General features: G+C 40.3%; 1 protein-coding gene across 1 annotated transcript; it reads right to left on the reverse strand.

Annotated features, from left to right (window-relative positions):
* Window positions 1-32,090: 32,090 nt before the first annotated feature.
* Window positions 32,091-97,733, reverse strand: CALCRL (calcitonin receptor like receptor). Its single transcript, XM_054381506.1, has 13 exons — window positions 97,541-97,733; window positions 60,553-60,649; window positions 59,422-59,566; window positions 58,061-58,171; window positions 57,008-57,120; window positions 54,112-54,203; window positions 49,416-49,542; window positions 47,690-47,843; window positions 46,555-46,615; window positions 46,360-46,426; window positions 40,240-40,458; window positions 39,851-39,892; window positions 32,091-35,728 (listed from the first exon to the last, which is right to left on the reverse strand). Exons 2-13 carry the CDS (start codon window positions 60,598-60,600, stop codon window positions 35,507-35,509), a joined length of 1,401 nt encoding a protein of 466 aa, XP_054237481.1. The 5' UTR covers window positions 60,601-60,649; window positions 97,541-97,733; the 3' UTR covers window positions 32,091-35,506.
* Window positions 97,734-103,748: the final 6,015 nt, after the last annotated feature.

Genomic DNA, 103,748 nt, shown 5'->3' on the forward strand with positions numbered 1-103,748 from the left:
AGACTTAGAGGGAACCTTATCACTCTCTACAACAACCTAAAAGGAAGTTGTAGTCAGGTGGGGGTCAGGTTCTTCTCCCAGGCAACCAGTGACAGGACAAGAGGGCATGGCCTGAATCTGTGCCAGGGTAGGTTTAGGTTGGATATTAGGAAGCACTTCCTCACAGAAAGGCTGATTAGGCACTGGGATGGACTGCCCAGGGAGGTGGTGGAGTCGCCCTCATTGGAAGTCTTTAAGAAAAGCTCGGATGTGGCACTTGGTGGCATGGTTTAGCTGATGTGGTGCTGTTAGGTCATAGTCTGGACTCGATGATCTCAAAGGTCTTTTCCAGCCTCAGTAATTCTGTGATTCTGTAATTGTTTAACTGATCTAAAGGCAAATGATTGGTATTATGGTATACATTACAGAAAAAGACGCCCTTCAAGTTTCTTGTAGGGCCTAAGTTGTTTTTTTTAATTCAAAGTTGCTTTGGATTTAGTCAGGTTAGGATGTTTTCCCCTGATTATTTAGTTCCATTTTGTTTCTTTGCATCTATGCAGTGTCAAAAAAGGATACTGTCCTTAATATTACAGTGGTCAGATATTCTGCCAGTGTCCTTAGGGACATCTCCAGTGGATTTGTGAAGACTGTAAGGAAATAAGACTAAATTCGTTCAGGCAACAAGATACACTTACACTTTTTGAAGAAGCTGTCTAACCTCCTGATAAGTTTCTGTGAGCAGATGGATAAGATGAATGTTTTACAAGCCCCTGGCAAAGCTGCTCTGTCAGATTATTGTTTCTTGCACCAAAAAGTGGATCATTGGCAGTTTTGCCAGTGGTGTACTTGACTATAGTTTAACAAATCTCATTTTGAACCTGGAAAGACTTTGAGGGTAGAAAGATATGCTTTGTAACTCACTTATGTTGATTAGAGATACTTTTAGAAGAACAATAGTTCTTACTGAGACGGGGAACAGGAAAAAGTTCTATAATTGCTAATAGGGACCTTGGAATTTAATTTCTAACAGATTCCTTTAGTCACCTTAGCATTTTATTTCATTATTGCACACTGAACCTTACTAGGAAATTAGATAAGATATAGATTTTATTTATTATACCCGTTGTAATACAGTTAAGGTTGCATCTGAGTCAGATTGCAAATATAAAATGGTTTTTATGTTATTTCAGTTCAGGAAGGTATTAAAGTGTGTGGGAGTGAATATAAGAATATTACTTTCATTTTTTTAATGTACTCTTATCCAGTAACTTTCCCATCATATTGATTTTGTACATTAAATTGTACATTTAATGTGCAACAGATGACTTTGGCATTTAAATTAGTCTGTGGATGTTAAGCTTTCAAACTTTTATAAAAAATAACTTTATTAAAATACCTTACTAAAATGCTTCAAGTTTAACTTTGGTCTCTTCACCAGTATTACATCTTCCCTTAGGTGCTGTATTCTTTAGCATAAATTATGATATTATGACAAATGTAGTAAAAAGCTTTTTTGTTTAATCAATGGGAAAGACACATTGTATTCAGAAGTCACACACTCAAAGTAGGTCTTCTGAATAAAGACCTTGTTATGAGACTTAGTTGTAGACCAGTGCTTTAATTCATAGATTCATAGAACAGCTTGTGTTGGAAGGGACCTTAAAGATCATCTAGTTCCAACCCCACTTTCCACTAGATGAGGCGGCCCAGAGCCACATCCAACCTTGCTTTGAACACCTTCAGGAAGGGGACATCCACCACCTCCCTGGGCAACCTGTTCCAGTGTCTCATCCTCCTCACTGTATAATCTCCTAAATCTGCCTAAATCTGCCTTCCTCAAACTTTAATCTATTCCCTCTCATCCTATCACTACAAGCTCTTTTAAAGTCCCTTCCTGGCTTTCTTGTAGGTCCCCTCCTTTCAGGTACTGGAAGGTCACTATAAGGTCTTCCCAGAGCCTTCTTTTCTCCAGGCTGAGCAGCCCCAACTCTCACTCTGTCACCACAGGGAAGATGCTCCAGCCCTCTGATCACCTTCATGGCCCTCTTGTGGATCCACTCCAGCAGTTCCATGTCTGTCTTATGCTGGGGCACCAGAGCTGGAAGGGGTCCTCCAGGTCAGGCCTCATGAGAGTAGAGAATCCCCTCCCTTGTCATGATGATCAGACTTCCTTTGGATGCAGCCCAGCATCAAAATGGGGCTGCAAAGGACTACTGGTGGCTCAAGCTGAGTTTTCATCAGCTGGCACCCCCAAGTCCTTAAAGTTCAACAGTCCTCAGTGGCAGTATATAAGATGACATCCTCTGGCAGTATAACCCTAAGACCTCCTACCATATCCTTGGAAGATCACCGACTAAGAGAAATTATACTTACAAAAAGCGTATTTAACTTGACATCTCAGTCCTTCAAATTTACCCATTATGCTTTACAGTTGTAGACCTTTGCAAAATAAAATCTTCAACAGAGATTAGAAACAAGACAATTTGAAGGCAGTTCCATGCATTAAAACAGTATAATACTTGTCTTAATTAAGTTCAGCCTACTCTCTTTATGCTTACTCTATAAAATAATAATTGTGAAGAAAAACATTACCATTACATGAAATAATTTACTGACTTGCACATTTTAAATATATTTTTCATTACTCGCTCTTTTTTGCTAATTTTCAGTCCAACTGTTTTGATCATCTATTGTTTATAACTTTTTTTTTTTGTCTGAAAGAACTTTCCTTGCTTTAGAGAAAATGGGAATTGTCTGCTATTAATTCTAACCTTTAAACAAACAGTAGCTTTTCTGCTACCAAAATATCATGTGTTTATTGCACAAAATAGGAAAGTTTCAGTCTTCACCTGAAGCTATATTCTGCAGGCTTATGGGTATGCATATGCACACCAGAGGTAACCCTGCTGGAAATAAACAAAACAAAAACAAATCTTCCCATCTCTACATCAAGCTGTACAGCTCACAGCAAAAATATTACATTGATATTTCTGAGAAGTTATAAAACATTTAGGTTCCCCCCCCCCCTTTTTAATGTTAGCTGCATGTGCAAAGGCTAGATTGAGTATGGGGCTTGGTTTGCCTAAGAATAAAATAGACTCTAGACTCAAAATAGACTGTAGACATTCAATCACCTCTATTTCCTTCATTGAAAACAGAAGTTGTAATAATAATATTTTTCAGGACTCTCATCTTATTAGTGTGTGTTAGACAAGGATCTGAATCTGATGCCTAAATCAAATGTCAGAAGGTAGGAGACAAACATTTAATTTCCAATTCCTAGTTGGGTTTAAGTGAGAACTGCACGGCAAATTAGCAGGAGCTGCTCTGAACTGTGGAGGTTCTGGAGCTGAACAGATACAGAAATCTGTTGCTTGTGTCACTGCACACACCACTCTAGTTTCAGCAGCAGAAGGGAGTGGTTGGTATGGCAGTTTAAAATTTTAATGGCTTTCCTTCATGCAGTTCTTCCATATGGTTCATTAAACCTATGTCAGTTTAGCTTTAACCCTTTGTGTGATTCTAGACATCTATAGTAATTTCTGAATCTTAGCTCTCATTCCAACTATCTGTACAGTCCTAAAAAGGCAAAGATGTTATATGATGGATGTTTTATTCCAGGGATAGATACACTTCAGGACAATGAAAGATTTCACTTCTAAATAGTGCCTTGAACAGATTCTCTTCCCGCCACAATCCCTTCACATGCTGATAAATAGCATTTGTTTAAATGGCAAAGAAACTATAACATTCCTGGTCACTGTTTGGGTTGTTTCTAGCTTTATAATATGTAATATCTGCATCTCAATCAGGCCGTAAGGTTTCACTCCCCCTCGTAATTTCTGAGTCTGACCAATTTCTGGTTTATTCAGAACGCAGAGTCTTGCATTTCAGTGTTCCAGTTGTCAGGTAACCGAGGCGCATCATAACTTGTCAGGTGTTTTGTCAAACAGATAAAATGTATGTGGCTACCTAACAATTGGAAAACAATGGGAATGTTCTTTGCTTTTTGATTAGAAAGTTTTGGGGTTTTGTTTTGGCAGGTTCCTCATTGATAACATGAATGATCTACAACATTCACTGATGATCTCACAAGTGACATGTGTTTCATCCTACTGCCTATGTTTTCTTTTTTTACTTCATCGGTTATGTCATTCTTTGACGCTTTTCCTATTGCATTCTCAACACTTTTCTTATCTCTCTCCACATTTGTTTCCTTGTGGCATTGCCTCATTTAGTACATTACAACCTCCAAGTTCCTTGACAGCTTCTAGATTCATTTCTTTTTTTGCTTCTATGAAAAGGTTTTGTTTAGCCTTTGATTTATTTTCCTCTTGTACCAGTTCCTTTCCTGCAATTTCAGTTGTCTAGTACTCTTTCAGTGGTATTAACAATTCCCTGTGTTTGCTGGATTGCACACCAACAGGATTTTTCATAGTCACTTGCTGGGATTTTGTATTCTTCCATTTCTAGTATTTGTTACCAGACCCTGACTTAAGTTCTTATTAAGCTCATCTGTATTTGGCTCTAGACATGCATGACATATGTCAGTGCATATAAATACTCAGTGTATATCACAGAATATTAGGGACTGGAAGGGACCTCGAAAGATCGCCCAGGCCAACCTCCTGCCAGAGCAGGATCACATAGACCAGGTCACACAGGAACGCATCCAGGTGGATTTTGAATGCCTCCAGAGAAGGAGACTCCACAACCTCTCTGGGCAGTCTGTTCCAGGGTTCTGTCACCCTCACAGTGAACATTTTTTTCCTCATGTTTCCATGGAACTTCCTATGCCTCGGCTTCCACCATTGCCCCTTATCCTGTCATTGGGCATCACTGAGCAGAGCCTGGCTCCATCCTCTCAACACTCACCCTTTACTACTTTATAAACATGAATGATGTCACTCCTTGGTCTCCTTTTCTCCAAACTAAAGAGCCCCAGCTCCCTCAGTATCTCCTCATAATATGCTAAGAACATACTGGGTTCATCCAGTCAAAGCTTATTTTTCAACCTCTTAAGTGAGGTTTTTCGGCAAGCTTTTCCATACTCTTTCTTTCTCCACCCCCATATCAGACTTCTTGAAGTGCTTTTTCTAATGTCACAGAAAAAGAGCAGAGTTTTCCATACCAGTGGTATTTTGAAACAAATTATTATCAAAGAATAGTTTTTGAGATTGCTCAGAGTAGGAGTAGAGCTTGTGCTAAAAAGAAAGTAAGATGTATTTTCCCTCTTGAAACTCTGTTGACCTATAGAGGATTGTGTTGAGCTCTTGGTTCAGGAAATCTCTTTTTTTCCTTTGTTAGAAGTTACATATTAGCAAAATAAATATTTCATAGAGTTGTTAGAACTTCATTTTGGTCTTCGTGTCACTTTGATGTTAAAGGCACAGGGGATTGTTCAATTAAGAGCAAATGTGGCTAACCAAGCATATTTATGGCAGAAAAACATATAAAAATATGGTAATTTTGGACCTTTCTTCCTTTTTTGTTATCATGAAAATACCATTTGAGTTAAATCTCCTGATATTAATGAACTTACTCAAAATAAATAGAACTTTCAGGGTTAGTCTGACTTGTGACCAAAACAATGGGAAATCTGTTTTGTTCAGAGCTTGGAGTGGTTTATTGTTGGTGAATTAAATATGCTTAACTTGCAGCCTTAACCTTAAGCCTTTAAGCCTGCTTAACTAGCAGCCTTAAAAATAATGCTCCATTAAAAATATCATAGTTTTTCTATTACAGCATCATACATAGACAAAATTTAATACCTTTCCCTTCATTAGGAAGGCTGAGAAAATTAATTACAAATCATAATTTAGGTAGAAATTCAAATAATATTGCCAAAAAGAAGAGGGGGGGGAGAAAGAAAAAGAGATGTGTGTTTTTTCTCTGATGGTATGAATTTATTCTCTTCAGTTGGAATTGCAAGGAAATGTCAGTGATGTGAATTGTCCAAAGTGACAGATTCTGCACACAAAATCTATCTTTAAATGTTACCTGAAAGTGCCTAAGCAGAGCACAGAATCATAGAATTGTCAGGGTTGGAAGGAAACTCAAGGATCACCTAGTTCCAGCAGGGACACCTCACACTAGAGCAGGTTGCTCACAACCACATCCAGCCTGGCCTTAAACATCTCCAGGGATTGGGGCTTCTACCACCTCCCTGGGCAACCTGTTCATGTGTCTCACTACAATCATGGTGAAAAACTTCTTCCTAACATCCAATCTGAATCTACCCACTTCTAGTTTCTCTCCATCCCCCCTAGTCCTATCACTAATGAACCAAGTTTCATGACTAACTTCGCTTTTATTTCTTTTGTATCGTTGGGGATTTTGGCAAATATTTTTTCCTCTTTATTTATTTCTAATTGTGGGACAGGTGAAATGGCAGTCCCGAACTTGGAGTAAGAGAGAATTTATCAGTATTTGTCAAAGAACATTTGTTCTACACGGATTTAAAACCAGTTACTAGCAGCAGGAGCGCAGCTGACTTGTTCCTGAGTTAGGCTGCATTTTGCCATTTTAGGTGCTGTTCTCACATTGATTTCTATTCAGTCTTTTATGCATGGCAATGAAGTCTCTTTGTCAGTACTTAAATTTGCAGAGGAAAGCATAAATCAATTGTTTCCTACTCCAATCTGTAGTTTCTGAAGAAGATGGGAAGCTTCTGCCCTGGGTTGCAGGAACCTTGTTCAGCTGAATTGGTAGGAGAGCAGAGCAAACAATTAGTTGTATGCAAAGGTCAGGCTAAATACAACCTGAGAATCCCTGTTGTGAATGAGGATTGACCCTGTTTTCTTTGGCTCTGTGTCAGCACCAAAGAAAAACTCTTGTCTACATGTTTCTGCAGTCTAAGAAAATGAAGTCAATATTCTGTAAACACAGAGTGACCACCGTGAGCAGTGTTTCCTGCCTGAAAGCCACAGAACTTTGGAGGTAGAAGTGACTTTGTGCTGAGCCCCTGCAAAGCTAGTCCTTGATTGGTAATATCTGTCCCAGAGAAAATATTAGATACCATTTGACTGCCTCAGCTTCTGCTGCAAATAGTATGTTAGTTGTAAGCAAAGCTGTGGTTTACACCTCTCTTAATCCCCTGAGCAAGGATTTGTAAAGAAAGATATTAGTTGGAACTTTCACTAACTTACATGGAAATATTCTAACAGGAAGCAGAAGTCCAATGCATCCACAGTGCATCTGAGGGGTCCATAAGCCTTTACAAGCTGTCAGTATAGGCAGTAAGGTCTTGTCTAGGGTTGACACAAACCCCAAAAGTAGACAAGTTCTGAAGAAAACCCAATAGTGAAGACAATGCTGAGAATGTGCTCTGGAGTGAATCTGTTTGCATTATCTGTAAACATGATGGGTTGAAAGGCAGTCCCTGAATGAGAGCCATTGTTAGGAAAAGCAAAACTCACTGCAGAATAGGAAAAAACAACTGAAGAACTCAAACGAAGAAACAAAGGGTGAGCAGGTGCAGAACTTGGGAAAAGAAGAAAACTAAGTTTATTTAAATATCTTAAAATTTAAAAATGGAAATGTAAAAATAAATCTCTGTTTCCTTATTGTTCTGAAGAACCAGAATATGTTTTACACTGATTTACTCCCCTCTACTTTGATCCTTCTAACCAAGTTGCAAGTGGCAGTGATGCATTTTTATGAGAGTCATTTTCCTCTAATTTTGAGTTGTCTTCTTTGCTTATCTGTTAACTGGGTTTCTAACTCTTCCCTGTTTGAGCACTTCAATAAGGATTTAGGAACCTTACCCTTTTTAGGCTTTAGCCTTAAAAAATTAACCCTGTTATATTAGTAAAACAAACAGGCATTGCCAACCCCCCCCCAGAAATCCAAACCACAGGGGTGCTAGACATGTAGAGTAAGAAAATGCTTCCATCATGAAGAATTTGTATTTTGAAGGGACCAAATAATAAGAGAAATGCTATTATCTCATTTAAGAAGGCAGGATGAAGAACAGAGCAATGAAGTGACTTGCCTAATGGTTTAGGTCTGAGCTAGGAATAGAATCCAGACTGCCTGACTCCCCAGGCAGGGCATAGAAACAGATTGCCCTCCTCTGCTTCATGAGCACTAACTGAGGGCTACGTGTTTAACAGCCTGGATTTGATGAAATACGCACTGCATATTTTGGGTAATGAAGTGTGGTTTATCATATTTTTTTTTTCCTAAAAAGTAACTCTGTAGCTCACTAGTGATCAATTATTTATGTGCTCAGCATATCACTGATGGATGATGTTTCTTCCTAATCAAAGTGACTGTATCATGTTTATTTTTCAGGGAATAAGTACCAGAAAATGCTGCATAGGATGTTCTTTCCTGTGCAGTTCTTGTTAACACTTACTCCTGAAACACGTGGGCTGAGTCTGAGGGAGGGAAAATAAATGTGTCACCTCTAATATGGCTTTAAATAGATGCCCAAGTCTTTTTATTTGTTTGAAGCTAGTATTGTCTAGTGTATACTGCGGAGAACTCAGTCTTTAAAACCAGCTGTGGTGATATAAAGAAATGTTCTTGCAATTTGCCTCTATAAAATAAATTTTCCAGTTATGGAGTAGAATAATTTCAACCCTGCTGAGGGCTGAACTTGGGTGGATTTTAACCTGAGCGATATGAAACATGAGAAAACCTGCCTAGCGTGCTGTCACTTTCAACTGACCTGAAGGGAGGTATGTCCAAAGCAGCAATTAAAATCATCACCTGAGGTTAAAAATTAAACAAAACAGTATTTAGAATATAGTGGAATTCCAGAAGAGATTTGTTACCTAATTCCACCGAAGGTATACAGCTAGGTGAGCTGTAAGCTTTGTAGATAGGGATTTAAGTGGGGGCTTCTTTACCTGGTATATTAACTATGATAAAAGTTAGGAGTTTGCACACTACCTATTCCCAGACATGGCCTTAAGTTGTCATTAATGAATGCCATGCTCATTAATTTCAATGTGACTTACATGCAGATAACAATAAGATAATTGAAGTAGTTCTTAATTTAGAAGCAGTTTATGTGGTTATTCCACTTGAATTAGCAGAGATATAAATTGTTAAAATCAGGACAGAGATATGAAGTTTCAGAGGTAAGTTTAACAGCAATAACTGCTCATCTCCAGTGGAAAGGTATTGCTTTAATACTGAGAGGTCTTTGGTGGGTGTGCAATGGGAAGGGGAATACTTGTGGCTCTTTAAAAGGAGGAAAAATTAGCCTGGGTTTGAAGGATTATAAATTTATTTCCTAAGCCCTACTGATTTCCAGCAGAGACTCTGTCTGCATGATAGCAAAGCCTGTTGTGCCAGGAGCTTTCCCTTTGTTTTGTGTTTGCACACCATTAAGCATAACAAAATTCTGGAGTGTTGTAGCAATAAAAGGTGGGATAATAGCAGTTCTCTGTGAAGAGCACTGGGCAGATAAGATGTGTAAAGCTAATCTTTTTTCAAGGATATTATATCAAAACAGAAAAATCCTTCTTTCTGCTACTGCTGAGTTCAGGACCTTCCTCTCTTTGTTGTCAGGCAACCTCCCATCCAAAAATCAGCTTTGTGCAAAGGGTTACCTCTCTTCTTATTCATTTGGATAGATTTCCCTAGGCTCGTTCCCGAGTTTGCTCTCAGTTGTTTCTGATTCACAGAATCACAAAATCACAGAACGTTAGAAGTTGGAAGGGACTTCCAGAGATCATTAAGTCCAGACCCCCCTTCCAAAAGCAGGATCACCTAGGGTAGTCCACACAGAAATGCATCCAGGTGGGTTTTGAAAGTCTCCAGAGGAGACTCCACAACCACCCTGGGCAGCCTGTTCCAGTGCTCCATCACCCTCACTGTAAGGAAGTTTCTCCTCATGCTAAGGTGAAATCTTCCGTGTTCAAGTTTGTATCCGTTGTTCCTTGTCCTGTCAGTGTGCATTACCCAAAAGAGCTTCGCTCCCTCCACTGGACACCCACCCTTCAGATATTGATAGACATTGATCAGATCCCCTCTCAGTCTTCTCCAGACTAAACAGCCCCAGGGCTCTCAGTCGCTCTTCGTAGAAGAGATGCTTAAGTCCCCTAAGCATCCTTGTGGATCTCCATTGGCCTCTCCCGTGCAGGTCCCTGTCTCTTGAATTGGGGAGCCCAAAACTGGACAGAGTGTTCCAGGTGTGGTCTCACCAGGGCAGAGATTCCCATTTTAGCGGTTATGTCTGAGCAAGCAGTATTGCAAAGCACCTTTTGTTGAAATGGATTTTTCCCCATTAGAGAATTTCTTGGACTTCAATATGAAATGAAAAAAGCTGTCTGCTCCCTTACTGGAGTTTGCTCCAAAGTATTATGAACTTAAAATTAGAATTTTTGCCAATACTGAACTTACCTGCTTTCAATGTTATGACATTTAAGTCAGCCTTGCAGAAAAAGCATTAAATTCATTATTTTGGAATGCTGCGTGTTTAAATGAAAAGAAATTTAAACCTTCTTTGTTTAAAAACAAACAAGCAAAAAAAAAATCAAACATTTGTAGTCTGTTCTTGTAATAAGACAAGAAAATGAGTTGTAAAGTGTAAAATAACTGAATTTCAACAAAACTGGTTTGTAGCCAGGCTTTGTATGATGATGATTGTGTAATAAAAATAATTCAGTGTTTAATATTCTTGGAACTACACTCTTACTTGCTCAGGTTTTGTGTCTTTATGGAAAATAAAATCACAAATCAGAACCAGTAACATTGATCAAGTCACAGATTAACATAACAGCATAACAAGACTGTGGGTAGCAAACTGCTTTTTTGCATACTAGGTTATGTAAAGAAGCCCTTATCACTGCCAGCTATGCCTAAATCTGGTTTTGTATGTTCTGTTTTCTCTTAGGAATCTGAGTCAGAAGCTATCCTCAGCCAGGCACTGCCAGCCAAACATCATACCTGCATGTCCAGGTGAGTACAACTTTGAATGTTATAAATTGATTTGAAATATGACTGCAAAGGTTTTACTCACACCATGGTGCTAATGAAGAGGAGAGATATTTTTGTGTGTATTGAATGTTACAGCAATGAATCATCTACTTATCTAAAATGTACTTCTACACATCCCCCATTACATTAGTTGGCATTGAGGCAGGAGAGTTCACCAACAGTATTCTGGGGTGCATTAGGAAGTGTTGCACCATGTTGGCTGAGGTTCTCCTCCCCCTCCACTCTGCCCTGGTGAGACCCTATCTGGAGTATTGCATCCATTTCTGGGATCCCCAGTTCAAGAGAGACAGGAACCTAGCGAAGAGAGTCCAATGGACAGCCACAAAGATAGTGAGGGGACTGGAACATCTCTTTTGTGAGGAGAGGCTGAGAGACCTGGGGCTGTTTGCTTGGACAAGAGAAGACTGAGAGGGGATCTTCTCAATGCTCTTCAGTGTCTAAAGGGTGGAGGTCAAGAGGATGGGGCTGGGCTCTTTTCAGTGGTATCCAGGGACAGGAGCAATGGGTTTCACTTAATATAAGAAACTCTTTCCTGTGAGGGTGACAGAGCTGTGGAGGATTTCAAAACCCTCCTGGATACATTCCTGTCCAACCTCATCTAGGTCAAACCTGCTTTAGATGAGGGGTTGGACTAGATGATCTCCTGATGTCCCTTCCAATCCCTACCATTCTGTGATCATCCTTTAAGAGCAGAAGTTTCCCCCAGTGTTAAGTTGGAAACTTAGTTGTGGGACCAGCTGAAAAAACAGTTTTGGAACAAGGTTCTCAACTAGCTAACCCAAGGGAGAAGACAATGAAGTTCATAAAGCTGAGTCCTTGATGTGCTGGCCAGTTTTCTTCAAGCACTGGGGAGGGAAGATGTGGGCTATTCTTTTGAAGAACAGGTATAAAGACTGTTTAACAAAGAACTCTGTGGTCTTGTCAGTGTCATTAGCTAGAGAGTTAGGAACCTTCCTTCACACTTGCAGACTGTGTAGAAATTAGACCATATTAGAAACCCCTAAACTATACTCAAATTTACAGGCAGTGCCATTCAAAACACCAAAGCTTTGCAACTATTGCTATTGTTCCTTCAAGTTTGTGGAGTAGTAATAAGGACCACACAGCTTCTGTGTTCATTTCTTTCAGTACTCTATATATGACAGTGGTAAGGAAAACCTCATGCCTCATCTTCATTGTTCCCAGCTATATTCACCTGTTAGGTATATATTACTGTCTTTCTCCTTCCCCCCCCCCCCCCCCCCGTTCTCTTTGCTCCCCCCCCCCCGTTCTCTTTTGCTCCCCCCCCCCCGGTTCTCTTTTGCTCCCCCTCCCCCCCCGGTTCTCTTTTGCTCCCCCTCCCCCCCCCGGTTCTCTTTTGCTCCCCCTCCCCCCCCCCGGTTCTCTTTTGCTCCCCCTCCCCCCCCCGGTTCTCTTTTGCTCCCCCTCCCCCCCCCGGTTCTCTTTTGCTCCCCTTCCCCCCCCGGTTCTCTTTTGCTCCCCTTCCCCCCCCGGTTCTCTTTTGCTCCCCCCTCCCCGTTCTCTTTTGCTCCCTCCCCGCCCCCCCCCCCCCCGTTCTCTTTTGCTCCCCCCCCCCTATTCTTTTTCTTCTCTATTTTCTTTGATTTTTTTTTCTTCTTTGTTTTCTTTCTCTTCTTTTATTGTTTGCTTTTTCCCCTCTGCTCTCTCTCCCTCTCCTCTTCCTTATTCTTCTCTGTGGAGAAGTCTCCTGGGACACACAGAACTCAGCCAATGTGCTATTTTGCTGCTGCTGTGGAAGTTGAAGAACTGAAGATAGCAGAACTCCTTTATGGAGTTTGCTGTGTTACACAATTAGAATACATGGTGGTAATAAATCTAATCATTTGAGCACTGATTATCACAATGAAGGTGGGGTTAATAACAGTTTTGCGTGAGAGTTCATTCTGGGTGAAAAAAACCTCCTAACAATACAAAGAACATCATCTCTTATTGCAGCCAAATATTTGTAAACTGAAGTTGCTGGGAAGCCTCAGTGGTAACAGTCATCTTGCAAACAGATGAGACAGCCCTGTGTTTGTGAACTTTTGCCCTAGGAAACAAGAGGGTAAAGGAAAAGAGCAGGGGGGAAACAGAACAAATAGTAATTATTTCTTATTGCACAGTACTGCCTTGCAGTTATTTTTTTCATTCAGGCACATGCATGTAGTACGTCTCTAGAAAGAGTTTCAGAGTAATTTGGATACAGCAGGTTTTGGAGTCATTATGAAAACTGCCACTGGATATTAGTGTAGATTTGTAGAATGGGTTGGGTTGGAAGGGACCTTAAAGATCATCTAGTTCTACCCCCCATGCCATGGGCAGGAATACCTTCTACGAGACCAGGCTGCTCAAGGCCTCATCCAACCTGGCCTTGACCACCTCCAGGGAGGGGGTATCCACCATGTCCCTGGGAAACCTGTTTGAGCATTTCAACACCTAGAATTTCTTCCTAATATCCAGTCTAAATCTACCCTCCTGAAGATTAATTAAATGTACCCTCCTCAAGCTTAGCTGTTGGGTTGGTTCCTTTTCATTTAGCCACAGTAAGCAGAGTGAGAGAGTGATATGCTATGTTGTCAGTGTTGTCATAAATTCTATAAACAGAAGTTTAAATTTTTCAGATGAACTGGAAAATCATTAAAATTTTAAAATAAAGAGTGTGCACTTTTTATCTCTGTAAATCCTGTACTTTGCAGCCTAAAGCCATTAAATTCCTAGGGTTTGTGAGGATGTCTTAGTGTGGTCTGAAATGTAGGTGAGATTTTAATGTATTTAAGAATACAGTCTGCTGTCTGGGAATGTTAAATGCTCTGCTGTCTTGAAGAATGGACTTAGTTGCAGAGTATTTCCTTTTTTTTGATGGTCTGGAATTCCCTATACATCTTGGATGCCATTAATGCAGGTTGTTTGCATGCACTGTTAGGTGTTTTACATCCCATTTCATAACTGATGATTCATGCACAGTGATTCATGCACAGTGGAATCATTGTCGCTGTGGAATCTGGTTATGTAGTTTCCCACAGAAATTCATACATTAAATCTACAAGTCATTTTATTCAGTATCTTGTGCTTGCTAAAATCACAGAATCACAGAATTATTGGGGCTAGAATAGACCTCTGAGGTCAAGTCCAGCCTATGACCTAACACCATCACATCGACTTGATTATTTTGCAGCATCCTAACATGCTCTCAAACCCCATGGATGCTATTCCTCCAAACATTACTTATCACCCACAGGCCATAACCATAACCACTGGGACACATCCAGTAGAAGTCAGCTGGAACAACCTGAAGCTAGGGCAAATGGTGGAGATCTCTATCCAGTGCCTCTTACTTCTAGTACAGAACTTGTCAGGTTCAGTATGGAGCCCAAGATGAAGCTGGAAACCCTCTTTTGCTAGTTTGAAATAATGATCAAAAAGTAAGTGCTTAACAAATTTGTCTCTGGGTGCTGCCCCATCTTTTTTAGTTCAGTTTCCAATACCAACCTCATCATCTCTGTGTGTTTGCATGCACAGGTTGGTATCATACCAAGGTTCACCATACTAAGTAGCATAAATGTTAAAAGTAGTTTTGTTCCTAAAACTTCTAATGCCAGTGGACCAGCTCCTTCATGGGCTATCATTTAGGGAAACCCTTGCTTCCTAGGGAATAATAATAATAATAATTTTATTAAAACTGTTATTTTCCCATTTGCTTGAATCCTGATCAGTTGAGGGCTTCTGTGAACAAGTTGTCTCCTTTACACTCTGATCACTGTGTTTGATGCTGGGAACAGGCTTCTGCAGTGTCTGTATTGTCACTAACAAAACCCTGCATTTACACAGTGAGGATTTCCAATGTTTTTAGAAAGCAACAAAGAGATACACTGAGTAATAATATGATGATGTATTATCTCAGACATATGCTGTGGTTGCAACCCCTCTGTGGAGCATTCTGCTCATGTGGATACACTCTTTCAGTGTTTCACTACTAAGTCAGATCACTTGTTCAGCAAAGTTAAGCTTGAAGTAGTTCAAGCTGTGTAACCAGACTCAGACTTTGTGGCAGAGTGCTGAGCTAGGCCTAGAAATGACATTCTTCAGTAGGAGAGGACCAAGAGTGGGATAGATGAGGCGAATAAGGTTCGTAAATCTTATTGTGTCCACTTAAGGGTCTATCATTTGCAGTAACACAAAGTAATTTAAGAGTGTTCCTATCCAGGATTGGTAACTTTGAAGCATTCAGGTGATTATCAGTCCTGTTTGTGTAGCTCAGCACTCTAATATGTAGAAACAGAAAGCTTTCTGATCAGCAGAACTTTGTAGAAGGTTTTAAATCTTACTGCTCTAAAGTCAATGAGCATTTTAAAAATGCAACAGACTGTTCTGAATTAAGGTCATAACATTGAAAAGGTAGTTACTACAAACATGAAAAAAAGAAAGCTACTTCCTCTGGATTGGCTTCTTAGAAGACAAAGCATGCTACATGATGGCAAAACATGAAAGAACTTTTTTTCAGGATAGGAACTGCTTCCAAAAAGACCATCAATGGCTTTAACAGAACTTCCAAAAAAGCTCTGCAGTTTTAATTTTCTTGTTGATTTCAGGTATATTAAAAAGTCCTAAAAACATACAAAGCACTACACTTTATGTTCTATAGATGTCATTATTTAAACTGCTTTTGAAATTCTATAGGAATAATGTTGAGCTTATTTCATTGTGATTTTCAGATGGTAGTTGTCATTTCTTGGGGTTGCTTTACAGGAATGTGTATTTGTAAACATAGGTTTATAAATTGTATTTTTATAACATACCTGATGGAGCAGATCCAGAGGAGGGTTATTAAAATGATCAGGGGATTGGAACACCTCTGCTATGAGGACAGGCTGAGGGAGCTGGGGTTGTTCAGCCTAGTAGTGACCTTTTCCAGTACCTGAAGGGGGCCTGCAAGAAGGATGGAGAGAGATAGGCCTGTAGTGATAGGACAAGGGGCAATGGCTTCAACCTAGAAAAGGGAAGATTTGGATTGGATGTTAGGAACAAGTTCTTTACCATGAGGTTGGTGGAACACTGTCCAGGGAAGTGGTTGGGGCCCCATCCCAGGGTGAGGCTTGACAGGGCTCTATGCAACCTGATTTAGCTGAGGATGCCACTGCTGACCACAGAGGAAGTTGGACTAGATGACCTTTGGGAGTCCCTTCAACCAGACCATTCTGTGATTCTAAACCTGAGCAGGAGGAAAATTTAAAACAAAAGGTTAAGGTTGAAGGTAGTATTAGTATCTTTGACAACAGTTTGCTGTAAATTATTTTGCTCCTTTGAATGTAGAAAACTGAAAGCTACCATCAATTCATAATGGTTTTAGTTGGCTTGCACATACTGTTTAGGAGTAAAGTAATAAAATAGGTTGTCTTAGCCAGAATAATACTGTACCAGTTGTGACCAGCTAAGAAGACTGGATTAGTCAAGCTTATTTATTTTAGAAAATTAGTCTGGCTGCTTATCAGGAAGTGACTTCAGCAAGGAAGCACAGTGATTCAATTATCACACACTTCTTTTGCTAACTCTTCCAACAAAATTCATAGGAACTCAATGTAAGAAAACTCTTATTTGCAGCTTCTTGTCTTCAATAACTCATTTTGCATGCATGATTCACCCTATAGGAGATCTCTCTGTCATGGGGGAGGCAAGCGGAAGAACCAGATATTCCAAGAACATCTGAAATGTATCATTCCATTGTAGGCAGGGATGCTGTTTCCAGGTGAAATAGCTCAGTTGTCTGTTTGGTGGTGTTGCACTTTGAGCTAGTGCCTAGCTTGGACATTAGTTGTGGAAGGGAAATTTCCAGAGACTTTCCAGTAAAAGGTAAATAATGTAAGGGATTTGGCACAGAATGATAGCAATAGATAGGTTAATATCATTCCATTGAAGTATTGAAACCTGATATCCTGCAGCAGAGCTTGCTGCTTCTCTTTTGCTGCTCTCTCTGTTGTTCTGTTTCTGGGATTTGGGCTGTACTATTCTCCCTCTGACCTTAGTGGCTTCTCTATTTTGTTTCTCTAAGGTACGGGGGGTATCTGTGCAAAACTTAAAATATATATATATATATAAAAATATACTCTGTACGTGTTTGTTGCCTTTTATACTGTTACATTTAATTTCTTTTGTAAATACAATTCCATTTTTACTCCCAAGTTGTGAGTGTGGTAAATTTGCTCTCTGGGGCAGATTTTCTGAAAGATAAGTTATTGGGGGGATCCAATCCAACCCATAACAGGTGGAAATTTTTCCTGGGCCTTGTACCCTGATTATCTTTAGACGCTCAGAAACTCTCTAGCTTGGGGACCATATTGCCCCCAGGGCTGCTGTCATTTTTTGTCAGATACTGAATTTGTATGGCTGAAACGGCAGTATGTCCTCTAAAAATTATTGTTAAGACGTTTAAAGCAGCAGAAATAATGATAAAAATTGGAGAAGATTCAGAGCAATTCACGGACACCATTCGAAGTTCACACTCCTGTTGTTAGTGAGAAGGGAAACAGCCAGGTAAGTGTAAATGCTCAAAAATGCAGGCCAGGCAGCAAAAGTAGTTTTCTTTAGAGGGATTCTAGTTTTGAAGGAAGCTGTTGATGGCTATGCGCAATTTATTATACTTTTTTTGGCCAGTTTTACTTTACTTATTTCACATATATGAATTAATTTAAAAAAATTATCCATACTATGGGTCAAAAAAACCCCTCAGTATCTAGTTAATCTATGTTTTCATTTTGGTAGCTAAGTCATCTTCACTTGCAATGTTATGCCTGGCTTCAACATCCACCTGCCTAACCACTGTGAATAGTCTGATAGATAATCTCATCATACATTATTAAAGCTGGAAATGATTCTGTGTTTTTTTCAATACCAATTTAATAGAGACCATTTGGGGGAGGGGGTTGTGGCTAAGAACACACAGCTTCTCCAGTAGGTTTTTCATGCCTGGTCAGCAATGTGCCAGCAAAATGTGCTAAGTACCCATTCTGCAGGTAACATGAAGCAAAGTGTAAGCAGAGCTGCTATGGGTTTAAGAGCTGGGATGTCTTAACTAAAGAGATGAAAGTCCTCCAAGGACCTCAGAGGTCCAGGGGTGGACACTGGAAAGTGTAATATTTTGTTATTTCATTCCTATCATGCCTGCATCCCCCCTTATAAACGAACAGCACAAGCTTGTGCTGTTCTGCCCTTTCCCCTCTCTCTTCTCCCAGTGCACCCAGCTGGTATCTGGTATTTATGGGGGAGCTGAGGCTTGTGGCCTTGACCAGCCTGGATAATTTTTTACTATGTCTTTCAGGCTTGGGTAGAGAGGTACTGGGGGGGGTGGGGGAGGGGGCTTTGAGGCCTGGGGTATTGAGGTCTGGTTGGTGAGGGAGGTTTTGGAAGGTTCTGGTCTAGTGAGATCTTGGTAAAGCCTGGATTGGAGAGAGCTGGGCCGAGGCTAAATATGAATTGCTGTATTTTGTATGTTTTTGTACTGTTGTGTATAGTTATGAATAGTATTCCCATTTAAATTTCCAGTTCTTTCCAATCATCTGCGGAGTGTTTTCTTTTACTCCTTTGGGGAGAGGTAAAAGAAGTTCTGTCCACTCACTAAAAAACTACAAGAGCCTAGCACTGTTGTGTCCAGAGTTGGATGTTTATTCTATTTACCTATATTTCTGAGATCATCTATAGAGAAATGTTAATAGGCACTTCATTGTGGGAGACAATAAAAACATCTGAAGGGCCATGTTGTACAGACAGACTCAAAATAATTAAATAAGAAAGGGAGTATTTTCATTTCTTAATAATAATAGAATTTATAAGGCAGCTATGTCAGATTATTTTCCCAACTAGTTGACGATTTTTTGTACTAATTTAATGAAACAGGCAGAATACAAACCTGTGGCCTTTTGGAATTTGTTGCAGCAGGCAACAATCTGACAGCCTCTCGGTGCTTCAGCTCTGTTTGCTGAACACTAGGCAAAGGTAATGATGTAGGTAGGGATTTAGTCAGAAACCTAAAAAAGGCAACAGGAGATCATCATGGAGGCTCAGAAAACACTGGAAAGATCAGGAATGTCAGCCTGTGGCTAAATAGTAATGTAATGAATGGATGTAGTAATATTGGCAGAAGGGTGAATGTGCAAAGATGTAGAAGGTGGCAGTAAGCATCCTGCCTGTCTCAGCTGCCAGTGTTTCCATTCCTGGGGAGGAGGGGTGCCTTTATGGAGACATTTTTTGCCTAACCTAGCTGCATGAATCAGCAGTCTGACGCTGCTGGACCAAGGTCTCAGGAACTAGTCTGAGTAGCTATGTTACTGGGACAACAGGAGTAAACTTCAGCTGTTTGGAGACTTTTCCAAGGAGGATTGCTGGCACAGTCCTGCTATGGGAAAACTGGAGTTTTGCAGTTTGTGCGTCCCAGACACTAACCAATCTTAGTGCTGTTGTGATCAAATAAAGAAAAATATTTGTCATCTAATTGAGTTGGGCTAGGAAACAGAAGTCTGAAGTCATCGAAGGGCCACATTGTTTGAACCTGTCTGAAAGGGGAAAAAAAAAATCACTGCAAAAATTATCCTGGTAAATTCTTTTCCTTGCCAAGAGTAGGCAGATGAGTGGTCTAGATTCCAAGACATGATTTGCAAATTGAACATAAACCTGAAGTGACTTAAGGATGAGTGCACAGGCTAAAAGGGCAAGACACAAAGCATCTGTTTACTTTGACTGATACCAGAAAACATGAGGCAAACCCACAGGTGTCTTATTTTGCCTGAAACACAAATGCTATATTTTTTAATTAAAATCTCAAATTATTGCTTAAGGTGAGAGAAACCCCAAAATGTTCTGTGATTCTGTTGGAGCAAAACTAGAAGTGGGTTGATTCAGATTGGGTGTTACGAAGAAGTTATTTATCATAAGGGTGGTGAGACACTGAAACAGGTTGCCCAGGCAGGAGGCAGAAGCCCTATCCCTGGAAGGTTTTAAGGGCAGGCTCGATGTGGCTCTGAGCTACCTGGTCTAGTGTGAGGTGCCCCTGCCCATGGCAGGGGGGTTGGAACTGGATGGTCCTTGAGGTCCCTTCCAGCCCTGACAATTCTGTGATTCTATGATTCTAATATTATTAAAGATCTTAAGACATTTTGCTGTTATCCCTTGGGAAGGGTGCTACATGCATGTAATTTTTTATGTATTAACTGTTCTCAGAATAAAAGCACTGTAGAAGTTGGGGGAGGTTTGTCTTCCTTAGCACCAGAAATTAAACTAACTACTCAATTTTAAGTCTGTACTGCATAATGAGAAAAATTACGAAGTAGGTATGAGCTGATTTTCAGCTGAAATATGAGGTAGGATACCCAGTGGAAGGGCTTAACTGACACAGTAAATCTGCCTGCTTGTATCTAAGTTGTAAATGAAATAGTACAGAAACACTGATAATATGGTTTTGCTGCTGAGAGGACAGTGCTGTGGGAGCACAGTCAACTTGGTGAGGACAGCTGGGGCTGGAGCTGTGGGGAGTAACTACTGAGGCATAATTGTGTAGAGTTCATTCAAGAGTGCTGTTACAGACTCCCCATAAAACTGAAATAGTGTTGTTTGAGGGGAGTTAAGAAAAATAAACCTGTCCAGAGAGACAACCAAATCTAGCCTGAAGAAAGCAGCTGGTAGGAAAATAGGAGTTTGCATTTAGAGCAGATCTGAATGGTAGATAGGGCTGTGTTATTTATAAAATAGGCTGATATCGCAATCAGGGATTTCAAACCAGGGATCTGCAGCAGCAATTAAAGCATCTGTGATGAGAACAGATTTAATATAGTGAGCCTGAAATGAATTGCATGTTGACAAAAGGGAAAATGTCAAAGAAAAATAACCCCATGGTATGTTGGCTGTAATTACAGAATGACATGGCTTGGAAGGGACCTCTGGAGATCATCTAGTCCAAGCCCCCTGCCAGAGCAGGGTCACCTAGAAGGGGATATACAGCATGGTGTCCAGGCAAGTTTTGAATGACACCAGAGATGGAGACTCCATCACCTCTCTGGGCAGCCTGTTTTGGTGCTACACCACCCTCAAAGTAAAGCAGTTCCTCCCCGTCTTTAAATGGAACCTCCCATGTTCAAGTCTGTGCCTATTACGTCTTGTTGTGTCACTGCCCACCACTGAGAAAAGACTGACCCCATCCTCCACTCGCTTCACAGCCTCTTGGCTAACATCAAGTGTAGTATTTGTGATTCCAATGACAAAAAGCCAGAGAGAAGGGAAAAAATGGGTAATTACAGTATTTCAGCATTTTGCCTTTGTGTTCCATATTTTTTGGTGTGTTATATATCTGGATTTTGTTTCACGTTTTATCATAGCCCCCTAAAAATAATGAGCTTCTCTCAGAGCAAGATAATTTGTTAGTGAATAGTTTCAGTTTGTTCTAAAAGTAAACAAATCTTCATTATTTACTGAATATTTGGAAACTGTCATGCACTAAATAACAGTTAAAAAAAAAAACAAACCAAACTAACAAAGTTAAATGGATTATTTTGAGGGAAGTTTAGTTACCATGGTTTTTTTCTAGAGTTATGGAATCATAGTATGGCTTATGTTGGAAAGGACCTTAGAGGTCATCTACTCCAGCCTCCCCACCATGGATAGGGATGCCTCTCAACCCGATTTGTCTGCTCAAGGCCTCATCTAGCCTGGCCATGAACACCCCTAGGGGGCATGCATCCACAACCTTCCTGGGCAGCCTCTTCCAGAGTCTCAACACCCTTGTACTGAAGAGCTTCTTCTTAACCCTGCCCTCCCTGAACTTCAAACCATTTTCTCATGAAAAGTCCTTCTCCAGCCTTCTTGTAGAATCTCTTCAGGTATTGGAAGGCAACTATTAAGGTTCCGCCCAGTCTTCTCCTCTGTATGCTGAACAATCTCAGCTCCCTCAGCCTATCCTCACAGCAGGGGTGCTCCAGCCCTTAGGTCATCCTTGTGGCTCTCCTCTGGACTCACCCCAACAGCTCTGTGTCCTCCTTATGCTGGAGACACCAGATATGGGCACAGTATTCAAGGTGGGGTCTCACAAGAGCAGAGCAAAGGGGCAGAATCATCTCTCTTGACCTGTTGTCCACACTTCTCTTGATGCAGCCCAGGACACATCTGCCTTCTGGGCTACATGAGGGCACTGCCTGCCCATGTTGAGTTTTTTGCCAATCAGCGCTCTCAAATCTCTTTCTTCAGAGCTACTCTCAACCCGCTCCACATCCAGCCTGGATTTGTGCCTGGGATTGGCCTGACCCAGATGCAGAACCTTGTATCTGGGAATGGAATTTAGTCTATAACATTTGGGTTTTTGCCTAGTCTATAATGTTTGTTTTGTTGCCATTTCATTTGGCACTTGAACCTTTCCATACTAACCAACCACCTCTGATGGAGATCCCAGGAGCAGAACGAACGAAGAGCAGCGGTTCTCTATTCTGGTCCATACGAAGAGCTATGGTTTCCAGCAAAGGCCATATGTCCATCAGACTTCTTAAGACACATTCTTGTCATTGATGTAGCCTTGCAAACACCAAAGCATCATGCAGCAGGAGCTTGCACAGGTAAGATAGTCTTAAATCTCAACAGATTTGATTGCTTTGAGCTTTTTGCTGATGGAAAGCTGGTTGATTAACACATTGACCCGGTGTTGTAGAACATCATGTTTAATGAGTATGGCCTAAATTGAGAAGAGAAAGGGTTTGTTTAGTTGTCTCCAAGTAGGATGCCTCTTGGGTGAAGGTTCTGGGGTCAGATTTGAAGAAGTGTATTGAGTTCAGAAGAGTTACACAGGAATAAAGCCAAGGTTGCTGGGGACTTGGCTTCAATATGAAGCCTTCCTTACTGTTCTTGCAAACACTGGTGGCAATTTCTGTGCTTTTATGCCTCTGTAAAACACAGACACCCACGCACAGATGTCTAGTGACACAGCTCTTGAAGGCTTAAATACAAGCTTTCTGCAACCTCTTTTTCATTGTCTTTCAGCAAACCCGCAAATCCTCACTTCTTGTGTCTAGAAAAATGATAAGCTAGTGCAGTGCATTTGTACTATCATGACTGTTTGCTGTACAAGAGATGGAGCCATGTGGCAACCATACAAGAACAATAGATTCTTAGCACAAAATTATTAAACAAAGATTCTTAGAGTCCCTAATATAGGAGATGCTGATTTACAGATCCAAATATGCCCTGAGGTCTTGGAAAGCTTTATGTTTTGCTTCTCTGTTAGCTACTGAAGGGTCAATTGTGCTTGGAAATTTGCCAGAGTAGATATTTCAGAAAAAAATTACTTATGGTTAAAAGGTTTTGTTCTGATATGAATGAAGTAAATTGTGAATAAAACCACACAACCCTCTTTCATGCTGGAGGAACTCCACAAGGGGAGTTCTGGAGCTTGGAATAGCCATTGTGGGAAGCTGCCAGTGTGTGAAGCACTTGCTGATGGGTACTGTAGTGGCTTTGTAAAAAAAAAAAAAAAAAAAAATAAAGAAGACAACAGATGTTGAAAAGAACATCTTGGCTCTTAGACCCAAGAAAACAAAATAAACTAAATATTTAAACAAAAGAGGACCAGAATATGTTTGGTCCTGCTCAGATTCTCTCAAGAAGCTCTTCTCTTGCAGATGTTCCTAATATGCCTTACATGAAAGAATAAGAGAATAATCCAGCAGCAGTGTCAGCTCAAAAGGATACTTGAACTAGTTTGTGGCCAGGACAGTGGGGCTGTCGCAGACCAATGAGGTACAGGTTAAATATGCAAAGCATATTTTAATATACATAAGCATGTAGCTATGAGAGTTCAGGTCCTGCCCAACAGCTATTTGGATCTCTGGCAGGACAGGTTCCTGGAGGTGTTAAAAAATTGTGTAGACATAGTACTTCAGGACATGGTTTAATGGTTGTAGTGGTGTTCGGTCAAAGGTTGGACTTGATGATGATTCTATGATGCTGTGATTCTAGGTGCACTTCTGTTGCACTCCCATTGCAGGCTTCAGTAGGTCTGAGGTTCACATCTTCTTGTGGTTGCAGATGTCAGAGGCAGTTAAACTAATCTGTAGATGAATTGACTTGGAATCTGAAAGCTAAGTGGAATAATTTTAATGACACATAGTTGGAGGGGAAATAATATTGTAATTCCCCATCACACAGCCATGCTAAGTATTTACAGATGATGAGGAAAGCTTGCAAAAAGAAAATGACAAGTTCAGATCAAGTGGGGAGAAGCAAGATTTTTTTTTTTTCTGAATCGTGATTTCTGTCATCTCCAAAATGAGAATATGGTGCTCACATCATCTATGGGGAGATCTGGGAAGATCTCCTGCTCTCAATTTTAAAGTCATTTATTCTGTAGGGCAACACAGTACATGAGGAAAAGGCTGTTGGCTTTTTTTCTGCACTCCAAAGAAAATACTGGATCAGGTATCTTTAGTATGGCCCTTGAGCTGCATTGTTTGAAAAATAGAAGATGAAAATGATGATAGAGTAGTATCTGCCAGGGTCATCCTTTAAATGTACACAATACTCTTATGCAATGAAGTGTAATTCTGGACCCATAATTATCAAGCAGCACAGAATTATCTGGACTCTTCAAAGTGGATCCAGAAAAGGAGATTCACCGCAGTGTCCTGATGACAACTGCAATGAAGCAGCAGTGATAAAACTCCTTTAATTGTAGCAGCAATGGAACCCATTTTGCCAGGCTACTCTTCTGTTCTTTCCAGCTGCAGGCTGAGGGCAGATGTAGCTATAATGGTTTTAATATGTCACATCTTTTCCTTCATTGTGGGCCTGGGAAAGGTAATAATTTGGGTGTTCAAGTTTTCCAAAAGCCCTGTTGATTTTTCATGGTGTATTTTAACATACTTCAGAGCACATTAATCTCCCTTTGTGGTCACTCTTGTGCTCATGCACATGTCAGTTATTTGCAGCTTGAAGAGGAGTGGTTTTCTTTAAGTGTATCTTGCAGTCACCCAGCCTGTCCACCAGTGTGCACAGGCACTGGCATGCCCTTGAGTAGAGGACACGCTCCTATTGTCAGTTTTAAAATCTGATGTTTTTTCCCTGTGTGTAGGTAATAATCAGAGACTTTCAGAGACTACAAATAAACACTTTGAAGTCCTAGATATTTCTTTCAAACAAAGATAGCACAGCCCCTATAAGAAATAAAAAGCACAGAGGCTGCAGGGTCAGCTGGTCAAATGCAGTTAAGTGCAGTCTTTGAAATCTGTGGTCTCACAGTGGTGTTAAAATGTTGGTGAATGGAACCTGCCAAAAAAGGTGTTCCCATGGTCATACTACACAGATGCTGCTTTTTTGTGAATGTGGCAGCAACACCGATTCAAGGGTTAGGTGGAAACCAGCAGGGCAAGCTGCTGTCTCCTTTATTGTAATAATGCACATCCACATGTATCGAATCCAAAGCTGTGCTAGTTCTGTAGAATTTAATCTGAGCTCAGAGGAAAGTGGTCATTCTCATTATATTCATATATTGTTGTTTTCAAAAGTACCAAAGGAGATATTGTTAAAAGCAGTCAAACCAGGTAATTAGTGACAGAACAAGAGGGAGTGGCCTCAAACTATGACTGGGTAGGTTTAGACTGGCCATTAGGAATCTTTTTTTCACAGAAAGTGATTAGGCATTGGAATGTGCTGCCCAGGGAGGTGGTTGTCTCACCAACCCTGGATGTGTTCAAAGGTTTTCTGGATGTGGTGCTTGGGGACATGGTTTAGGGGTAAACTTTGTAGAGTAGGGCTCTCATTTGGACTTGGTGATCCTGAGGGTCTTTTTCAACCTGGATGAATGTTTCCGTTTCTGTTTCTAAAATCCTCCAGAAAAGTCACAAACCAGACACAAACCAAACAAACCGAACCAAAACATCAACAACAAAACCCTCAATGCATTTTCAACCTTCAAAAAGATTGTGCTTGCTTCCAGACAGGTTGGTCTTGACATCTTCTTTACACTGCTTTATTTAAGTCTGTGGGAACTTTTTTTGATCTTCTCTAGAAACAGGAGATAAACTCCACAGCAAATACATTTAGGAGTAAATCTTGCTTGAACAGAAATAGGAGTTATTTCTTCATCTTGGCACCCATTGTAGGGAATTGGGCTGGATGGCTGAGGATTTTGTGTAGCATCGCTGCAGTTAAAGGCAGATGATATTATCTTGTCAATAAAAGAAGGAGTCAAGGGAGTTAAGGAGGGAAGAGGAAATGTTGTACCCCTTTCTCTTGGGCCATGTGCGCTGTTGTTGGCAGAAGCTTCAGGTTCCCTTTAACTTTTCCTGTTATCAGCAGCACATGTGTGCCTGCAAAGCCAGTCGGGGATGTCTGTAAATAGGAGGGGTATGCAATTTCTCTTTATTCTAAAGTACAGCTCTTTTGCAGCAATAGAAAGAGAGAGAGACTCTTTTTGGCATTCTTAAATCACTACCAGTCCATCTTTTTGCTTTGCTCTGCAGGGTTTGCAGGCTGCTGGTGTCTGTGTGTCTATGCAGTGCTGCCAGTGGCTCGCAGGGTGTTTGGCCTGTCTGTGTGTGTTTAGTAATTCAAGGCTTTATTTATTTTGTGCTTCTGCTGGATTAGGAATATGATGGATTCTTACATTTGTCTGGCTTTCAACTTGCAGCTGCTGCTGCATGTAGAAACTGATGGGGATTCCTTCTCCCTTCAGTTGTTTCAACAGCATTAAAAAGGCATAAACAAGCAGTGATTGAGGAGAAGGCCAGAGATTCCACAGCGCAGCAAGGAGAGTACAGCCAGAAAACCAGCTCAGTGCATTCTTCCTTGCAGGAAGGCACAATGCCAGTTGCCTCCCCAGTGCCAGAACAACTTTACTGAGGAAATGGGTGTGAGTTAAAGACTCTCTGAGGCTTCACTGCTTCATTCCTGTGCCAAGCGTACCTCAACTGTGATGGAGAATCAGTGAGCGCTAGTGACTGGTGGGCTGCGCTCCTCCTGTGGTCCTGGTGCAGCTGGTGGGATTGGGAAATAGATGCTAGACTGGAACAGTGTTACCTCCAGTTCCCTAGGCCTTGGGAGATAGCTGGTGGAAGGGGAAGTATCTTGTCAGGATACTTCCCCTTCGGTTTGAGTTGGAAGCGACCTTTCAAGGTCAGCTAGTCCAACCGCCCCACAGTGAGCAGGGACATCTTCAACTAGAGCAGGTTGCTCAGAGCCCCAGCCAACCTGACCTGGAATGGTTCTGGGGATGGGGAATCTACCACATCTCCAGGCAATGGGGCAGTGTCTCACCACCTTCAGTGTAAAACATTTCTGCCTTGTATCTAGTCTGAATCTCCCCTCTTTTAGTTTAAAACCATCATCTCTTGTCCTGTCCCAACAGGCCCTGCTAAAAAGTCTGTCCCCCATCTTGCTTATAGGCCCCTTTACATACTGAGAGCCACTTGGAAGGCCTCCCAAAGCGTTCTCTTCTCCAGGCTGAACAACCCCAACTCTCTCAGCCTTTCTTATAGGAGAGGTATTCCTCTTGGATAGCTTTCGTGGTCTCCTCTGGACCTGCTCCAAGTCCATGTCCTTCTTGTGCTGAAAGCCCCAGAGATGGACATAATACTCCAGGTGAGGTCTCACCTGAGCATAGCAGAGGGACAGAATCCCCTCCCTTGACCTGCTGGCCACAGAATGTGGATACCCATTGGGTGCTGGTCTTTGGTGATTGCTGTGAAATGAGAAATGAGGGGAAGATTTTATTTGGAAGAGTGAAAAAAAAATAATTATGCCAATGCTGGTACAGCACTGTGGTCTGAAGTGGTGGGAAAGGCATCAAGGCTTAAAATATTTTGCTAGAATGTACATAAAAAGTGTTCTTGTTTCTAAAAAAACTCAAATGATATTTCTTCCAAAAAAATTCTTTTTCCACTATATAATGAAATAACATAACTGTCTGCAGTGTTGTTATTGTCTGCAAGAAAAACACCTTTTCAGAATTCTAATGTGTTCCCATTTTTGCTTTCAGTATTTCTCTTTCTGTGAAAGCTTCCTGATTCAAGTTTCTTCATCAAGGATTTCTTGTATTTCAATTACAGATCATTCTAATCAGCTTTTTAATTACAGCTAGAGCAGGCTATTTCCAGCACTCCTGACTGTTAGAAACCAAGTCCCTGTGGAAAAAAATAAGAAAACCAGAGGTGATTAGCTTTAAACAAAGAACAAGGCAGTGTCACCTTTCTGTTACAAGCCACAGAACGGCAACACAACTTCATTAACATTTTTCAAGTCATCTGAGATCTCATGCTGTGAATTTCGTTTTTTGTGGCAGATTCGGAAGTATCCATAGTGACCCTCCACCTACAGAGTACTGAGAGAGACCCTTGACTGAGGAGATTGCTACTGTCATTGTCTGCCTGAAATATGATGGAAAGAGCCAGGGCTTGAACACAGCTCCTGGAGTCCAGCAGGAATCACAAGATGGGAGTCCCTTGTGAGTAACAGAAACAAATTGGGCTATGGATGCTCTTCTGTGGAATATGTGGCCAGAGATCCTTCCAGGAAACACAGCCAAGCATGTTTTTGAGCTCTCGGTTAAATGCACGTATTTGGCTCATATTCAAGGTTAGCTAAATAAAATGTGGTGAAGTGTTTTTGTCTCTAGATCATCATTGATGTGTAAGGTCTTACATCCAGTGGAACTTAGGGGACGAAGTCATTATCATTGTCTAAGCCTTAAAAGTATGTGCTATGCCCTAAAGGTAAAAATACTCTGATTTGAAACCTTTGTGCAGCACATTTACAAAAGTAGGCACAAAAGAGTTGATTCTACTTTTTTTTTCTCTTTAAGTCAAATATCAGCAGCAGTCTTTTTATCATTGTGTCTTATCATTCTGTTTAACAAAGCTCTTTGACAGGTGTTTCTGTTCAGTGCTATAAACTCTTTAACATCAAAAGATGGTTGTTCACTACTGATACAGTATTTTTTTCTTGTATATTTAAATGCAAAGCTGTTGCATGTACAATGGGCTGTTACAACATGGAACAGCAGACTGTGACCATCCTTCTTCAGATGGAATAGACTGCTCTGTGTCAAGGACATTGCCAGTTTATATTTAATCCCTATCCAATGCACAGATGACCTTCAGAAGCACTTTCTCTGCTACAGGATTCGTGTACAAGTATTAAGGTAAGGAACTAAGCAAATACATACTTGTATTCAACCTGGGTTTCTACTTTCATAATCTGTGCAGTCCTTACGTATATATTGGCTGCAGACCTTCAGGATTCATTCTTAAACTCAGCCCCAAACTCTGGCCATTGGCCCTCTGGCAACTTCAAACCATTTCTCTACATAAATGAGGGTGTTCTAGAGTAGAGCAAGAAACAGCCAGAGGTTTCTGTTTGTGAGAAGCTCTAGCTCCTGCAGAATGAGAAGCTCAGTTTGGATTGCCTGTATCCCAGATGACTGCACTCACTATTAAAACTTGCTTTAATCAGACAGCACCAGGAACCTCATCACCTTCACTTGTCTTGCGGTTGTGGCCTTCTCTGGTTTGTCACTGAGTGTGCAAGCTGAATTTCCAAGAAAACTTGATCATGTAAAATGCAGAAATTAACGAACAGTTATGTGTAAGGACTTTTTCAGGAAATGTTAAAGTTTTCAAGGCTTTGACTTATCTGTATTTGTCTTCTGTTAAAGTCACATAAACCAGTCTCTTGAGCTTTCTACAAGTTAGCAGCATCAGAAGACATTTCCATTTAGAAAGGGGGGAGATTTCCTGAGGGGAAGAAAACCTTTTAACTGTTGTTAGGAAGTGCGGTTGCAAAGATCTTTACAATGTAATCTTGCACATTTTTATTTTGAGTAGTGAAAGGGCTGAGTTTGGTTTAGAAAGCAATTCTGTATGGCATTTGTCTCAAATGAAGCGTGAACTCCATGATGAATCTGAATTCTTAATTCAGGCACTATGCTTTAAATTTGATTAGCAATATCCAGCTATGCAATGGTAGAAGATAATTCTGATTTTAAACAGGGAGCTGTCAGCTCTGGGCTTCTGGTCAGGCTCTCACTATGATTCAGAGAGGCTCTTGATAAAGAGAATGCTTGCAGCATATAAGGGTGAAGTGACAGGGAAAAACTTTTGGTTTGTTCATTGATTAGTATTTATAGGAGCAGCCATGCAGGAACAGACCTTGCTCAGGCTTTTCTGGGAGATTTGAGAAAAATTGTGTTTTCCATAAGGTTGCTGTGACCAGAACTCTTTGCTTCTGTGCTTAAATGCATTTTGTGTGTTATTGCTCTTCCAATGTAAGCAAGAATTACACTGCTGTTCCTGAACTCTCTAATTCTTGCTTCTGGCCTGGTGGTGTGGCTCTACCCTGGCAGCAGCCCTCAGTAGGCACATGCCTGCAGCTGTGGCATGTGTTGGCACATCCCCCTGCTCCCCACTTGCCGAGTCAAGCATGGGTTTGAAGGCAAACTGTTGCCCCAAACAATATGACATGATGCAGAGCTTTGCAGTTAGTTTCAGTGTGTCCTTTCTCTAAAGGTTAATAATGACACTCAGTGACTAGAGAGCCCACACTGTCATCCAACACAGGTACAAAGAAGCTTACTCATGTGCACTAGGGTTTTAATTTGAATTGTATTCCTTTAATGCTTTTACTTGATCTCCACTGTGCAGCAGACCAGCCTCCAGGCCCGGTGTTAACAATGGGAATTGTCCACATTTGTTATGTGTTTTGTCCAATAGTTGAAAGTGAATTTTGTATTTATTTCCTTTGCACGTTTTTAAAATGTGCTAACTATAAAAAGGTAAAGCTTTGGATTAGAACTTTTGCTTCTATGGTGACTGGACCCTGCAACATAGACGACTAGTAGAGTACTTGGAATATTTTCAAAGGATGTAATCTTGATATTGCTCTGTAGTCTTCGGATTTTTAAACAGGGTAATAACCCCTTTACTTACTCCAGTGAGAACTTAATCACTCTCACATTTTCATTGTCCTCAAAAAGTAGATGTAGAGGGAAAAGTAGCTTTATTAATTAATTTATTTTTATTTTTTCCAGAGCTGCCAGATCACTGATGTTCTCCATCATTCTGGGTCCTGAGCACAACTTTTATCCATCCCCTGGACAAGCTGCATCACAACAATGTCACTGGTTAAACCGCTCAATCCATGTTTCAACATTTCCACGTGGACACTGAGATATTGGTATTACAATACACACTAATGTGATTCCTGCAAATCAGAAGTGTATTAAAAATAATTGAACTAGGCAGTCAGTCATCGCTTCTTGCAGTTTAACTCCTAGCTCAACACAATAGAAATTCAGTTTTCAGCTAAGGTGAGATTTCCACCTGTATTTCTGTCTCCTTGGTTACAGTACCTCTCATGTGGAAATCAGGTTGTAGGATGATGGCAACTCTGACTAGAGCAAGGCCTTTAATAGCAACAGCAAATAAATTACCAAGTGTTAGTTTTGGGGGGTTTTTTCCACCCTCAGTTTGAAGATTTCCATGCTGACTTGTGACACAAAACAAAAAAGCAATGTGCTCCTTTGTAACCCCAACCTCTGAAATGAGGGAATTCAGGCTAAGTGCAGTATTGGACTGCTTTTCCTGGTTATGAGCTAGCTAATGGCAAAGAACCACATCTGTCTGTAAGCTTATAATCATGATTTTTTTGCTTCTTGTAGTTCTTATCCATGCAGAAGCTGTTTTGTTCTGTAAGTCTCTTTGGTTGAGAGCTGGTTGAACACCATGCTGGGAGGAATTGATGGAATGAAGAAGATAGATACATGTCACTTTGTCTCGTCTCTGCTGCCACATCACAAAGGAAAAGAAAATCTAGCTTCTTAATGTAAGTAAGCATTAATAAGTTGTTATTGAAAGTCAGATTCTGGAGACAAGAAATAGCAACATAAAACCTTTGCGTAAGTAGTTTTAAGTGCAGCCATTTTATATTACTATGCAATACTCCACTGTATTAAATATTAAGACTGAAAAACTGAGTAATTGTTAGTAACTAATGGGTTAATATTTAATTAACACAAAGTCAGGATGTGTGAAAAGCTAATTTAGATCATCGTTGTTTTTGTAATACAGCACAAGAGATCTGAATATATGTAGTAACAGTTTATTGATCACAAACCTAATACTTCTTTCAGCAACTAAAATGCATGATGAGTCATATGACCAAAGGGAAAATAAGCACAACCAAAAAACAACTTCACATTTTTTCCACTTCATTCCTAGTGTAAGCAATAAATACAATGGTATAGCTTCTATTAATCTTATTTACATAGTACAATACTTGAACATTGCCTGGTTTCCAGCCCAAATGCTTCATGACATGACAAGGAGTTCATGTTGCAGCATTTCTACAGCCAAATACTGTAGCACATCATCACCATGAAAAAAGACATTGCAAAAATGCACCCCAAAAACCCAAACCACAAATAAACAAGGGAGGGAACCCTGCCATGGAGTGTTTCAGTAACTGAAGACAGTAGCATTAAAAAGAGATATTCCCTCTCGTGGTATTACAGAGACCAAGTACAGGACAAGTATTTCTGTAGCCCCTGCAGGTTGATAGAATAAATCCTCACTAAATGACAAACCAGTAAAGAACAGATAATAACAGGCAACTGTTTGCATGTTCAAAGGACTCTCACTGCCCCACCAAAACAGAATTTACCTCCATCTTAGAGAATACAGATAAGGACTAGCCCATTCTTTGAAGTAGAAAATATACTGTGACAAACGACCATAAGGATTTGATTTTAAATTATTCTGTCAGAAAAGCATTTTAAGAAGCTGATCCTTCTCTTGGGTGAGTAGGAACTAAGAAAAGTGAGGTAGCAAGACAGAAGAGGGAGTTTGTTTTGCATGCAAGACAGGAATAACCTCATGAGGAGGGGCTCCTATGCCATGTAACCCTCCACAGCCACAAACGTTCCCTGCACATCCAGCTGGATGTGCTTCCTTTCCAAAGCACTTGTGCCTAGAAGTATGGTGACTTCTGTGGAAAAACAATTTTCCTTCCTAAATTATCATCACAAGTTTCTCTAACAGCAGACAGGAAGCAACTAGCAACCAGTATTTTGCATTAAATGATAAAATTTTATAGGCTGTTAACTCTGAACTGTGTCTGTGAGAAGACAGCTTAATGCACATCTAATATTGTGTCACACTCTAAATCATCACATTTTAATGATGACAACCCACAAGGTACCACTGAAGTAACCATCTGATAATAAGGGACTTCAAAGCACCTCTAACTGGACAGGGATGGGTCTGCGCTTTGAGTCTGAGCTGGTACCCATTGATTTAAAAAAATGGAACTTAAGACAGATCTATGCCAGTTGATGATCTGGTCCCCCAGGTGTAAAGCTGCTCCACCAGTGCTGGGATTACCTGTACCACTCACATTTTCAGAACATTGCACAGGTTTTAAGCAGCACTATGTAGACCAGCAAGCAGAGTTGGAACTTCCCTCCTAACCATGCTGTAGCCAATACTATTACTATATTCCTGCAATTTAAGAGACCATGACATTTGACAGATTTCACACTACCTGAATTACAGAATCCAACTGGTTTTCAGATCATTCCTGCCCATTAACCAGCCAGCCTTGCAGAAGAACAGAGATCCCGAGTTGTGCATCCTAGCTGAGAGTGTAGATTATGAAACTAAATCATTAATAAACACTATCTAAATTCAAACTCCAGACATAAGAACTTGAAATAAGTACAGAAAGGTACAAGTGGTGTGAACTTACTTACCACCATCCTCCTCATGTTTTCCTTCTAAGTACAAAGATTTAAAACAAGTACAAAGCATTTAAAACCTTATGAAGTCACAAACCAATAAAAACTGTGACAGCAAATTAACTCAAAGCTCATAAAGCTTGCAGAAAGGCTACTGACAAAGGTGTTTAAATGTTAAAATCCAGTTGTTCATGTAAAAATGCAACGACCTAAAACTGAAGTGGTCTCAGAATTGTCTTTTGACTAACTTGCATGCACCAGAAGCACATTAATTAGCATCAGAGCCTATCAACTCCAGCATCTACTTGTCTTCTACTTTTTTTCCCCATTTAGAGCAGACTTATCTGCAAAACAAACTAACTTTTATGATTTTTAGTAAGATTTTTCTAAACTCACCTCATATCATCATGCCTTCATTCTTGAGCATTTCTGTCATTCCACTTGAAAATGTTTTCTCAAGACCTTCCTGACAGCCTCCTCATTGTCAGCAAGACCTTTTATTCACCAGCAGGACCAAAGAAACAACTTTTATAAAGTACTGTTCTATGCTGAGTAACTGAGATAGAGATTCAGAATCAAGGACTCCAAAATAATACTAAAATTCTCAATTGAGAAAGTTTTGAACCTTTATCATATAAATTCTATACTGTATTTTGCACATGGTGACAAGTAGTAGCATCAGTTTGCTCCATTAGTCTGAATCTGACAGACTGGTTTTGAAGGTAGTACATCATTCACACTGCATTCAGTCCTGCATCCTTGTCTCAGGCAAAAAACATTACCAAATTAATCAAACCTTTGCCCCAAGGATGAAGAAATAAATTATCAAGCATAGGGCTAGGGAAATGCTTAAAAATAAAACAAAACAACATGGTTACAACAAATTCTGTACATGATCTTTTCCCAGCTGAATAAATTCCTTTTAAGCAGACAGCTAAATTCCATCAGCTGCAGTTATGAGATAGTGTCCGGAAAGATTTACTGTTACCCAGGTTACTACTTTTCCTTCCAGTAGTAAGACCTCTCCCATCTTGTCTGTGGTAGAGCCAGTGAGAAACTTCCCCAAGCCTCAAAAGGAGACACTCATATAAAATATAAATAAAGTTGCTTAAAGGCTGCTGTAAAGTATTACACTGTGGTATGGAGCTGAGGAGCATCACCATTGCACTGGTGTCTCTATGCTTGGTTCCAAATAGTGCATAAAACAAACTGGGCAGATCAAAACCCTCTGTCTGCTATCTCAAACTGCCTGTTGGACTCTTTCAGCAGTGAAATGCTGGGCACAAAATTAACCTGGACAATCTATTGTTATTATTGCACCTACCTGAACTACTTTGTTCTGTTTTAGGTTGAATTAAGACAATACAGTGTGGTATTTACACTCTATGGGCAAACGAAGTGGCTTCGACACAACAGTCATACAAACTGCCAAGAAAATAAGAAATCCTTCAAAGAAAGCATGAAATCCTTCAAAGTAAGAAAGAAATCCTTCAAAATAAGTAAGAAATCCTTCATTGATTCCCTTTGTACAAAAAATTGCCAACTTTGTCTACACAGTAGAAACTGAAGAGGCAAAGTTTGTATCCCTATATAAATGCACATACATATGTAGATATATATGTACAGATGTCCATACTATAGAGATGCACAGAAACAAACATATGTATATATGCAGATATATACATACATGTGAGGAAGGAGTTGGTTTAGTTTGCATCATTCAGGAGAACAAATATCCCAAGTTAGGGAAAATCTTCTGGCGGTGAAGTCATTCACTCAAACTTGGGGTTCAGGGGGCCAAGCCTGGCGAGTGTACTGAGCCCTGGGTGGTCAACCATACAGCTTCTCGGTTTTTAGCACAACACTCTCCATGTCGGGGTAGCCCTTCCCATTTAAATGTTCGCTGGTGCAGTCGTGGTTGTAGCTGTAGCCTTGGACATCGCTGATTGTCGACACGGTGTAGGAAGCGGTGCGGATGGCATCCGAGTGGCTGAAGCTGTGCTCAAACTGGATTTTGTACTGATTCCAGTGTCTTCTCAGAACAGCTTGGACCTGTGCCAGAGAACACAAAGAAGTGCACATAAACCACCTGGGAGGATCCTTCTTTGATGGGGGAGTGACATGGCACATGATAAAAGTGGCTAAGTTCATTAGGAAGCAAGGCTCAATAATCCTGGAAAATGGGGGCACCCACATGTGATCTGTCACACAAGGGTGTTCTGAAAGCTTTACAATTTAAGGAGGTACTGCTATTCTTTGGCCAGTTTGGTACAACTCTAGTGTACTAGCTGCTCAAGAAAAGCAGGGTTTACGCAGCAGCAGCGGAATTTTCTGCGTTCTCTGCTGTGGTCTGAAGTCATGAGTAGATAGATCAGACTTACAGGTGAAAAAAGGTCATTTCTCTTCACCCTGATTCTTCCAAAGGCTGTATCCTCAGCAGCTGTAAATTCTCCTACCCTCAAAAACTATAAGCTACATTTGCCATGGTTCTGGCACAAAGAAGCCTTTCCCAATTTCTGACTGTACCTTAATCAAATGAGTACAAGGCCAATTTCCCTGAACTCTCTATTTCTACCAGGGCTAAAAATAAAGCTGATAAAATAGTTGCAGGCCCCAGCTGGTTTACATGTCCCATCTGAAAGGATGTTATGTTTATAGCAGCCTTCCTCTCCTACAATATGGTTAAACACCTGTGCATACTCGATTGATGAAGCGTCACATTCATGAAATTCACAGGGAATTAGTCTTTCACTGAAGATGCCAAGTAAGGAATGCTAAGAATGGCAGCAGTGACTCAAAAAGAATCTTTTTGAAACTTTTTTTCTTTTTAATGTTACAAAAACCCTGCCCACAGATCACAAATGTTTAATTTTCTCTTCAGCCAGACTCTGCACATAAGGTGTCATCCCCATGGAAAGCACTGACTGTTCAGAAGTGCTGGGGGCACACTGACATTTACCCAGCACTGCACCCTAAAACACAGGCCTCCTTCACAAGCATGACCTTCATTTCACCTTGTTACACACAAGAACTAACCAGTGACCAGTGATTTCCCCCAGTTAAACAGTGATAGAATGGATAAATATTTTTAGGATTTTCCATATGTCTTCAGCGTTTCTTTGGTGTTTGCTTTACGTTTCCCTAACATAATGGCTTCTTTCGTCTAAGTTTACTCTGGCTTTAACTACAAAAAATAAAAATAAATAGAGAAGGGATGCAGTTTTTAGACTTCCTGCAGTCTGGTATCAGAAGCCTTTGCGTAAAGGAGAACTTCATAGTTATCAAAATCCTTAAAATGAAAATACAAAAGGGGAAGGGAAGTAGTGTCAAATGAGTAACATAAGAATTAGAATTCTTGAGCAAAGGGGATGCTCTTTGACTGCTCATGAGACCACACCAATCCACTCTAAACATCTCAACACAAATCTACAACCACTGGAGTAATCAAATGCCTAAATGCTTTTGAGTATCCGATCTTAGAGCTTTCTACACCCAAACACTGTATTTCTTCCCAGACTAAATGGAGAGTTCCTGTTTCATCACACGAAGGGTTTGATGAATTAATTTGCATTGCATAGCAACCTCTAGCCTTGAAGATGCTCAGGGCTTGACTACGTTTCCTGTCATCCCTCGTAAAGCCAAGAGAAGAGGCATTATCACAATTCCATCTTTTCCAAGAGGCAAGCTTAGAATTTCTTTAAAGCATAGAGATCGATCTGTGAACATCACTAAGCCATGCTGCATTTGTTCTCCTCTCAATTACCTCACTAAGATTCATGGTCTGCTGTAGAAGCACACACACACAAAAAATTAAATACTGAGTAATTTCCATTTTAGAGAAGATGGTCTTGAGATGGGAGGACATCAGCAACTGCAACTGAATGGTTAAAGGAATCCAGTGGCAAAGCCTGGGAATTAAACTAGACTTGCCAGGCTGCAAAAAAGCCTCCGAGTCAGGTCCTGTCCCACACTCCTCCTGCCTGCCTCAGTAACACTTCTTAGTTTGTCTTCCTTTCAATCATTAATGACATTTGTAAACCAGACCTGGATAGGCTGTCAGTGCCTGCTGCTGAAGACAGCTGTCAGTAGCCCTGCAAAACAAGTGCCTTCAAGCTGCTTCTAGGGAGAAACCAGCCTTGGTTTTGCTTCCTCTCTGGCCAGATACAGCTTGCTATAATTAGTGTTTCCTGTATGGGTAAACACCACTTCCTCCGTGCCCGCCCCGGTGCCCATCACGCTCTCTCAGAGCATTTCTAACCAAGCCAAGTGGTTCTGGCATCTTTCCCACAGCCTCTCTGTTACTGCTGACTCAGTATCTCACCTCTAGCCCCACAGCTCTCTTCGTGCAGGGTGTTACAGCCTTTCATTTATTATTACTGTCCTTCAGCCTCCTCTAAGCCATCCAATCAATCACTCACAGAAGAATCGCTAGTCATTACCTTATGTTGTACCATAGGCATGTCCTCCCATGAAGTGAAAACTGAATGGCTTTGAACAGTAGCATGGAGCTCTTTCAGTTCAGGAGGGGTACTTATCAGAAAGGGTAACAAGCAACACATTTAAGGACAGAAAGTCAAGTGAACTAGAGCTGTATTTCTCAGTCAGTAGTAGTGATGCCAGTTTGAGCTGGGAGATTCTTGCTTTCTCACCTTCTTAGCTAGTAATGTCTCTTTTTGATGAGTTTCATGAAGGGCTCCTTAACATACTAGAGCCTGATGTTCAGTACAGGAAAAATTAATGATGTGTTCTGCTTTGAATCAAACATATAAGCAGGGACTTGAACCTGGATCTACTTGATGTTAAAATCAGATCCAAAGCACTGTTCCGTACCCACGACACCGTGACAAAGCCTCTCCTCATCTTCCTGATCAGAAAAATGTTCAAATTACCAAGACACATACATTTAGGCAGGGAGACAAACCTTGAAACCACCCCCCCTCCCCAGAAGTTTCACTGCAATTCACTCAGCTTCAGACTTAGAGGAGGAAGGAGGAGCTGCATGAATGAATCCTGGTATTAGCCAGCTCTTTACCTGTAAGTCAATATGACTGTCCAGTACCATTACATAAGCACATTGATACAACTTCGTAACATCTGCTAAAATCAACTAAGGCCCCAGTCACTTGAAAACATCTGGTTACTCCCACACATCTGCTTACAGCCATACACTGCAACTGCACTGGATGTAGAACAAATGAACAAACGTGTAGGAGTAAGTGTAGCACTGCAACTCTTCCTCTGCCAAAGTGTTGCAAAAGTATCAGTTTGGTTTTTGGTGGGGTGTTTCTTTTGTTCTGGGGTTGGCTTTTTGCAAGCAAGAGCCAGATTAAGGATTTGTAGATCTATTTTTTAGCTTTTCTACCACTATCTGTGACACTGTAAGTGTGCTCATTAGAGCTTGGGGGACAGAGCTTTTTCATGAAGGTCACTGTGTGTGCTCCAGAGTTACAGGACCATGATCTATCCAAGATAATGGCATAGCTAGTTCTCTACTGCAGAATGAGTACAATACACCACTGAAATATGACACAATCCTCTCATATAACAATAAGGAAATTTCTTCCCAGAATCAACTGATTATGGTTCCTTGAAAGCACCCTTCTTACTCAATACATATTTCTGACTCTAGCCCATAAGCTTTAAAGTTCTGATTTTTTGAGTGATAATTTTCAGCAGAGCTAAAAAACAGTTTTCTAAACTTTCAGCCTAAAATTCTTCCAAAGAACTGTCACCACGCAACAGTATCCCAGCACAGCAACAAGCATGCAGTATGCTCTACTCCTGCTGCAGAAAGACCAAGTACAGTGACTCACCAGGATAGCAGATGCTATACAGGTTCTAAGAGAGACAAAGGTACCTTCTGGATATTGAATTACATTGTACTCTTATATGTTATTCACTGAGAATTGATACCCAAGTGACAAGTGCCTTCAAATCCTTATATAACCAAGAGACATGCATCTTGCTCAGCACAAAAGAGGCAGTCTGAAGGTACTTTGATGATGCCACTAACAGAGGCACAGTTTTTCCCAAACCCTGCTCTTGGTAGCCAGACTATTATTTTTTTAATTATCTTTACTTGACAATTTTAGATTTGGAATTTGTTTTACATCTCTTTAATTGCTGACACAATATAGAGAAAGGTGCATAGAAGTATAAAAACTGTTACTCTACCTCTCCGTTAAAGAAGCAGAAAATTGTAGCCACCAGCAGACCCTGTAAAACGAAAAAGAAAGTATTCAGTTTTATTTCAGATGCATAGGGATTTTTCCCTGGTTTCAGATCATTAGAGGTGGCTAGAATTCAGTTACAGAGTACACAAAACACAGTACAAACCTAATGGTAGTGAATAAGGTCTAAAAAGAGATTACTTAAAAGCACTGGGCAGGTGATCTACCATGGTGGGTTTTTTACCTTTAAGACATGAAAATTCAGCATCATGAAAAAAAGTAATTGGTAAGAATATGCATGAAGGTCTTTAGAAATTCAACCATCACCTCTTTTTATTTGCCTCACATGCAAATCTACCTCAAGTGAGCAAAAAACTGTTTAATGCTTCCTACCTGGTAGTGCATGAGGATGTGCATCACATAGTCATAAACTTCCTCAGCGATCCGGCCCTCTGGTCGCCATGGAAACAGGACAAATTCAATGCCAAGGAGTGGCACGAGAATCAGGGTAGCTCTCACTGCTTTCATGTACAGGTTGGATTCTGCCTTATGGGTGTCTTTCAGCTTGGTTATGAGCACACGAACGATATTTAGCAGGAAGAAAAGATTCACCTGTTGGAAAAGAAAATGACATTGAAGAGAGTCTAAAAAATAATTCCACATGATTTTGTGAGACAACCCATAAACTCATCAAAACTCATACTAGATAGATAGAGCATTGTGATTACACAACAAACACAGGTCCAAACTCTTTGAAAACTGCAAGTGAGCTATCCACATCCATTCCTCTATAATACCAAGCAAATGTCCATCCAGATCATCTTCCAGCATTAGCAGCCCACACCCCTTACTCTCTGCCATCACAGTAACAGTACATAGGGGAGAGATCAGGATTTTTAAATGATGATGCCCTTTTAAGTTGGTCAGGCAAGAGGATGACATTCTTCACTTTTTGTATCGAAGTATGGTTCTTCAAAAAGCTGCTTTTTTTATTTTTCAAATACAAATTTGGCAAATTTATCGAGAGGAATCAGATTTTTTTTTTTTTTAATTAAAAAACAAAACCCCACTGCTAAATGCTGCTGTTAAATTGCTGGTGTTGCTGTTAAAATGCTGCTCCCGGGAGCTGTAGGCTCCTATAAACAAACAGCAGGTTGAACATTCATACAGTAGCCAGTGGGTGATTTTTGGATCATTCAACAGCACTGCAAATGGAGGAAGTGCCAACAAGATGCTCTATGTCATCCTGAGGCACTGCATAACTTGATTTACCTAGCTATGAAGGCTTTTCTTGTTTGTTCAGTGTCACCAAAAAAAGACTCACAGCTATGCAGACTGGATCTTTCAACCCATCAGCACTCATTGCAGGTATCCACAGAACTACTACACACACTCATCCTACAGTCTAAGATGTGAGTAAGCAGAGCAAGAGCAGTGTTAGGGATGACTACGCCCCTGTCCTCACCTATCGTACAACAATGGTAGCCCCTTACAGAAACTACAGCTAGAAGAACCCTAAGAGCTGAGCCAGTCCCAATGCCTTGCCCAAGGGCACGGAGGCAAGAAAAGTAAGTGCTGCTTAGGGACCCACTATGGCTGGCAGAGCCCTAGAGCAACATGGTCCTAGCTCTGCTTCCACATTCTGTTCTTGTCAACAACTATCTAGAGACAAAAGGTATGGACAGGGGAAGAAGCCATCAGATAGAGACTGACAGCTCCTTTCTAAAAGACCTAAGAATTTCTGGTTTGGGTGGGAAGCTCGCTCTCTCCCCACAGGACAAATATGAGCCAGGAAGCCATTTCAACCCATGCATGTCACCATGGCCTCCACAAGCCTGGCAGAATTCTTTCATGTCAGTGAAGGTTTTCATGATAAACAGCTGTGCACTGTTATAGCAACAAGGCCCCCGGCAGATACATGATGTTATTTATATTCCACTTACATGCTATTTAAATCATTTTAACAGGAAATTGTTTTACATAGGAAACATGAATTTCTCCTGGAAGTCTCCAGCTACCTCTAAGCTTTGTTTAAGCAACCAAGGTCTTCTGATTCTTTCTCAAGGGATTTATGTAGATTTTATGCAGCCCACGATCCTCATCCAACTTCCTATAGTACACACAGACAATAACTCCTTCCTCCATTTCTAAATTTAATCCTTCTTGTATCTACTCACTGAACATCGGCATGGCTTGAACAGAGTTTTCAGCCCTCTTGTGTTTTGGCCAATTCCTGTGGCACCATCTTCAAATGCTAAGTGAAGATAAGAGATGCAGCAGCAGGAGTAAAATGCCACCCAGCAAACTATTTTATTTGTAACGTGCTGAAACACACAGAATGTTACTAATGGTTCCACTTACCCACCAAAACAAATCAAAACCCCAGAAATAAGCACACAAAGAGGTGTAGGACAAACAGAAAAGATGGACAAGGCCAAGAAGACGACAGAGAAGCAGCAGCCTGAGTGTCAGTAAAAGCATGGTGCCCCAGTTTTGGATGTGTCTATCTCTTCTGTCGCACAGGTTGAACTGTATTTTATATTCATCCCGAACAGCTCAGGATGAACTGGTTCTTGACCTGGTGAAAACAGGTCTTGATTTCAGGCAGGTAGTGAGTGGGTTGTTACATGTAAGCAAAAGTAGGCCAGTGGAACTACTTGCATATGTATTAGCATTGGATTGTCTGTGCTGCCTTGGGAAGCCCCAAAGGAGCCCTTTCTTGCTAGTTGCAGTGTGAACACACACACAAGCAGCTGACCTGAAAAGTGAACTGAGCAAGCGAACACAGATGGGAACACAGAGGCAGAAAAGGCACTCCTGGAGAAAAAGAACTGTGGGCACCAACACTGGGACCTAAGGAGAATTTAGGTTCTGCCTTCAGAGTGGCTGTGAGCTTAGCTGAATTTTTGTGTCAATAGTTGCTGCGGTTTCTGAATTCAGCTCTCCTCAGATTCCCGATACTTCTACATCTCTGCACGCTGAGTTTGTGCTAAGCAGTATGGCAATGCTTACTAGCATTCTCTTCTCCAGGGTTGTTCAGCCTGGAGAAGAGAAGGCTCCAGGGAGACCTAATAATGACCTTCTAGTACCTGAAAGGGGCTTGCAACAGGAATGAAGAGAGACTGTTTAACAAAGGCCTGTAGTGATAGGATGAGGGGCAATGGTTTCAAACTAGAGAAGAGGAGATTTAGATTGGATGTTAGGAACAAGTTCTTTGCCATGAGGGCAGTAGAACACTGCAACAGGTTGCCCAGGGAGGTGGTTGAGGCCGCATCCCTGGAGATATTCAAGGTGAGGCTCACAAGGGCTCTGGGCAACCTGATCTAGCTGAGGATGCCCCTGCTGACTGCAGAGAGGGTTGGACTAGATGACCTTTGGAGGTTCCTTCCAGCCCAGAAAATTCTATGATTATATAATTCTATGTAGTAAAATTTCTGCTGAGGATGACAGAAACAGACCATTGTCCATTCATGGAACTTGGATACTCTTAGACACTAGCTGGCAGCCATTGCATGGGGTTTAACGTAGTTATGCAGCATTAGATCTTAGCCTGCTTGAGCCTGGCTTGCTTGGGCAGAGTTCCTCTATGTGCTCATCAAGTAAGTTTTATACCCGGCCTGTGGGCATTTCCAAAGCTGGGCATGTGAACGCTAAGCCTTCAACGTCTAAACTAAATTCTGAGTCCAGCTTGAAGTGATTAAATAGGTCGATGACAAAGTCATGAGCTCCTGCATTTCCTTCTAGTACATGCTCACTGAGTACACTTCTGCTAAAAGAGTTTGCATTTTTCAAAGGCTTTCAAAGTCTAAGACACTAACACATAACGTTATTACAAGGCAAAATAAACAGCCCTGTAACATTATTTATATAAATAATGGCATAACTAAATCAAAATCTACTGTCAAGAGTGCCAATGAAAACAAAATCAGCCAGGCAGTGGCACATCTGAAATCAACACTAACATTACTACTGCTTTCACCACCCATTGCTTTTGTTCCCCACCTCCTTCTGAGCAATGTTTAGTGCAGAAACTCACACCACCCTCTACTGTTTCATTCTTTAACTGTGGTTGCTTAGGCAAACAGTTGTAATTAAATGGCCAACTGAAGACAACTCCAATCAAAATGTAACCTATGCCTGCTCCCATTTCCAGCTTCCTTGGAAGGGATCAGTCACAGTTACATAATAACAAAGACCATAAAAGCAGCATTATTGTTAGCTTTATGTAATTGTCCGATTTTCAGTGATGTGCAAGAGTTCAACTCCCATTGGCTTCTGCCAATTCTCCCTGGCACCCACCTGATAGTCCTCTTCATGTTCTTTGAGATACTGGTCCTGCGAGTAGAAACAGTGTCTTCTCTCTTGTTATCTAATTTGCAATTTAATATTGCTGCTTAAACATCTTCTAAAGCAGGTCATGCTTAGTAAAGTGTGAAAATTGTATCTGGCAAGCAAGCTGCTTAAGCAAATGAGGGCTCTGTTCACAAAGCCTAAACACATGCCCTTCATCTAACATCTTTATCCCTGGTTTGTCTTTTCTCAATTGACATACATCATTCTTTTGTTACCAGAAAGGAAAGTGACTCCTTTAAGGTATTTTCACATCCATAAGCAGCATGTGTAGTTGTGTTTCATCTTTGTTAGTCCTACCTGGCTTCCTACACAGCTTTGGAATAAATTTACTGATTAAGCTGAGGCAAGAAAATGCAAGAGGAACATCTTGAGTCAGCTCATGAAACATGCAAGCATATGGAAGGTACACATTTGTAAACTGCAAAGAGAATGGACAGGTTCTGCCCAAATCAACCACACAGAGGCAATTACTAAGTCTCCAGTAGAATCAAAGAACATTCTTAGTGCTGCTGTGAATGGAAAGAAGATTTGACAGCTTGGGACTGGTCCAGCACATTTAAAATGAAGAGTCTTGCCACTATTTTCAGTGTGACTTTGTGAAGAAGTCTGCTGGGACTTCCGTTTTCTCCTTTCTGCTGGGAAGGAGAAAATGATCTTGCAATCTAAAATGAGGTCACTTCCTGGAAGATGGTATAGTTTTATAACTTTCACACATTTCCATTATTTAAGCAAGCTCCGACAAATGCAAATTATATTTCAGCTTTAAAGAGTTTTACTTAAGTGATGTATCTGTGAAGAGACACCTGGACAAAGGAAGTGATAACCCACAAGGCAATGAAGAATAGCATACATACGCTAGCGCCACTGAAGGGAGCAAAAAACCCTATGCCTTGCTGTGACAACAGGATTTCACCTTCTGGGTAACATAGAAGGAAAACTGACAAAATTTAGAACTGGTTTGAAGTTTACAGAATAAAGCCCTAGTTAAAGTATCTTCCAAAATGTAAATTCACTAGCTAATACCACTCTGAATGAACATGGGAGTCACAAGAACCACAGGATTTATGCAGTAGTCTTCAGAAAGAACTCTCTAAGCACAGAACAGCCTCTGCAAATATTCATTAGCAATTTACATATATTTTTTCACTGTCTTTCTAAAACGTTACTTCATGTTTTCATCTTTAATGGATTTGCTTGCAAGAACTGAAAAGCCCTCAGGAAAAATCAGCAGGCTTGTACACACAGCACCTTGGCCAGATCAGCTTGAAGCTCATTGCAATCAAGAGGTGACTGTAATATACAGTCAGCAGCCAATTCCAGTGACCTATACAATGCCTCTCTAACATAGAAGGCTGTCGTATTATGCCTTCACAAAGGCTAATTTCTGTAGACAGTTGTGTAAGCATTACTAATACTTTCCTTTAGCATCTGCCTATTTCTATTTAGCACTAATCTACTGACTGAATTTCATTGGCTACACTCAGTCTTAGAATAACTGAGTTACCTTGAATTTCATGTCTTTAGTAGGAAACTTGCTTAACAGAGCTGGCATTAACTTGGAGTGTAAGACAGAATGCTGTGCACCAAGAGTTCATGAGGAGTAATGAAGCAAGGGAGTTGCAGTACGCCAGCAACCAGACACTACTATATTAGTATCAGCACAGGGGCAGTCACAGATACTTCTCTCCCAAGGGCCTGCTCTAGTTTCTCTCCATCCTATTTTCCCACCCACAGCCAGTCCTGACATTTCTGAACATCAGACAGATCCACCCTGGTAGCTGTTTGGCCACATTAGCAGAGTAACATTATGATGCTCTTAGTAGGGTCAACCGGGCAAATGGCCCAGGCAGTGAGACAGCATCCTCAGCTAAAGCAAGGATTTGAACGTGGCCTTCCAGAACGCCAGGCAGTATTTAGTCACTCCTTGTCACTAGCATTTCAGTGGAACGATAATTAATTTTGCAAAACCCAAATTTTTCACAGGACCAGTGGTACAGCTCCTTAATACAGCCAAGACTCATGTATCTGGCATGAATAAAGCACCTGTTGGGTTCTGTGAGAGTCCTGAAAATGACAATGACCTCTAGACGTTAGCTTTAGGCTCTTAGCAACTTCATAATATCATGAAGAAAATCAAATTATTATCTGAAAAATGCCTACCAACAGAGCAGCACAAATAGGGCCGTGGATGATGTAGAGCAGATGAGTATCAGAGCTGATCCAACAACTAGAGAAAATAAAGCAGGGAAAAAAAACCAACACAATTAAAACTGGCATTTTACTACCTGTTGTATTCTGGTTTTTCCCTTAAAGAAAATGGAAGGGTTTTGCAAAGCAAATTGAGGTGGTACTTACTTGTCGTTATAATATAAACTTCTGGCAACAGCATGTATGCAGGCAGGGATCAGTGGAAAACCTGTGAAGAGAAAACCATGCTTGCTTCATATATAAACCTGGCTAATAACCAAGCAAACTTACACCTCTTGCAGGAACCTCCTGAATTTTCAACTTATCCACACTATATACTCATAGAGCAAATGAAGTAACAGGGACCGATTCCATCTCTGCTTTCTCAGATTTCATTCCGAGGCATTTCTGAAACCTTATTCCTGCTGTCTTGCCAGGAAATTCATACAAGCAGACAGAATGAAAAGGTAAATCAAATGGTAACTTTGCAGAATGCAACAATCAATCCTCAGTAATAAATCAGAAGACAGACCCTGGAAATCAAATTAAAAATTTAGAAAGAATAAACAAATGAGTTCTCTGAGCCCCTGACACGCCGGTGGTACTTCATTCTCAGACACTGCTGAACACCTCTGAAGCACAACCCAGCTGTGTCTGTAGCGGGACAGTTAGCGACCCAAGTACCAAGTCAGGTTAGAGCTGGACATGCCAGTACACTGACACTGAGGGGAAAGCCCTCGCGTGTCCTTTGTGAATATGCTGCTGTTCTTTATCTGAAATGACCAGATCTGGCTTGCTGGTTTTGATACTGGTACCACTTGAGGACCTTCAGCTACAGCTATTTGGTATTTGCCTAGTGAACAATACAGGTCAAATGGAACTGCTGGAAAAATAAATCTGTGGCCATCTCTAACTCAATTCTGACCCTCCACCCTAGACATGGCGAGACTTCTCTGAAAACAAACATTCAGTCCTGAATAAACATCTTCGAGCTGAGGAACAATGAATAATTACTTCTTAATGTCTTTTTTAAAATAGGAGACTATTTTCTCTATACAAAGGAGGAGTCGTTTCCTGACTCCAGAAACACAATCTCTCTTTCAGCAAAGACAGAGGCACATCTACAACTTCCTACGTTAATATTTCTAAGCCTGTTAAAACACTACAGAGACAAAGCAGAGGGGTGTGTGCTCATTTTTCAAAGAAACCAGCTCAGAGAAGCAAAGGTACAGCTGTTTGAATTCTCCTCTAGAGGAGGAAGAGGTTGCATTGCCCTGAAAATATTGAAGGTGAAACTGCATACCCCAGCCAAGAAGGTAATACCACATCAAGTGTTGCTTCTCAGCAAAAACAGCCACCACGATGAGAGTGTGCAGGTAAATGCCTTCACACAGCATCCAAAAGTAGTTGCAGCCCATCAGGTACAGGTAGATGAATTGTGACACTTTGCAACTAACCTGGAGAAAACAAAACAAAACAAAGAATAACATCTCAGAGTTGTATTTGCAAAATGAAAAAAACCAAACCTGTTTGACTCAAATGCTAATGTTCATTCCACTTTACACTACAATTACTTTTTTTTTTTTTTTAAATACACTTTTCATGGAATTATACTTCCATACTTTATGGAGACAAAGAAGTTGGTAACTGAGTATGTCTTTGTATTATTCAAATACAATGACTTCCAGAGCCTCAATTACAATGGCAGAAATGGCAGAAAGCTCTAATGACATTTTTCCTTCTTGCAAACTGCCACATTTGACTATGCCCATAGGGAAGCCATAAGCTACCTGATAGTAACCACAGAAGAATATGTCCTTTGATGAGGGTAATCCCCTCTCAGCTCTACCAGTCACAAGATGTAAATCCTCCTTTTTCCAACAGTTACAAATACTTCCCATTTTAGCCTTGCCATAACTTAGGGCCAGTTGAGATCTGGCACAGCAGGCTCTGCAGGAAGCTCTCTTGTTGGCATGTATTTGTATTAGGCTTCATTTGAAAGATATTCTTCAACTGAAGTGTTATAACTAACTCATCATGAAGACTAAAATGTGTGGTTGTGAAAAAGGAGCAATAGTTAACTTGCAGGTATGGACACAGTAGATGCCTTTATTTTCCACAGCTGAAATTACTGAGTGTTTGATTGATCTATTTCTGGAACTCAGCTTAAAACAAACCAAAAATCGATATCGTATTACCATGTTTTGCTCCCTAACTCACTGGAAGACCATTACAAGCAGATATCTCAAGCCTGTTTTCCAGCACTTTGACAAGCTTTTACAGGAGAAAGAGAATTTATCTTTTCACTTGATTCAGCTTCTGGAGTTCTGCCCTAACTTTCACAGAATTTAAGTTCATCTTCCAGGTCTAAGTATAAATAAAGCCACACTAAGAGATTTGTTTGTTTGTGTATTTCATTCTGAGGCTCTTCCGTTGCTACAACTCCTAGCCTTTTGGGAGAGGCTACTGATTCACACTTCCTCCAATATCATCAGGAAAAGATAGAGATAAAAATGAGACCCAAATGGACTGATTTTATTTTCCTTTTAACTTTTGGACTATGAGGGCTAGCTTTTTATCTCCTTTCACAAAAATAAATTAATTCCTATCATTTCAACTGGAGATGTCAAAATGAAAGCTGTAGGAAAGAGGTAACAGATTCAAAACACATGGCAAAGCTCTTTTTTTTTACTGCCCTTCCTTGGTGAATTCAACTGTCATAACCTCAGTGACATCATCTAGATTTAGGCTACTTTCTTGCAGTTGTTTCAATGTGAAAGTGATTTGTAGAACTCAAGAGCAGCTCAGTGTGCTCCTTCTCCTAGAGTGTTTGTACTGTTTCGAAACCTCAGATGTGAAATGCCCGAGTCACTCTCAGCCATCTGTTGTGCTACGTCACATGGATACATCCTCACCGGACCTTTTAACCTCACCACATACAACAGTTTATCAACTATCAGTGTCTCTTCTGTGTTGCTGAAGGTTTTCACATACAAATCAATGAGGCTGCCAAGTATACTTTCACTTACTGGATTAGTTGCAACTAACTCCTGATTGTTGGCAACGGCAGTCAGTGAAATTATTGTTACAACAGAGTTGCAAACAAAAGAGAAAAATAGATTTTTATGCAGGGTAATCCTTTGGCAACTCAAGCTCCTAGAAAAGAGAAACAAGAACAAATGAATACACGGGGGGACAACTGTGTGCACGTGGGGACAGCTCTGAAATGTTGAAATACGAGAGCTCTTTTTTTTTTATAAAGAAGTCTTACATCAACCCTTTCTTCAGCTGCAGTCCAAAGTTAACAGAACGATGTGAAAGGTAACACCTTTCATAAACACCAGCAAGAGGCAAAGTGAGTACATTCAGTTACAATATGTTCTGCTTTGTAGTGGCTAGCTTGAAACATTTGAACAGCAACAACAGAACTTGGTTTAGCAGATTTATACCTTTTTTTGTTAGTACCTGAAGAATTTCCCTATTAACTCCCATCCCAGAGCTTGAAGCTGTCCTACCTTACATTTCCATTTACCCAACCTACTAAGAAGTTCTGAGGACAATTCTCTTTTACACACATTTTTGTCATATTATTCCTTAATCCTATAGCTAGAGAAATACCCAAATACAATTAAAAAAAAAAACAACAACAAAAAAAGCAAATCTTACCTTGACACTTGTATATAGCTAAGCTATAATCAGTATATAGGATACAATTATAAAATGCAATATATAACCACATTTAATCGTGTTCATTTTTAATGTTTGCTTTTAATCTTGCAATGATAGCAAAGAGAAAAATATCTTTGTGAGGGTTTTGTTCTGTTTTTGTTTTGGTTTGGTTTTTGTTTTTTTTTTTTTTTTTTTTTACACAGAAGATCAATAACATTAGCTTTGGAGAAAGCATCTACTGAAGCTTCTGTGGTAAAAACATCTGCCTCCAGTTAATAGCCATAAACACAGAGTGCAGGTGATTGACAAACTGAAATGACTAAATGGAGCAGGAAAACCTGTCACTTACATATGCAACTGCTCTTTACTGTTAGAGAAATCAGAAATACACTGACAAGGTCAGTAGGGGACAAGCCTAAACTGTCACACAGGAAAACAATCAAGGTTTCTAACCTTTTCAAATGTGCTGGAAAGAAAAGATGAGTTATGGACATCGGTGATTAATTTATAATTGGAAGGCCAAAAGGGAGAAGAACTTTTAACAGAGAAACACAGATACGGAATAGTCACAGAAGCTGGAGGAGCGTACTGAAAACTGCTGCAAAGTTGACAGATGAAAGAAGAAACAGAATGGCCCTGCTGAACAAAAGTGACAGGCCAAAAATACTGGCTAGAGAGAAGGAGATCTTCTTGGTTGCATTCTTTGCAACTGCCACAAGAAGAACATACAAAACACCCCACACATACGTGCAGTTCAGCGAAGAGGTTCAGGTATGCAGGGTGCCACAGGAAGAACCAGGCAGAATTTCTGCCACTCAGGCCCTGCAACATTCTAAGCCTCATGTCACTAAACACTGGGGAGGGAAACCACTCTAATGCTGCTTGCTGTGCAGCCCAAGGAACTGTCCTACACAAACCTCCTTTTGCCAAGAGTAAGCTGCCTGAAGAAAACAGAAAAGTGTCCAAACTAGAGAACACAAACTTGGATTTGGCATAATTAATTAAGTGTATTCCATCAGGCTTGGTAATTTTCTTTTTTGTCTTTTTTTTTTTTTATGTTCAAAATCGATTGGTTTGACTAGTATAAGAGGCAGGGGTTTATGTTCTTTGAAAATGTATTTTTATATTGGGTTGGGCTATTTCCTATATGGTTTCTATATGAAAAGAGAGGCAAAGCTAGATTCCAGCTAAGGGCATTTGTGTAAACAAGTGCTGAAGAACTCTGGAATTCTGTCTGCTTATTGTTAACATTTAAGGCAGAGGCAAGGAAAAGCACGTACAGCTAATGGGGCCATCTCTCAGGGTCATCCAGCAGCTGTTCCTGTTGAATATTCAAACACACCCATCCACACCCACCTCCACCCAGGCATAAAAGGACTGAAAGGATTACCAGACAAGAACCAAGAAAGACTGATGACATTTAAAAATGAAGACTGCTTTTGGTAATAAAAGGATTCTTGCCTAAGCCTCCCCACCCTCCCTCTTCTGGTACCCTTCCTATATTCCTTTTTCTGACTGTTATCCTTAATGACATAATATCCTTTAATCACTTAATTTTCATCATTATGATCTAAGAACATTTGAGTGACCTACCCCTGGATTGAACCATATGCAGTAAAATAAAAACAGACCTTGTACTAAATTACCTATTTCCCTTCTTAGCTAGACTCCTGTATGTCTTGGGCATTAGCAAAAAAAATAATTTCTCCAATATTTCTCCAAAGGAAAAGTTGTCACATTTCAAAAGCCCCCAGATATGTTTGAGATGTGATTTTTTTTAAGGTATTCAATTACTGCAAAACTCAAGTTGTGAGACCCACAGATCACCTAGGGGAAATTATCCATTAACTTAAGGTGACTTAGGAACTTCCTATCTCTCAATCTACTCTTTAAGCATAGTGCTGAGTGCTGCTGTCTTTGGGACTGCTGTCACGGGATTTGACATGATGCTTGATTAGCAACTCTTATTTCAGGTAGGGTTTTTTCGGTTGGTTTCGTTTGTTTTGTTGTTTGGGTTGGCGAGGCTTTCACATGACAGCTCCTGTTTCTCTGCATTCCCTATTTTAAGTTTTCTCTTGCCTTGTTTTTCTTTCTTTATGAAAACCACACAACTACTGTAAGAGAAGATTTATAATAAACACATGTATGATCTACAGACATATAGAACAAGAAAGCAGAGCCATGCAAGAAGTTAATTCTGTGTGTCACAGATCGTCTTTCAGAGAGGAAGATAAGAGTTCCAAGTTTATAGTCCAAATTTATGCTGTTAAACCATGAACTCTAATCCACCTGGGGAAGACAAGTCATGATCTGCATTAGTATTTCCAATGAGACAGTTTTCTAAAGGAAAACACAATGTCAAATGAAAAAATTAATTGCACAAAAATATTTTAATCTTAAACCTCAACTAATTAATTACAACCCAGCTAAAGTGGTATTTGAAAAGGTGAAGACATCTGAAAAGTCCGTCATTTTTCCTCTGGAGAAAAGCACCACCTTTATAATCAAACCTAAAGATACTCTAAGGATCCACAAGCCAGCAAACGTCCTGTGGGAATTATCAATCCACTAACGAGCAGTTTTTTAGAAACACGACGAAGTCAAAGGCATCTCCACACAACAGCAAAAAACCACTAAAAAACCAAACCAAAACAAAAAAGCAAGCCACCTGTTAAAGCCATGAATAATTGTACAGCTTCAGCCGATATATAATACATCCTAGTCCTAATCTAGATCCTTAAATACCCTCTGGTACTAAAAATACATTAGAGGAACTGTACCTCCCAAGAGAACAGCTTGTAGAGAACTTTCTTTAGCTGCCTTTAAATTTTGTAATTTCCTTTTACATCCCAGCATAACCACAGTCTAGAAAATGTGGTTTGTGGGTCTGGATTAATTCCATGCGGTTCTCTGAGGAGAGACGATCCTTCTACCAGAGGGAGAAAAAAAATCCTTGGAGGGTTAGACAAATGTGACAGTTCCAAATGGCTGTGAGGCAGCTCACCTGCTTTTGCAGTAAAGTGCCCCAAGCCCCGATGAAATTGGCTTGTTCTTCATATTATAGTGCAAAAGAATCCTGCCTTTCTGTCTCTGAAGTTTTAAAATCATATTGTATTCCATATCTTTTTGTTTTCTCCTGAGAATTCAATGTCAAAGCATTTTTCCTGTCACGCTATTTAGTCTGCTAAACTTTATGTGGCATTTATCACAACAGTACTCCCTGTTTTTTATGCAAAAATCAAGCTGCTTCTAAGGAACTAACTCAGAGACATTTCACATGTTGCTTTAGAGGGAAAGGGAATTTAGAAATGGTAAGCATTGTTTTTACAGGTCACATGTAAATAAGTTGATTAAAAACCACAAATGTTTTGGTTTGTCTTGATGAAAAGAAGTAAAAAATAAAGCTTAACAGTCATGTTGAGATTTCATAAAGAGCAGCTACAAAATTGAAATGCTCTGCTTTGTTGGGGATTTGTGGAAATGTCCCAGAACCTAGGGAAATAACACAGAACTAAACTGGAAATATTATATTCAGACAGATGTGACTAAAAACGGTAATTTTTGTTGGATGTCTGCTAGCCTTACCTAACTGAAGTCCAGAATATGAGCTAGCTGATGTGTGTGCTGTTAATATTTAGGTGTCAGGAAAAATAAAAGATGGAGTGAGACAGTGGGGTTTAGTGATAAGAAATAGGAAAGACCATAAAGCAGGTCTACATCACCCAACGGAAAGCGCTGCAGAAATCATTAAACTAGCGCCAGGTAACAAGGGAGGCCTGCACTGTGCAGAGGTAACAATCCATCTCCCTCAAACACAAACCCAAAACAAACAAAAGCTTTCCCATTTCCTAGTTTCAATATATTCTATGGGTTTTGGTTTGCAGATTTGGAATTTTGGGCTTCTGAGAAAAGATATCTAGAATTTTATTACAATCTAATGTTTATACCAAACCAATACACTGAGTCCATACACTGGGAAGGGCTGATGTATCAACGTACTGAAACTGGGATTGTTGCAAGCACTGATATTTGGTAAAGGATTTTAAACATACTTACTTGAAATAAAAGAATATGCCAAGAGAAATCAGAAGTGAAGCAATTGAAAGGCCATGCCCAATGATGGCCAGGTAATACAAATTCAGAGCAGTCTGCAAAACAAGAAGGAAACCACCTGTGATGCACACAACTGTTGGTAACAAATATTGGTACACATCTCTTCTGCATATGAAATAACTACAATAGGATTAAGAAAAAAAACTATACAGACAATAATGAATCAAGTCTAGAATCCTGCAAATCGTTGTCTTACTAAAATCTCTCTGTAGGACACACAAGTGCTTCACTGAAACCATCACTAGAACTTACCTCTTATGAGTTCAAACACTAGGTTTCTAATATATGCTACCGGTTTTTCTGAGTATTTACATAAATCTGGCTATTTATGCTCCTGTACTGGGTGCATTCTTCTCTGATGCTTGATTCATCTATTAACACAACCCTTAAGCAAAATATGTGCTTCCTATATGAATTATTGTTTCTCTGTAGATGATCTTTTTTAATTACTTAAAGATACTGCCTTCAAAAGCAAGCTGTTAATTCTTAAACATTTAGTTCGCATTTGGAATTTAAAAAAGAACTTGGGAAAAAATTAAACCCAGTGAAAACTAAACTGCCTTGGTTAAATAGGCCTACAGCCACATTACAGAGTTATGAAAAAGCTCAGTAGATACAAAAGGTAAAAATGAGGAACTGTTAGGTTCAGATATGCAACAGGTTTTCATTAATTCTTTGAGTTAATAAATATATCAAGTTCTACTAGTAAACAACTCCCTGCTTTCAGTCTTGGAATCTGCTTCACAAAATTTCTCTTGTTCCTCTCTAAATGCAAGACTATTATTGTGCACATAAAGAAATGAAGATTTTTCAGGTTGAATCTTACAGTACGACAACAAAGCAGACCTATTTGGTTGCTCTATGAAAATGAAACAGAAATGCTCATGCACCCAAACTGTATGGGTCCTCTGAATTTATTATTCCACATTAAAAGACTAACTGCAGCTTGCTGCAGCTACTGACTTTTGAAATAATATCAAAAGACTGCAGGTAAAAGCTTTAAAAAGGCTGGCACAGGACAGTGGTACAGCAGGGGTTGCTGGTTACACACAGCAATGGGCAACACTCACATTCACTCTGCATTACCTAACCCCTGCAAAGCAAAGTGAAAAGATAATGCTGCTTAACAGAACACCACATAGAACAGCAGCAAGCAGCAAGGCTTTCTTCAGAGCTATTATTCCAGTTAAACAATAGCTTCTGATGCACAACAGAGTTGAAATGTGCTGGCAAAAGAGCCTGAGGGCAATGAGCTCTTTATTCATAAAGAAGGACTTGCATGGATCTGCTTCTGTCTCAGTAACATTCTCTCAGATTCCAGCCAAATATTAGCAAGAACCAATGAACTGCAGCATCTCTGTCATTAGCACGTCCATCAGTGTCTCAGGATTTGAGGAAAAGCAATACTCAAGTGCCTCATTATCACCTATGACCTCCTTTTCTTAGTCTGGTTTCTAGGTAAACACCCTAAAGCACTCTTGCAGCACCAATACAGGCAGTTAGGATCCCTAAGAGATGTCAGTATTCTTGGCTCAATCTCCTATTATTGATCTCTTTTTCCATGAGCTCCAAAAGCAATTTATGGCCTATCCTGACCTACATTTTATATTCCTAATTCTTTGGCATTAACAGTTTCAATTTACTACTTCTTACCACAGCTGAATGCTTCATAAACATAAAGAATACTAGGTGGAGGGGTGGCAAATATGCAGTTTTATTTATTATAACGTCACATATCACAGAGTATTTCACCAAGAAACAATTTAGAGGGTTACCAAATTTTTAAAATTTATTTTCCTTTTTTTTTAACCTGTGACTGGATTAGCATCTTCAGGATAATCTGAAGTCTATGAAAATATCATCTATACATATCATAGAATGGTCTGGGTTGGAAAGAACCTTCAAACCCCTCTGCAGTAAAGCAGGGACATCCTCAACTACATCAGGTTGCCTTGAGAGTCTCCACAGGGGTCTGTGTGTGCGTAGACTGGACCTTTGATATACAGAAAACAACTCTCTCAAAGTATTTTGCTTCCTGGCCTGTAGTAATTTTGGATGTCTGCAAAATTTCACTTCAACTGGAAATACATACTTTCCATTCATGTGACCAGCTTAACATCTCAGAAACTGAAGAAAATAGCACTTGGGAGCCAAGACACAAGACACACACAGGAAAAGGACCACAAGGAAAACCAACTCCTAAGACTTTGCATCATTTAACTCCCTTTGGCATCCAAAGATGCTGTGGTGCATCTACTCAACTACAGCTTGCCTATGCTCTTGTAAACCAAACCAAAACTATCTACTTTTCACACGGAGGAAAAAAAAAAAACATGAAAACAAACCCCCAAACATCTGAACTCTTGCATAAGGCTGCCTTTGAGATGTATTAATCCCAAGTAAAACTTTGGTTGTGCAGCTGCTGAAAATCTGTCATGATGAGTTAATTGGAAAAGCCCCTGTGCTCAGCATGCCTTCTGGAGATGTGCAAACTTCCTGCAGTTCTGCTGAACTTGGAGCTTACTTCAAAATCACACAGCAAAACATAAAGGCCTGCTCTTATAAGGCATACCAGTAGATGGTTGCCAGCAGATGACTGTGGATGACCTACAAGTACTTGTACCTACACATTTAAAACACTCATAAGCAAAACTGTAACCCCAGCAGGTAGCTTGGGGGTATTGAGTCTGTCTGGCACAATTCATCCTTTTCATTCAACAAGGTTTCTTACTGCATTGTGATATTGCACCAGTTCTGCTGCTGCTACTCCAGTTTTTAAATCTGTGAAGTTTTTCAGATCAGTTTCTTGACACTGTAGCGTGCATCACTCCTTTCTTACCTTCACTTTTTCATGTGTGTAGATATTACACTGGGTATAGTTCGTCCACGTCCTGTTGCTTTCTGGGTGTCTAAACCAATTTCCACTGGGATCACAAATCTTTGTAACTTTTTCTACAGTCAAATCAGATGGAAAGAAAAACAAAACAAAAAAGACAAACAAAAGAAAAACACAGACAGCACTGAAGTTCTGTTTTGTGATGTTGAGTATTTAATAAAGAAAGATTGGCAAACAAATGACAGCTTTATTAATATGACCAGAGAGACATTGCTTGTTACTATGAATTCTGAGAAACTAGAGGCCACTGCTTTTGCTTGGCAAGGGCAACTGATGATGTAGCTTTCTTAAGAAAACAAATAGATTTCCCTCCTCCAATCTAGTAAGTAACAAAATGTCTCCAGCTGACTGTTAGAAAACTACCAGATAAAATGACAAGAATATATAATGGTTTGGTTTACATCTAAAATCTAAACTGAAGTCAAACATGCTACCATTGTAAATTATGATTGGATAGGCAGGAAAACATTCATAGAGATGTTGCTCAAGGACCAAACTGGAAAATTTCTAGGACCACATAATTAGGTTCTACTGTCAAATAGAAAGAGGCATGAAAGGACCCTGGGAAATACCAAAGGCAGCAGAAGGAGACAAGAGTGGAAGTCTGTGACATTTGCCACTGCTCACAGATGCAAAGTTTATCATACAGAAACGGAAGAGATTCACTTGTGGGAGAAACTCTTCATGACTTCAATTGCTAAACCGAAATAAAAGAACAAAAAACATAATTTTGCTTGTCTGCCCAAGAGAAATGCTCATCTCTAAGATGAAAATAATTACCAATTTTTATTTCCTTAATCTATAGAGTCTCTCAAGGAGATATTTCCTAAAGGGAAATAAGTAACTTGCCCGTTTTCTATGTGATAAAGGGAAAATGCAAATGATGGGTTTGGAGTTACTGAAATTCTGGAGCATTAGTGACTTGAGTGGGGCATGAAACACCGAAAACCTCATTTTATTAAGAAAAATGTTGATGTAGAAGCCCAGCACACTTACCTGATGGGTTGAAATCCTGGAAGTAGTCAGGACAGCGCTGTACTGACACAGTTCCGGCAGCAACATCACTCCAGCACAACCAGCCATCCCACGTCCTGTTGCAATAAGGCCCTGCAAGCCAATGGAGAGCCAATAATAAAATGCCCCTTTTTTGTAGCAGTCTCTCCAAAGTAAGGTGTAAGACTGCAGAATGGATGTTTCTCACTTACAGCAATGAGTCAATATGCACATTGAGTCTTAAGCTCAATTTATTATGCTTTGGATGTATACCAAGCCTAGGCATATGCTTACTAGCTGACTGAAAACACCCTGGGCTGCTAGAAGCATCAGAAAGCCTGGCTGGGCAGCAGCTGCAGCTCCTCTGCATCAGGCAGAGCTGAGTCTGCAGCACTGTGAACAGACACTTCTCTAAGTGCTCCTGGGAGAGACGATCCTGAGTGTCCCTCAAGAGCCTGTTTCAGTGCCTCACTGCACTCACACAAACTTCACTATCTCAAATAAATCTCTCTTGAGAATGAGCTGGGGTTTCATAAACAAATCCTTCCCAAAAGACATCCAAAACAACTGACCCTCTCTACAGATTTCAAGATGTTTTTAGCATCTTCCTTCAGTTTTCTTTTAACAAAATCAATCATGCCCCCACCTCCAAGGCTGCATTTCTCAAACACCATGTAATTCTTTCTCTTCTTATCTGGGAATTTTCCAATTTGTCCAGATCCTTCTGAAGCTGTGATGTCTCAGGCTGGACATAAGTTTACAATGTAATACTCATATCCATTTCTGACCTCCAAACATTCAGTTCCTCCATAGAATCATTTCAGAAGAGAAAAAACTCATTGTAAAGGAATGTAATTACCTCTTCTTGCCTCAGCAGCATTTCAATGTCAACAGAAATTAAAAGTCAGAAAGAATAGACACAGTGACAGGTTAGAGTTACTGAGCTTAGCTCTGAATGAGTGATCAGAAAAAGCATTGCTGACACCAAAACAAGTCTCAGAGCAGGGAAATTATGTGTATGAAGATGCTTCGCATTTTTAAGGGCAGATGTGAGCAGGGAGAAAGAGGTTTTATAAAAGCATGTAATGAAATAAATTTCTTATCCAGGATATCTATTCAGACTAATGCTTTCTTATCCCATCAGAAAGAAAAGCTTTGTGTTACATCAGATGAGGTGCTATGGACAGGTAATAGAATGTATCACTTTATCTTCATGAATCCCAAAGTGATGTTTCTAAACAAATTGCACAAATACAGTTACAGCCCAAGACAGGAAATTTATGTGACTAATGGATCCTGAATTGCCAAAATTGTATCTGTTGGCCATTTGCCTTTGTAAAACCTTGTAAGAAAATAATCTCTACCTTCTTTCCTGTGAATAGGATCTTGCATAATTTTCTGGTAGCATTCATACTGTGCTGTCATGATTTTATTCCGTGTAACACTCAGCTGAGCGAAGTCCTCTGTCATATTCTGATGCCCTTCTGATGGAATAGCTGTGGAGAAGAACTAAGAGGAAAAGGGCTTCTTTTTAGCAAGTCTTGTACAAACTCCAACATAAACTTCTTAAATTAGTCTTTCAAACATGATATTTTAAATTCTGTTTTAACGAAGGAAAATGATCTTCAAATCTTATTACTGACAATATGATTGTGTGTTTTTCTGGTTGATTTAGTGATTCTTACTACTGAATCTTGATAACTATTCTCCTGAATGAGCCAGGGGAAGTAACAATCTGCAAGATCTGTAAAATAACAACGAAAAGATGCCTAGGAAGCACTGAGACAGTCACAAGTATATAAGCAGCTTTGGCAAAATCCAGTAAAGTATATCCAAGTCACATTCGTCTAGAAGGCATTTGACTCAGGCTCAAATTGATCCTTTATGAACAAAAGGGTTTCCATATACTGAATGCATTGAAACTTTTGGCTGTTTTAGAGCTATCTAGTTCCTCTCTAACCTTGTGAGACAAAGTCGACCCTCAGAACACAAAAGGTATTCAAAAGACATAGCATCCACTTTTACAGTTACTAAAAATAATAAAACAACAACTTCCAAAAAAGTTGCTAAGAACTTGAACCTTTTACATGCATTTTGAAAAGTTAAATATTTTATGGGAAGCTACCAAACTTGATGGCAAAACAAAGCTGCAGACTGAAATCCTGCACCACTGTCATGAGGGGTGAAACGAAAAGTTCTGAGGATGTCCTCTGAATCTAAGCTGCATGTCTCCACTCGTCCTGGGGTCTGCAGAGCAGAGCTCACATCTTGTCAGCTCTTACTGTAAAGTTCTCTGCTCAAGAAGGATATGCTGGGTTCAGCAAAGATAAGTATTATTTCCGTCATTTTACCACAGAATTAAAAGGAGAACAGAAGGTAGATAAAGATCCTGCTGTGCAGAAACTACTTTTGAACACAAAATTAGTTGTTCCTGCATTTCCACATTAGTAACACACTTGTTAAAATTAGAAATGATTTACAAAATTAAGACTCACCAAAGCAACCGATAAGAACAGCAAAAATGTGATCCACTGCTTTGTCATCTTTCTATCTGGGGCAGTGAATTTTATATTGTAGTTGAATGAACTCAAACTGAAATGGAAAAAAAGACAAAATTTAGTAATTTACAAAAGCTAAACCTGATAAAAGCTTTCATATTTTCTTTCTGAATGAAAACAAATCAGTGTAGGTCCTCCCAATTTCATTCATGCACAGTGATGCCATGTGAAAAAATGCATTCATACCCAGCAGCAGAGAGAGAGACCCCCCCCCAGCAGCAGAGAGACAGAGACCCCCCCCCAGCAGCAGAGAGAGAGAGACCCCCCCCCCAGCAGCAGAGAGAGAGAGACCCCCCCCCCAGCAGCAGAGAGAGAGAGACCCCCCCCCCAGCAGCAGAGAGAGAGAGACCCCCCCCCAGCAGCAGAGAGAGAGAGACCCCCCCCAGCAGCAGAGAGAGAGAGACCCCCCCCAGCAGCAGAGCTCTTCCTGCACTGCTGCCTCCACCACCTCACCTAACACAGACTCTCCAGAGGGTTTGTATCCTCAGTTAGCTCCTATCAGCTCTAACAGATCTCTAACATTAGCCCTGCACACTAGTTGACTCCTTGGTATCTCTGCCTCTGGGCACCCACAACAAACAGCAAAGGTTCCTGGAAAGCAGACTTAGACTTTCACACATATACACACACAATTATTTCCTGTTCTCTTCATACTGGCTGCTTTTTGATTTTGCCATTTCTGGAAGAACTGATCTAGTGAACAGCCACTTTATCTTGAAGTTACAACTTTGCAAGGATAACAAAGGCAATCCAAGCACTGTAGGCTGTAAACTAGTTACGGTATCTGTAGTAGCTATAAACTAGTTACGGTATCTGTAGTAGCTATAAACTAGTTACGGTATCTGTAGTAGCTATAAACTAGTTACGGTATCTGTAGTAGCTATAAACTAGTTACGGTATCTGTAGTAGCTATAAACTAGTTACGGTATCTGTAGTAGCTATAAACTAGTTACGGTATCTGTAGTAGCTATAAACTAGTTACGGTATCTGTAGTAGCTATAAACTAGTTACGGTATCTGTAGTAGCTATAAACTAGTTACGGTATCTGTAGTAGCTATAAACTAGTTACGGTATCTGTAGTAGCTATAAACTAGTTACGGTATCTGTAGTAGCTATAAACTAGTTACGGTATCTGTAGTAGCTATAAACTAGTTACGGTATCTGTAGTAGCTATAAACTAGTTACGGTATCTGTAGTAGCTATAAACTAGTTACGGTATCTGTAGTAGCTATAAACTAGTTACGGTATCTGTAGTTTGGGGAAGAACAGACCTAAACAAAGCTGCTATAATCCTTTTACAGTACAGACTATAATTAATTCCTGAAGCCTAAAATGCACCAAAAAAAAAATTACTAAGACCATCTATGAAGCATAACCATGCTGTGACAACTCACTCAAAAGAAAGGGAAGTAAGGGATTTCTCACATGGTACTTCACTGTGTCCTTAAGTATCTCAAGAAGGTCACAAAGCTGAGATAAGATATTCTCGCACACACATTTCAATTAAGTCCTTACAACTAAACCACCTTTCAAAACCTGAGTATTCCACTGTACTAGCATTACCAAAGCTATTATTAGCCAAAACAAAGGGGACCACATCTGAGTGAGTTTAGCTCCTTTGCACAGATTAATTCACTAACAATAACACCTTGCTACTTAAGATATAAAACTCATGTACCTCAAAGATCCCTCGTATAACTAGCTCAGAGCTCCCACTGCTATGGAACGAAGAGTGCCGTTGGGAACTTAGTGCCCACACAAACTTGCTTCCTGACCCAAGCCACATTCTCCCTCCGATCACACTTGCTCTTGCCTTTGGAAGGGTTTCTCATCCATCAGTCATATGCCCCGTCCTGACAAAAAACTGAGACTGCATTGGCCAGCAGAGGTAATTTTACAAAAAATCTCATCCTCTTGACACAATGGCAGTACAATAAAAGCAGTATTTTGTCGAATGTACCGACTACAAAGTACTGTTTATTGTACAGCTTGATGCAAAGACAAGAAGCGTGCTGTAAAATCGGTGCCTGTTGTGCCTGTTGAACCCAGGCTAAAGCTGCATCAGTAATCTTTCCTCTATTTTTACCACTGGCATGCAATCCTCTACCACTGATTGCTGGAAGCTGCACAGGTAAGTCAGCAAGACACTAAAATCCACATCTGATGAGAACTACGGTGAATAGGCAAATGCAAAGCCCGCTGTCTGTTAAATAAAGAAAACCCAAAGTAACAAAGGTGACTGAAAACAAAATACTAATAGAGATACCTAAATTAGCAGGCAATATGGTTTTACTTCTGCAGGATAATTGGGGGCAAGGGAGATGAATTCAACCCTCTCAGAAATTTCATTCACTTATGGTTGTGTTTGTTGACTTAGGATGGGAAAGAAAACACTGGCCGCCTAAGGGACTTGAAATTAACTACTTGGTTGCAAAGTAATTGAGTGTCCGAAGTATGCCAAAGCTCATCTACAGAGGGTTAAACTCCATAAATGATGTGCACAGGACAAGCAAAGAGATCAGTCAAGCAGAACACAGCACCCACAATTAAGGTAAGCTTTCTATATATGTGTACAAGAGTTCCAAATGGATTTTCTCTACAATAGTTGCAAAAATCCTTAGAGTAAAACAGATGCTGGGTGGCAAATTTGAAATGTTCGTATATTGCTCTCATTTAATCTTGCTTATGCGTATTTACTTAAAAGATGCAACACCAAGCAAACAAAGGCAGAATTTACCTGCTTTGATCCACAGTCCACTGTTTCTGTTTCACAGCATCAAAAGCCACTCCTTAGCTTGGTTTCTTTAATGATCCAAATCTTTTCACGTCTACTGGTTTTATAGACATTTCCTATCCATGATTCCAGTAACCACTGCTTAATTATTTACCTGGACCTGAGCAAAGCCTTGGACACTGTCCCACACAACATCCTGGTCTCCAAGTTGGTAAAGTCTGGTTTTGATGGATGGACCATTCAGTGGATAAAGAACTGGCTTGATGGCTGCACCCAAAAGAGTGGCTGTCAATGGGTCCATGTCCACGTGGACAAATGGAGTCCCTCAGGGATCAGTACTGGGACCAGTCTTGTTCAACATCTTTGTTGGCGACATGGACAGTGGCACTGAGTGCACCCTCAGCAAGTTTGCTGACGACACCAAACTGTGTGGTGCAGCAGACACGCTGGAGGGAAGGGATCCATCCAGAGGGACCTGGACACGCTGGAGAGGTGGACCTATGACAACCACAATACCAAATGCAAGGTCCTGCATCTGGGTCAGGGCAATCCCAAGCACCAATGCAGGCTGGGCACAGACTGGCATGAGAGTAGCCCTGAAGAAAAGGACTTGGGGTTGCTGAAGGATGAGAAGCTCAACAGGAGCCAGCAGTGTGCACTTGCAGCCTGGAAAGCCAATCACATCCTACTTTCAGACTTATATACAAAATGCAAGATGAAGGTCATTCAGATGTCTGTTTGGACTTCACAAAAGCACTTCTTGCATCATTACATGAATTCATTCACTCCACATTTATTCCAGTTAGCTTGGACAAGAACTTTCACAGTAACGTAGTCCACTGACTGAGGTAGCAAGCCAGTATTGCCAAGAAAGTCAGGCTGCTTTTATTAAACATCTGTTCTGATGAGATGCAAAACAAATACGATTCTCAGAAGGTTCTCTGCTTCTCAGAGATGGGAACTGTTAGATACACAAGGAAAATAAATAAATAATAAAAGGAACCCATTCTTAGGTTTCTTTAAATAATAATGCTTCCCAAGTTGTTCTGCTATTAAATATGTTTGACAATTTTAGTGTGAGGAACAGAACACAACTGTGCTGGATTGAGATGAATTTCAGTGCATTAAATGCTAGCCCAAGGGAAAAGATCGTGGAAGCTTAGACAGAATCCTCTGACTCTGTGACAGTGGGGATCTGAAGGACAGCCAGCAGGATCGTGATTTACATGATAAATATTGAATGGAACTAAGTCAGTGAACTCAACACTTGCAATCCTCTGGCTCAAATCATTTCCCAGTAAAAGGGAACATCAGTGGGAAGAGAATGGGGAATTGCAATGGCAAATCAGATCTTCAAAATCCCATTTTTATTTTCAGAGCACGTTGTGATAATTAGAAAAGATATGTATCTATATATTCATAGTTTTAAAATAGGAACAGGAACTGCCTGTTTTTCCTTTTCATTATGTTCTCTGTTATCCAAATTGATACTGCAAAGGCACATATCAATGTTTGCCACTGATAGCAGTGACATCTACTGAAGGAGGAGGAATTCAAAAGGAACCGCATGCTGAACTCAGTCAAAATAGTCACTGGTATAGCTTTAACCTTCTCATGCTCACATTTCTCTTCCTCCTGCTTTCTCTACCCAGCCATCCTGCCTCATCAACTGTTTCTGATTTTAACCTTTTCCCACCCTCCCAGGAATAAATGCCATCTTTGCTGTGCTCCAAACATTTCCCATTCCAAAACTACAGCAAAAGGGTTAAAAAAGTATTCATCAAGGAAAGGAATTTTTGGAACTTAAATCACCTGAACACATTTAGTACAGAAGACAAAACTCAGGCAGCTTCTACCTTAAGCAGTTGGTTCAGGTTGGAAGGGACTTTAAACATCATCTAATTCCAACCTCCTGCCATGGGCAGGAACACCTTTCACTAGACCAGGTTGCTCAAAGCCCCCTCCAACCTGGCCTTGAACACCTCCAGAGATGGTGCATCCACAAGCTCCCTGGGCAACCTGTTCCACTGTAAATTACATCTCTTTTAGCGTGCTACAATCACACAACGCTGAAGTTGAACATATGCAAACACAGATGTCTGGCCTTCCTGACTGAAAATGAGGATCAGAGCATTTTCCTGATCACCACCACAAGCCCCTTCTTGCTCCAGCACTCTCCAGTTTGGTTTCGTTTTCATCTCTCTCAGACATAGCTATACACGCTCTTTTGTTATTTGTGGTTCTTTTTAGAGGGAGGCATACAGCTCAAAGTATTTAAAACCCCAGGCAATGCTTGTTTGTTTCAGCCCAAAACTGGAAAATGTCAAACCCTTTTCAAGCGTCCCTAATTTGAATTGCTGTAATACACAGACAAAACCCAAGCCTAGTCTCAAATGGAACTACAAACATAGAGCCTTGATTTACACCTTCACTCACATAAACTTTCTGGGAAATACTCTGCCTGCAGAGGGGCAGAATCTCTTCCACTGAAATGGCTCTGAGCAATACTTGCTGAACGTTAACATACAGCAGATTCATCTAAACCTGAAAGTAGACTACAAAATTGCCACACTTAGGAGCAATGCAGGACAATTTGGAAATCTCCCTAATCAATTTTCTCACATCTGAGGAACCACTTCTGCCGCAATGTGGACCAACCTGCTCTGATGGTGTCACAGTGCATGTGTGGGATTTACTCCATCTTCCTAATACTTACAGTCAAGAAGGATCAAAAATAATAGCTATGGAACAAATCCACTGAAGTGTGGGCAGCACAGCTGCAGGAAACTAGAATTTCCTACCCACTGCCACTGTGAACTAAGACCATCAGCAGTTATAGACTCTTAAAACAGGCAAGACAGAAAATAAGAGTTTGATCCTCAGACCTTTTTTTCTGTTTAGAACTGTAAGCTCCTCACAGCTTCCAACAGGTTTCACTGCACTGTTCATTCAGTTAGTGACAGGGCTTGTTTTTTTCCAAATGTGTTCTCCTTCCCTTGAAGGAACACCACGTTACCCAAATACATCAGACCCATATGTTGCTGTTATTTTACAGTAAACAAGATTTCACTTACTAGGCTGGTTTGAAACACTGGTACAACTCAAATGTGATGCTTATGGAACTGCTGTAAGAGGACATTTCTATCCTCACTGCAGTTATTCTTCCAAATCCCTGCTGTGACCTCCTCTCTTCAACTCAGATGGGGCACATGTCAGACAGAAAAACAGAATAAACAGACAAAAGAACTCCTAATGTAATTTTCAACTCAGAGATAGTTGTGTGCACCACTAACTGGTAGCAAGCAGCACCATAAAGACAGGGCACTGCAAAAGAGCTTGTCTGAGAAATGCAGTGGCTTACAAAGGGATAAAAGGAGATCCCATCTTGCATGGCAGAATGCAGAGGCTCATAGGGTGCACCAAGATCTTCACAAGTGAAACAGCAATTAGGAAAAGAGATGCAGCATTCCACCACATAAAGTATTACAGGAAATAAACTCCAGGTTTATAAATAAGGAGTTTCCTTAGACATCTCATTCTCTGAACCCACAGCATTGCCCTCAGAGTGATCAATGCCACACTTTTCCCCAGGATTTTTCCCCAAGGGGCTGTTGTGGTACAACAGCGTTTGCTCTCTTCTTGAGGAGTCAATTAAAGAAAAAAGTTAGTGGCAAATCTCCATTTTACTGTTCTAACAACTTCATCATGCATTTAGGTGGTAGTTCAGAGAAAGCATTCACTGATTGTTTCTCAGCCACATGTTCTGCATCTTTCAAAGTCGCAGGTTAATTACAAGAAGAAAATGAGGTCTGGTTCATAAAGGTGTAAAAAATGTTCTCTATTAGCAAGCAGATCTTTTGGGGTTTATTGTTTTTGCATCACTCTAGTTGCTTGCCAGAGGCCTTGCAGAGAGTGAAGAACCAGCTGCAGATAAAATTGCACAGATTAAATAAGTCCTGTGCTTTGTCCCATTAATAGCTCTTGGCTTCTGTTCAGCCAAGTTTTGCCTCCTGCACCCAGCAGAAATTCTTAGCAGTAATTGACCACACTCTTGGCCAGTTCTAATAATACCTAAAATCCTAAGAAACTATCACAGAGAGATGGTGGTGCTAGTTTTTCCTGGGGAGGAGGAAACACTATTTTCTAACACTTCTGTCTGGTTCACAGGTTCGGATGAAGTTCACGGGTTTGTAAAGAATTTTGAGAAGAAAAACACAGTTAAAAAACAAACCAACCAACAACCAGAAGAAACCTCCCACAACAAAAGCCTCCACATGAGGGTCTGGAGGAGCAAACACCCACAGGGTTCTTCCCCTGGAATAAGCTGCAGTTTTTGCTCTTGGCAATATCACTCCTCTCCACATAGCTGACTGCAGAGCTAAGATGGTTTTGTGTCTTTGTCCACCGCATCAATGCTGGCTCTTTTCAACAGGACTTCCACTTACGAAAAAAGGTAAGAGTATTTCCTCCTTGCTTTTACACAGACTGGTCTGCTCTTGGCCTCTGTCCTTTCAACACCTTTCCTCTTAATTGTGAAGACTCTACTCCTCCTTCTCAAACATGATGAACTTTCTGTCAACTCAAAACCACATGAAACCAGCAGTAACAAATGCTGCAATTGCACGTGAAAGATAGGCAACGACTCAAATTACAATCCAGTAGGATTCTCTAGCTTTGCTAAATAAATGCTTCATATGAATGCTGAAAGCATCAAACCCATGTAAAATTCTTTAGGGTAAGTTAGAGACGCAATACTACATGCTTCCAAAATAATTTCACAGTGTTTCCCTGGGTAGAGTGTTTTCTGACTCAAATACTGGTTATTTTATCTTCTACACAGAAACCTCTATCAGAGCCTGAGAGTGTAATACACCATGACTTTGTCTTGGTTTACAGCGAGACAGATGGCTCTTTTACCTCTTCCAAAAGGACAAAAGAAAAATGCTCCTCCCACAGGAGTTCAAATGGAAGGGTTATTCACAACTATATACAACAGTACAAAGCATATAAAATACACCAAAATCCATAGTCTGAGCTTAACACAGAAGTTCATTAAGCCAAAGCTTTCACAAATCTCCCTTTAAACCAGGCCAACCAACCCAGGCTTTCATGCCCCTTCCCTACCAAGCCTCTCTAACCTCCATACCACACCACCGTGATGCAGATAAAAGTTCAGCTTGACAGCTCCAGGCTCCCATTAGGCCACTCTAGGCCTAATTAGCAGCATTACCAAGGCTGACCCTAGGCCTCACTGCCCCGCCAAGAGAGATAAAAGCCTGTGCATGCTTCCCCAGAGGAGGGAGGGAGGGACAAGGGAAGAAAACTGATTCTGCAGCCAGTTTTTATAGGGATGCAGGACTTATGCAAATGAAATACAACTTCTAGTCCACCGCCTGGACACTCTGGACCTCCTGGAGGTCTGCCCTTGGTGGTTCTTAAGAGCACACAGCCTCTGAACTACCACAGGCTTTCTTAGTTTTAACCTGTCATGATGGAGTGAGAGCTGGCAGCTTACATACCATCGTTAGTGCAGGAATCAGTTCCCCAGTAACATGATTCTGTGCATATTTCATCAAAACACAAAAAAACCTCAGGATAATATTTCCCCAATTACTTACATTTTTTAAATGATAGTATTTTTCACACTCTCTTATACAGTGATACTGATCACCAAAATGCTTCTCATGAGGAACTGGTTGTTAAATGAAGGCAGCTGAGATTCTAGCAATGCAAATCTTTACCACAGGCTGACAGGGCTTATTCTCAGAGATGCAGCTGGGACTTCCAACAGCTTATAGTTATTAGATTTTTCAGTGAGTACTATTTGACTATCATTCTTAAGCACTTGTTACTCTTCACTTTACAGCCTTAACCCTTTTCACCCCATAGTTCCAACCTAAACTGTTCCTTGGTGTCTAAAACCGAGCAAGATAGCTATATGTTGTTAGGAATGAGTCACCAAGTTCAGGTCAGTATCCTGTAAGCCAGGGCATTTCAACTCTCTAGTGCTCATACAAGTACAAAGAAACATTGAAGGAAAGCCGCTCTGCTGAACAGAGCCATCCATAAAAATGCTAGTGGCCACTATCAAACATCATGGAAATTACTAGCAGAAATGAAGATGATAGCAGAATAATGAAATATTAATTTCCATTCAGTGATTAAAATTATTTAGCACCAGCACTTCCCGGTTTTCTATCATATTAATTTCCTGCTAATGTCAAAATGTAGTTAAAAACCTATTCAGTAAACTTCCCTGAAATTTCTCTTCCTCCAAAGCAACTGCTATGCTGTGGCAACGATGTTCCAGTTGTTATTTCAAACACAAGGGGATTGCTCATGACATTCTCTCTTTTCCACAGATTTCACGCTATGAAAAAGTTGGAGAGCTCCCACATTCTTACGAGGTATACTTTAACGCCTCATTGCCCTTTGCCAATCCGTATTCTTTGTGTTCAACAACAAAAACACCCATAACTAAAACTGAAGCAAGATATTCACAGACATATGCAACTAACCTTCATGAGCCAACCCCCCAAATTCATAGGGATGCGTAACTGATGTGACTTCAAACTCAATTACACAGTATAGCAAGGCATCGCAAGTATGCCACTGGAGCTATCCAATCTTCCTGCCTGAGTCTAAATTCTGTTGCTTCATTCCAGATGCATATTAAAACCATTGAATGTCCTAAAGATTTTAAGAGAAGCTTTCAGGAAACACTGAAGGGTGTGGGGGCAGTCCTTAACTGAGTGCAGATACTGACTTTGCTTTGACTGAGGGAGAGAACAGAAGACCCTAATCACATGCTTAAATTTAGAGAAAAGTATTGCCCATCTTGCTTTCCTCAGCATGCGCCTCTTGATACTAATAACAGAAGTGTAACCTGCAAAAATAACCCCAAACCAACAGGAGTATATTTATCTAGATACAGTCACTTATGGATGACACTTTTAGTCATACGGTTTAACAGTAGGTAGAGTCCTGTGAGGAGCCAGGAGCTGGATTTGATGATCCTTATGGGTCCCTTCCAGCCTGAGATACTCTTTGATATATGTGAAAAATACACTGTATTCAAAGATTTTTTTCACTTCCAAACAAAATTGTAACTATTATGAACTAAACCAATGACAGCATGAATTTATCAACTAGACCTTAACACTTGTATAAATTGACTGTTCAGATATATTAAGGATTCTTTATATCCCACACACTGCTGCTTGAAGGCTGCAGAGAACTGCTGCTCTGTGTGTCCCTTCCAGTCAGTGTTTTTATTTGAATGTTTGATCCTATTTACCAAGTAATGGCCCAAAAGAGATCCAAAGGTTTCTTTGTGAAAGTGTTTACAGCATGAAGTCATTTTCTCAGCTGGCTGGGTTTTAAAAGTGTTTTGTTATTCCTTCATTGACACATGCTAATTTTACAAGAACAGCATTTCCACAGTTCACAGACTTTTCTCAAGTCAGAACATGGCAATGGGAATGGGAGAACAGGTTAACCAAAATGCATCAGAACTTGTTTTGTTCAGAGCTTACCACTCAAGCATTATCTCCCACTGGCCCCAACAGAGTCTGACAGTTGAGTGTATTCTACAGAACACACAGGTTTTATTTCAGATTCTTCCAGATTCACTTTTAGAAATGTGAATGTTCACACATAAATATACTCTCCTTCAGTTTTGAATAAATGTTTGCAGAGTTTCAAAATGTGATTTAAAAAAAAGGAAATTATTAATTTTTAGGTGATCATGCCACACCAGCAGCTCCAAGCAGGATGGGGTAGGAGCAGGTGGCCAGGAAAGGGAGCTGCTTCTGCCAGCACAAACATAGCACTGCTGCAACCACTGCATCAGAACTGGTGTCCTAACTTTGGGTTCACTATTGGTCAATGACTTGAGTAGAACTGATGAACCAAATATAAACTCTCCATGGAAATGTCAGAAGCACTACAGTCTTCATATTTTCTGTTGGATTTGTTTGTTTTTATTTTAGACATAATACAAAGAACTAAAGCACCCCCAAAGCAGTTTTCACTGGCAATGATTGTGGTCTGGGTGAGAATGAAACTTCAGATGGGAAGCTCATGCCAAATATTAATATTTTCTTTACTGGGATATGCATTTATTATTTCAATAACATTCAGGTAGACTTAAGGCAGCTTGAGAAAAATTTATCTTGGTTCTACTTATTCAAAACAAAATAAACCACTGGATACTTCAAAGCCTTTACCAGGTCAACCTAAGTCACCACAGTTCAGAACATTTCCTCTTAAATTTAAACTTTCACATGCCAGAAGTCAAAAGTGCAAGATCTGGAATATTTCACCTTTGGAAGATTAGACAATCCATTTTACCCTGTACGAAATTATCAAAACTACTAATCCATCCTGTAGCAAAAGCCAAGAATAAGCAGCAGCCAAAACCAACCTTTTGAATTCAAGGGCTCTGAAGCTTGTCTCCTTTGTTTTTAATTAGCCACAGATATTTCCCATCTTTCCTATGTTTTTTCATCTGTTACTTTCCTAAAATGGCATGTTAACAGCAAACATTTAAACCTGGGCTCATGTAGAGCATGCCAGCCATAAAGGAGTTTGTGAGACTCTATACAGTTAAAAACCAGAAGTAGTTAAAATTAATCTCAACAGTATAGAATGAAATTACCTTGCACATACATACTTTTAAGTCTATAGCTGCATACCAATATATATACATCTTTTTGAGACCAACACAGAAGTTTTGACTTCCAGGGGTCTATACTCAGTAAAGAGCAGCAAAGGCTTGTGAAGGACTTCTAATGGCAGAAAAGAATGATTGCACGTACTCAAAGGAGAGATTACAAGCAATGCCAATGGTTTTGTCCTTACATTTATAAGCAGAGCTTTTCCACACCTCTCATTCTCCTTACAGACTATCTGCAGAAATCATCTTACGGTAACCATAAATCAGGCAGAGTACCAAAAGGTTTTCCTGTCTTCTACCTACACCTCCTTGAAGTAAAGAGAGATATCTAAATACTGCTACAGACAAGATTATTTTACATCAACTTCATTTTCTGTCATCCTAATATTTATGTTGACAAATTAAGGAAAATACTACACATCAACGTCTCCAAATCTTCCAGATAGGAATTCCCTTCAGCTTCATCCACATCCACAAGAATATTGACATCAGCAGAACTGTGACATAGAGTGAAGGAGTGAAGAAACGCTTGTTTTGCTAGAGCTGCTGTCAGTTTAAAAATTAATTACAGAATAATAGCAATTAACTAATCAGTTTAGCAAAATAAGAAGTGAGATCATTTGAACGGGAAGCAAACTGCTACCAAGTGACTACACTTAACCTCTCTTAGGTATTTCCCTATACATTCCTGACTCTGATGGCATACATGGAGAACACAGATGTGGCACCAGTATAAACACGAGTCTCCAACTTTTCCTGTATACATACCCCCAAACGGCACTGACGACAGCTAAAGCCATATTCAACCAACTAGAATTGATGTGGTAAACTTGACCAATCATCTTATTTATATGGTAATCTCTACCAATTATCTTTGACAACGTGCCTTTTCTTTTCAAAGAATCATCTCTCTTCTCACAATATCACAGTATACCAGAGAATGGAAGGGACCTCAAGAGATCATCGGATCCAACCCCCCTGCTAAAGCAGGATTACTTAGGATAGTCTGCACAGGAATGCATCCAGGTGAGTTTTGAAAGTCCTCAGAGAAGGAGACACCACAACCTCCCTGGGAGCCTGTTCCAGTGCTCTGTCACCCTCACAGTAAAGAAGTTTCTCCTCATGTTGATGTGAAATCTTCTATATTTCAAGTTTTTACATGAGGACAAGCTTTAACTCTAACTATGGAGAGTATCTAAGAGGAAATCTTAGATTTCCTAACAGAAGGAACACTTTTGTATTCCTTTGACACTTGTGTGCTATTTCAGGTGGAAGAAATTTTACCCATCACTAAGAAATTGACCCTTTGCAAATTTGTCCATCGTCTCCTGCAAAGTCTGAATACTTTTTTGGAAACACCAGAGACTGCCAACAGCTGAGGAGCGGTCATGCCCAGGTCTAACTGACCATATATTCCAGCTGACATCCTATTGCACTTTCAATACTGTTAACCAAAAAGTGATTCTGTGCCACTGAGAAATTCTACTTGCAGAGCTTATGCTGTTGGGAAAGACGTTAGAAGTTTGAAACAGCAAAAGCAGTTGGTGGGTCTCTAACAATTCAACTGGCATGCAGTCTGCAAGCCACACACACATATGATGGTCAAGCACTGCATTATTTCACATCCTCTGAAGGAGAGCTCCAAGGATGACCGTTACTGGGATTCTGGAGTTCTTGCATAACCGCATTGCATCTGACAGTCTTTCCAGAATGCATTCCATCTGTTTCACAGAGCTGTGTAGCGACGCTGCAGTAGAATGAAATGTATCATTGTACATTATCATATAAAATCCTCTGCTCTTTGAGAGGCAGAGATTTTACAGACAGTGCCAGCTGCAATCTGTAGGAAGCAGAGTGAATGTTTCCATGAATTCAGTTAAAGATCATATGCTCTGGGTGTGGCCGTGGGAAAGACTAGTGTATCTTACACACAGTCCCCAAAGTCCAATTAGCGTTCCTTTAATTACAAACAGACTTTTCCATACCCTTTTGCAGTATTCCACCCTGACTTACCTGAATGCAAACCAAACTGAAGCTATGAACATTGAAGTATTCACTACATACATTAAAAATATTACATAAATTGGACACAAAACCTACTGCCTTGATAAACTCAAGTCTCACTTGGACAAGGTACTTCATGAGGATGAAACATTACATACCAAATGTAATAAAACATTACAAGCATTATAACTACATCAGAGGAATAAGAATCAGGCATAGCTATTCCTGTCATAAATTACATATAAATGGGTTTGATATCGCATTTACACATGTAAGGACATTATCTCCCTTCCAAATGTAAAAATAGTAGAAAGGCAGAAGGACAAGATGGAAAAATCTCAGTGAAAGCTCATCAAAATTACAAGCAACTGAAAATTTCCACTGCAAGCGTGGAAAATATTAGGTGGCTTTAATATAGGTGTTCATATTTTCTGCACACTCACATCCTGTGCTTATTTTCCTGGAGGAGTCAAAAAAACCTAATACAACAAAGCAGACCACAGAATTCTCAATCTGATTTCACACATTCAAATATCCCTAATCCATGGATCTAAATGCATGGATTTGATGGGAAGCTTTGATAAGGATAATGTCTACCAAAATTAAGTTCAAATACATTTTGTTGAGTTGGTAATTCTATAGACGAGCTTCTGCGGTACTCATAATTCACTGGTTTTGCTAGCTGACTTCAGTAGCTAAGCTTGGACATCAAACTATCAGGAATTATTTGTCTCAGACTGAGGTACTTATAGTCACTATGAAAAAATAATCTTCACATGCCTTTTTTTATCCATTCCTGCACCTTTTAACTTAGTAAGACACGTTACAAGATTCCTTCATTTCATGTACATGCATTTTAGTCAGAGTCTGGACTTGCACCCCTCAAGTGTTACTGTCTCAAAGCTGTATTTGTGTATCCTGTTCCACAGAGCATGCAAAACTTCAAATTCATCTCGCTGGGAAATTTTGTTCACAGCTGCTTGCTTGGCAGGGATTTGGTTGGCAGGGGCAGAGACAATTTTCCAAGGGATGGGGAAAACAGTACATAACTTTCATCATCAATGGCCTTGACATTGCTGGAGCCAGCGGAAACAACATCACCCAACCAATTCCATGTGAGGGAACCATGCAGAAACATATGAACAAAAAATCTCCTGCATTTACTTCTATCGAGAGAACTTATGCCAAGCTTCCTTGGGTGAAATCCACGTTTCTCCCACATTGGTTTCCTCTTGCTGCTGATTGAGCCAGACATTTGCTGAAACATGGCAGGTAACGAATGTGCTATTCTGAATTAATCAGCCTGTATGGGGGAAAAAGAATTCTGTTCTCTCCCGAAGCTCTAAGAACAGCTATCGTCACGTTTTTTTCCAAAGGAACTACCGAAGTGCTTTATTGGTGAGATACAAAAATGGGCCAAGAGCAGACACAAAAGGAGAACACTGACAGCTTTAGCTTACTGTCTCCCAGATATGAATTCAGCAACAAGTTGAGGAGCCGTTATCACTTGCAACATCCAGACTAAGTAAATTCATTCCCATGCTGTTGCTATCAGACAACTTCTAACTGTGAAGTCATTATCAGTCCTCAGGCTGCCTCATTACACTACTTTATAAGGTGATAGAGAAGAGAAATAAACTATTGATGAGTGTTTTTAAGGAACAGAAACTTCAAATCTGAAGCAGCTATCACCCAATCCCCACTCGGTTGGTTGTCTCTGAAGTTCAGACATTACAGGGAGAATGACCCAGAACAGCTGTTTAAAAATCAAACTACCAAACTGATGTGAAATTAGACTAATCCAAAGGTGGGAGCCAAATTAGCTACTGAAATTATCTAGTGCTATCAAATGTAGAATGATTACAGTATGAACAAAATGAGTTCAGTTCTAAAATTAGGAAACAACTCAAAAAATCCTCCAAGGTAGCTTTTCCTTTAAAGTCACAGAGAAGCACCGAGAAAACATTAAGGGAAGGCGTAAGGTAATTAAAAATACCAGTCCTGAATCAAAGAGTTGAGAGTCAGTTGCCATCTTCAGTAAAGGTTTTGTGAAAGAATTCTTAAGCCACGTCTGGCCTTTGAACCTAAGAAACATGAAGTAGCCTCTTCCTGTAGAGTGAAGTGAAGGTATTATCATTACCTGAAGTGACCTCCTACACAGAGCTTTAGCCCTTTCTAATCTCTTGCTATGTATTCCAAGCACTCACACTACAGACTGAACTTCATATAATAACACTGTGGATGTCATTTTTGTCAGCCACCTTAACAATGACTTGCATGATGTGCCTGAGGAACCAAATATACCTTTGATTTGTGTACCTCTTGCAACTTGCAGCTGCTAACTCGAGGATATCTACTTTGCAGGTAATTCAGTTTAATTAAACATTAGTGCTACAGCAGCTACCTGAACATACAGGCATTAATAAAGGTGACTTAAAAATACTCTATTTTAACAGACTGACAATCAGTCACATTGATTTCCATGATTCCTTCATTTCTCCCATAAAGCCCTGAAAGGAATTAAAAATCCACTCCTAGACACACAATCACAAAGGAATCATGACCAGTGAGATTCCTAAATGTACCTCTACAGCAACACAGACAAAATAAAAGGACCTGAAATATCACAGAATTAACCAGGTTAGAAAAGACCTTCGAGATCAAGTCCAGCCTATCACCCAACACCATCTAATCAACTAACCCATGTCACTAAGTGCCTCATCCACTCTTTTTTTTAAACACTTCCAGGGTCAGTGACTCCACCACCTCCCTGGGCAGCCCATTACAATGGCCAATCTCTCTTCCTGGGAAGAATTTCTTCCTAATATCGAGCCTAAACTTCCCCTGGCACAGCCTGAGACTGTGTCCTCTTGTTCTGTCACTGGTTGCCTGGGAGAAGAGACCAACCCTCACCTGGCTACACCTCCTTTCACAGGTAGCTGTAGAGAGCAATAAGGTCTCCCCTGAACCTCTTCTTCTTCAGGCTAAACAACCCCAGCTCCCTCAGTCACTCCTTGTAGGGCTTGTGCTCCAGACCCCTCCCCAGCCTCGTTGCCCGTCTCTGGACACATTTGCACATCTAATATATAGGTTTGAAATACTTCCTTGTTTTTCCAAGTGATCCCAGTCACAGCAGCCAAACTCTCATTGTCTTATAATAAGTGATACAGTTACAGTGCCAGAATGAACTATAGGGAATAAGTATTCTGACCTGTTTAAGCATGCGTCCAGGGACAAGAATGTTGAGAAAGGATAACAGGAAAGGAACTACAATGAAATTATTATTATTTTAAAAAAATTAAGTATTCCTGGATTCAAAATGTGAAAAACATTGCAGTGCAAAATGGAATACAGCTCATATTAAAATAGTAATAGTACATAAGAGGTAAATAGCCATGTTACTTCACAGAAGATTTAAATCTAGTATCTGATAATTACATAATACTTTTTTTGACAGCTGCAGACATCAAATTCAAGTCTTCATTTAAACTCAGACTAACTGATAATGAACAGTTCTTTTAGTTGGGGAAATTTATTCCAAGCGGTCCCAATACACTAATGATTTCTCAAACCAAAACAATAGAAATGAAAGGGTGTTCACTTCAGTAGCTAATTATAGTTTTAAGTACCAGCACCATTACCAACTTTACTGTCCAGGAAATACCCTGGGGACGTTCACAACACGTGCTGAGGCAGTAGAAATGGACCTGCCTAGCTAATCACCATCATCCTTTAATTTTTCATTATCTTTCACAAAAGCAAAGGTGAAGAATACAGATGAATATTAGAACCACCATTTCTGGTTTTGATTTTTCTTCAGACTGTTACTAGCATCATTGGTCTCTAGTATTAACTCCAAGCATATCATAGGATCACCCAGGTTGAAAGGGACCTCCAAAGGTCATCTAGTCCAACCCCTTCTGTGGTAAGCAGGGACATCCTCAACTAGATCAGGTCACCCAGAGCTCTGTCGAGCCTCACCTTGAATATCTCCAGGGATGGGAGATGTGCGCTTGCAATCAGCAAACACACAGATGTAGCTACACACATGCTGCATCTTGCCAGAGATACTCCTCTGTAAAGGTAATGAGAGACAAAGGCCAAAGGCTAAATTCACTTCCTCGAATCCTTTGAGATGCTCTGAGGGTATAAGAAACATTTGCCAAACCTGGCCCCAGTGTCTTTGGGGCACCAGAGGCAGCTGGGCCTGGTCAGCTCCCCAGCAAGCAGCAGATGCCTGTGTATTGGGCAATCACATCCAACCAAAACGTACTACTACAAAATCCTTCCACTATTAACTTCCCTATAAACAGCTTAGCTGAAGGAGCAGGAAGAAAGGAAAAAACAAACCCTTACCAAAAAAACCCCAACCAAAACCCAAAACAACCCAAAGAAAACCCCACAAAAACAAAACCAGAATGAAAATCTGATGAAGAATAAAAAAAAAATACAGAGCATATTTGTGTTTTGGGTTTCCTAGCAGTTGCACCTGAGACCCTAAGTGATGACATGCCCAGAGCAGAACCAAAAAGAAAGGTTGGGTGAAAAGGGGGTCATGCTCAAAGACTGGACCACCTCTAAAGACTGCAAAGAAAGGACAAACTGGCAAGTCAAATTTTCAGAGAAACCCCAAAAAGAGCCAGGAGAGCACTATGAAAATTTTGGGTGAGATCCTAACAAAAAGCTGAAAGATCATCACGGCATGGTTGTCAGAACCCAGAAGGCAGCTGGAGGAACATTTTAAATACAACTTGTGCAGATTTCCAGCAACCGTTATCCGTTACTGTCACTAGGGCAGATGAGTGCTGTCGGCTGTGTTGGATTTCTCCTGTTTACACAGGACTTTAGATGATGTACACCAGAAACATGGGAAAATGCAAAACAGGAGTCATTTTTGCACGACATAGCTCCTCCCAGAGTTTAAGTGACCAAAAGATTCAAATGATCTTCAGTACAAAGAAGAGTGAAGGAAAGGGTGGCATCCCTTCACAACAAAGATTAACTTGTACTTATGTATTGTTATCTGTTGAGCTTAGACACTTGTTTCTATGTTTGTAATTGACATTGTTGACCTTTGCCAAACAGTCCTACAAATGGCAGCTCTGAAGGTATAAGGTTATAAAGGAAGTGCACCAGCACCTTTCTCTGCTTACCAAATCAGCTCAGAGGAAATATATCTTTGTAGAGACAATCTGTGATGAAGACATTCAGAGAGAAGTGCCATACTCAACTGAAATCAGATCAGGCTGTAAATCTAGACAGTCCCTTGAACAAAATGTAGTTCTCATATAAAGTATTTTCACCCATAAGTAAGGGCTGGAAATACCAAACTGATCTAGCATTTACGGGGAAAAAAAAAAAGTGCATCCACACTGCTTTATTAGGTCTAAGTTTTGCTCAAGGTCTCCTCCATGGACCTTTGGTGACTGTTCCGATGGAAATTAAAGGCTCAAGAGACTTTTCTGAAAGCAGTAAGGGATATCCTGAGTCCCAGCCAGCAGCCTAACAATACAGCCTGCAACAGCCAAAACTCTGTGAACTGTGTTATGAACATCACTCATTACTGCACTGGGTGCTTAGAGCCTTCATATAACTGTATGTTAACTACTATAAGTGGTTTAATGTAAGGTGCTACGCTGTAACTAATAGATTCCTACTCTATTTAAAGAAAAAAATCAAGCTATGATTTTGAACTACTTTTTATTTCTAGATATATTCAGATAGTTGGCTTGGAAAGCTACACTGTGTAATACTAAAGTATTTCCTGGGAACAAAAAGTTAGGCTGCGAAAGTCTGTTCCATTCTTCACTTTCATATAGTTTGCATTTCACATTTGATCAGCATAATATGGAATTTTCTTTATGAGGGCCTGTTTAGGCTTCAAGGCAGAAACAAAATAAATCCCAAAGTAAAACAAAAATCAAAAAACCCACTTTGTTTATACTAAATTCTCATGGAAAAATCTCGACATCTCCAGTCATTTCTACTACAAGTCCATTTCTCTAAGCAACATCCTTTCTCTCCTACAGGACAGTGACATAGGTGGAGCTGATCACTGTGGGATTGGATTAGTTTCTTGGCAAAAGCTGTTATGACGTACTTGCTGCTACATCCTAAGGTTTGTTAGCATTCCTGGTCCTAGCTGTATCTACCACATCCCACAGGGATAACGAAAGAATTATTGCAGAAAGCTATTATCTGAACTAAAGATTTCAGAATTTTGTTCTTCAGAGCTGTACTTTTGTGGCATTAGCTGCATTTATGTCCAAGGATGCAAGGCTTCAATAACTTTCAGAGTTATTTACACATTATTTCTTGTCTGTACTAAAAACCACGGAAGTAAGAAAGCAGAACTGCTTAAGTTAGAAAAAGACAGTTTCTAATGGCATGTCTTAACACTCCACACATTTATCTCCCATGCAGATGTCCAGAGCTATGAGCTGTTTAGAACTGTGAAAGTCTGTTTGCAAGTCCTGCCATTTTTTGGTATACCCAACAGTTAATTTGGATTGGGGTCTTTTCATTTAACTGCAGGGACAGACTTCTTGAGACAATTATAAATGTGAGTCTTTATTCTCCCTGGGCTAGTTCTGTCCTCACAGCTCAGCTGGACACTGAGAATCAACTGCTCAATGCTGTTTATTCAGCATTACTCCCATTAAGTGCTTGTGTGGCTCATCAGCTCTCTCAGCCCAGGAGAAGCCTGGGTGTGATCATGACTCTTCCCTGAAAACTCACTCTGTGCTAGTGAGGCCACAACTGGAGGACTGGTTCCAGTCTGGGTTCTCCAGTTCAAGAGAGACAGGAAACTATGGGAGAGAGTCCAGTTGCTGAGGGGACTGGAGCATCTCTCTGAGGAGAGGCTCAAAGAGCTGGGGCTGTTTAGCCTGGAGAAGACTGAGTGGGGATCTTATCAATGCTGACCAATATCTAAAGGGCAGAGGTAAAGAGGATGAGGCCAGACTCTTCAGTGGTGCCCAGAACAAGGCAAGGGACATCAGACACAAACTGGAACAGAGGAAGTTCCACCTAAACATGAGGAACAACTGTTCTGGGAGGGGGGGGATGGGCAAATGATCTCCAGAGATCCCTTCCAACTCCCACCATTCAGTGATTCTGTGGGAAAGCCTTCTTCACCACAGTAACCATGAGTATGTTTCTTTCCCTCTTCTGCATACTCCACTGGCCCTTACAGCATCATGACTGAAAACAGCTCAATAATGCTAGATGTATAAATGACCTTTATGCATGTTTAATTACCCTTTTGGAGAACTGTAGTCTTAACAAAGCATACTGCCTAGCTGGCAGCCACCAATTTTGTCACTGTGACAAGCACTCCTTATGAGCAAGTGAACTTTAGAAAGTTAGGGAGTTGTTGTTGCTCAAGGTTTAAAACAAAACACAAGCATGTCTTCCTCTCTGTGCTAAATCTAGGAGAAGGAGGAAGTAAACACAATTAATGGCTGATAATTACAAAAATGCTGTGTTACTTTATATAGCCCAGCATATAGCTTGCATAAACACTTAAGATCTTTCAGGCAGCTGCTTTCAGTCACCAGCTTTTTTAGAAGTCTGGATGGTATCATGCTATCTTTGTTAGCTAAATTTGTAATTAAAGATACATGAATTTCAGAGTAGTAACTAGACTGTCCCAAGACTGTCAAGGAGAAATTCTTTTTTCTTTATGCAAAGCATTGCACAAATATATTCAGTTTCTTAAGATATATGTTCAATTTTTTCCACCTCAAGACGTACCATGCACATGCTACAGGCAGAAGCCAAAAGGAGGCTACTAAAAGCTCACTGGCCTCAATTGGACTCAAAATGGGAAATCCTCCATTTTGAGTGTTAACATTCCACTTCAATTATACCTGTGAAATAGCATGAAGTATTCTAAAGTAAGTGAAAAACATGAGTTGCATTACAAAAATATCCCTATGATATTCTGATCCCTGAGAACAGTGTGTCACTGCTAACAAATCAAAACCATCTGTTTCCACAACATTAATTGGTCTTATGAGCAATTTGTTGTGGAGCCAAACTTCAAAGGTTAAAGAAAGAACAAAAGTCATCATGAATGGAAAGTGATGGTGGCACCAGGTAGAGCCTGGTCCTAGTCTGTGTAAAGAGACTTACTAATTCTCTTTAGCTTACAGCAGACAGCATGTTTGTCAGTTCTACAACACTCCTCAATCACACAATTAACCATGTTGGAAAAGATATTTGAGATCGTCAGGCTACAGTTCACAGGATCACAAGATGTTAGGAGTAGGGATGAAGGGAGCTCTGGAGATCTTCAAGTCCAATCCCCTTGCCAGAGCAGGACCGTATCACCTAGTACAGGTCACACAGGAACACATCCAGGTGGGTCTTGAAAGTCTCCAGAGAAGGAGACTCCACAACCTCTCTGGGAAGCCTGAGAGTGACTTAGAGTGCTCTGAGACCCTTAGAGTAAAGAAGTTCTTCCTCATGTTGAGATGGAACCTCCTGTGCTGTAGTTTACATCCATTGCTCCTTGTCCTATCACAGGGCACAAGTGAGCAGAGGCTGTCCCTTCCTTCCTGACTCCCAGCCCTCAGATATTCATAGATATTTATTAGATCTCTCAGTCTTCTCCTCTCCAGACTAGAAAGCCCCAGGTGTCTCAGCCTTTCCTCATAAGGCAGTGCTCCAACCCCTTAATCTTCCTTGTAGCCCTCTGTTTGACTCTCTCAAGTAGATCCCTGTCCCTCTTGAACTGGGGAGCCCAGAACTGGATGCAGTATTCCAGGTGGGGCCTCACTAGGGCAGATTTGCAAGGTAGAAAAACATATAGAATATGGTACAAATATATGGTATGCTTACACATTGACCATCAGCACCTTGCAGCTGTTTAGGCTGGAAAATTTCTGGTCCATGTGTTATAAAAGTTATCTAATCACCCCTTAAAACTTGTATCAACTAAACTCCTTAAGTAGCCAGGAGCCAATACACAAATTAAGAGTAAAGTAAACCAAAATCAAGTTTACCAGCAAATATAAGCACATGCCTAAACCAGCTTGGACTTGAGAATGGACTTTTAGTAGCAAGTCCTCCCTGATCTGACTTATTTTGGATGTGCATGGTTTCTTTTATGCTGTTTTTACTGCAGCAGATTTGCACATTAAAAATTCTGTACAAATTTATGTTAGGTGGGGTGGGAGAGTGCTGTAGCTGAAGCCCAAGGATCAGGAATTGATGAACAAACTCAGTTCACCAAGTAAGCAGCAGCATAGCTGGATAAGCCATGTACCCTTCCGTATGCTTCAAGTTCTTCCGAGCACAAGCAAGGTACCCTCTACCATTACAGAGTGCACAGAGGCATAATAATTTATCCAAGAAGGACAATTGTAAAACTAAACTTATTAATGTTTGCTGAACTGAAGGACATAAAAAGGTTCTAATACAAGTCTGCTCAGAGAAAAAAGCACCAACAGTCTACCAACAGCTGGATTTTCCACTCCTTATTCACAGTGAATATATTTTCATAAGTCTGTCACCCAATAGAGGAATCTTATGAACATTATTCCTATAAGTAAACATTTCCTCAGAGCAGCTGTCACAGTACAAAGCTGCTAGAGAAGCCCATTCTGCCCAGGAAAATATATGCAACTAAATAATACTAAACTCTAAAAGAGCACCCTAATACGCTCTGTAGTCACAATCTGTGCTGACCAATTATTTTTCCCTTTCATTTGTCACAGATAAGGAGCTTTTCCTCCTAAAATGCTGATTAATTTAAGCTTATGTGATCATGAAACTGTATTTTAAGAGAACATGGATGCTAATGCAACAAATAAAATGTAACCCACACATAATCTCACTAGCTTACCTATTATAGAATCAAGGAACCATAAATAGGCATCACCGCTGCATAACATGTATTTGTCCATACAGGTAATATATGTAACTTTCTTGGAATGATTATGTTTACTGATTGATAACAGTGAAAGAGGAGAAATGTTTCCGGTGAGCACAATCCTACTTCCTTGAGAAAAACAAACCAACCAACAACAAACAAACAAAAGCAAGAAGCAACACCAGCTGCTTGGCAGGACTCTTAGAATGACAACATGGTCTCCGAGCACTCTTGTTCAAGCAATGGAATTAATTACTGATGAATACTTAAGAGAGCACTAGCACTGACAACTGCATCACCTACAACTGTCTAGCAAACAAGCTGTTTGCTCACATTGGCCACTGTTTTAATACAGAGCTTTTCAAGAGTTATTCTTACATGTGCTGTACTTGGAGAATAATATCTGAACAAAGCAGTCAACTGCATCTAAAATGATGACCCATTTACATCTAGCAAAGATTTGTCAATGAGGACAATTTGATACAGCATGCAAACTCGTTATTAATCTACCTGAAACTAAGCACATTAAAAACACTGGCTTAAATAATATGCAGTTACTAGCTTGGGTTAATCTTCAGTGTTGATACTGCTGTAAGGAGAAAATTAACAGGTTCTGTAGTTTATTCTGAAAATTCTCATGACCCTCCACTTTAGCAGACTGCTGTTCATAAAAAGGACACATTTCTAAGAGAACGGAGAATTACCAACCTGAATAAAAACCCATTAACAAGGGAAGGGGACGAAGGAAATTCTTACACAGCTGAGAAGACAAGAGTGAAGAATAAAATATAGGTAAATATGTGTAAAAATCATTATATAAAACAATGACAAGGGGATGTGGCACTTGGTGGCATGGTTTAGCTGATGTGGTGCTGTTAGGTCATAGGCTGGACTTGATGATCTCCGAGGTCTTTTCCAGCCTCAGTAATTCTGTGAAAAAGGCAACAACAACAACAACAAAAATTCCCAACCCCAAAACAAACAAATAAAAAAACCCAAACAAACCAAAAAACAACACCAAAAAACCCAAACACAAGCTCTGCTGCAATTCTGTAATTGTGTAAGTATCTACATGCCTTTGGATCATGTTCTGGATTTGGTGGTCTGGAAATTTGGACAGGAATCTCATGAGAACAGGCTTTCTGATGATGTTTTACATACTCTCAGGTTATAAAGCCTGCCAGCACTAAAGCAAGGGTAGCTTTTTTACATAATATTTTCGTACTTTGATCCTAACTCCAGCAAAAAAAATAGGAATTTGCAGAGGCGTGTGAACTTTCAAGAGTGAGCAATCAGTAACAAAACTCTGCCCATTCCTCACCACTGTGCAACATGGTAGAGCCTGAATGTTGCGGAAGACACAAGAGGATTCTGATTTCATTTGAATCCCATCACCCTTTTCTGGTTTTGAAGAAGGTATTAGTTGGTGCTACTTAAAACACATGAGAGGAGTCACAGCTTTACTCAGTTTGATACCAAATGGTTTTCTAATAAAATCACAAATTTCTGTCCTTCTTGAGTACTGTGTTGTGACTTCACACAGGATTCCTGCAGCTCACAGATATGGCTGGTAAATGAAACCGGATGTTCCAAAGGTTATCTTCCTTACACAAAACTAGGAACATCGTTAATCTATTGAAAGACAGTGAAAAGGATCACAGGATGTTAGGGGTTGGAAGGGACCTCTGGAGATCAACCCCCCTGCCAGAGTAGGACCACAGAATCTAGCACATCCAGACAGGCCTTGAAAGTCTCCAGAGGAGACTCCACAACCTCTCTGGGGAGCCTGTTCCAGTGCTCTGTGACCCTTAGAGTAAAAAAGTTCTTCCTCATGTTGAGGTGGAACTTCCTGTGCTGTAGTTTACATCCATTGCCCCTTGTCCTACCATAGGGTGCAAGTGAGCAGAGGCTGTCCCTTCCTTCCTGACACCCAGCCCTCAGATATTTATAGACATTTATTAGATCCCCTCTCAGTTCTCTCATTTCCAGACTAAAAAGTCTTTTTAGACTCTCAGGCTTTCCTCATAAGGCACATGTTCCAGTCACTTAATTATCCCCAGGACCTTCTATCCCTAACAAATGTAACAAGTTTGCTACATTTCAGAAGGAAACAAAAAAGCCCAGCAAAACAAAACAAAGAAGAAAACAAACAAAAACACACACAGAAAAAAACCCACAAAACAAAACAACCACAAAACCCCCAAACAACCAAAAACTGTGATTTTGCATTACTAGATTTCCACATGTATGTCTTGCACTTGTTTGGAAGAGATGCAACTGAGAAACAGGTCTAGTAATAATGCTCTCAAGCAATCAGGATGAAGTAAATCAAAAGGGCTGCTGGGGGAAGAAGGTTTGTGGCTCAACCACCCTTTGCATTATCTATATTGGTTTGCTGAACAAGGATTATGCTATGCTTGAATTACAACATGCACTGTATGTGGATAACACAGCAAGTTCTTCCAGAAGGCTGCATAAAAGTAGGATTCTTCCTTCTAAAGACTGGGGAAACAGCCAGCCTTGGAAATGCAGCAGTCAGACACTCTCAGATCACAGAAAAAGAAATGGAGCAAAGATCTATTTGGTTGCTTCACAGATTATGCTAGACATAAAGAGAGTCACAGTAGGATCACATGGAACACAAAAGGAAGTGAAAATGAAAAGAATTACATTTCAGTCATCTTTTTGGCATTTTTAGACAGACAACAAGGTCTAGACACTGGCAAATTCACAGGAGCAGCACTGTTTTCTCTTTGAAAGCTGAGGTTCTCTAGCAGTGGGGCAGGAAAGGCAGCTGAATCTCTTTAAACAGACAGAAGCTGCTTGATAACTTGGTGACCTTCCTGTTAAGCCCAAAGGGCCAAAATCACACAGAATCCATAACAACCCATGACATCTTCAAACACTGGAAGTTGTTAAGCAAATGCCAATGTCAGGAAACGTCTGTCTGTGACAAGTGGAGTTCATCCCCCTCCATGGGGTTGCAATTAATGTATTTTCTACTAGAGTATGGTTAAAATCTCTATCAAGAGTCAAGAAAAGAGATTTTTCAGGCATCAGTTGTAGATATCCCATTGGAAACCAAAGGGGAAAAAAAAAACCAATAAAACAACTAAACATCACATGAAAATTTTTTGGCATGTTCAATGCTCTGAGCATTTACATGTTTGCTCTAAAAAGTTACAAATGGATTCTGGAAATCCACGTGTATTTCTTGGAGCTTTTTCCATGCAAAACCCTGCACACAGATGTGCATAACATCATGTGGTGTTTCAGGGGGAGCACATTAACTATTGTGCTGTAGTTAGTGTGACAGAAATACTGTTGATTGGCATTAAATGCTTTATTTTCACATGAAGCAGTGCATGCTCCCAACACCAAGTGATATATTAACATTCTTTGTTAAACAGATGCAAATAACATCAGGCATGGTAAATAATTACCCTCTACATCTCACCTTTCAAAGGGAGCAGTCATGTGCAGCAGTGAACAAAAGACACTTCCTCCAACCCACACTTTCTCTTCAGTGTTTTCTTGCTAGTTGCTAGCTTTTTTTTCCTCATTTGTAATTCCCTTTAAATTGCTTCCAGGTGGCCTTGGTCTATGCTCTGTGCATCATCCATACAATTTCAACATGAGGAACTTTGTATCCTACTTCTGACTTGAAGGATTTTGTAAGATTGAAAACTCAAAAACCAAATGAAGTCAGAGAGCTACAGAAAAACAGCTGGTCTCTAACACTTTTAATGAGGCATTTGTCAAACTGGACAAAAGTGTCACAGTTTGGAGAAGCTTTTGGTGAGAAGCATTAATTCAAATCTCATCCACTGACACTTCATGTCATCTAATACGTTTCTCCTTTTGAGAGGACCAGACTCACACATGAACTTCTGTAGTGGCTGATTCCTCCACTCTCCTTGTCCTTGCATGCAAAAGAAGGCAGCACTGAGACAAGCTGTAGGATATGCAGCTGCCAGACTTCCCCTTCACAGTTCTGCTAACCTCAGTACTGACCTACAGTACCCTCAGTTTTCCATTTGCTAGACTCTATTACACAAATATAGCCCAGTATTCCAAATCTGGCTGTGTTTATTCCAAGAACACGAACAAAACCATTTTCACATCTAAGAAAACGATGTGTCTTGATTAAAGATTGAGACATTTTCATACAATGCTGAAAAAAACATGTGCGGGTTTTCATCAGCATCACAAATCCTTATGGATTGGTTTCTAGTCTGTTCTACTGATCCCTGGATCCCAATTTCAAATTCACACCCTCCCAAATTTGACTGAATCCTCTTGCTTGAACTCCTTATTTCACATTATAGAAAAAAGAACATGTAAGTAAAAAAGCAGCACTGCAATTAACCCATTCTCTTTTCAAACTCCAAAAGCAAAATATTTTTATTTTAACTGATCTACCTAGGCTTTTAAATTCGACAGCCCGTCATAAGCTTCTGCAATTTCATTTTGCTAAGTACACTTAGAGCTCATTTGCAGTTTGAGAGTGAAAAATTTCCTGGCTCATTTTCTGATTACCAATGATGACGAATTAGTGAATATTTACAAAATACATATATTTTTAATAAATATTGAAAAGCAGCCTTCCACAGAGCTACTAGACATTTCATCACATGGAATTTTATTAGAAAACAGGTATTTTGTAGCTTCACGACACTAAGAACGGAGCGCTGACAAACAAAGCAAGCTGGTAAATATGAAGCTTATTCGTAACAAGATTGCACAAGAAAATAGACTGCAATGACCCTGTGTTGAACATCCTGTAATACGCATTGTTCCTCTGTATTACTCTCATTCAGCATTTTTGTTTAATAGCGGATGCATGGCAGCAAAAGAACCAATGTAATGTGGGACCGCACGTGCACAGATTGTGACACGGAGTAGAAGTGACAAAAAGAGCCTAGTGCATGCAGAGAAGTTTTGAGTGGGCTGTTACCTGAATGTGAAGCCTTACAAAACAACCCCTTGTCTTTGCAGAACCTCCACAAGACAAAGCCATTTACCTTGTCAACAAACAACAAAAAGAAGGGAATGAGAAAGAAAAAATCATAGGTTTAAAGTCTAAGAGATTACAGAGTCTTCTAGTCAGCAGGTTTACAGCTGGCATTGTAAATGGGAAGAACCCTTCCCTTGCACAGATGAGGTAATTAGCATCTTCCATGGGTGACAATTCGATGTTTCACCTTCACTCTGTATGAGAAATGAGTTAACTCATCACTGGAGCTACTGGCATCTTACCTAGAGCACACACTGAAACCCAGCATCTGCTTTTGTTGCCAAATTAAAATACCAAATGAACAATTCATTTTGCAACCCTACTGTGAATTCATTTCATACACAACTCCAAATACAGATTTCTCACCATCTAAAGGAATCTTTCAGCTTATCCAAGTGGCTACATACATAAAGCAATGGCTTTTGACTGACCCCAGGTTATGTGACTCAGCTTTGTCTCTGCAGTTAGAATGTCGCACTATAGACAGCATCATTCCATTTACTGATTTGTTCAGATTACTTTCCTATGGGAACTACTTACAGAGATTCATGTGTTTTTTCCTTTGTGCATCTGTCATTCCTTCCATCTCTTTACCTCCCTTGCTTCTGTGCTACCAGACTTACTGTTACTTACTGCTAAAGAAATGAGGAGTTGGACAACTGTCCTGTCTAAAAGCTGCAAATGTTGGAATATAAAATCTTAGAAACCCAGGGCACACAAGGGCTACAAAAATTGTAAAAATTAAATAAAACAAACCTCTGGCTTAAAAAGTCCCACGCTCCTGCATGGTATAATGCTATTTTTGAATGCTGTGGTTTGGCAAATGTGCATTCCTTGAGGAAGCTGAGTTACTGTCTGTCATGTCAGTCTGTCTTTAGTGAAGAAAACATTTCGACAGTATCTTTTCTCCCCTTCTCCAATCTGACTTAGAAAGCTTATTGCCATAGGTCCCTGCGCTCTGCTTCGTATATGGGCTTTTTTTGATGCTGGCTTCTTCCAAACTGCACACGCCTAATTTTGCTGATAGCAGCATACACTGACAGGCTCTGGTACCCCAGTGCCCCCGCAAAGACAGCCTAAGTATTTTGCCATCCTTCCAACAAACCCTGAATTACTGCCATGTCCTTCACTGGGCTGTAATGTGACTCTAGGAAAAGCTTAGCTTGTCAGCAGACTATTTTATCTCTGTAGCTCTAAATAAAAAGCGTCCAGTTAAACTACATTAGCTGAATTCTACTCTTGGATTGCATGCATTGTTTTTAGAAGAGAGACCTTCTCTAGGGAAGAAACTCTACTGAAATACTTGAGGGAGAAAAACAAAACAAAACAACAAAACAACAACAAAGGAAAAAGACGTCGGCCCAGAAGCTTCCCCAGTGGTTCATGCTAAAAAGTTAAAAACATCTGAATGATGTTTCTCTGCCTAGTTTCCTAAGAACTCTGAAAATGCTGAGATAGCACATCTAGCATGCAGGGTTGGAGAAACATAAAGCTCTTTTAAGATTATGCTGTGACTTACATAATCAGTCCAAGAATGACATTGCCAAGATTTGAAGACTCCTGAAATCACCTCCTTGAGTCAGAAATTAAGTCTTTTCAGTATGAGAAATTAAACATACACAAATATAAATGACTACTCAGTAATGCACTCCACAAAGAATCGTTTCATCTTCCAATTACAGCCATGAGATTTGTTTTTTATAAAATCTATACTGTCATAGCAAAGAGAAATGAACAAGTTTTCTATTTCTACTCTACTCACTGGTGCATAAATCATGTCTACGTTAATTACACTTATGACATAACAGGCAGAAAATAATGGAAGGGATATTAATCTTTCAGAACCCCATTAGTGAAATCTACTGGAGAAAGATATTCCTCAACTCTGTGAAGTAAGGAGAATACTGCAATAGCAGGGTTTAACTTGATGAAAGTCCCTACTCTCATTTGTGTATTTGTTCTTCAAGTTACTCCTCTCTAGGACTATTATATCCCTGTTTGCTTTCAGAAGAAAAGATTTTCTGATGCACACACAGATTAGAAACGTTAAAAAAAATAAAAATCCCTCTTTACCCATTGCTTCCAAAAAAGAGAAAAAGAAAAAAGAAGCAACTTAACAAAAAACCCCAAACCTCACACCACACTGGCATGCAGACAACCACAAGAAAGGCTATAGTTTAGTTTAGTTTAGTGCCCCCTTAGTGCTAACCATGTGCTTTTTCCAATTGCTGCTAGCTACAGAGCAAAAAGGCACAGTCCTGGTGGTCTTTTCAACGTATTATTATGCAATAAGCAACACAATAAAAAAAATAATAATGCAGAATGGTGGCCAGGCAAAGAGTACCTAAAGAACATTCATAAGAATCTTGATTTTGGCTTTCCTGACCTTGCCTAAACTAACTTTTTTTCCCAACTAAATACTAAATCCATTTTAAAAAATAAAAAAAAGGTTACAGCTCATGGTACTCTTACAGTACATGCATCTGCTGTTCCTCTTCAAGGAAGAGGACAGTGGATTTACATACAGGGTCATTTATGGAAAGGGTTCTCACCCCACCTCTCCCTTCCAAGAAACTAGACGTGTGAAGACAGACATTTCTCTTTGAGAGGAAGGATAAGGCAGAGGTTAATTTCTTCTCCCTGAGCCAGTGTAGGATAAGCTTTTGGAAATACTGTCAAGCCATATTCTTAATGCCTGGCAAAGTGACTCATTCAGAGCCATCACAGGAAAGGAAGTTGAATAGAATAAAAAACGGAACAGGATGGAGGCTTAAACAGGAGAAAAAAAAGTGAGAGAAAGGAAATGGGATTGTTTAAAGTGGCCTGAGGTTACAAGTTCTATAAGAAGACAATTTAAAAGTATATATACATGTGTACACACGTAAAAAAAGTAAAGGAGACACATGTATATATAAAATACATATATGTATGCAGGCATTTATAAAAAGCCACTTATTTCTATTTGAAAAGAGATTTGTGTTTGCAGATTGCCTTCCAAAGCTGCCTGCTATTTGTTTCAGTATGAGGTGGAATTAACACAGTATGGGAAATAAACAAGAATCACCTTTAAAAATCCACAAGTCTTTAACGACTATCTCCTATTCCAAGCAATACGGAATCCACAGAATACAGAGTTATACACTCATATAAAAATCCACCAGAACACAACAAACACCGTTATGCCATTCCTTAAAGAAATACTCCGTGATAAAACTTTCTTCTATTTTTTCCCATGAAGTACCCCTTGTACATCCTTACATGAGCAGCTCAGCGCAACGGAAAGAACTTTCTCTTCACCAAGTAGTTTTACTGCAAGACTTAGTGTAATTAGCCACCTATCACGTCAACTTCAGCTAATTCAAATGGAAAACAGTATGTAGACACTTTCAAAAAACACAGCCTAATGCTGAGCTTTTCCTTGGATTCATCATGACTGAAACCACATGTGCAACTGCATTTCTATTGACAAGAGCAATTTTAGTTCCCAGAGATGACAAAAGCTTTCTTAATGTCATAAAGAATATTCAACTGATTCCCAGCTCCCTATGTTTCAAAAACAACACTTACTTATGAGTAAAACTCATCATTGTACAGTCCAGTACTAAGTCCTGTGGCTTTTATGTTCAACAGGATACACAGAAAGATGAATATGCCCATTACATCACATAATTAAGAGAAACTTACAAATTAAAAATACATGTGTGGTCAAAAAGTTGTCCTGGAAAAATATCTTGGAAATAAATACTTCTACATTTCACATCTCATCTCCCAAACGGATTTATCTGTTTGTGCAATATTCCTTCTTTAATCCCCAGAGTGACACCTGCTGGATTTTGCTAACAGAAACAAAAGGGCAGATAACCTCATCATACAAAACTCTGCAGGATCATCACGGCAAACGAGTGCCCTTTTGGTAATCAAAGCTTGCACAGTATCATTTTGCTCTGTTTAGGGCAGTAAATAAATACATAGATGCAACCACAGAGAGAAAAAGTGTGATGTCTCATTCCTTGCTGAAATAGTTATATTTAAATTTAACTATCTAGTGGAACAACATTGGGAGACAAATATATTAATTGCTGGTGATATTTATATGAACAACATTATTGAAGCCTAAACCAAATGAGTTGTGGTGTTAACAAACATTCTCAGTACATCTGTTTTAATGAAACTCTACCAGCACTACCAGTACCAGAATAATACTGAACTTACTGAAATTGATTGCCAAGATTTTACCCCTGCGATAGGGGAGATAAAAAGTGATGGAAATTCAAAATGGTAATACAAAGAGGGATGCTTTATGCCCATATAAGCATCAAGGTTGTGCAGTTTTCAAGATGAGAAATTTCAAAGAATACATGGAAAAGATTATATAGTTATAAGGAACTACTATTCAGTCTAAATACAACAGATGCTGTACCACAGTGTGTGAGGCAGCTGCTTTGAACATCATCATAATTTAAATAAAAATAAATCATTAATCACTGTGTTTCACTTGATATTATATGGAAAGCCAGAATGGTCTGGGCTTCATTAAACAAAACTCTCTCACTATTTTTCTTTGGGATATTTTTCAAATAAAGCCTGCAGGATCTGGGCATAAACCCAGAAACACAACATTGCTTTTGTTTCTAAAATACATTTAGTATCTTAATGGTCAGCTACAGCCTAATAGTGGCCAAAACTGCTCAGAAAAGTCTTGAGTGACATCTATGCTGTAAGCAAAATGTAACAGCTTTAGAGACACATGCAAATTTTGTACCATTTCAGAATCCAGCATTTGTTTTTCTTCTCTCTTGAATTGTTTCTCTCATGGAAAGTCTTTCTTAAATGCATTACACTCAGTTAAGTCCATTTCAAATGCAATTTTTCCAAGGAAAGGCAACTCTAAATAAATCACTTGGGGTTTTTTTGGACAGCATATATCACTGCATAGAATTAGGGCAGAAAAAGAATGACTTTGCTGGGAAAACGTAAACAGTATAAACAAGCCTGGGAGACTACAGCAGATACGCATGAGAGATAGCTGTGAAAACAAACTTTGAAAATGCGCAAATTTAGCCTTCCAGTTTTGCCCAGATTCTGAAATGGGACAAAAAACATGGCTAAAACTAGATGCTTTAATGGAAACAAATTTACTAAGAAGACTTTATATTGTACTGCACTAGCTGTGGAAGTCTCCATTAAGGTAACAGGTAATCATTAAGTTAATTTCTGCTGCTCTTTGTGCAGGCGTATTAAACTGGAATCACTAGAATTGCCAAACCGAGTACAAAAAGGAAAAAAAATGGGTTGTGAACATCCATGGGAAGCTTTCTCCTTTTTAAACATGAAAAGGAAACAACATTCAAATGTATTCAATTTAAAATATTAACATTCATGACTCATTTTACTAAACAAAGGATGAGGTTTAAGACTAATTTACTTTGAAAGTCTCCTTAAAAATGTACATGTTCTCTCTTCAGTTAATACATTGGGAATAGGATCAGCATGATACAGATGTGCATCTACTGTACATAGGAATAATGTACTATATATTTTTATATTATTATTTGTCTGAAACACATAAGCACGTATACAAATGCATTTCCAGATTTATGTCACTGTTTAAAAGTTGTTTGTCAACTCACATATGTTTTGTTAACAGACATATTCATTCCTTCCTTGACAGTGGCATCAAGGCTATAGTCAATTCCAGAGCTCTGACAATTTGCTACACCAAAATAATTCCCAGGCAGAATAGTTACATGGGACAGCTACAGCAACTAAGGGACTGTTCTAAGAAGTGTAAAGCTTAACCAAGCCAACTACTAGAAGTGAAACCAAACAACATAGCTACACATGCTTTCGGAACAGAGGTGAGTATAGCACTGGGGTAATGCCCATATTGCCTATGCACTCTATAGAAATGACAGCTGACCACAGGCACAGCAGGAATTTTGCTAGCAGATCAAGAACATTACAAACGCGCAGGGAACAGATGGGAACAGCCTCTTAAAGAGAAATTGTTTTGTTTTCCTGACTGTAGACATGCACTTCTCATTGGAGAAACTTGTTCAGTTGCCTTCATAAATAGCTTATGTTCAGCATTTGCTATCGAAATAACTAGATATATACCTTAAAAATATCCCTGGGTACATATTATTGAAAACATATTGATAGTAATAGTTCCTTCCAAAGGAGCACTGGACCGGTTGGAATCTTTCATCTGTATGATTTCGTGGACTCTCAGGGGCCCAGTGCTACCCAGCTCTTCCACATGCTAGGAATGCTTTCGGAAACACCTGGTTAATTTGAATACACAGAATAATGTATTGCTGTGCTTTCTTCCCTCATTTTTGTTGTTAATGGATCCTTGTCTAAATGTGAATGGCAATACCCAGACAGCCCACAGAACACTACTGCAATCCCAGAGCAGGCCCCTTTATTAGCCAGGTAAGACATTAGTCACCAAGAATGAGACTTACAGATTTCGTATTTTTCAACCTGAGCATTAAAAAAACCATTCAAGTTATCAAAATACAGCTGAAGAACTCAAATGGATGGATAGGTGATGTACATACAATTCCTTCAACAGAAAAATACCCACATCAAGGAATATTTTGCCCTTTGACAGTCAGTGGAAAAATTGCTACTGGCTCTCAGTAGATTTCAACAGTTGCATTGTATCAGGAAAAGCCTATTCAAGAGGACAAACACCTCATTTCTTACTGCATAGCAAGACTCCAGCTGGTCAGGAATTAAGAGTACAGTAACATTTGAAGTAGCCAGGACATAAATAAGGCAAAATTATTGAACTTGCAATGCATGTTATGCGTTCAGATCCACTAAAAGGTGCAGTCACACCGTTCTACATCGATATCCTGCTACTGCCTTTGCTTGAACTGCAACTAATGTACATTCTGACATCAAACCTACAAACACATAGAAGCCTGGCACTTGCCATTTGAGCAGTTTCATGACAACCTAAACCAGTTACTTGAGAAGAGCATTAAAATAAGAATCTAAATTATTTAGCTGAAACACTTCTAGGGACACTTGTTCCTACTGCATTTATCATTAAACCAACATCAACACTTTTTTAATTTGAAGCATCATTTTGCTTAACATCACTGAGAACCTTTGTGATGAAGATTCTCAAAGCTGGATAAAGACTTTGGGATTGCTCCTGTATGTGGTAAAGTCAATGACAGTTTAAGCAGACTACCAAAGTAAATACTGTGAGAACACATCATTATTTTTGATTGAGAATTTCAGACAATATGGCAGCATGACTATTTTGAAGCTAAACACATAGGTTCAGATCCAGTCTTATTCATATATTTACCCCTATCTACTGTGCCTCCTTTTAATCCACTGAAAGGACCTCAGGTTTAGTGCTCAACAACCATGCCTTGAGCACATCACTGAATGGGTTTAAACTGTTATATGCCTTACTACTGTAAATAAATAACAAGATCTTCAGTATGCCTAACGTGATTGGAAAGATTCTGCACTGGCACAATTGTTAAGAGCAGGCAAATCTCATCCCAGGGTATCCGGCACAAGACATTAAGGTAGCAAGAAAAAAAAAAAAAAAAAAAAAAGAGCAGGTATTTTTACTATTCTTTCAGTCTGGGCCCTTTTAAAACATACGGATGACTAAATAAATTGTGCAGATCAAATCTGAATGCAATTTATAGCTTGTACTACTTCTTATCAATCTTCAGAAACTGGTTGTACAGATCACTTGCTTACACACAGAAGCGACTGACTAGATGGGGCAATCGCAGCAATGTGACCGTATTTGTAAAAACAGAGGATACCTCATCTGCTTGGTAAAGCTGAAGTGGCAAGACTCTTAACTGTGCCTTCCAGTATCAGTCGAGAGGCAGAATCACACACTTCCCACTGTTCAATAGTTTCTCAAGTAAATGGATGAGTGGCCAACTACTTTCCAATAAATCATTTCAGTGTGCGTGTGAAGAGACTCAACCTAGTAAACCCCACAGGCGTACAAAAGCTTCAAAGTCAAGCTAACTTTCAAGCAAGCAAGCGGTGAAGTCCAAGCAAATCAGAAGCTTTACCTTTTTAGTTGTATAATTACAACACAAAAACCTAATTATTAAATAACTCCAGTATGATTCTTTCCAGTACAAGCACATCAGCGATATTACAGGAATATTCAGTAAGAAAATCTACACCACTTTATCACCTGAATCAGCCTCTCCCGAAAGAGCTGCAGTTGTATTGAATTAGCCTTAAGGACCCTTTGCAAACCAATCAGCCTCTAATTCTCTCCAGATGCAAAGACAGAAATTTGGTCAGCTAATATAAAGAGGTTTTAGGCAGAATCCTTTAAGTACTGATTAGGACGTTTTTATCTTCTTTTCTACCTGTTTATCGTGTATTACTTCCTCGAGGATATATTAGAACAGCACCAGTTATAAAATCAAGCCCGGTATTTCGCTCCCTAAAAATAAACGAAGCTTTTCCTCACCCCTTTCTCCCTGCAAATTCCTTCTCACACGCCAAAGCTAAGGCAAAAGCATACACACGCGGTAACTAACCGCATTCCGATAGCACAGAAATACCGTTCTTCGGTAAAACAATGGGGCTGGTTTGACCAGTACTCACCAAACGGAGTTTTGCAGGAGCACGGTTTCAGATAGATCAGTCCGAATTCCCCTTCAGTGAGGGAGACAAGAGATGTTTCCCTCCCTCCACAGTCAAAGGAGAGCCCCAGGAGAGCGTGATCTTTCCGGCGGGAATAATCCAGTTGTGCGGCTGCAGGGCAGAGGAGCTGGCCCCGAGGCTGCGGGCGGCTGCAGGGCAGAAGAGCTGGCCCCGAGGCTGCGGGCAGCGCCGGGAGCGGGTCCGATTGTAGGCGCGGAGCAGCGGCAGCAGCTCAACATCAGAGCTTCCTGTGACATCACCCAGACCCGCCCGCGGCCAGCCTGCCCTCACTTTTCTCTCCCGCACGGCGTGTCCCAGTGCGTTGGGTGCCTCAGACATTGCTAGGCAGCAGCGGGGACCTGCCCCGCTCCTGCCGCTTGCCATCGCTTCTCCGGCAGCATAGCTCCTGCCCGCACCTTGCACCAGGCCGGCGGCAGCTCCTCCGCCACCAGTAACGGCCAGCGCTCTGAACCCAGTCGGTAAATACTGTACTGGAAAGGAGGAGACCACGGGACCTATCTTATCACCTATAAAGCCAGTGAGATTCATTCTACCCAAGCTAAAGAAAGAGAAGTAAATTCATTCGGATCTTTATTGAGAGACCATTTAGCATAGCGGCGTTCCTCCCTAATCTAATGGGCTCGACCCACCCCTGGCCGGGACTGCAGGGGGAGCGCTGTGTCCCGTCCTGCAAGTGCTGAGAAGCTCCACAGAGAAACGCTTTTATTCTTCAAACGTAAGACTGCCTTAAAAGGTCTCAATTGCATCTTCAAGTTCAAGCAAGTGCATAATTCAAAGTGCTACTTTGTTTCATACGCAAGAGGGAAAAAAAAATCTGTATTTAAATAATAATCATTAAACTATCAGGGGTAGACGGAAAACTGTGTGAATGTTGCTACTGCTGCATGCAACTCGATACTGCATTTGTTTAAATACCAGTGACTTAAAGCGCAGGCATCAGCCACCCAGTTTGAAAACTTCCATAACTAAAGACAAATCAAAATTAATAGAAGTCCCTCTACCAGTCCTAAAGAATTTTGTATTAGGACCTAAAAGTGTTTTTCTGAGAGCGCTTGCTCTTCGTAAAGCTGATACCTGTGCTCTCTACATCAAGAGACAGTTGCTGTGTGCATACAGCGATACTATGTTGAACAGAAGTTCATGAAGCATTAAACTGACACCTGTAACACCAATACTCCTCATAGAAGGCCCTAAGGATCTCAAAAAGATTATTACCTTGTAATTGCTCATGAAAATTACAACTACTGAATTTGCTCATGAAACAAGATAAAAGTGCTTTGTTTCCTTCTTACTACCCCATCCACTCTTTTTACCAGCAGAAACGTTTGTAAAACATATTGCGAACTGGATGAGGGAATTCATCTGGCCACTGAAAATCTTTTCATCAAAACTGAAAATAGCAAGAAATTCAAAACTAAGCAAAAAACACCACAAAAAAAAAAAAAAAAACACACAAAAAGAAAGAAAAAAACCCATCCAACCAACCAACAAAACCCACACCAAAACCCCAGCTCCAAGACAGAGTCAGGAAAAATTGGAAGAGAGCCACTGGACAGTATGAGTCGTGAAATCACACTCTAGGGTCACTAAAAGAGCAGGCCTATGACTTTAATTGGCACACATGAGTGTTCGTGCATATAGGATCTTACATCAACAGGAGAACGTTTGAGTCTTATAATCAGTGAAGAACTAAGAACTGGCACTCTAAACTTCTAGGCAATGTAAACAGATATAAACCTGGGTTTAGCTCTGATTCTGAACAGTGATGGAAATTAACTTCCTTGAAATAAATGGTGCCATCTCAGGTAGAGGAATTTCACCAGAAGTGAATCTGGTTGCATTATTTTAGACGAGTTCTATTTTAGACTAGTTCTGGGGACTCTCACATGATGGAATGTTTCACACTGTAACCTAGAAAAGAATCCATGTATTCTAGCCAACACGCATTCTGAGACAGGCACCTGAATTAGCTAGAGATATTTATTACATGTTTGATCTGGCATATCAAATGCAGAGGAGTTATAAGGGGTTTTGGGGTTTATTTTATTTCCATTTAAAAGTCTTATAGTCTGCTTATTTAGCTGTGGTTGGAACTTTCTTACTCCTACTCTACAGGTAATTCAGACTTCTCAGCTGGTGTAATTTGCACTTCAAAGACGCAGAAGGCCCCCACACTACTTCAGCTGTCCCTTGTATTGGTGTAAATTACACCAATACAGGCTGCCTTGGTTATTAACAGCGTGGGCGTCAGCAGTTCTGAAGGCATCTATGTGAGAACAGCTAACTCTGCTTTATCCAAAGGCAGCTTAAAACCAGGCAATGGGGAAAAAAAAAAAAAAAACTAATTCCACGACTTACCCCGAATTTTGATCTGAGAAGTTCAAGGCCAGATATGGTTTTGCAAATAACGTGACTCCTCATGATGGGCTACCGCTGTGACAAACGTCTCTTCCCTGGCCAGGGACTGTTTTTTCCCCAAATTCTCCTCCTGGTCCGGCAGCGCAGCACAGCAGCGCCGGCTCTCGGTCATGACCAAGGCAGCCGAGTTGCTGTGTTTCGCGGTCCCGTTCGCTGCAGAGCTCTTTCCGGCGGTGCCCCGCGCTGGCCACTCCATTGCCCCGTCCCGCCGCCGCCTCACACCTGCGCCTCGGGCGCGGCGTCGCCCTTCGGCGGCGGCCGGCGCGGTGCTGCCCCCTGGCGCGCAGGAGCCTCTATGCGCCCGCCTGCGTCCCGTAGTCCCCCGCCGGGTGCTGCCCGAGTCCCACTGGCGTGGGCGACCACCGTACCCCGAGAGCACGCCCAACAGCTTATGCGTACGTCATCGTCCCCTTCGGCCAGCATGGCCAGCACACGCACAGGCGGTGATAAGATACTCATGTGAAAAATAAAACCTGGATAAGTGACTTGCAACGTGACAGGAGATTGCAGGAGAAGCAATGCCAAGGGACCTGCTTGCACGTGTTGCCTATGAATAAATTACTGAGAGCTCAGGTGTAAACAAAAGCCACAAATGTATCTGCCACTTCACTGCAACCTGGTCCTTGCTCCAGGTGATACCACAGCAACCAATCAGTTCTGAAACATAATTAACCTCTAAGGTGAATGAAAAACAGGCCACAGGCCAAGGACTGATAGTTTTAAACCACAAAAGGGACATTTAAACTAGATGTAAGGAAAAAATGTTTTACTCTGAGGGTGGTGAGGCAGTGACCGAGATTGCCCAGAGAAATGGCAGAAGCCCTATCCCTGGAAACCTTCCAGGTCAGGTTGGATGGGGTTCCAAGCAACCTGATCTAGTTGAAAATGCCCCTGATCACTACAAGGGGGTTGGACCTTTAAAGGTTCCTTCTAATCCACACCATTCCATGATTCCATAATCCTTATGTCTGCTTTAATATGTCTGAAAGATACAATCTAGAAAGGTGAAGTCTTTCTCAAAACGTAAACAAGCCTTTGAAATGGTAGATGGGTTGGAGGAAGAGATGCTGGCTTAAACTGGAAAGAGAAGAGAAGCAGGGAAAGAAAGTGAAAAGGAGAAAAGTGAGGAAATCAGAGAAAAATCAGTAAAAATGTGAGAAAAAAAAGAATGAATAATAAGTATTTCTCAGAGACATTTTGTCTCCTATCAACTAAAGGTACATAACGAGTTATTGCACATCAGGTAATAAGTGGGAACTCTTCAAACCTCTGTAAAATTGCTTCAGCTTGTTGGCTCCCATCTGACGAAGTGAGAAATTTCATGGCACCCTCCATGTTTCCTCCACAGCAACAAGGGCAGGTTCTGGAAGGAAATGACTGGATGAATGGACTCCAGTTAGAACATGCAGTCACTGTCCCACCTTGGCATAGCTTCATTTTCTGACCTCTCCACCATTCTGCCATCTGGTTCCCTATTTTTTCCTTGTGCTGTGGCTTAACTACCAGCCCCCACCCTCCCTCCCCCCTTCTACATTCACCCTTTAGTTATCTTTGAGAAATGCAGAGAGCTTTTTTTTTCTTTTTTCTGCTTTTGGTTGTTCTGCAGATATTGGGGAGACATGAATGAAAACAAGAAGGACACAAAAGAAACTTCTTGCAGAGCTGATGAAGATCAGAACAGATCACACTGCAGTTTGGACTTTTTATGGGAAAAACTAATTCAATGCACTTTAGAACTACATGAAACTGAGACAAGAAGAAAGCTGGGTAACTGTTATAGTGGCCAAACCCAGCAGACACATCTTGATTATAATCAGAGCAGTTTTTATACAGTCTACAACACTCCAGACTTCTTATTGCACTAAGTAAGGAGCCTAGAAGATGAAACACTTCGCAATGTTTTCTTAGTCCATTGAATCAGAGGTACTGCTGAGATGCTAGAGGTCTTTTTCCATTTCAACAATGATGTAAGAGATCCCTGAAATGGATCATTTGTTTAATCACTGCACGAGAAGTTTCTCTAGTATAGTGTAAGCAGGGGATGGGAGAGTGTGGAGGAATTACCTGTTAGTCCTGTCCTAGCTACAGAGTTCTGGGAGAAAAGAATACTCTCTCAGTGGAGACACTCTTGTTAGTTTGCAGGATAGCTCAGCAAGCAGGAGACTTAGAAAAAAGGGGAGCAGCCACACAGCCAGGTTTCTGCAGGGACAGAAAGGATGATCTTTTTCCTAGACTTCCAGGATGTTGGTTTTGAATCCAGGCAGCCAGGGACAAATTGCTGGACCAAGAGGGAGCCTAAAGGAGAGATATGAAGTGACACATGCATCTATTCTTTCAGATCTAACATTTCTATTATCTTATTCAGAATATTGTCATAGGAAGTTAATTGTTCTAGTTTATGATCTAATAAAACTTAGAGAGCATACAAATCCTTGTGTTAGTGTTCTTAGTGGGACTGCTTTAAGAAACAGGTTAAGCAAACCCCTTCCCGTTCCTTCCAACCCTTGCAAAGCTCCACTCAGAGTCCTGTCACAACTGAAATCAGCACCAGGTTCAGGGCTCTAGTCACAGCTGAGCAAAGGACACTGCCTCTAGAACAGTTCTGTCCCCATCATCTTTATTTGGGCTTGATGCCAAATAAAAATTCTCCTTAAAGAAACATTGTCACCAGTAATAAAGATCCCCATATAAACCCCAGAGCTTCCGGAATCTTGCAATCTAGCTGCTAAAGAATGAGTTTTCTTCTCTTTACATGAAAGCTCCAGAAAACAAGGACAAATACCTCAGATTCATCCTAGGGGAATACCATGTTTCTTTGTAAAAAGATTTCAACAGTGTGTAGGACACTTTGCAGACATCAGGGACAGAAGGTGGCTATTATTATAAATATCTGATTTACCTAGCACTTGACACTTTCTTTTTTGCTTTACTCTGAAACCATAGATGCAGTGTCCCTACTGAGTCCTTGAGCTGCTGGAGAAACCAAGCTGCGAGCCTAGCCAAGCCAAGTCTACCTCAGCTTGGTTGCCACTCCAAAGTACCTCACACAATTCTGGCAGGTACCTGAATTTTAATACTAGCAGCCCATGGGAAATTGTTATAAATAAGAATGAAATGCTAGCTATTTTTACCACCTTTATCATTAAATTTATTCAAGAAAAGGAGCAGATGTTTGCACGTTCACCTGCATTCCTAGCCAGGCAGACACAAGCCACTGTCAATGTAGAAACAAGGTAGCTGGAATTAATGGGGTTCTCAGCCCACTGCTAAGTCCTGCCTCTCCCATAACTACTGGGGCCTAGAAGCAATACCTGCTTTTGGAGGCCATCTACACAGCTCTGCTAAAGCAGCTGCAATGCTACGAATGGAAAGATCTGGGAGCAGTTTAAACCATGTGCTCTCTGCACACTTGTCTGCAATGACAAATTCCAAATGGTCCAAGTATTTAACCTACTTGCTCTGCTCCTGTGCAGTGCAACTCACATCTACAGGCTTGACTCCTGGTGCATGGAGTACAGACGACACCTGAAGAGTAAGGTCAATAAAAACGATGAATTAGAACAGGAAGATATCAAACTGGAACTGAAACTGACAGGTAATGACACACCATATTAATTCGGTGTGGAGAACTGATGTTACTGGTTTTCAGCAGTCTGTGGAGTTTATAGGTTTCCTGTCAGAACTGCACTTGTCTGATTTATGTAAATATTGCATGGAGGTCTGTGGTGCT

The sequence above is a fragment of the Indicator indicator genome, chromosome 5 (genome assembly GCF_027791375.1).
Source record: "Indicator indicator isolate 239-I01 chromosome 5, UM_Iind_1.1, whole genome shotgun sequence".
Classification (NCBI taxonomy): Eukaryota; Metazoa; Chordata; class Aves; order Piciformes; family Indicatoridae; genus Indicator; species Indicator indicator.

Coding starts and splice junctions, on each gene's coding strand:
- CALCRL (XM_054381506.1), bottom strand. CDS start 60,600: ATGACAAAGCAGTGGATCACATTTTTGCTGTTCTTATCGGTTGCTTTG. Junction 54,204..57,007: donor ACACACATGAAAAAGTGAAG/GTAAGAAAGGAG, acceptor CTTGTTTTGCAG/ACTGCTCTGAATTTGTATTA. Junction 47,844..49,415: donor AGTTAGTTGCAACTAATCCA/GTAAGTGAAAGT, acceptor TGTTTTCTCCAG/GTTAGTTGCAAAGTGTCACA.